The 103,973-nt window shown below is 41.7% G+C and overlaps 9 protein-coding genes across 11 annotated transcripts; 3 read left to right on the forward strand and 6 right to left on the reverse strand.

Annotated features, from left to right (window-relative positions):
- The first annotated feature begins 11,514 nt into the window (after positions 1-11,514).
- Positions 11,515-24,301, forward strand: LOC139217582 (mitogen-activated protein kinase kinase kinase 12-like). Its single transcript, XM_070848935.1, has 13 exons — positions 11,515-12,007; positions 15,088-15,271; positions 15,405-15,596; positions 15,975-16,133; positions 18,137-18,295; positions 18,556-18,664; positions 20,518-20,627; positions 20,826-20,942; positions 21,396-21,533; positions 21,788-22,499; positions 23,296-23,363; positions 23,766-24,066; positions 24,215-24,301. Exons 1-13 carry the CDS (start codon positions 11,515-11,517, stop codon positions 24,299-24,301), a joined length of 2,829 nt encoding a protein of 942 aa, XP_070705036.1.
- Positions 24,302-26,657: 2,356 nt separating this feature from the next.
- Positions 26,658-37,548, reverse strand: LOC139209665 (poly(rC)-binding protein 2). Of its 3 annotated transcripts, none has more exons than XM_070839478.1 (13): positions 37,407-37,548; positions 35,814-35,936; positions 34,661-34,684; positions 34,522-34,554; positions 34,259-34,375; positions 34,025-34,156; positions 33,758-33,886; positions 33,244-33,318; positions 32,394-32,435; positions 31,106-31,178; positions 30,669-30,721; positions 30,213-30,382; positions 26,658-27,936 (listed from the first exon to the last, which is right to left on the reverse strand). In XM_070839478.1, the coding sequence occupies exons 2-13, from the start codon at positions 35,880-35,882 to the stop codon at positions 27,900-27,902; spliced, it is 954 nt and encodes a 317-aa protein (XP_070695579.1). In that variant the 5' UTR covers positions 35,883-35,936; positions 37,407-37,548; the 3' UTR covers positions 26,658-27,899. The 3 variants fall into 3 exon arrangements, with proteins under 3 accessions (XP_070695579.1, XP_070695572.1, XP_070695587.1); XM_070839471.1 differs by having other exon boundaries at positions 31,106-31,205; XM_070839486.1 differs by lacking the exon at positions 32,394-32,435 and having other exon boundaries at positions 31,106-31,205.
- Positions 37,549-38,035: 487 nt separating this feature from the next.
- prr13 (proline rich 13) lies at positions 38,036-41,318 on the reverse strand. The gene is made up of 4 exons (XM_070847658.1): positions 41,222-41,318; positions 40,493-40,537; positions 39,959-40,407; positions 38,036-38,623 (listed from the first exon to the last, which is right to left on the reverse strand). The coding sequence occupies exons 2-4, from the start codon at positions 40,506-40,508 to the stop codon at positions 38,588-38,590; spliced, it is 501 nt and encodes a 166-aa protein (XP_070703759.1). The 5' UTR covers positions 40,509-40,537; positions 41,222-41,318; the 3' UTR covers positions 38,036-38,587.
- Positions 41,319-42,319: 1,001 nt separating this feature from the next.
- LOC139218516 (bone morphogenetic protein receptor type-2-like) lies at positions 42,320-46,932 on the reverse strand. The gene is made up of 11 exons (XM_070850107.1): positions 46,896-46,932; positions 46,176-46,367; positions 45,780-45,938; positions 45,313-45,408; positions 44,682-44,785; positions 44,337-44,558; positions 43,493-43,607; positions 43,186-43,339; positions 42,883-43,040; positions 42,588-42,724; positions 42,320-42,436 (listed from the first exon to the last, which is right to left on the reverse strand). The coding sequence occupies exons 1-11, from the start codon at positions 46,930-46,932 to the stop codon at positions 42,320-42,322; spliced, it is 1,491 nt and encodes a 496-aa protein (XP_070706208.1).
- Positions 46,933-48,500: 1,568 nt separating this feature from the next.
- LOC139219475 (cell division cycle-associated protein 7-like) lies at positions 48,501-53,507 on the forward strand. Its single transcript, XM_070851342.1, has 9 exons — positions 48,501-48,546; positions 48,637-48,771; positions 48,960-49,343; positions 49,997-50,092; positions 50,313-50,465; positions 51,460-51,603; positions 52,373-52,522; positions 53,132-53,268; positions 53,444-53,507. The coding sequence occupies exons 1-9, from the start codon at positions 48,544-48,546 to the stop codon at positions 53,487-53,489; spliced, it is 1,248 nt and encodes a 415-aa protein (XP_070707443.1). The 5' UTR covers positions 48,501-48,543; the 3' UTR covers positions 53,490-53,507.
- A 151-nt stretch (positions 53,508-53,658) lies between these two features.
- Positions 53,659-61,726, reverse strand: sp1 (sp1 transcription factor). The gene is made up of 6 exons (XM_070852309.1): positions 61,643-61,726; positions 60,932-61,005; positions 58,496-59,903; positions 57,217-57,358; positions 56,372-56,562; positions 53,659-55,697 (listed from the first exon to the last, which is right to left on the reverse strand). The coding sequence occupies exons 1-6, from the start codon at positions 61,647-61,649 to the stop codon at positions 55,390-55,392; spliced, it is 2,130 nt and encodes a 709-aa protein (XP_070708410.1). The 5' UTR covers positions 61,650-61,726; the 3' UTR covers positions 53,659-55,389.
- Positions 61,727-64,593: 2,867 nt separating this feature from the next.
- On the forward strand, positions 64,594-75,254 carry tespa1 (thymocyte expressed, positive selection associated 1). The gene is made up of 12 exons (XM_070852319.1): positions 64,594-64,614; positions 65,723-65,941; positions 66,326-66,368; positions 67,303-67,343; positions 68,056-68,109; positions 70,320-70,359; positions 70,838-70,870; positions 71,033-71,128; positions 71,460-71,668; positions 71,828-73,002; positions 73,539-73,626; positions 74,185-75,254. The coding sequence occupies exons 2-12, from the start codon at positions 65,797-65,799 to the stop codon at positions 74,274-74,276; spliced, it is 2,016 nt and encodes a 671-aa protein (XP_070708420.1). The 5' UTR covers positions 64,594-64,614; positions 65,723-65,796; the 3' UTR covers positions 74,277-75,254.
- Positions 74,647-82,119, reverse strand: tarbp2 (TAR (HIV) RNA binding protein 2). Its single transcript, XM_070852341.1, has 7 exons — positions 81,923-82,119; positions 79,820-80,134; positions 79,570-79,639; positions 79,266-79,383; positions 78,672-78,799; positions 78,338-78,533; positions 74,647-77,011 (listed from the first exon to the last, which is right to left on the reverse strand). The coding sequence occupies exons 1-7, from the start codon at positions 81,973-81,975 to the stop codon at positions 76,854-76,856; spliced, it is 1,038 nt and encodes a 345-aa protein (XP_070708442.1). The 5' UTR covers positions 81,976-82,119; the 3' UTR covers positions 74,647-76,853.
- Positions 82,120-90,301: 8,182 nt separating this feature from the next.
- Positions 90,302-93,197, reverse strand: sp7 (Sp7 transcription factor). Its single transcript, XM_070852330.1, has 2 exons — positions 93,177-93,197; positions 90,302-91,654 (listed from the first exon to the last, which is right to left on the reverse strand). The coding sequence occupies exons 1-2, from the start codon at positions 93,195-93,197 to the stop codon at positions 90,302-90,304; spliced, it is 1,374 nt and encodes a 457-aa protein (XP_070708431.1).
- Between the last annotated feature and the right edge of the window lie 10,776 nt (positions 93,198-103,973).

Consider the following 103,973-nt stretch of genomic DNA (forward strand, 5'->3'; position numbering starts at 1 on the left):
TTTAAGACAGGTTATACATTCTTAGCTAATCTAGAGGCCTTGTGTCAAAGTCTGGTTTTAAAACCTTTATGAAAATTGTGCCTCTGTATTCTTAACTTATGCTAAATTAAATTACCACAACCTAATTAACAAACAGGCCCCACGGCTCATATTTGTCCCAGGATCCACTGGCAAGTCAACTGGCACTAAGTATTGTAAGTACTGTACACAAATTGCTTCAAAGACTGAAAAGCAGATAAAAGATAAGTTAAGATAAGATAAAATCTTTATTAGTCCCACGATGGGGAAATTCACAATGTCAGAGCAGAGCACATTGTGAAGTGAGGTAAAAAGATGAATAAATATGTTGCACAGAGTGAAGCTGTTCTGAATAGATGTGTTGAACATTTGTGTTCATTATAGTGCTGTTATTGTCAGTTTTGGTGCTGTGAAGAAAAGAAAAAAGAAATCTGAGAGGATTTCTGTGTCTCTTCCGTCCTTATTGAACCTTTAGCTCAGTGCAGACATACATGTGGACACATTTCAGCTGGAAGTGGAGGTGGGATGGTTAAGGGGGGGTCAGACTCTGCTCTCACCCGCAACTCTCGTTCTCGCGATATCACCTTCAAGGTTTAATGACAAGGTAATTAGCCAGATGGGACCCCTGCACTAGTCAGGCTGAGCAGAGGCACCGGGGCTTTCAGGGTTTCCTCGTGTGGAAAACTATTTTCTTTATTTACAAACCGACTCACCAGTGGAAACCAAACAGCGCGGCGTGTCACTACATTCAACACACCGAGCCTGCCAGAGGTAGGTTTTTCCTGTAGATTTATGTTTGCAGAGTCTGATTCCTGCAGGACATGATTAATCCCTCCGATGCACGGAGTCCTGTCCAGTCTCACATCGTTTACTGAACCAGTGTGTCGGTAAAATGGAGATCCTTTCAGCGCCACAGGATTTGAATCATCGGGGAACATTTGCTGCAGCGTTGGTTAGATGTCCCACTGGCAGGTGGCGCTGTAGGTCAGGCATCTTGCTGAGCTGCTCGATCTCGGTCGCATATCACCAGCCCACCTGACACGTTGACAACTCTTGATCCAGCATAATGAAATCGATAAATATTGATTTGAGGGGTGGTGGGTTCCATTTCCCTGATAGGGTCAGGTGTAGGGTTTCCCTTGAGAAAGACACAAACTCTCCATCTAGGCTCGACATCTCGCCTTTCATGTGCTCCATGCTGTAAATCAGCTTTACATGGTTTTAAAAAGTTTGGAGTATTTAAACATGGGTCTGCGGGCCATAATGTACTGCCGAGGTCATCTTTTTGTCTTACGTGGAGTTAAAAGCTCACATTTGCCAATAGGGATAGAAAAATTATTAGAATCAATGTTAAAATCATGAAATGACTCTATCAAGATAATGTCATTTAATTGCAGAGTATGTTCCCACTATTTTAATGTATAGTTACTTCTTTTTCCCATTCACAGTCACAGGTTAAATAAGTGCACACTGTGTACTTTTTGCATTTGGCATGAGGGCTCCATGGTGCTCCATCAGCACCATGGACAGAGCACTGCTCTCAGACAACAGGCTGAACTGCCTGGTGATGCTGCACAGTGGATGTCTCTTTCATGTTTGCTGCTTGTTGTTGAGGCAACAATAGTCTTTTTCATTTGTCATTTATATCCTCTTACTCTAAATGTGCTGTCACTTCCATCCAACACAGTTTTGTAACAAATGGTAATTGGCTCCTTAACTAATAACTGAATTAATGACTCTTAATACAGGTAATATGTGATCCAGTCAAGTGGCAAATTAGCATAACTCAGTATAATCGGTGACTCGTATGTCTCCAGAATACAAATTTGGGAGACAATGCCACCACTTCTTATTATTCTGAATATATTAGGCAAATGAGGAAAAGATCATCCTTAACAAGTTATGTGTGTTGGCAGAACGTTGCTGCTGGACGACTACAGCTGCCTAATAGAACAAACGCATGCAGAGACAGAAGAGGAAACGACGGAGACAGACTTAGATTTCAAAATAAATAAATAAAAGGTAAATGTGAGACGGATTATAAGAAGAAAAACACTGACTGAATATGCCAATGATTGAATAGTATGGAGTACAAAATACAATATACAGTGGAATTATAACAGAACAAGGACACCAAAGTACAACTTTCACTAAGTAAACAAAGGTGGACGAGTCTTAAAAAAGGCACCTAATTTACAAATAACTTAAAACGTATCTGACTGTAATGAAATTTACTTAAGCATAGATGGATGGTTTAAATAATACTTTCGCAAGTACTTTTCCGATCTATTCTCTTGTACTAAGTTAATAATGTAACAAATCCTTCAAATCATATAGTCTGAGAGGGGTCACACTCAGATATGAGTAATTGAGACAATAACATTTGAGAACCACTGGCTTAAATTGACAGAGAATTAAAGAGAAAGTCTGAAACAAAAAGAGGTTATCCATTTTGCTTTTATTTTGCTCTGGAGGGTACTGTAGCTGCTCCCTATTCCCAAATATTGAATGAGTCATAGTCACAGGCAAATTGAAATAAACAAGCCAGAGGATAAAGTTCACGAGGCAGCCTCCTACATCGCTGACCAGCCAGCATCATATCAGACAGCCAGCCCGACACCCCATTGGCTCGCTGCAAACCATGAGATACAGTTGAGGGTGGTGGCCGAGGAAACGTCACACTGCCTGTGATTTTCCCTGCTGCTTCCAGTTTTACACACAGCAATGATGGGAAATGAACCATCCCTGGCTTTCCTTAAAAGGAAGCGCAGAGCGGCGTTCAATCAAAAAGTCAATTTGCTACAGGGCAAGTGAACGTCACATCCCTCCGAGTTATAATGCTGCAGTGGCCGCTTTGAACGGCAGAATGTATGTTGTCATGGCTGTAGATGTTGATTAGTAAACTGGAAAACAAAAATGTGATACTGATGGTTTTGGAAACATTTGTATAGACAATATAAAGTAGCATGTTATTTATTCAAATGATTTAAAGGTTGTCATTACTTGTGCTCAAAGGGTGCGTTCATTTTTCATTTTCATTAATATGTTGATTATGTTATTGATTACATACATCAGAGGAGTCTTTTCTCTTCTCTTTGTTATGGAAGTTGACTCAGTTGACATAACCAAGTCTCCCCTGAAGTAAAAGAAATATATAGACACAGACATAGGATGAGCTTCTCAATGACCTTCACCTTATGACGTTAATAATTCATGACCATAAAATAAACCGAATTATTCCAGCCTTACTTACTCTATCACTTAGATTCACTTTCACTGCCTGTAGTATCACAGTGGTTGAGGAAACACTCGATGTATGCGTTGCATAAATTAAGAGAAGTGCATCTGCTCTTGTAATGAATTGCCTTTGTCGACCCCGAGGCATCACAAATCTCATATTTATTTTGATTGTTAGGTTTCACATTTCGTATATCTGTTTAGCGTTGCTGCTTGTGCTTTCTTGTCCCGCACCCTGAGAGAAGAAGTCCATTAACATGAATTCTTTCCCCAAAGCAGATCTAATGAGATACAAACTGATCCCCCTGCAGCCAAAAGAGAAGACCCTCAAAACAACAGCCCTAAAAATTATCCGCATAATTATGAACACTTCCCCTGTAACAGCTGGTGAGCCCGTACACTCAAGGGCATTAGGGAAGTGTAGTTAATCCAATGATAATCTTCAGCATGGTTTCCACATATTATGTCTTTAATTGCTACGTGTGCCATACAATTATACCGTCACCAATTACATGGCTATAGTTTACAAGCCTGTCCAAGCATTTGGTTCCCTCTAATAGATGCCCTTTATCAACGCATGCAAGTGAAGCCATCGTCTTGTACAGTAATGGATCTTCCATCGACATAATGAATTAATTATATGGTTTGAAGTCGAGTGGTGCAGGATGATGTTCAGCCAGGCTGTGTGGCAGCAGATAAAGTGGAGAGAAATGGGAGATTCTGACACAAGGATGAGACAGTGGATTGAAGGTTTTAGGTGATTTAGCCGTTGAAGGTGTAGAGGGAGCACTGTACTGAGTGCGTCCACATGTGTGTCCATCCATTAGAATGCAGCGTGCGTCCTCCAGTGTGAGTCACCCACCCCTCCTTCCCCTCCCATCCGCCCACCTCACACCACCAGCAGCATCTAACTGCAGTCACCGCCTAATATTACGCCTCTGACTTCACACCGGCCAACTGAGGATTCTGTTTCTACGGCAACACGCTCCAGACTCCTCCCCCTGCTCGTCCCTACCGCCCTCCCTCCCTCCTCTCCTCTAAACCCCCCCCCCCTTCCCGGCACAGACCATGTGACTTTCAGGAAGGCTTCTCCAACCTCCCCTTTATTGTTATTAACCCTCTCCTGACCGGGCCGCTGCCAGAGGCTCTCCACAGCAGGCTGCCTGGCTGGCTTCTTGCCTCTCAGAGGTTTCAAAAGAAAATCAGACGCATCTCTAATCCCCCTGGAAGATCAAAGCAGTGCTTGATCTAAATGTTGGATTTGCATATTTTAGAACATGCCAGAATGAGTCAATATGGTTCTCCACTGGTCTGCGTCAACAAGAGTGGTCTATGAAGTTTTTAGCTGCAACTGTCAATATTCTCATATTAATAATGGATCACCTGACTGCGTGTGCGTGAAAGAGTTTTGCTTGTAGTGACAAACGCATAGCTCTATCAAAACCGACCCAGAAGCTCCCTTTCCTCTCTGCCCAATAGATAGACAGGCTTTCCAGCTCACAAATTTACTGTTTTGGTTCACGCTCACTGCTCTCATCAATGTCATTTAGAGCCGCAGTTGGTGAAAAGCTCTAAAACCCAGTGGAAGCATCAAACGTTAGACACACACACAGTCAGAGATTAGGTGGTGACTATGGTGGAGCATTTAGGAGCTAAAAAGCTAGATATCCGCCTGAGGAGTTGGTGGAGACCAAAACAGAGCCACAGTGAGAGAGAATACCTGACTTAGATTAACGAAGGGGCCAGAATCACAACTACAGATGAATGTTAATGTTCCGTGTTTGCCAAATGTGGAACGAGGCAGCTGTTTGCTAACAGTTTATAATATAGCAAATAATATGTGAGAGTTGTGTTCACTGCCAGAAAATCATTTAACCTATTAAGACCCAAGCTCTTGTTTGATATGCATTTTTTATTTCTCCTTGCTATTTGGGCTTATTGGACCCTGATAAGTATAAAACCTAAGCACCATCTTTTTACATGGTGTAGTTTTAGAGAAAAATAATGTCCACATATGTGGACAATCGGTCTTAATTTCCAGAAAACACAATAAAGTCACCTTTGTGCAAAACTCTTTATTTCCACTCTGAACATAGCAGTTTTTTTCTCCTGACTGCTTTTGCATGTATTTATAACACATACAAAACATATTTTGAACATGTTTTGAAAATCACGGTGCAAAAAACAATATGAAATATCAACAATTTTGCCCACATACATGTCCGTACGGCCCCAGCTAAGCAGAATTAACTACTATGGTAATATAACCCAAAATGTGATGTCCACGCATGTGTACGCCAGGTCTTTAGAGGTTAATGTAGGTTTAGGCAAATTTGGAGAAAATTTAAATGTGCACATATTGCATATGACTGAAGATGCACAATTTGTTTACCTTTTGTCCAACAACTTTTTGGTCAGTTTCTTGGCATCATGGCGTCTTCTTTCTGCTCCTGTGGTATGTGATGCTGTAATGCAGGCAAAGTCAAATGAAGAAAGGCATCAGACACTCATCTTTTATAGAGATTTTAAATGGAAGGACAACTTTAATGTCCGGCAGTGATCTCACTCAAAAATTGCCTCATTGGTTAGGGTCCCGTTGGGAGATATGTTGGTTTGCTTGTGTGAATGGATGAACTTTATGAATGAAAACTCTTCCTGTGCTGCAGACAGGAGGTGAGATCACCCTGTTGAAATGGAGAATCCCCCACCCACCTACTCCCTTTACCCCCCCACTCCCACCCCACCGATACTGGTTGGCGCCAATCTTAATGAATCCCATCAGTGGACAATATGGATGCAACACACAGTAGTGTCGGTCTGATTGATTACAATCATGTCCAGTATCAGCTTCGACCTACAGACAGGAAGGGAACACTCCGTGGTTGATACAGACATACACAAGCATGCAAATATAGACACACACTTACCTGTCATCTTTCAGTAGACGCATCTCTGGTGTTCTGCTGTTGGTTTTCAGTCAATGTGATGTTGAAGCAGAGAGCCAATTATCTTCGCTTCTTTTGTTCACGTTCCCCTCAGGAGTAGAGTTGAGTGAATTTGATGATTGGCCACCTATTCAGCAGTGTGTGAGTGAAAGTGACAATGAGTAACACAAGGGGCTCTTGACTAGGATCCATAAATAGGCTCTCCAAAGAGCCAGAAGCTGCCCTCCCCCTCATTCCCTACATCCACCCTCACACACACACACACACACACACACCTCTACTCTCCCCCCCTCCCTTTAACCGGACTGGGACAATCTGTGACCACTTGGCACCGGGCCTTTCACGACATGCTGTACACTCATAGTCATAGGCATGTATACACACATGCACAAACATGGCATTCGTCGCAACATCCTTCACTGCATGCCTCTGTTAATTCCCTCCTACAGATTATGAGGCATGTTGCCAAACAATGCAGCATTTTACATCAGCTGGTGTACAACCACAGAGTGTTGTGTTGTACAGTCATTCTCTCAGTATTCAGATTAAAGCTTTGTAGTTCTTATTGTGCACGTTTTATTTGTTCTCTCTTAAATTACAAGAAGGTCTTTATATATATGCGGTGTAATGTGACAAGAGAACGCACATAGCTCATTGTGAATCTATTGTGCACTCTTTAGAAATCAGTGGGAGTCCCACTGAATATATATTTTTTAAAAGCTGTCGCTTTGCATATTTGAAGTTTTTATCTGATAGGGAGTGATACCCTGCGGTGTTCATTCTGTGCTTGTTTCTGCTGGAGCTACCACAACAGAAGCAGAGGCTGTGTTGATGGACATCAGAGGCAGCAGCGCGGACCCTCAGAGGACTGAACATCCCTGACGAGTAGCCGTCCTGCAACTACCAGCATTAATAAATAAATGATGAAGAAAGTTTCAAGAAAAAGATAGAAATAGAATAGAGGATGTAGTGCTCCATTCAGACCGCCTTAAGATAGAATAGAGAGAGGAATTATAGATATGGATGCCATAAAACAGCAAGAATGATTAAAGTAGCTGATTTTTTCCCCACTATTTCTATTTCATGTGATATTAAAACCCATATTAAACATTCATAAACCACATTTTTGGCTATGGTTCCTTGAATATTAATTTGGGAACTTAGAGGATAATGTTCCATTAGATTGTAAAATTAAAACATAAGCGTAAGCATCATGAAAAATAATTTTAGAAATCCAGTACTTGTCTGACAGTGTCCCTAATGGTTCTAATGGTTGTCAGAATATGTTGCAAAATGTACTTAAACATTTAATTACTTAATTACATTAAACAGGTTGTATATTGTTTTTGGAAAATGACTCAAAAGATGAATAAATGACAACAGAGGCAATCGCTTATTCCTAACTGTTATTTCACTGGAGGTATCAAACTCCAGTCAGTGCAGTGATCTTTTTTTCATCAGGATTTCATGAAGCTCTGCGGAGAGAACTGAAGAGGGGAGGCTGTGAATACTTGTTGTGCAAGTTTCTCAGTCTCACATGATCGCTCTGCGCACTAGTCAGGGTTTCCCCACCGTCTACAAGCAGCACGATGAGGTCATTGTTTGGGGTTTAAATCCAACAGGAGCTTAATCTGGGAGATAAGGGCAGGATTTGGATTTAGCACTCAAAAAGGGTCACGTTGCTACAACCATTTAGACTGGCAGTAAATACACAGCTCAGAGAGATCCCCAGCTGTTCCACAAACTCACGTCTTCCTCGGTGTCAGCCAAAATGTTTGACTTTTGGAAGATTCTCGGGTGTTTACACTGATTTCATGACGTCCCAGTTGGCCTGCAGAGCTACACTGACATCCATTCACCATGCAGGATTTCCCTGATTTGAATGGGTGAGCTGTACGATTTGGGATAAGTGAGTCTCATCTCCTTAAGTATTACCATGATTATTTAGCAGCAGTTTCCTGTGAAATTGATCTAGAAAACCAGAAATATAAATTTAAAAGTTCTTCAATTTCGATCTGTTTAAGTGTGCAAACTTTGCCTGAAAAGCCTGGAAACAAAGACAAAAAATGTTTATTTATAGTATTAGACAGCACAGTAATTGATTTTTGAATTTTATTGTAGACTTACAATAGACATATGGTATCTTGTAAGTCTGTGTTTATTAGTTTTATGTATGACACAACAATAAAAACTTGTGCCAGGTCTTTCAAATAATCCCTTCAATAACAACCACTCTTAGAACCGCTGATGATGAGGATCATGGTGCTATTGCATAGATCAGGATTTTGAAACACAAAAATGAGATTTGTGTTGAAAGATGACAGAAGTTTGAATTAGTGTGATATTTAACTTCATTCGGGTTAATTGAAGTCGCTGAGGGAAACAAATCACGCCTGGGGAAAGTCCCATTTAGGTCCTGTGCTGTCCCACTCTGCCTATCTGAGAGAAATGGGTCAGTAGAGATTGGAGATGGTGATGATAATAATAAAAAAAACGACCTGCCGTCCTTCCTGCCTCTGTGGCAGACGGGGTGGTGCTCGCAGATTATGCACCAATTACAGCCGATACAAAGGGCATTAATAGGGTTTGAAGGGATTTACATGGTGCTGTCCAGTCAAATGCTGCATGCTTTGGGGATGACATCATTTTGATCACCTCACATACCGGCTGACCCCCTCCTCCCCTGTCCAAGAGTAGCCTCGCTCACACATAAACCCGTTTACCTGCGGTTGTCCCGTGTCTCACCGGACCGAGCTCGTCACAGCGCATTCCTCCTCTGATAGGAGGACACCAACACTGCCTCCCTCCCTCCCTCCATCCCTCCATCCCTCCCTCCCTGCTCGCCTCGCTCTCCTCCCCAGTCGTGTTTACTATAGGTGAAGATCGAACGTATAAATTCCTGCCTGCGCGCACATCGCATCCTCAGAGGAGAACGGAAAAGGCGGAGGAGGAGGTGTAGGAGCAGGAAAACAAGAGCTGTGTTTACTGTTCACTGGGATAGACGCAGGAGAAAACGCACGCTTCAGTCATCCAGGGCGGAGAAACCTCAGTGGATGCACAGAGGAGGAGGAGGAGGAGGAAGAAGAAGAAGAAGAAGCGTGGATGCTGGTTACACCGACAAACACAGAGAGGAAGAATTAATAGGTTATCAGAAACCTAAACTGGAATAAACCTTTGCCTGTCTCCAGCGATGGACCCGAGCTGTCGGCACTGAGGTAGGCTGGTTTTACATTGGCAGCATTCAGTCGGCGGCGCAAGGAGAAGGCAGCTGGTCTGTGGCTGATCTTATCCCTAAATAACGCGCCCGGCTCTTTATTATTCAAATATAAGCCGCAATAGTGTGTTTGAGTGTAACTTCAGTGTTGTCAGCGCGATGCTCCACTGATGCACCGGGGGATCTAACCCGCAGGAGAGGCGACGGTGCGCACAAGAAGCCCCTCTGATACACCCACAATGCACTGGCCTGTAACAGACCGTAGCCTCCTCCTGCAGCTCCCACAGCTGATACCTCGAAATAAATAAAGTGAGAGCCGGAGAAGCACTATTAGCAGACAGGATCAGTCGGATGTGAATGATGTTTGATTATTCCAGGTTTCAGACACCAGATGTGTCTCAGTTGTTGGGTTTCTCTATGAGCAGAAAATTATGAGGGGGATTTTTTTTTTTTCCAAGACTCTGAGCTTTTATGGTTTTGATTTGGTTAATGAATCCTCCAGGCTGTGTCCTTTTTGGCTTCGACTGTCTGTATGATTTATCTCCTCCTATTTTATTAATTACAGATGGTTAAACACAGCAATAGGCAGTGGTATCGCTGATAGCTCATACATCAGATGCCAGGGACATTGCTCTTAGTGAGCTTTTGCTTTTAGGTTGGTCGATGTAATTGTCTCTTTATAGCATTTGGTACATTTACGCGCAATAATTTGACACTAATTGACCTTCAAACTGACCAGAATGTGGACAGCAAATGTAAGATACCTGGAGTGCCCCTCACAATGACCACATAATAACCTGGACAGAAAACATGTTTGTTTTGTCTCATATGCCGTACAGCAACGCTGCTAAGGATCTCGATTTGTATCATTATTTTACCAAGCAGATAAAACCTGTCACCCCTTCGACTTTACTTGTCAGAGACAGCAGAGGAGTGGATCACTTCAAAAGGCTCTGGCAAGAAATAATGCATTTTCATTCTCCGTCGAGCATGTATACGCTGTCGTCCTTGGAGAAATGACAAGCTTTGAAGAAAGAGGCTTGCAGAATTCTCTCGTTATTATACAGACATCATTTGATCTCATCCATTTTAATACACCACTGATGTTGCTCAAGTAGGATGTAAATAACCAGCTGTGGCACCATTCTGCCTATTGAACATTGGTTTTGTCAGTCACATACATAACAAATGTAATACTATGTAATTCTGTATGTATGTATTCTGTAAGATGTAAGGAAATTACTAAATTTAGGTATAGTGATGCTGTGGCACCGATGTAAGGTTGTCAAGCTACCCGAAGTGAGGGGTCTTATATTATTTGCTGTGCACTTCATCAAAGGTACAGCTGAGGCTCATGCTGCTCTCTTGTCCTTTATCCACACGTCCTGAATCATGTTTCACTTTTCTAGTATTGATTTGGTATCTTCAGAGATCAGACATCATGACTCATAAGTTAATGTCATTGTCCTGACCAGTGGCCACACAGAGTGATGACAATCACTGTATTCTCATCTGCACCTATGTTTCATTTCATCCATCACACCAGTCGTTCTGAGTTGTGAGAAATGCTGAAAATGAGGAATATCTTCAATTATGTGCAATCTTTGTTTACTAAAACTGCATCTGCTGTTGTGTTCTCTGAAATGTTGCCCTTCACCATAGACCCCTGCACAGTCATTGATCTACAGAAAGCTGTAATCCACTTTGTGTGTGAAATAACAAAATTAAAAAAAAATTACTTGAACCAGAGAAACATAGAAACTATTGATCAAATGTGATTGGAGACGTGCCTTCTTGTCTTCCAGCATCTGCAGATAGTTCAGAGCTGCATGGTTCAGATTCTACCATTTATGATAACTTAGTAACTATAGCTAATGGTTCTACTTATAGGAGGCCAAAATAATCATCTTCCAGAGAGGACTCTCTCCTACAAACTCAATATTCAGCTAAATCAGCCTTTATGGCTCCCAGAGGGTGAGAGAATGATGTTAACTGTGATTTGATTTATAACAATTTCCACTCTCTTTTTCTCTCTTCCTCTCTGTCCATGTTTGTTGAAGGCTCCCGATTCTCTACTTGCTCTGATGACCACAGGCCCTTATGGCGCTTATTCACGAACCTCGAGCCCCCTCTCCTTCTCTCTCCGGCTTCAACACACCTCTCTCTGATCCTCCATCCTTCCGCCGCCTCGATGCTGAAACACCCTGCACTCCCGAAATGGACCTGACCCCGACCCAGTGCGTCCTTCGCAACGTCCTCTCCATAGACACCGGAGGTGCTGTCGAGCCCGGGGGTGGAGGAGGAGAGGGGCAGACTGCTGGGCACAACCAGACACCGGGCGAGGAACAACAGGAGCACTTTGCCAACAGTGTCCTGAAGCTCCATGAGCATGATGGGAGTCCTGGAAGGACAGAGGGCGAGGGACAGGAGCTGGACAGCAGTGAGGTCAGGAGCCAGGCGGATGACGCCAGGCTGCAGTGCCAGTCCACTGGAGGGGGAGGAGGGTTTCTGGAGGGGCTGTTTGGGTGTCTGCGACCTGTCTGGACTATGATTGGCAAAGCTTACTCCACAGAGCACAAACACGACATGGACGGTAAGTCTAGCAGTCAAATCCATATCAATGGAAAGACACAAACACATCCACACATGCTGGCATAGATATCTGCTTGTTTTCCAATAAAAGCAACCACTATCTCCCATTTAATTTTAGTCTGAATCTTTGATATGCTAATTAAATAATCTTATCCCCCAGTTTAATTACGTTAAACAGCTGGTAGAAAAATGACTCCCACAAAGGCCATGTTGTAAACAAACACTTTCCTTGACACGAAAAAGCTTCAGCCAGAGAGAGAGACTCTATCAAAGCTGCAAAGGGTTTATTTCCCCTGATACCCCCCCCCCCCCCCCATCCTTTCTCCTGCTCGTGCCCACCCCACCTTCCTCCCACTACCACCCCCCAGTGAAACTAGCTCCCTGTGACGCTGTGTTGTTTATGTCTGCAGCCACTACAATAGCGCAGAGCTCCCCTGGGACTCCTCTGCCAAATCTGCTGCATGAATTATGCATGGCCATGCTCTGACCCTGCGCCTCTCATCTCTATTAACGCAAACCTGACACACACACACACACACACACACACATATGTGAGCATGCGCCCGAGGATGACTGCACGCACACATAAACACATCCACAAATAAAGTGTTCATATGTAGCACTGACATGAACACATGAAGTTAGATTAGATGCCAAAATCAAACCTGATGACATAAATACAGCGTCACACACCAGCCTTGACGGTGGCAGATTTCTGTGTCTCCTTGTCTTTATAGCCTTCCGATATTTTATCACCCATTTGACTTCCACATCTCCCCTCCGCTCCCCTCCTCCTTCCATCTCTCATTGTCTCCTTTCCTCTCATTTTCATCCTGTGCTGTTATCACTCCCAGCCCATCTGCACCTCGCTGCTCCCCTCCTCTGTGCATCATTGCAGGGAGTCACACACACTGAGAAGATGCAAAACGGATATTATAAAAGTGAAATAAATAGGGGTATTGCAACTGAATGCCTGTCTGCCACATCACAATGCTCTATTCTTAAGCTTTGATTGAAAGGCACCGTGTAGCACAATGGAGAGCAGGAAAATTTTGTCAGTCTTTTATTGATTGTGAAGGACTGTGGGGTGCCTGGTGATGTTCTAAATGTCCTCATTTTTTCAGATCAAACAAAGCAGACCTCGGGATGTTCTGGTCTATCAGATGAGGGCTCATGTCTTTACTGTGGAACATTTGAGGGGCTCATTAGAGACCGAGCCCTCAATCTATCAGTGGAGAGCATTAATCATTCATACCGTGCTTATTAATATGATAAATGTGTCTGAATCCCCTTTTCTCGGGTTAAGAACAGCAGCAGAGCAGGCAGTATATTTTCTCTGTATTAACAGTCTGTCTTTGGCCACATGGACCCCTGCCGACCCGTGGGGAATCCCCCTCCCTTCTTTCCTCTTTCCACACACACACAGCTACCACCACCAGTACCGTCACTAGCCCTCCACCTCCCTGTTCGCCTTACATCCACATTAGGCTCTCAAATCCCCTCCCTCCTCCAACCCTCTCCTGAGCGTTGAACCCCTGTTTCGAATCAGCCCCACAATGGCACTAAGCAGGATTTAGGAGGCTGAGGGAGAATTACCCAGAAGAGATTAGAGCTCCCTGTCTGTCTGCCTGCACACCCTCAGTCTTAGGTTAAGGTGAGGTTCAGCTACAGAACAAGCTATGGACTTGGGCTGATGTGTTGACTGTCAGAGTCAGGGCTTTCAACAGGTAATACTGTTACAGGCCTAACATATTGCTGCAAAACAGCATAGCCCGTTGTGGTGCTGTAACCTCCCTGCTACTAGATTTGATAGTCCAAGCTGTTGATATAGCTTTTGAATGTACCAATAAACCTGAAATGAGCAGGTTTTGTTCTCGTTGTATTAGTATGACACATAACCATCTTGACATGTCCGAGGAAAAGTTTTGGACATTTTGGAAAATGAGCTTATTTGCTTGGAATTACAGGAGAAGATCAATAGCAGATAGCTGTCTGATCAGTAATTATGAAGCTACAGTTAGCAGCCAGTCGGGTTAGCTTAGCACAAAGACTGGAAACATGGGGGGAAAGCGAGCCTGGCTCTGTCCAACAGTAATGAAATCCACCTGCCAGAACCTCTAAAGCTCAATAATTAAAACGTTCTCTCTGGTTTAAACCTGTACAAAAACCAAATCGTAAAAACAGCACCTTATGGTTTAACACGTGGTCTGTGGTCTGTTTTTTTTCTGTTTTTTTTTGGCCAGAGCCAGGCTTGCTCTTTTCCACTGTTTCTAGTCTTTATTCAAAGATAAGCTAACCAGTTGCTGACTGGAGTTTCGAATTGAATTGAAAATGATGAGAGCGGCATTGAGCTTCTTACCTAAATGTCAAATTTAAATGTCAATTGTCATTTCTTTTAAAGTATGAAGAGATTGATGTTAAGATAATGCAATCATCTAAGTAGACATGGGTGCATGAAGCATGAAGGGTATTTATATTACTCATCACATGTGTGGTGCTTAAAGGAGATGTATTATGCGGAATGCACTTTTTAATGTCTTTTCAACATAATTATGTGTCCCTGGTGTGTCCAGAGACCCTCAAACTATGAGAAAAGACCATCCTCTCTGTTTTTCTCCTGCCCAGTCTTTCAGTCATTGTCTGTGAAAATGCTCCATTTAGTCTTGGCCCCGTCTGTGATGTCATACGCAGGGATCTGTTGAACATGGGACTTCTTTGAGCCCTTCAGCAGGCTGACAGTCCCGTTTGCAGTATGAGAAAAATGCTGTTTAATATTATGACATGTAAACATATTCTAGTAGGACCCCCAAATACAAATATGAACATGAAAATGAGCAGCATATGTCTCCTGTAATAAGTGTCTGGTGTTTAGTTATCTTATGAAACATCGAGTTCACTTAAAAGTTGAGTTTGCAACTTAGTTTCCTCATCCAAGGTGGTGAAAATACATTATCAATATATATTGATACAGGCTGAACTGTCACTCACATAATCACTCACTTCTGCATTCATTATGTTGACATGTTTCCACACCGATCAACTCACCAACTACTTTGCCGTCACCTTTTTCCCCAATCTCAGAGGCGTGGGAGGTCCCGTTCGAGGAGATATCTGACCTGCAGTGGGTGGGCAGCGGAGCTCAGGGCGCCGTCTTTCTGGGTAAACTGCACGGACAGGAAGTGGCCGTGAAGAAAGTGCGGAACATCAAAGAGACAGACATCAAGCACCTGCGCAAGCTCAAACACCCCAACATCATCACTTTCAGGTAAGTAGAAATGACCTGCTGGCTTATTGGATCACAAGGCGTGCAGAGAACTAAAAGTGTGTTCATACAGTATAAGATCGACATTGCTGGCATTGCAACAACTCTAATATGTTCTGCTTCTTTATACTCTCAGGGGTATTTGTACTCAGGCTCCATGTTACTGCATCATCATGGAGTACTGTGCCCAGGGACAGCTGTACGAGGTGCTGCGAGCGGGCAGGAAGATCCACCCATCTCTGCTCATGGACTGGGCCATGGGCATCGCTGGGGGCATGAACTATCTTCACCTCCACAAAATCATCCACAGAGACCTCAAGTCACCAAAGTGAGTTTTGTAGCCCTGGTGAAAATTAACTGTGTGATTACGACTCTGTAATTCAAGTGTAAATGATAATGTCTGAGCTAACAGATAGTTAATAGATAGTTACAATGAAAGCTTTGGTTGTTGTGATGAGGCATACTGACTAAAGGTTTTATTTACAGGTAAAAAGCAAAGATTATATGAATAAATAAAGATAATTTTGTGATGAAGAAGTATGTTATTTCTCCTCAGACTTATCTTGTGGCTCACCCTGGGGGTTCCTGACCCCCAGGTTGAGGACCACTGTTTTACAAAGTTACACTGATTGGCTGTTTTTAATTTTTGTACACACGTGAAGTCAGACGTGTAAATATAAACTTGGCATTCAATGTTTCATTCCAGCATGCTGATCACCTACGATGACTCAGTGAAGATTTCTGATTTCGGCACGTCCAAAGAGCTCAGTGACAAGAGCACCAAGATGTCCTTTGCCGGTACGGTGGCCTGGATGGCTCCCGAGGTCATTCGCAATGAACCAGTGTCAGAGAAGGTGGATATTTGGTAGGTGTCATAACCCTTTTTATCCTGTCCTTTTGCATTGGCGATCCATTGCTAATTTCCCTTATGATTTGTCTTATCTGTCTTAGAATCTCATTAGTTGCAGGCTACTACAGTATAGAGAGCAGGATCCTATTTCCAGAAAATCTATTCAGTATTATGTACAATATCTCATTACATGAAATTCTATAGGGCCTCTGCCGAATCTGATGGGTTGCCCTGTGTTAGGCCCTGATCTCCCTTAATACATTCCTGCCCCTCTCTCTCCCATCCTACATCCCTCCATCACTCTTCCTCTTCGTCCTGAAAGGAACGCTGGCTAATTTAATAATTGATTTGCCAGATGCTGCAGTGCTCAGGAGAGGCTGGAATAACCTTCCGAGCCTGCGGATGGTTTGGCCCAAGGCCAGCAGTGCATTAGCAGAGAAGTGAAAATAGGATTCAAAAGCTTTTGATGTGGAAAGAAAGCAAAGCAGGGGTGTATAGTGTGCAGTTTTGTTTAAAGATATGTAAATTATGTAGTAGTCCATAACACGAAAAGAGTGAGTCATAGAAGGAGAAGCTTTGTATCATGTTGAATGTATTCGTTTTTGCTTTGTGCTGACAGCTGGCTCTTGACTCACGTTCTTTTCTTACTAAAACAGCCAGAAGTAGAATTTAATACAAACACATTTTAAGGTGGTATAAATTAACCAAACAAAAATCTAACCTTTCATAACGTCCTGTCTGCCTCTCACTGTCCCTGTCAAATAAAGGCAAAAAAGCTAAAAAGAAATATCATAAAAAACTATATTTATTCCTGCGAGGGAACAAATAAACACACAGTAAAAATTCAAACTAATAAACAATAAAAGGCCATAAGCTACAACCTGTACATGGAACTGGTAATATATTTGTTAATAAATATATATAAATATCTAAAAATCACGAAAATGTTGCACCACAAAAGTGTAGGCCAACAAAATGGAACCTATTTATTAAGAATATATTGCATTGTATTATGTAGAATAATTTTAAACACTTCAGCTACTGAGTCTGTCGAAAAGCAAAATTTATTTCATGACAGTTCAAGAGTGGAGTTTGTTAACAGAAACAAAACAAAAAAGTGGTGATTTTCATTTGTCTGTCTTCAACTTAGAAAATTGCAATACTTTAAGATATAAAACAACCAAACCAATAACTTAATTGTAATCCATCATCTATCTAACAGATAAAATGTATCCTGGTGATTGAAAAAATACCTGCATTGCTTTGAAGTTAAGTATCTCCTCTTGTGCATTAGTATCACAAATCATAAGCGAGGAGATGGAGAGACTCTAAAAATACGCACGTAAACACAGTATCACACACCCTCCTCAGTGCTGCATGTGATGCTATGAACACCTTGGATACCTTACATGGTCACCATGGAAACCCAGAGAGTCACCAACAACAGACTTTCCTTAGTTACCAACCCCCATGGGCCCGCTCTCTAGCTTCGCTACCAAGCAGAGGTCGAGCAGGAGATCATCAATGAAACACTGGGCTGTAGTGGAAAAAAAGCACAAAGTCAGATTCATTTGTCACCAGCTGCTGTATTTTTTTCAGTTTTTATGTTAACCATTAACCTGATATCAGGAATATTAGTAATACATGCAAATATGTGCATAGATCACTGGGAGTCTGTGACATACTCTACAGTATTTTGGCTATTACCAGTGTAACCGTGTGCATTTATTAACGTGATTGCAGTGAAAAATGAAACGAAAAATGTAAGCAGCGACAGAACTTTGATTAGTACCAAACTGATTAAACCTTGATAATAATCAGTTTAAGCTACCAAAGACTGCACACAAGGCATGAGCATCAAAGGCTACAGTGATGAAGTTTCCATCAGATACAACAGTTGTTATAATCTAAATGTCAAGATTTATGTCCACAAAGTTAAAAGTGTGACATTTCAGCCGTGCTTCCTTTCATCGGTTCACTTCACATCTTGAAAGTAAATATGCCACAATTCTCTGCAGGTCATTCGGTGTCGTGCTGTGGGAGATGCTGACAGGAGAGGTGCCCTACAAGGATGTGGACTCGTCCGCTATCATCTGGGGAGTGGGCAACAACAGTCTACAGCTGCCAGTACCTGATAGCTGCCCAGACAGCTTCAAACTGCTCCTGAGGCAATGCTGGTAAGCGGACAGAGGGAGATGGAGGGAAGAAGAAGAATGATACGGAAAAAGGAAGTGGAGGCGTCAGCACTAAGAGAATATTATGATGTTTTAAGAAGCTTTGAGGGGGGTTGAGAGAGTGAAAGTTGTACAGGGAAAGAAAAAGAAGAAAATCATAAAAAGATGGTTTACAAAGAGGGAACTAACAGTAAAAGAGGGAAGGTTATTTTCTCTCATATTCCTTACATTTCTGACAAAATATTTGTTTAAATTGTTCACAGGAACTGCAAGCCAAGAAACAGACCTTCCTTCCGACAGATTCTCCTACATCTGGACATCGCCTCAGCAGATATCCTATCGACTCCACAAGAAACCTACTTTCAGTCTCAAGTAAGCTTCCTTTATCTCTGTCAACAGTCCCAGCTCAAACGCTACTTTGATTTAATTATATTTTTAGATTTTTTTTTTTTTTTTTCAATTTTAGATTATTCATCAGCTCCAGTTTAGACGTCACCGAAAAAGTAGACAGAAAATGAGAATTAAGTCAAACGGCAGTTGATTCATAATCTTGTTAAGATGTGTGTAATTAATGGAAATATAGCTGACAACCGTCATTTCTCAAGTCACTGCCTCCTTCAAATGAATAAATAAATAGACATCAGATGAGGACATATGAGCTCTGTATGCCTCTTAATAGAAACCCTCTTGTCAACAGCAGCCAGTATCTCTAATAGTGATTTTGCTTTCAACCCAGTGCCATTTGTTTCCAGTCTGCTGCAGCAACTACAGGCAGTGCAGCTGCACCGGGGTCACTGGCCTCTCTGGGGCCCTCTAATAATACCTGTGCTTTCAATCACAACATATTGTTGGTTCTCTGTCTTTGTTCCTTGTACCTTTTTCAACCTCCATCATATCAAAGCTTGACAGAGAAGGTCTGAGTGGTGGAGAAGGAGGGCGCGTGTTGCTGCCTGTGACAGGGTGGGGGAAGGGGCCTATGACAAATATGTTAGACCCCTGCAAACCCAAAAAGAAGAAGGACAGGAGACTTTAGAGGATGAAGCATAATTGTGTGGAAGATATGTGTTTACTCAGCCATGCTGAACCACAGATCCACTTATAACTCCAACATGTATAATCAGGAGACACACTCCTGCACACAAACACACAAAATGAATACAATTTAATTTTCTTTTTACAGCAAGCCGCTGCCTCCTCCTCCATTTTTATCTTTTCATGCAAAATACAAACCTCTGTCACTCTTTCCACTTATCCTTGATCCGTTATTTCCCCCTGCCCCCCCACCCCCCTGCAACCCTGCCCAGTTTCTCTCCTCTCTTCCCCATAATGGATTTTTCTTGTGACGTTAGAAAGAAGTATTTGCTGCTGGAGTGTATTGATTGCTTTAATGGCAGGGCGCAGAGAGCAAAGAGAGAGGAGAAAGAGGGGACTGGAGACATAGAAGAGCGCATAGAGTCCATTAGCTTAATAAGAAGAGCATCACTCATGCACAGACAGAATTATACACACACACACGCACACATCCATGTGGCACGCACACATCCATGTGGCACGCACACACTCATATATCTGACTTCCTTTGTCCATTGATATGACAGGTATCAGATAACAGCTGTCACGCTCTGCTGTGTACAAGAAAATGCCCCACAATGCATTTTTTTTGTGCTCATGTCATGTCAGTTCATGTTCAGTTTTGCTCCCAGTGTATTGATTATCATCTGACAGCTTAATGGGTTTTGTTTCAATAATACACATGCACTTTTACATACATTTTTTTTCCTACTAAATTAAGGTGCAATGAAGTGTATTCTCACTATTAATGTCATTTGTTAATTATTATTATTTTTTTATATTATTATTATTATTACTCAAATGAAATCAAGTCATGATTCTTTACCCCAATGGAAGACACAGGAATGGCAGCAAGTGTACAGATGTAAAAAAAACAGAATTAAAAGCAGGTGCTGAGAAAAATGCTATACAGAGATACATCTGGAAAGAACAAGCTGCCAAATTATTAAACTCTGAATAAATGGTTAAGGAGGAACCTGTTTGGAATCCCTGCTGTGTCTACTTTGCATGGCCGGCAAGTGAAGACTACTGATTTCTGAACCCTTTTGCTCGTCAGCTTAAATAGATTTCTTAGTCTTACCAGTAAAATGGTGAAATATTCAGCGACTGTTAGTCATTAATAGCTGCTCTGATTGTTTTATGTGTCTCACCAGGCAGAGTGGAGGGATGAGGTGAGGCATCACTTTGAGAAAATCAAGTCTGAGGGGACGTGTTTGCACAGGCTGGACGAGGAGCTGATCAAACGACGCAGAGAAGAACTCAGGTTAGACAAGACACCAAGAGGATTAATTAACACCTTGAAATACAGATGTGGACATTAGTATGTGTATATAGAAAGAGAAAATAGCCCCACCACTTGCAAAGGCATAAAGATAACCCATACAATGAGAAACCCATACAATTATAAAGTTGCACATAAATGTATGCGACTGCATATTAATGTACTTCTCTCTCCACACAGACATGCGCTGGACATCCGGGAGCACTACGAGAGGAAGCTGGAGAGAGCCAACAATCTCTACATGGAGCTCAACGCCATCATGCTGCAGCTGGAAATCAAAGAGAAAGAGCTGCTCAAGTATGAAAACTGCCATTGTTTGACAGTATCTATGAAAAGTAGTCAACCCCATGACAGTTTGCACGCTTTGTTTTGAATTTGAATCAAAGAGAATTTAATGTGGCTTTTGACGCAACAGAAAAAAATCCTACTGTTGTCTAAATTAATTATTTTACTGTTGTACAACATGTAGTCATTTTCTAGGTAGTTAAAATGTATAGCAGTATAACAATAAGAAAACTAAGGTTGTCATTCAAATAGTTCATACGGTTCCTAGTAGATTTTCCCATTAGCATTGGCTAAGTAGCGTTTTTCGAACGAAAGAGCACGGACAAGTTCATTTGTAATGCGAATCGAATGGCCATTACACCCAGTCACACAGGGCCATCGCGTGCAACAAAGTGGTCTCTTATGACATCCTGAGTATCCACTGACATCCATTAAATGAATATCGGCCTTGTGTTTAAACACCAGGAGGGAGCACTCACTGGACAAGAAGTATCCAGGCTGCTTCAAGCACCACAGCTCCAGACAGTCGGCCTCCTCCAACTCGATGGAGAAACTCATGAAGAAACGCAACGTACCTCAGAAACTGCCCTCACACAGTAAGAGGTGAGACAACAAGGAGTTATCTACGTTTACAGTGTTTATATGATTTGAAGGGCGTTAAAGGATAAAAATTGTGATATTCTCTATTTTTTAATTGTCAATAAATCCCATGAAGAGACCAAAACCCAAAAATAAACTGATCCTACTAATAAGCATTTTATATGGTAAAGAATACAAATTAATGCAGTTCTAAAGTATTGAGAAGTTCATTTATTGTTATTGTTTTTTTTAATTAATTCTGTCCTTGTCCTTTTCAGGCCAGACTTACTGAAGTCAGAGGTCATCCTCCCCAAACTGGACTCTTCCATGACCCAGGTCACAATCCCCAGCAAGGGCTCTACCTCCCCCGGCCGGTCACGCCGAGGAAAGCCCCGCTACAGGAAGGCTGGTAAAGGCAGCAGCGGGGACTTGGCTCAGCTGAAAGCCACTCTCTCCTCTTCATTAGCAATGATCAACGCCACCACATCTGTTCCCAGCAACAAGCAGCATCTAGACCCCAGTGCAGCCATCAGGGGCCTCCAACATGATCTGCTGCTCAAGAAGATGTACTCCTCCAGCCCAGATCTAATTTCAACCACTTTGGAGGCTGAAGGCCGCCGAAAGGGGCAGGTCAGGCCTGGGCTGGACAGAGCGGGCAGTCAGAGCGCCTCAGCCGGGCTGGGGGAGAGCAGAAGGACTAGAGGCCCAGAGGAGGGCCCGGATGTGGGCCTGGGGACTGATGACCTGGCAGGAACACCTCCACGCAGTGACACGCCCAGCGAGGATGCAGCTTCCATTCCGTTCTCCAGTAGCCCTGACTCACCGTGTGGCAGGGGAGCGGCTGCAGGGAGGGCGTCTGTGCTCGGGAACCCCCGGGTCTCCCAAGAGGCTGAGGAGAAGGAGGACGGGACGGTGATCACCCGCTCGCCCAGAAGTCAACGCCTCACACCGTCAGCACTGCTCTACAGGGCAGCAGTCACACGCAGTCAGGTGAGACTGAAGCAGCATTGTCTAAGAACACAAAGATTACACAAAGCGTTGGCCCACTTTCACAAAATCATTTTGACTTCTGCCTTATAAGGGAGCAAAGATTAATTAGCAGTGAGAGGCTTTGGGGAAATGAAACCATTTTGATTTCATTTGTTCCAGTCAAGCGGCATTTAGGGGCAAAATATTTTCCTGTCTGTTTCACTGTCGCTGTCTTGACTCAACTCACTGCACAAATCAGCATCTGAAGAGGTGTCAAATGGGAGAAAAACACTGCCATGCTCTGATGATTTCCTTGTTTTGCTGGAATAATTGACACTGATAAAGTCCAGAGAGTCAAGACCCTTTAGTCTTTAATCTACCAGATATAATCGCCATCAGTCCATTAAGAGCAATCCTCATTTTAATAGATGCCAAGCTACAAATAAAGATAGACCACAGATGGTTTTGTGGAAAGACCACATTCAAGTTTTTAATTTCAGGTCACTAAGTAATTAATCACTGCCACCTATGCATAGTTGATTTGTCAGTACTGCCTGTTTAATATGTGATAGCTGAGGCCATTAATGTGTTTTAGAACATAGGCGTGAAAAAGAGGTTAAAAAAGACAGGAATGATTCACTGATCCAAAAATCTCAGTCACTTTGGCTACAGAAGCGGTAACATGCCCCACGTGTACCCAGGTTGTTATTAGAGTGTCATCTTACCAGACGGCTCCATAATCTTGGCAGGAATAAAGGTTATTAGTGTGCACTGAAACAGGGAAACACTGAGGTTTCATACAAACTTCTTTCCGCAGAGACGTGGAGTGTCATCAGAGGAAGAGGAAGGAGAAGTGGACAGTGAAGTGGAGTTGCCAAGGAGACGGTAAGACTTACTGAAGACTCACTGTAGTCACATTTCCATCTATTAATCCATACAAAACATTTTCCAAACATATATCCAAAAATGACATTTCATAGCCTCCGCTGGTTTAACAGTTGCTTAGCCTGATTACACTTCAGTGCGCGCTGGGTTTTAAAACACACAGTGTGCACACGCTAGCAACAAACAGCTGTGTGATCCATATATTCAGCCACTGTGTAATGTCAAATGGGACTGAGGAGACACAACCAATGCATGAGCTTTAAGTTTTTAGCATGAATATTATCAAATGGTTTTAACATTACATTCACATGTTGCATTTGAATATGCCCATGAATCTGTGTCATCAGTCCGTGTTTGTAATATTCTGTATATGTATATGTTCCTCGTTGTTTTCCCACTCAGGCGTCCTGTGAGCATGACCAAGTGCCAGTCCCTGTCCACCTTCAGCTCAGAGAACTTGTCGGTGTCGGACGGTGAGGAGGGAAACACCACTGACCACTCCCACAGCGGCACACCAGACGTGGTCAGCACCAACACCGACGAGCGTCTGGACGACAAGAGTGACGACCTGCTGTCACAGGGCTCGGAGATTCCCGCTGACCCCTCCGACCCAACCCAGCTGGGCTCCGATGGGTTGTCAGAGAAGGAGGCTATTCTTCGACAAGTCAAGACCCACCTTGCTAGTAATGACCATAACTATGAGGTAGGCTGCAGAGAGGGAAGGATGTAGACTGTACTTAGAAGCATACATATAGAACTGAAAGATACATAACCCGCTGCATTTGTAGTCAACATTTAAGAGTCTGTTTATTGCTCTAACTCAGATAATTCATGTTTGTCCTCCAAATCAGGGCCTGTATGACGACTCGGACTGTGACAGTGCAGAGCTGGACCATTCAGGCAGTGCAGAGCCCAGCCAACCTCAAGCCAACTGGTGAAAATCTGACACCTCAACCCACTCAAACACCTGCAGATCCGGCCTGTGAATGCCACATTTACTCTCAGACCGTAGTCATGATCACTGACATTGCAGAGGGGCAGGAACTGAAGGCCCGTCACCTTCATCGCAAGCAGGAACACAAAACAAATCCTTGGTGAGTCAGTGGTGCTCTCAAGAACCTGATATCCTGGGGGAAAAAAAACCTGAAAATCCAATTCCTGTTGAAATAAATGCATCACAGTGATGTGAAACTGAATTGGGACAGTAGCTGAGCTGATGGAGCGGCATCCCCCTCTGCTCCCTCCATAGCAACTGGCCCAAGATCAGCTTTGCAAAAACACTTCAAATAACACCTCAGCGACAGAGGCCTCAGTCAAACAGGTCGTGACCAGTACGTAAACGTCTCTTGTCATATTCCATGTCAATTTGTATTTTTCTCTCCGTCATAAAAATGTGTCATGTTATTTAACATTGTGTCATACGAGAAAATGATTATAAAATCCGATCAGGGCTTCTGTTATATTTTAATGTTTCTGTTGTCAACATTACTGGACCAGCCACTGATGTTGCTGCTTGCACTTAATTAATGAAATGTATTGATTCCCTCATGATCATTGTGTCATATTGCGTTTCCTCTTAAAAATCATTATGCACTCACTAATTTATTGTTATTTTACAGTGAATTCATTGATATTCTTGAAAAAACAATGTTTACATTTTTCATTTGTGTTGTTTACATTTTTTTTTATTTATATTTGTGTCATGGGTTATGTTTCCACTTTCTACTCCTGCATTTTAATATCAGTGTAAATATGTGATGTTGTAAAATGAACAAATTTTTAAAATGTGAGATTGTATAATTTAAAGGTGCTGATGTTTCTAATTAGGTGGCGTTGATCTATTTGAACCTCAGAAAGCTTATGGTTGTAGAATGTACTGTAGCTGCTGTTCATGTCCGAGCATCGAAACACAGATAAAAGAGGAACATGTGAGCAAAGAAAAAGCAATATGTCTGCTCTGATACAGTATGTACAAGTTATATAGTTCACTCAGGCCAGACAGGCTTTTTTTTTTTTTCTTTTTTTTTTTACTAGTATTGCAGCGTTTACTGTATTAAAATGCAATACAATTTTGAAAGTCCCTTTATGCATCTGGGGCTGTATATAGCATCAGAAAAGCATGCTTGTGGAAAAGTATGGATAGCCTATTGGTAACTGTTGACCCAGATCAAAAGGAAATATTAAACCAATCCATGGAGATAAAATTCAACAAAAGGAAGACTGCAAGTTTTCTGGCAGACATTTAAAGACTCAAGTTTAATGACTGAAGGCACGTGGATGGGACGCAAAACACCGACATAGATCTCAGATTAACAGCAAAACATGATGATGTTCATGAATTTCTGCTGTCGCTCAGTTGTAACAAACTTGTGTACCAGACAGAAAACAGATCAGAGATTAGATAATTTCAGGAAATTTAAAAATGTGGCTCACAACCTTTTGTTCCTAGTATTAGATTAGTAGATTAATTACAAAGTAGATCACAGGATTATCTGAGGCAGATTGTTTATTCAATATCAGGAAAAAGTGCTCGACCTCAAATTAGCAGTTTTTACGCACATAGAATCAGTCGACACCTAAAAACGAGGCCTGTGATATTGTGGTTTGTCCACATTTACTTTTTGCCTTCCCAGCATAGAATCTTAATTTAGATGATGAAATTCTACAAGCCCACAATATGGTTTCATTGGTTTACAGAAAGGTCACTCTGACATTGTCCTCACCAGCTGAAATTTTAGCCAACATACAGTCACTTTTCACTAAATGTGCAAGGGCTCCTTCATAACAGACAGCATCAAGCATAAAACTCTGGTTTTGATGTTCTTGTGTCCCTTGACAAGCCTTTGTGCATGTGCATGGTTTAATCTGACAGTACAACAGCACATTACATCCTGTTCCATTTATTTATGACTGACCAGGTCCCACTCAATAAGCTAGAAATGGCAGCTTCTTTTAATATCTGCTGTTCTATTTTAAACGTTAAATTTGTGGAGCATTTAAAACCCAGTGTACCCCCAAGATTTAAAGCTAGATATCCTGCTGCAGGATAAAATGTTGCCAAAAAGCAAACCTACTGCCCTCTAGTGTCTCGATTGTGGAGGTACTTGTGTTGCCCAAGATGCCGATAGAAACAACCCAGTATGAACTGAAACGTTTGCTTTTTATACTGCATTATTGTAACTGTACAATAAATATATTTAAGAAACATTTTAAAATAAAAATCAAACCTGTGAAATCTCAGCTTTGTGTGTTCGGTTTACTCCAGAAGGACAAAAAGACAAAATTCAAGACAAGTTGTGGTTTGAGCATTTCACATCTTTATTTCTGTATTTTTTAAACAATGTTGTGGCACCCAGGTCTACAGTCTCAAAAACGTGCACAAAAGTTTTTCTTTCCTGCAAATAAAAAATAAAATAAATTCTGACTTGAGCAAAGCAAAGAGCAGGAAACTAGTGTTAACTCACAACCCTTTTGTTGTCTAGTTCCAGAGCTTCAGTGATCTCAGTTCTCCGCCTCATCACATTTCATAGACAGATCAGTAAGTGTCCAGGAGTTATTCCCCCTTTGGTAGTTAAAAAAAAATATTTCCTCCATTTAAAACAAATATTCCAACATTTTTTTTTTTTTTAGTATATATCAGTCTTTACAAAAAAAGCGAGGAGAACCCTCTGCTTTCAATTCTTAGAGCCAAGCCCAGACCCCCAAAACCTCCCATCCCAGCAAAATATCAACACATATTCTCAGGACCAGGAGAGGGGAAAAACAGGAATGACATGTAGAGGGGCGAAAAGTGACACGCGTAGTAATACACATTTTAAATTATCTGGGTAAATTCAATTGTGAGAGTTAGAACATTTGTCGTCATAACCAAATATAATCTGTGACAGTGCATGTACAGCTACGTATTCTCAGTGACACGAGTGTAATCCATGATACAAGCACTTCAATTGAAAAGGTGACAAAGGGGGAGAATGCAGGTGTATAATTAAAGCAAGTGAGTATGGACATAAAATGGACAGACCGACTTGAAGAACTGGGAGAGGAAAAAGGGGTGGTGTGTATATAAACACAGAATAAAACAGTCACTCTATTGTTATTTTTGATATTTTTTTTTATTTTTCCTTTTTTGTCTTTTCCTTTTTAAAGAAAAAAACTGACTGTACAGAACTAAATCTATATTCCTATTCAGAGTTTTTCCAACTCTACTCCTCTGTGATGGCAAAGAAAGAAAAATGGAAGAGAGCCAAGGGATCAGTCAACAAAAAAAGAAAAAGAAAAAGTCTAATAACAAATCATTAAAACCTCCAACTCGAGTCAAAAAGGGAATTAAAAACCTAATTGTTTGTTTCTTTTGACTAAAACCAAAACAAAGAAAATAAATAATGAACTCAGCGGATCAAATGGGAGGCGGATGACATGATTTCAAATGAGGAAGAGGTGGTATAATATATAAACTCTTAAGTTGGATAGTTGCATTGACTGCTTTATGGTAGCCGATGACATAAAAGTGAGATTTAGTGCAGATGCAGTGTCTTATCAGTTGGCTGTCAGTCCTGTGGCCTCGGAGGAAAGCCTGGAGAAACAGACAGAGAGACACCCGGAGACCAGGGAGGGAGAGAGAATAAGGCATGCAATCAGACAGACACGATAAATGTAATTTACTGTACATTAAGTTATTATTCATTCGTCCAGTTTAGCCACTCTTACCATCAATGATAACTATTCTCAAACTCAAACCGATACTCATTTGTTTGGCATCAGAGCTGTGTTCAAAAAACATCTTGGGAAACGCGCTTATTTGTATTAATTAGAGGAGAAGATACGTAGCAGTCGGTTATCTTAGCTTAGCATAAAGAATCGCTAACATCCTGACGTCTTGTTGTTACACTCAGGTTGCCAGTTAATTAGTGAACAGTCCAGGAAGTCACTGGCCTCAACAATTGCTGACCTTTAGAGGTGCTTGTAGTCTGACGCTGTTACCTTTGGACACATCCAGGCAAGCTGCTCCTCCCAGTGTTCTGTCTTTGTGTTAACCTAACCTAAACTGACTATTGGCTCTACCTATGCATTTATTGTACAGACAGTGATATTAATCTTCTCATCCAAACCTCAACAAGGAAGCAAAGCAGCATTTCCCAAAATGTAAAACCATTCCTTTAAAAATGAGGCTAAACTCAGTGGATGGTTTGGGAATTTTGATAAAACAAAATGATCTAAATAAAGGGCGGTTTGGTGTGTTTGATACCTGAGGGCAGATTTACTTGGGATTGAAATAACAACCGTTTCTTACATAAGCAAAAATAAATAAAAAATCATCATGATACACATAATCTCCATAATCTTATGACTGCTAACAATAGTCACTTAAAATTCACTGCAAGAAAACTATTCCCATAAATACAATGTGACATCTTAAAGAGAGCCGCTACCTGAGCAGAGCTTACACAAAAGAGAGAAATGCTTCAGTAAACCAGTGAAATGATTCACTGTCCATGCCAAGTTCAAAGTCATTTAAAAATATAATGCACTCAACATGTCATTTCTTTAAGAGACAGGCCAAATCAAGCTACAGGTTTCTATTTTATAAATATGGCAGCAACCATCTGGCTGTGTAACACTTGTTTGTGTGCATTTGTTTTCTGTAGTAAGCGTGGCATGGCACAGCCAGATACAAAAGCAAGTGCAGGTACAGACAACAAAACAGCATTGTCAGTACTTTAGTAGTAGATGACTTATGTTTCCTTCGTTAGTAAGGGGAGAGCCTTCGCCTTTTAGACTTGGAGCTCAGCTCTGGGGCGATTTTGGGCTCAGTGGGCATTGGGTGAGCGGGGTTACTGGCCCCGCTGACAACATGGAGGGCCAGGAGAGGGAGGGGCTTGAGACTGAGGAGACTTGACACACAGGCAGGAGAGCTGGGGAGCAGGGAGTCAGTGGAGGAGGAAGAGGAGGAGGAAGAGGAGGGAGGAGGCGGCCCTGGAGCCAACAAGGACAGAGGGATGGAGGCTGAGGGGGGCACCACACAGGAGGAAGAGGAGGAGGAGGAGGAAGAGAAGGAGGAGGTAGCAGCAGAGGAGGTGGTGGTAGTAGTAGTAGTAGTAGTGGTAGTAGTAGTAGTAGTAGAGGTGGAGGGAGGGCACAGGCTGGTCTGTTCAGGGTTCAAGGAGGAGGAGGAGGGAGGAGGTTTAGAGGACTCTACACTGTAGAAAGAGAGACAAGGAGAGAGGGACAACACAGTCGGGATGGGTCACAGGGCAGGCTGGTGAGCAATGGGGCGGGGAGGAGGCTGAGGATAGGAGGGGTGTGTGGGGGAAAATCACTCAGGGATGTGATCAAAACACAAGACAAAAAGCTTCATTAGAAACGAATGTGTAGATCCAAATAAATAAATGTTTTTTTAAAAAAAAAAAGAAAAACAGAAAAGAGGGTCAAAAACAATCACATCTCTGGTGATGCATCAGTAAAGGGTAGAATAAGGAAAAACCAAGTGCAGACTGACAGAGAGCTAGCAACACGAAAGCAACACCAAAGTGTCCGTAACCAAAAAGATCATTAACCACATAATTTAAAATTGAACACAAATCCACACTAGAGATGTCGGTGCAGCAGGTGGGCTAGTTATGGTATCAGGAACATAAACTATTTTATGGATTACTGTAGTATTGTGACGTCAGGAGTCATCAGGTGGGCCCATGTAACTCGAGTTTGTTCTTGAACATTTACAGACTACAGTTTGATCAGGCTGAACTGACACGGACAAATCATTTGCCAAAAAGTGACACTAAATATAAGTGTGTGACAGAACAAATCACCTGTTGGGAGCTGACGTAGTACATGAATTGATTATCTCACCTGGCATTGATGAGGTACTCCGCCAGACTGATGCTGGCAGGTGTGCCTGTGATGGTGACCTGGCGGTCAGTCGATCCATCCACTGGATTTGCAATCTTGATCTGGGCGCCCGACATTTGCCTGATCTCGTTGATCTTGGCTCCCTGGCGGCCGATGATGCACCCAATAAGCTGTTGTGGAGAGGAGCAGCCAGGTTATAAGACAGGAATGCTTCATCAGGTAACACAATGAACACATGCCTCAAGTGAAGTCTGCAACTTGGAACTAACAAGCTGTATTTATTAAAGCATTTTATACATGAAAAGTCATGCACTATTTTTTACTTTTTGTGTGTGTTTAATCCCAGTCAAACAACATGGTTAACATTAAGATGCAGTTTGTTTTTTTTTAGTTTGATGAGTTGAAGATGTAAAAATGTTCCTGTTTAACAGTAATAAACATTTTTGAAGCACTTACATCATTTGGAATGGTCATCTCATGGGAACTGGTTTGAGCAGAAGCATCTATCCCTGAAAAACAAAGAACAGGATCACCAACAATGATTAAATAATGTTGAAATGTGCAAATCAACCTACAAAGAATATGAAATAGGGTGACAGAACATCAAATGTTGTGATTAGTGACTAATTCAGAAGCTATTGAGGTTAATGAGCCTCGAAAAGTCCCAAATTCCCACAGGGGAGTTGGAGATGGATTTTTAAGTCCTAGATATGGATTTGACACATGCTGTTTATGAAATGTTACCACCACCAAGCTCTTTCTTGGTCAAATCTGAGTTTCCTTCAAAAATTTTTGTACGATTTTGTGCTCGTGTCCAACACATTCTGACTTTTGAGGCTGACGAGGTGACTGACAATGTGCCGAAAGCCCATTGACGCTGTCGTGCTGCATACCAGTGAATCCCTGGTTGCTTGGTGCGATGGGGAAGGGGCTCTGCTGCATAGCCAGCTGGTGAAGCTTGGTGAGCTGTGGAGAGATAGCAGCAGAGGAAGACTGTGAGAGTGAGAGAGAAGGCAGGGAGAGAAATGGAGGAAATGGAAAACACAGGAAGAGGGGAAAACAGAACAAAAACATCACAGTCAGTACAGACAGCTGCACAAAGAACCTCCCAGAAAAAGATTGCACACGTCACTCAATACTGTTGTGTGTAGATCTCGTGTCGTTTCACAAAGCTCTACGTTTGTGTCTGACAGTCGGTGTGTTTAATGACTTGTCTATGTGGGGTACCCCAAAGGTATTCCTCCAAAGTGCAGGCTGCATCTCTTGGTATTGCTTTCTTGTAGTCTTCAGTCACAATTCTCAAGGGAGGGAGCGCTCAATATGCAGCTGATTTCCTAACCATCGCCACTACGAGACCCAAACATGAACTGAGATAATCTCAACTTAACATCACAGTGTGCCAGTTATCACCACTTTAGCTGGGAGGGAAGATATAAAGGAGGAGATAACACGTTTCTGTGTCACTTATTAACAGTTTCTAGTTGTAATAAGCAAACTGCCACAAGCATTGGAAAACTAATTACATAAATGCAATCACACTGCTCCAAGGGCCCTAAAAAAATTAGACAATTTTAACTGTATACATGTTGCCGTGTTTTACTTTTTATCTGACTGGTACTTCCTTGCTCTGTTGCCAATGTTCAGTGGCAGGTAGAACTAATAATTACTCAATCTATCATATCCAATGCAATGCATCCAATGGAACATCTAAAGCTCATGAAAAGAAGAGAGAGAAAGATTAATTGAGTTGAGAGACAAGTAGGCAGAGCACAAAGTAATGATGAAGGGTTAATGAAGGGGGGAAAAAGAACATGTTTATCTGGGACAGACTAATGAACGAGGGATGTAAAACAAGACAGGAAAAAAAAAAGGAAACACAGAAAAGACTGAGCAGCAGGAACAGATTATTATTCATGGAACAGTGGAGAGTCTGGACAAACACAAACAACAAATGTCAGTTTAATTAAAAACTGACGGCCAGTCGACTGAGGGGCTACACAAACATGAAGTACTAATAGTGCTGCTCTCCAAATGGTCACAAAATGGGTAATTGTACGTCAAAAATAAAATTAGACGCGTGGGTGGGGGTTGCACATTTTGGAAGAGGGGAGTGGTAATTATAGGTGGGAGTGGAGGTGGTGTGGTGGTGGGGGGTCATGTAAAAATGTCTACTGCACTTACATCTGGCTGTGGAATCGCGTGCTGTCCTTGTACGGCATATGCCTGAAACAAATGAAAACAAAGCTTTCATAGGCCTCACAGCTGACTTTGATTTTGGTCAGGTTACTTCTTCAGCTACATCTCTCCTAATATGTAAATTTCTCCTGTAGGCCACATCGAAGCCTCTTCTGAACTAATATCATTTAGGAATATCAACACGTATGTCTTGTCCAAAGTCTCCACATTTCTGGGAAAAGAGAAATCTTTAGATACATTATGGTAGAATTGAGGAAATCCAGAAGGAGAGATTTTCTTTCCAAAGAATATAGTTTGTTTGGTTTTTTTTAAATAAAAAAAAAAAAAAAAAAAAAAAAAGGTATTTAGTGAGATAAAAGACCTTGTAATGTTAGGCCAACAAGCACCAGAAAGCATTTTTGTTCAGATCAACAATAGTGGGAAATATGAAACCACACTTCTGAGAGCTAATGCTTGAAACAATAAAACTAATTGAGAGGAAACGGTGAGGAGGCCCTCTAAAACTGCCTTGAGGGCAAATGCCTTATGGTCATCAAACTACTAAAGCTGTTCAAATCATTAGCATATGGCATTCTGGTTACAACTGTTTTGTTCACCCTTCACCACAACGGTCTCGCCCATGCACGGGTATCAAAACTGTAACATTAAGTGCATTGTGTTTATTCACAGCCTTTCAGCACAAATCAGGATTTCCAAACATATAATATTCCTCACAAATAAGCATTCCCAGACTGATATGAGCCAAAATGAAGCAATAAACACCCTCACGTGGGATCCCACCCAAAGTATCATGAATACGGTGGGATCCCGTGTTCCTCTGAAGTGTCGTATGTACCTGTCCGCCTGCAAAGATGACGGGGGATCCTGAAGGCTTGGGTCGGTAGGGGATAGTGACCCCCTTAGGTGGAGACTGTACGGGAGACAAAGCAGGTGTATGTTATCATATAACAGCAAAGTTAGACTTGTGTTTTTAAATCGTGAATGTAGTACACAACTGCTCGTGCTAGCAATAACTGAAACGTGAAAGTACAATAATTAAAAAAGTAGAGGGACGTCTCAATTTAGTGTTTTTTTTTTTTTTCTTCTTTGCACTAATCCCAACCACAATTCTTTGAGTTTATCTTTTAAAGCACCTTCAGTATAATATCATGTGTATGGCCCCATAGAGATTTTTCACATAACTCTAAAAAACACTGAAGCTGTAATACTGTGGCTCGGCTTGACACACAGCTGGTGCAAACCCAGCACACAGCAGCCAAAGGCCCAGAGATCACACTATTTCACATCATTAATTTACAGGTCAACAGCTGGCACTTCATTTGCGTCAATGCTTTCATGAGCCCACTTACCTCAAGCATGACCACACAGATCTGCTTTACACACTCAATTATCGACTGGGGGGTTCCAGCGATGGTGATGGCTCGCTCTGTGGAGTTGGGGAGCATGTCTCCTGCCACTTGTACCTGAGCACCAGTTGACTGGCACAAACAGATGGAGTAAAATGAGATAAGAATTAAAACCAGCTGTGTCTCAGTGTTTGATTAACTAAATTACACATGTAGAAAGGTGAACAGTCAGCTAATGCTGAAGGGATACTTGGAATTCTCTATGAGTACCTCTCGAATTTCCTTGATTTTGCAGCCACCTTTCCCAATTAGGGAGCCACACTGGCTTGCAGGAACCACAATGCGCAGGGTCACCGGGGGCTTGCTGGTAGCTGTGCTGTTTGTCATTGAGCTGCTGATGTCCTGGATAAAAGATGGAAACGAAGGTTAATCTAGTTTGTGTTTGGCCTGATTCAGGTCAGCAGTGACCTGCAAATCAATCTGTCGGTATAAACTGAGACGTACCTCTTCCAGCTTCTCAATGATCATGGAGAATGCTTTAAAGATGGCGGTGGTTGGACCTGCCAAAGTAATGATCCTCTCAGGACAATTGCCCTCAGAGATGTTTATGCGAGCCCCGCTCTACAGACGAATAAAAAAGCAATTAATTGAAAGAAAAAACAATTTGGAAGGCTTCCCAGACATATGTAAAAATCGACCAATTGTTGTCTGTTAAGACTTGAAACGTTTCATCCTGTCGTGAGTAAAGAAATAAGAAAAGACCTCACCTCTTCTCTCATCTTCTTCACAGATTCACCTTTCTATTAGCAGAAAATCACATCAATGTCAGACTCATGAACACTTCACACAGAGAAATCTTCAAATAATAATAATAGACAATCAAAATTTCAGTTAAGCTAATCTTACCTTTCCAATAATACTTCCAACTTCCTAAAATGGGAAGAGAGAGATTCATTAGACCAATTAAATCATCTTTATGCACCTTATACATAATTTTCTTACTACCACACAGTTGGACACATCTGGCCTCTGTAACTACAGCTTGCCCAGTTTATCAGTAAAGAAAAAACTACACTTGTAGAAGAAGAAAAGTAGTTACTGTAAGTGCACCACCTCCTTCAGAAATTCCTCAGTGGTTATGATCACTAGATGCAATCCATTATAACAATTATGAATGCTTCCTTTGATCTGGCGCTAATCAAAACAGGCCAAAGTTCATTTCAAATGGTTCAACTGGTGGCCTTTAAACTGGGGAAAATATTCACAACAGCAAAATCCATAAATTCCCCAGCTCTCTATCACAGGCAGTTTTTGTTTCAGTCTAATCCCACATAGGCTCAAGATGGTGCTGTTCACCGCGATGAGACCCAGGACGCAGTCAAGCACACAGTATCTGAAGGCTGCTAGTTGCTAGTGCCTCACTAGTGCTGGGGCCTGTTTTAGGATGCTACGAGCAGAGAGGAGCTTTTGGAGGATTGTTTTTTGGATATGGCACAGTTTGATATGTCCACAGGGTAAGCCGACGTGTCAGAGTCAGATTTGCTTGAGCGGCAGCTTCTTGCTACATGGCATCTCAGCATATGAAACCACAATAACACCAGGCCACTTTAGGGCTCAACATGCAACAAGTGTGTGGCTATGCTGCTACCATGAAGGCCAGATGGATTAGTGACAACGGCCAATGCAGTGTCATGCTTTCTGCTTGTATACTTCACCAATTGTGTGGTGTTGAAGCAGCTGTTTGTAACATCATTTCATCTTTGAAGCTGCTTTGTGATCATTCAGAGAGGAATGCAGGGGAGGAACACATCTCCATAATTTAATAAGTATAAAAAGACTTAACTGCTGATTTGAGGAGCATTACTCTGCTCTCGATAAAATGGACGAATACTGAAATAACTTGGTGCTTGAGATTCACAATCTCATCACCGAGCCAGCAGCCTTACTCATCACATCGAAGTCCCAGCCCTGGCCACATCCCCGAGGAACTTTAATTTTCATAAACAGTATATCATAGACTAATGCACTGCCGACAGGAGCAGCTGATGAGTGACCTCACCTTGCCATGCATGAGCAGCCTGATAGTAAGGGTGACATTGAGGCCTCCTTCAATCACACCGGAGTCCATAACTGCAACCTAGCTGTTCGTACAGAGCTGGGGTCTTTGGTCACTGAGATGGATCTAAAGGATCATAAAAACAAAGCAGACAAGTAATTATATACCAGGGCTGATCATGTGACAGGACTGAAGAGCAAATCCTAAAAAAACAAAAGAAAAGACATAAACACAAGACAGATGTAGAGTGAGGACAGTGTGACAGGCTCTCTGTGGTCTTTTACATTATGAACAAAGTGGTAAGTATGACATATCTGCCTTTAACATATCATCACAGCCACATTCCCACCCATGACAAGATAATAGTACATAGCCCCACATTGACTACAATTAGCTGATCTACTTGAGACGTCATAATTCATAGTAATTACAGATTCTGCCTTTTTCCATTAGAGAAACTTCTGCCCTCTGCACACTCCTGCTGCATACATTTATAATGTTATTATATATACACACACAGACTTAAATGTCAGGATTACACAAAGTTGGCTAAGCAATTCTCTTATTAGCAAATACACAACACAATTACAGTTATTTGTAAAAGCAAAACATTCTTTAAAAAAAAAAAAAAATCACACAAGGCATTTTTGGCTAAATGTGTCACGTAGCAAATGTGTGATGTTTACAGCTGGTTTTCCATAAGACATGATTCCCCTTCGGAAATAAAACTGAACCAGTTGAGAAAGAAAACGCTAAATCTGTGTCCTAGCTCATGTTAGCGTCCATGCCTCTGAAATCAGATGCGTACTGCGATGAATCTCCCAAAATGGCTAAGCCCACTTTTACTGTATCAACTACATGCTACCAGTGGGGTGCATACGTTTGCAGACGTCTGAATGCTGCTCCGACCCAAGTTATCGGACTTCAGACAAGTAAACGAGCACTGAATTCATCGCCATGCTAAGTGAAAAACATCTGACTGTACGTGTGTGTCTGTGTGCTAACGATGACTTCATCATTAGCCGTGAATCAAGTTTACCAACAAATGTGCGCACTATTACTCCCTAGTTACCACACTTTGACCTACATTACGTAAAACACACCCACAAGTGTGTTTGCTATGAAAGGCAGGTGTTAAATTGCTTACTTCGCTTGTGTTGTTTAGTTTAAAGTAAGTCCATTTAACTATTAACGCTTGTTGTAAGTCTGTTAGCCGTTTAGCAATTTGGTTGTTGGGAAATGAATGAAGCATGCGTGCGCTACTTAGCAAAGCTAGCGAGTTTGCTTAATTACTCCGCGTTAATAATAGCTGGCCAAATATCGGTAGCCTTTGTGGCACGGTTGTTAAGCCCTCTTACGATTAGATACAAGCGCTAAACAGCAGACAGCAGCGTTTAGAGCGGCATTAAAAGCCAAACTTCCCCGTGTGGCTAGCTCGAGCTAGCTAGCTAAGTGTTTCAGCGCCGAGACTGCGTGCTCATCATCACGCGGCCTGTTAGCATGCTGAGACCGCTAGCTGCTGGGCGCGATTTCTTTCAGCTACTTCTGATCATAACAAAAAAATGTGAAAACACCAGACGTGGAAATAAAACTCACCTGATTCGTGTGCTGGTAAGTGATCGGGGGGAGGGTTGGGGTTGTAAGGGTAGAAGGGGAGAGGTTCGGGAGGGTAGAAACCCGGGGGAGAGTTTAGAAAGGACTCGGGGAAGAGGGAAGAGTGATGTGAGATCGAGCTCCACTCCTTTACACAAAGACAACACAATTATAACCTCTGAACTTTCCCCTCTCACCCAAGCCCAAGCCCCCATCCTGAGAGTGACCCCAAGACCCGCACAATCACATCTTTAATAAAAAGTTACAGCAGCACTTTTGTTAGATGACGCTGCACTGTGGCGGCTTAAATTAAGGATATAACTTTAAAAAAAAAAAAAAATAAGAGTTGTTGCGCACAATAGAAATATTGTTGGATTGGTTTAAAACGCCTGAAAAGGAAGGATCTATTGTTGGAAACCACTCACTGCCCCACGTGTTTTACAGACATCTAAGCAATGATTATTATATATGCACTGATGCATATACATGGTGTAATTTTCCAATAGGTTCATATTTACAAACTTCAATAAAAGACTTATTTATAAGACCACTAGTGGGCGTAAAGTGTACTGCAGCTCAGTTTATAACCTGTTATTTACCTTCTTGGGGACCAAACGTGCACTTTTCATTTACATATGTTTATTGTGCAAGATTAACAGAAGGCCCTTTACATATAATTACAATTAGTGCAGATACAAAGCAATGCAGGATAACGTTGTTTTGTAGTCATGTACAGCAGTGAACATAAAATCAGGAAAAAAACATCAGTAGCCCTTAATGAAGACACTCGTGTCTGTCATCTCTCCCTCAAGAGAGGGAAAATGTAGTATTACTAAATCACAATGTTAGAAATCAAACAACGAAAACAAAGTTGTGAAATACGAAAGTCTGCACATTGCTGCAGCCCCTCTTCAAATTACGTAAGTATGTATGTACATTAGTGTATGTATTTCTTATATTGTACAGAAACCATATGCAATAGAAGTAATTAAAAAAAAAAAAAAGACGTTTTAGACATGCTGGAATGCCACTACAACCAAATGCTGTGTAGATGTTCACAGCAACCGCTTAAGCATGCATTTTTAGTATTTTAGCTGATGCAAGATATGGTAAAATGCCACATTTTTCTAGGGATCCTGTTAAAGTGATGGTTTCTGTGAAAGCCTCATCTTGAACCGCTGCCCTCAGTCACTGCTGCTGCTACTGCTGCTGCTGGAGGACTGTGGGGAAAAGGAACTCAATTATCGTTTCATAATTTAATGCATTTAAAACACACTACTTTTACAACATGAACAACGCCTTTAATATAATTTCAGATGCATTTTACAAATCCAAAATTTACATGACTGACATGAGGTGAAATGTTGGGAGTGACCTCCCTTTATTCACACCAGGGTCATATGAAGTGGAAGAAATGTTTTTATCATCTGGCTATTTCCGAGACCCAGTTACTACAAATCATGCATTGTAAAGGATCATGGATTTTCTGTTTCATTTTGTCAACAATCTTCTGAGAAGATCAAATGGTGTTGAGGTTCTGCATATCTGTTTTATTTTTCCTCTGTATTAAGCTTAATATACTGTATTTTTTTCTGGGCCATAAAATAAACTTTTCCACGAGGATAAAATTGGATGTAGGATCTGATACTTTTGTCCAAACCAGCCTGAAATAAGTGCATATAAACCCGATGGGAGCAAGAGCTAACTGTGTTCAGAGTGTTACTGTTTGAGTGCTTTAGGTTTTTCTTTGAAGAGATGGAAGTAAGTGCTTGAAAGGGGTGAGAGGGCCACTTCCACCCAGAGAACTGACACTGTTCAGGCTCAACCACATTCAACGATTTTACGCCAGTCTAGCTGTAAAGCAGATCTAACATCTCATCTCCAATACCCAGAGCCAGAAAATCACAGTGATGCATTTTGCCACTGATGTGAGGTTTTTTTGTGGTACACTGATCAAAGTCAGCATGACGAACTGGCTGAATAATTATGAATCAATTACTAAAATGCTACTGTAGACAAAAAGCATTTTTGAAGATGTCGCCTTGGGAACCTGTGGTGGACATTTTTCACTGTTTTTTAATATCTTATACACCAAACAGTAAACTGATTCAAAAATAAACTGTGGTTGCAGCACTATATTTACCACACATAGTGCAGAAAATACATTTTTACCATACTTTCCATACATACTATTTACAATCTAGTGTAATACAACAATCTAGTGACTGCTTATTGCTTGTTTTGATGTTCCAAGGCAACATAATTAACTTATAATAATCTGTGTCCCTCTTCAAGTGGAGCTAAAACTATGTAGATTCTCCACAGAGCCGTGTCTGTTGCTGTACCGCACTTTGCACTCATCAAGTGAAGGCTGTGTTTATACAGCTTGGTGAAGGTGTGGATTTGTACTGAAATTAAGTTGGGGCCTGGGGGTGTGAGGGGCGTAGACAGGTTCAAGTTTCATCTTTTTATCTAGTGTTATCAGTAATACTTCACCTGCTCAAGGGGCCATTTGAAACAACATTTACATGGTGTGTCTTTAAACCCAATCTTACCTTGCCATGTTTGTGGTGCCCATGCTTATGCGCTTTCTTCATCTTTTTCTTCATCTTTTTGTGGGATTTATGTCCAACCAATCCCATTCCCATTCCCGCCAATCCTCCGGCTAACGCCCCACCCATGGGCTTTAGCCCGCCATGATGATGACCTTTGTGGTGACCCCCTTTTGGAGAGTGTGGGTATGGACCAGGGTGAATGCCTGCAGGAGGGACTGCTGGATACCCTCCTGGAGCCATTGGATAAGGATGAGGTCCTGGAGCTCCATAAGGCATCACCCCCGGAGGTGCGTTTGGTACCATGGCTGGGGTCACACCAGCTGGGTATTGGCCAGGGTACGCTGGATTTGGAGGCTGGGGGAAGGCTCCTGGTGGAGGTACAGGAGGATATGCAGGATTGTAGCCAGGAGGGTATGCAGGGTTAGACGGGCCCACTGGAGGGGGCGGACCTGATGAAGACACACATGTACTCCTTATTCTTGAAAACAGGTCTAAAACGAGGAAATTATATGCTGGTTATGTAAGCTATCTCACCTTGATTTGGCCACATGGCTAGGTTTCTTGATCTCTCACAAAATCCTAATGAAACAGTGAGAAAGTAAAGACAATGATTATTTTATTAAGCAAGAATAACATGTAATATTCAACTTTCATTATGGGTGTATCTTATCATAGAATGCATAATGTGGATTTTGATTCAATCAGACTTTTCCCCCTATATCTTCTGTATCGGTCTGTTATGTATCTGCTGTGTATGCTGCATAACAAAAGGCTCAATTACTTGTTTCGTCCAACAAAAAGATGACACACAAAGACATTCAACTTAGGATAATACAGGACTAATAGTTTTCCGCACTACTGTACAGACAATGTATTGACCACCACTCTGTTTGTCAAACACATTCTTTGAATACCTAACACGGTGTCACAACTTTTGTATTATGCAATGAGTTTAGATTGGCTCTAATTTGGGATTTTATTAGGTGACTTAACTTGCCAGTCTGTTAAGTACACCTAAAGCAACTACCACTACAAAACCAAGTCAATACGCCTCTTTCCAACATTATTTAGTTATTTGCAGACTCATTGCATAAATCCGCCACACTTTCTCCATATAACTCTTCCTCACATGTTAGATGTGACGGAAACCACTAATAGAAGATCATTTCTGATTCATCTGATTGCTGTAACTTCTGGATGTTTTGTCCCACACGCAGCACTTACAATCACAGTTTCGTCAATAGCTGGATGTCATGGGTTTACCTTAAAAACTTGCCTCGGGTCGATTAGGTTCGTCAGGACCTCTGAGCTCCCCGCGTCGTCTTCCGCATTGAGCTGCACGGAGGCAGCAAACATGCACCAGGAAGCCACGCCCATCGTTAAAGGGCACGCCCATCATTTATGCAGCGGCATCAGTCCAGCAAGCCTGGGCTGAAAAGTTGATCTACGTGTTTCTCTGGCACAATAGATGATGACAGTGGAACAGATGATGTTTACATCCAGCCATTGTGAGTGATGTTTTAATGAGAGGTGCCGGAGGGGTGGGGGTTGGCCATGACTCATACACACACAAACAAACACACACACCCCTGCCATGAATTTACTATGATTCATACTCACACATAAATCCATTACATCATGGATCAAACATTGTGTGAGTAGCTAGGCATGTAACACTGCCTCTCTGGGGCTTTAATGCATTGACCAAAATAAGCTTGCTGTAGGTCACTTTTATAACCAAAGCAATTAAATGTGCTACTTTTTTTTTTAACAACTACTGTAAGTGTTTAAAAATGTTGCATTGGTATTTGAAATACTCACAGACGTTTTGACAAGCCGTAATAGCAAAAGCACAGCTGCATTTAATAACAGTAATGATGGCTGCATTCAATTTAGACATGCTAGTTCCACGGTCACAGGTGAAGGACTTTTTCTCAGCTGACACACATTTTGACTTGTCACAGCAGGGAACATTAACAATGGCTCTGTTTTATTCAAGCGTCCTGGTAAGCCACGACAGTGTGACGGCAAGCCAGCATGCACAATGCCAGGAAATCAGGGCAGCTAAATGGAATTCAGTCATCCTTGATTTCCATGTGTACTTTTTCTACTGTGACATGTCAAAATGTTTTCTAGTAGTTAGACTAGTAGAACCTTGCATCTTTTTTTTTTAAGAATTATTATTTAAATACAACACCAAAATCATATATCACAGTTACATACAATTAGACAAACAATGCAAACCAACACGCCTATTGCTGAGAGGGAAGGGATAACTTTTCTCAAAAACAATAATTGTATGTAATAGAAAGAGAGTGAGTGAAGCATGTCTAACTAAACTAAAAAAAAAAAAAAGACAAGTTATGGAGAGTCAAAAGGCTGTAGAGAGACTAATCTGTCCACAACACACTGAACAGTCAGTCGGGCTTCGGCGTCGTAGTCCCAACAATCTGTCAGGAGCTCCTGCAGTGCAGATCCCTGAAAGGTGCGAAAATGTAGTCAACACATAGACAAACTCAGTTCTCTATCATCAATATTTTTATTAGCTATCCGGTACTTATATTTTCATTACTACCTAGCCAGTACAAAGACTGTGTGTTTAAGTAAGAAGCACCTGATGTAAGAATACCTGTGGTAGCCGTTTCCATTGTTCAGGTATGGAGGGTCTTTTGTCCATGTGAAACACGTGCAGGATGAGGTTCTCCAGTGTCATGTTATCTCCCAGCTCAGATTCATAAGGCAACAGATGCTGTGGCACAATACCACCTGCAGATGGAGACATTTGTATGAATCTTAACTACCATTTATTACCACGACATAGATAAAGTGGATTGAAGCAGTGCACATTGACACAAACATCTAATATCTACCGGTACATATATATGTATCTATGTATGTGTATCTATCTGATCATGGAAGTTTACCTTCAAATAAATCAGAGCAGCGCATCCAGATCTCCCACAGCAGCAGTCCCAAAGCATAGATGTCCCCCTGCATGAAACCACAGGTGCTGCTGTGGTTTACAGAGCCCTCCAGGATCTCCGGGGACATGTAGCACAGCGTGCTCAGCTGAGCACGACCCCGCACATGAACAGAAATGTTAATTGGTTGTTTTGAACTATCAGATGTTGTCACTCTGCATGTTTTCATTTATTCTAGGAGACATTTTAACGACCACAAAAGCAGACTATTGTAGTTCATTTTCTTTATGATTTACTCTCACCTCCACGTTTGCTGTGTGGCTCTGCAAGCGACGATGTCCCGAACAAGAGCGCAGGATGGTGGAGCACCCAAAATCACACAGGGCGCAGGTACCATCTGCTCTCACAAGGACACTGGAGCTGCTTAAGTTTCTGTGGGCCACAGGAGGTTTATGCACATCTACAAAGAGAAGACACACATTTGTGACATGAATAGATTTTGATGCGCTTGGACAATTTACTGCAGTGGACCACAGGCATGCTTCATACATATGTAGGCAATAACTTGGACACACACACACACACTTGTTCACAGTAGTGCTCAGGCCAATACCATGTCTGTGAAGGTCAGAGTGGAGATAGGAAAGTCCCTGCGATAAAGACTGGCACAATTTCAGTGACATCATCCAGTTGGTGGTGTGTTTACTCAGAAAGGAGTGGAGAGAACCCTGAAATCAAAGGGACACCAGTTATTTTTTGTCCAAGAATGTGAACATTAAAGAGTTTGAAGTGTTTGGCCACTCGGGCATCAGATATACTATTTGAAATTCAGTTTTGGTGTCTGAACTTCACCAGTGAAATTGGAGCATATTTAATGTCTTAAAATTTAGACCTGAAGATGACAAACATGAAAATAGTTTTTTGAATGTCACACATTTAAATTTTCCGTAAATAAAATCCATTACTTAATATCATGTTTATGAAATAATACAACTTCAAACTAACATTTCAAAAGGAGGGGAATTCAAACAACTTAATTTCAGGTAGATGATTTTCAGAGTAAAATTTTCCAACGCTATAAATTAAACTGTATTTCAATTTTTATATTAAATCAGCAATAACTGGGTTTTTTTGGCTACTTGGGGGAGGGGTAACCAAGTTGTGAACACAACATATACCGTATCATCACCTTTTAGACTGATAATGATTGCTAGCAAAGATTTTCTTATTAACACATCAAACTGATACAGAGCAGCAACATAATCATGCATCATCAAGTCCAATATTCTCTCTTTTAGCTCTGCTTTTGGTCTCTTCCCACTCCAGAGTCAAATTATTATGCCCTGTCTTTGCCTACTCTGACTATTTCTTCAACTTCTACTTCTTCCCTTTTCCTTGAAAAAGTTTTGATCTCTCAGGGTCAAGTCATTTACTCTTAATAACTGTTTGATACTCACATATTCAGCAAATTGCAGGACAATGAGCCAACTGTTTTCATCTGGTTTCCTGCCGGTGCCCAGGAATTGGACAATCCCAGCATGCTTCATCAGTGGTAGCTCATAAACCTCCTTCTCTGCAGTAAATTTATGTTTCCAGCCTGCAGAGAAAACTTTCACAGCCACCACAGATCCCTGGTATTCACCCTGCCAAACAGTTGCAAAATGTCCATGGCCCACAATCTGGAAAAGGTATGAAGATAGAGGTGAAATAACAGTACATGGCAAGATACATTACCTGATTTTATGTATCTGATAATATTTTGCACACTGCTGAGCACACAGTATAAATCCATTTTACATCACCTGCTGTAGTTCAATGTTAGCAATGTCAATCTTAGAGGTTTTTGTTGTTTGGCAGGAACATAGTGGTGAGACACTGTAATCATCAAGGAGGGGTGGATTCTCATCTAAAACATTAAAAGAAGACATGTATTGTTATCAACACACCGTCCTTGATGGCGATCTGACTCTACAATAACGTCACTATTACTTTAAACAAAATAGGAAATCTTATTGCAGAGTAACAAAGGACAGAGATAAAAGGGAGTGTTACGGCAGAGATAAACACCAAGGTCAGTCCGCAGAGAAAATGAAACAGTTCCAAGGACGAGCAAAGACATCATGAGAACGAAATCTAAGTTTAGAAAATGTGAAACTTTTTTATTACGTTTTTTTAATTCCTGCAGACTTCAATAGTTAAGTCATTGTAAATATATTTGATTTATTCTAGTTATTGATCAATCTAACAAGAGCAGGTGTTGAGACAAACTGCAATAAAATTCAATTTCATTTTCAATCTTGTCCACTAAAGTAGATAGTCAAATGCATGGGAAGAAGAAAGACGGCATGGATTTGAAAATATAGGTCATATTCTAGTAAAAATTAGATTTTTTTCAAATTCCTATATTGATGTTGAAAGCTGACAGGACCTTACTTTTCTCTTTATGGAGGCTTCTACATGTGGCAGCAATGATGATGAAGCACAGCAGTATCAAAGCTCCTGTTATCACAGCAGTTTTCACTATTTCATCTAAGAAGAGAACAAAAAGTGTTTCATTATGTCATGTTGAACATCACCCCTTCCGAGTAAGGCAAATCCATTTTATTATTTAAATGTGTCATTTCTAAGTGAATATAACATTTAAATAAAGAGGAAACATATGATATTAACTGCTGAAATTGATCTGGAACAATCACTGTAATCTTCCAAGTGTCACATTTAAAATTAAAGGGGAGTCGTGGGTGATTTATCTGGAGGGAATGCGGGTGGAGGTGCATGGATGTTAAAAAAAAGGTCTTTTCAAACAAGGATAACATGAAAATCAAACACCTCACTCTGATATAATGATCTTATCACTATGTGGGTTCAATGATTGGTTAGCAATCGTATTATCATCATACCTACAGAATAAGAATGGGTGAGTTTATCCAACTCTGGAGTCCAGGTGAGCTTGCTGTTGCAGAGGTCTGTGTGGCACATGCACTTAATGAAGTGACCTGTGAAGTGTGTTTGTCCCTTGCAGGTTGCATCCGGACAAGACTTCTCAACCCTATCACAAGCTGCAGCAGCAAAACACAATAGAAATACAATATTAAAAAACATGAGAAACATACTAAGCATATTCATATTTTATATTAAGGCCTACAACAAACTGCATAACATACATTCCAGCAATTCAGCCAATATCAGTCAGATGTTGGTTGGGAAGATTCGATTCGATTTTAAATCACTTGCATACAAGGACAGAATCCAGACCATGTAGACTAGCCAGACATTTTAATTTCACAGTTTCATACCGAGGATATCAACCTCTGGCTGGCCATCGATGAGCAGATAATAGCCCACACAGCATTGGGTGTTCTCACAGAGCTGCACAGACCCGGTCACATTGCCACCAGTTGTGTATTGGTTGTTCCCCGGAGTCACTTGGAAGGCACACCGTCTCTTCGGAAGAAAAGACTGGCTGGAGATACATGTAAAGATGCATTCTGCGAGAAAAGACAAACAGCTGCTGTAGATGTGGCTTAATTGTGCTAAAACTATTCTTGTATAAAGCAAGGCTTGCAAAATGAAGCATGGTGGAAGTTCAATCAGGAAGACTGACTATGTTGTGGTGGGACAGGGGGGATGACACAATGCGGTCGATTGCCAAAGAACATTTATAGTCTTTAGTTTATGTTCATTATCATCAAGTTAAATAAGCTGATCATTCTTTAATTAAATTAAGTCTCTCCTGATTGAACTGCCGTAAGAGTCTTCAGCTTATTGTCTGCTGTTGCACTCACAGTTTATCTTACTGGTTAACAATATTGTCGAAATGCATCCCTGCATGATTAATGTGGTTTGTACACTGGACTGGCACTGACGAGAGTTATGAAAAATTCTCATTATATTGATCATTGATCATTCAAAGGTTCACATGGAAAACAAACCAAAACACAGAGAGAAACATACACATGCAGCTTAAGAGCTTCAAAGGAGAGAGTGTTTCTTTTTTAAATAGCGAATGCACTCACCCGCAGCCAAAATCAGCCACCACTGTTGCAGGATCATGGTCACTCTGAGCCCAGGCCGGCCAGGCAGGGAGTGAGTATTTATCAACCCTTGGAATGTGAGAGGAGTTTCCCACGGTACCCAGCATCACTCCCACTGCCACACACCTGCATATACAACACATACGGCCCACCATATGATGGTATACGGTCTGGGCTGTGGGAGTACGAAAGGTTTATCAACATAGTCATGTTGTCAATTTCTAAATTACTGTACTTTAACTTGTACTTTTTACTTTTTACTGTACTTTACATCCTTTATCTGGCAGAGATGGGTCTCCATCTCCCCTTCACACAGACACTGTATAGATTGCAATCAGAGAGCCCCTTTCTTTCGGCGAATCAGAGAGTTTCTTTCTTTCGGCCAATGCATAGTGCCAGATAAAGATGTCTTGCTAAATACAATTATTTTTATATTTATATATTATATCTATATGTCAGTTTAGCTGATAACTGAGCCTGAGAGAGTAGCGACACTCCAGCAGTGATCATGGAAAACGGAAGTAAGTTGTGTCACATTGATCAACAGGTCCAAGCAGGTGTAGATCAGATCATCAATAACTCATCCAGAAAATGACTAAGAGATGCTGTAAAGTTGGCTGCACCAGGATTTCATCCCACAGTCTGATGTCTGATTTGTTCTCCTGTCATGTCACGAAAAACATCTTACATCCTAGTGTGTGAAATGAGTCACCTGAGTGTATTAACCCTGTACCAGCTTTTTTAGGGGTACAAAAGCAAAACAGAGTTTACTATCATGAATTTGATTTTAATGGCTGCACACTAATGTTAGGACAGCCTGTCATCCTCTTTGCTGGGTCAAGGCAGCTACTAATAAAATTAGCATAAGCTAACATTAATTTAGAGGCTATGAGGTAGCTTTAGCTGGTCAGCTGTCCGAGCACAGAGCCAGCATACTGTTAGTAGAGCAGGACTGAAAAGTGAAATCTATCAATGGTTCAGTTTTCAAACCTGGAGACTCAATGAGGTAAAACAGCTGTGGGCAGGACTCATCTGACCACTGAGTGATGTGACTGAAGCAAATAAATCTTTTCCGTGAATCTTGCGCTTTCAAGCAGGTCAAGCAGGGTGGTTGTATATTTGCCTGACAATGTGTCCTAAAGTCATTTATACAGAAATGTCATTCAGGTGGTTTTCTGTCGGCGCTGTTTAGTCACATTAAAGCTGGAGAGACTAGTTTGTTTTCCCTCTCAAACAGGAGCAAGCTGAAGTTCCCGGATGTTCCGATCTGATCCGTGTTTGGAAGATATGTTTTATCTTTTTTTTTCCCGCCTCGGCTTGACTCTTCAATGTCTGCATTCATCTCTACCATCAGTCATAAAACCGTTTAAAAATAGATTTATATTATATCATATATTTTTTATTTTTGTATGTTTCGGTATTCAGCTCACTCCTGGGGGGCGGAGTTTATAAGAATCGACATTGTCCGATGTTCATTCTGTGTATTCGCGCTGTCCCGACCTACAAAACACGCACACCTCGTGTCCAATCACATTAATTGAACAGGTACCTGCGCGCGGGCGGACCCAGCGTTAGCTAAACTTGAGAGGCTGGTGGGACCCAGCGGTCAGTCCACGGTTATCAAGAATAAATGGTAAACTTAATATTCCTTATTTATCAGGCTAAACACCGACAAGTGGGTTTGATATTTGACAGCTGGCTTTGTTGTGCTGTGTTTCCTCAGGCAGGAGCTTCAGGGAAACACTGCGCCACCAAAAAACCAACATTAGCGTTAGCTGATGTGTTCAAGGACCACTCTGAAGACGAGCGGTCTTTTTACGGGTTTTCTGACAGCGAAGTCAGCGACCACTGCGAGAAAGTGAGTAATTTGGCCCAAATGATGCCTTCATGTTGTTTGATGGGAGTCTTGAAACTGTGCTACATAGTTTGGTTGTTTAGGTAAGAGTTAGCTAGTAGCTGTAACATGCTCTGTCATAATAAGGAGTTTTGATAAAAACAGAGATCACACTAGCCAAATGAGAAATCATCTCAATTTGTGTTCATCAGAATTCACATTGGGGAGATGAAGATGAAGATGAAGATGAAGCCCAGACTGAACTTTCCCCCAAGAAACTTAAAGACACATCTAAACCATCCTCTGGTGCCCAGCCCTTCAAGCTGAGGGTGGCTCTCCGCTCCAATCCCCGCACCCAGCAGTCCAGTGGTGATGAGGAGGCAGAGGAGGAAGAAAAGAGGACAAAAAAGAGGGGAGCGAAGAAGGTGGGAAATACCAGTCGCGCAAAGAGGATGAGACATGTTAAATTTGAGGATGAAGAGATCGCAGTGGCTCAGCAGCCTCTTTCTGAGGAGCGGGGATCCGATTTGGCAGAAGACGAAGTGGATTCTTTCCTGGCAAAGAGACAACAGAACATCAAGGCCAACAAAGCAATGGTAAAGCAGAAGGACAAAACCTTGTATAGTGGAGCACTGCTTGAAAATCACAGGCTGATCTAACAAATTGTGGCTATGGTTCCCAAAGTAGTGCCCAAGGATACCCAGGGTTCCCAACAAAATCAAAGTTCAGACTTAGTACTTTCATGACATTTGACCTCACAGAGAAATCTACTATAGATATAGCTACACCCCTTTATGCCTACAGTAGAAATGGTCCATTAAAGTCACGGGTACGACTTTGACTTGAGTCATGAATATCAGGACTTTGACAAAATGGCGTTGAATCTGTTGACTTTCTGACACCAGCCGATCGCATTGTGCAAGTAGGAGGGAAAGGTATGTTTGACCAACAACAGATGATCAAAATAAGATGTAAAGTCTGCTGTGGGAGGCAATGTGCAAAACATTCAGCTCAGAAATCAGAAATGACAATTGTTTCTTTTCTTGTGTGGTTAGTTTGTGTTCAAAAGTTATAAAGTTTGATTGAGTGTTTATTTAATGGCGAGTACACATTACCAACAGCTTAAACTGTACAGATAATTGAGAAATCAGTGCAGTGCAAAAAATACTTTTTGTTACAAGTTCTGACAAATTTGCCCTGCTAGAATAAGTCTGGTCTCTAATCCTTACCCTCCCTGTTTTCTTGACAGTTGGCTCAGCTGATGGCCGACCTGCAGAAGATGCCAGGAGGAGCTGGGATTCTGAAAAAAGAAGCAGGCAAACGGAAGACAAAAGAGAGAAGTTCTGTGAGTAGAAGACGATGAAACACCTCTCACACACCACTGAATTTTGTCCAGAGGGCGGTTGTTAATATTTAATGTGAAGGATGGGGGACATCCGCATTTTGCTAAAAGTCTAGATTCAGCTAGAGAGGTTCTTTCTCTTTAGAATTCAGCAGAGCTCTGAATAATAATATCTCTAAATAATTCTACGCACTGAGGCGATTTTATCCAACATGGCTTGCAGCGTCCACCACGCTCTGGTGCAGCTGAAGGAGAGTCCAGGAGGAACCCAGAGCGCGCTTCTCGCAGACAGACCCGCTCTATGAGGGGTGCTGAGGATCCTTCAGCCCCAAAGGAGGAAGAAGTGGAGCTCACCTTGGAGGAGGAGCTGCTGGAGGTCAGCTCTGTCATTTAGAAAGGACCTTTTAAAAATGTTCAGAGAAGGACTGGGAGCTATTATGGCGCTTAGAATATAATGTTCAAGGTTCGTTTTTAGTCTGCTTTATTGCACAGTAAGAATTCTACTCGGCTGTATTGTGCACATGAATACTTTTGCTGTATTTTGTGTATTCACTGAACTCAAGGTGTGCATGAGTCTTCTCAGTTTCTTGTAGAAAGGTGAGCAGGAGGAAAATATCCATTGGCGAGGAAAGAACTCCTTCACACTGTCCTATTACTTGCAGTTAACATTTTTAGAAATAACGTTGAGTTTTCTCTTCTCTTGCCTCTGTGTTTACTTTTAAAGTAGATCTCAGGCAGGGACATCACATAATTTCATATCAACACTATTGTGTAGTGCAGCAAATTGTATAAAAGTGAGTGTAATGAGGGTGAAAACTGGAGTCATGCTGTTCACATTCTGACATCATGGGACCAAGACGACACCTAACAATTGATCAGCAGCACCTCGCCATTGCGAGGCTTCAAACAGGAAGTCCTCAGACAGAAGTGTCCACTGAGCTTAGAGGGTCACAGAGTGTCATCAGCAGGTTGCAACAGAGATACAGAGACTGGAAGAGTCACAGAAAGGAGAGGAGTGGACGTCCTTTGGCCACATCCCAATTTTACGTTTACCCTCCACTGTTGTTAGATTTTCTTTCAATAAATTGTTCAAGATGAAGAAACTACCATTGCATGCTGATACTTAAATGTCCTACTTTCATGATATAATATCACTGTAGCATTAACTTTTTATATTTTCCATAAATTTCACCTGAAAGTCGAATATCCCTAACTTTTTGTGAACCCTGTATATAATATGTATATGTACTTTATAGTGGTGGGAGCCGACCATGTATTAGTCTTTGTGCAGGTCTGTGGTGCGCTAACTTGTATTTCGTTACTTTGTGTGTAAAACCAAATTAATCATTATTTTTGCCTTTGTGCTCCAGGTACGCAGAGCTCCGCGGCAGCGTGGCGCCCCGCGGCCCACTCAGAGCAAACCTCATTTTATCCGTCCTGTGGAGGACATCACAGAGGATGAGATCCAGCTGGTCGCAGACAACATGACTGAGAAAGTCTACAACAGAGTCACAGTGAGTTCTCAGCCGGTCTCCACCTGCAGTCCTACACAAAAATGGAGTTGTACCATTATTAGTTAGTTTGGAGCCAAATCACTGTGGCAGCTTTGGTTCAGACTCCTGATATGTGATGCAGTCATCAGGTGACCGTCAGGTGGAAATCTCTACATCTACTGAACCTCTATATAACGGGATATTCACATGGTGTCGGTTGGCACTAAACATGACAAAATGAATCAAGAAGACTTTATTGTCACATGTTCAGCAGTTACATGAAGCAATCACTGGCAGTGAAATTCTTGTGTCTCTGGTTCCCAGTAACACTGCTAACAGTATCATTAAAGAAAAACACACCAGCAAGTAAGTAATATAAAATAGGTATATACAAGTAAAAAAAACAATAAAGAACATAAAATGAAATGTACAGCTAAATAGATAATAGATAAATAGAGGTGCAAAATAGGGCAGTGCAAAATTGTTTGTGCAGATTATGGGCAGTTTAAAAGTCTTATGGCCTGGGGGATGAAACAGTCTCTGAGCCTGCTGGTGTGGGCTCGGATGCTGCGGTACCGACGGTCAGACGGCAGCAGGCAGAACAGTTTGTGGCTAAGGTGATAAGAGTCCTTGATCATACTGATGGCCTTCTTCCTACACCGCTGGGTGTAGAGGTCCTCCATGGATGGCAGCATCGTCCTGGTGATGTGCTGTGCAGTCTTCATGTAGTAAAAATGTCCGTGTACCTGTCCACCAACTCTGCTGTTGAGGTGTCTTTGTGTATTTTCAGGGCTCCACGTGCCATCAGTGCCGTCAGAAAACGATTGACACGAAGACGTGCTGCCGCAGTGAGGACTGTCGGGGGATTCAGGGTCAGTTCTGTGGGCCGTGCCTGAGGAACAGATATGGAGAGGATGTCAAGAAGGCGCTGCTTGATCCGGTCAGACCGCTGTCACACCAGCACACACTGCATTATTTTATTTCTTTCCAAGTTTGACGAACCACTTTTAGTCAGTGCAGTGTTTCAGTCTTGCACGGGGCCAGATTTTATACAACAAAGGTATAGTGAGAGATTTATATAAAGAGGGTTCAATACGGATGAAGTTTAAAATGCCCGTAGTTAATCCCTTTTGGCTAAATCTAAAAGTCAGGTTATTGATCAGTTAAAAAAATGGATTTTGTGTGACTTAATGTACGATTTTATGTCAGTGGTGCACAACATGAAATGGAAAACTTGGATTGGATTGACATTGGAGACACCAGAGAAACATAGAGAGAGAACTGTAGATGTTGTGGTCACTGTGGTTATATTATGTGTCACTAGGACACTCAAAACTGGCAACCTCTGTTGTACTCAGACTTTGTATGTGCTCTTCATCATTTGCACCTTTAAGAATGCAGCCTTGCAAGCATAAATCAAGGTAGTAGCACTTGTGCTGTAAAGTTAAATACGGTTTGTTTGTTTTTTGTTCTTTTGCTTGTGTTCTGTCAGTTTGTCTTTCTCTGATTGCAGTCAGTTTAGTGTTTACCCTTATGCTCTTCTCCTCAGGAGTGGAAGTGCCCTCCCTGTCGCGGTATATGCAACTGCAGCTTCTGCCGCCAGCGCGATGGCCGCTGCCCAACCGGCATCCTGTTCCCGCTGGCTCAGTACCACGGCTTCTCTGACGTCCACTCCTACCTCAGCAGGTGGGGAACGGCGCCTAAAGATTTTATTTGATAACTTCAGGTGTTCACAAATTGTGGAGTGAATAGCCTCATAATGTTTTCTGCTTAAGCTTTATAAAAAAATCTGATTATGCCGCTCGCCACCTTTGTGTTGGAACTGACTAACAACTAAGATGTCTTGTTTTACTTTTTACAGCCTCCGAAACAAACTGAAGAATGAGGACAATGATGTAGAGATGTGATATCAACACTGGGGGGGGCAATTGTTCAAACTATTTCCTCCCTGTTAAAGTTGAGTCTTTGTTTTAATCCTGGTGAAACATGCAACCTGTGATTTTAAATGAATAAAGCATTTCTTCGTCAGCTGAGTGATGTCTGTTTGAGACAAGTTTGCAAAGAAATGAGACAATGAATTTTCATAATTTTAATCCAGCTGTTGGCATTTTGCAGTAGTAGTATACACACAATATAAAATCCCTTATTAAACGGGGCAAAAACATAAGAGCACTTGTTGTCCAATGAACTTAGTCTGCAGAGTTTCAAAAGAGAGATTTTAAACTACATTTTCTGACATTATACAAGTTACAAATTATCTCTCAAAGCAGAATTCTGAAGCAAAGAAAATAATTTCAACTGAGATGAGAAGCAACTTGACAGACTTTGACCCTTAATACATTTTACAACTCATTTCTGACAACAGAAGGGATGTGTGTTCGAGGTTTGCCTCGAGCTGGATCGTTTCCAGTTAGAACTTCACCATATACATTACAAGAGTAAAAATTATTAGAAAGTCTCCGGACCAAAGAAAGATTTCCTAGTTTTGCTTATAAGAGGAGTATGAACCTTTGGTTTTGAGCTTACATATTTATGCTGTCTGGACATTACAAAATATTTCACGCTGACCAGATATGAATAAAGAATACATTTCAACAGAAAGAAAACAAACTGAAGGGACTGCAAGGCATAGTCTCAGTTAATAAGGATACCACAGAGGAATAGTACAGGGAGGATCTGGGCTGTATAGAATACATAGTTCTATGACAGAAAGGCTCTTAAGTTTACACATTTAATCTACATATATATATATAATATATATATATATAAAAAGTAATAACATAAGATTAAGATTGATTGTGCACAAGAGGTTCATACAACTGAAAGGCAAACTCTTGCAATCGTGTAAGATGATTCTGCCTAAGCTAAGAATTTCTGTAGCCTTTACATTACCAAAAATATTTATTATATTTATATATACATAAAAAATCAAAATGTTTCTGCTATGATAAACATATCAAAGCATGATGGCTTGAATGTGTGTACCTACATAAGAGGTTAAAGAGTTATTCTCAGGATGTCAGTGCCCTGACACACCTACATCCTCACACTGATTAGTGCTTCAGGCTCTGACCTGGTTGTGACCTCGTTATTCAGCCCTCGTCTAAACTGTCCACCCTAAAACGCTTTACATGTTATTCCTACAATACTGGGATTGTTAGTCTGTGAACGAGCACAGTTCTCCCAAAACTGCAACTGCGGACATGAAAGAACCAAATTTTTGCTGCTTTGTGATTTCAGTTTTAGGGGCGAATTCTTTTTTAATTATGGGCCAATGTGGGCCTGATAGCCTGGGGAGCGCGTCTGATACAGCAGCCCAGGTGTAGACGGACAAGAAGTGAAGCTCACAGCCTTGGAAACAAGTGTGACTTAGTGCTGTCATCTCTTTACTAAAGAAGCTTGTAGGGGGAATATTACTAGCTACCAATTCAACATCAAGTGTGCTGGTCTGTGTGCTTTATTGTAATCTCACCATCAAGTAAGATTGGGTCTTCGTGTGGGACAAATGTTAGTGTTGTGCCATTTCCATTCAGGGGAAATAAGATTTCATGATGATTTCTCTAGTCTAACATTTTAATCCAACTCATCCAGCGCTGACCCTTAAATGCTAACGGTATCTAAATACAAGATGGAAATCCATAAGTCTGCCTCAGTTCTCAAATTCAATAGTGTCTCTCATGTTGCCCCTGTGATCACCTCTCCTCCCTGAAGCCTTTGAGAGGTTCTGCGTCTGCAGTCAGACGTGCCCTTTTTAACCCCAAATGTCCAAACGTCCACCAAAGCCGCCTTCCTGCTCCTCCACTGTCCTTAGTAGCTGTTGCCGTTAATTTGGTGAAGGTCCACCTGCATCATGTTGATCCCGCTGCTGGCTAATCGAGCTATGCTCTCTGCCGATAAGGTTTCCATGGTGACGATGGTGTGCTGGTCATTAGCTGACACTGCTCCTGTTTCGACTTTTGTTCCTGCTGCAGGGGAACCAGCGTCAGTCGAGCCTGTGGTGCTGCTGGTGGTGGCGCCGACTGCTTTCTTGTTTAAGTGGGTTTTGATGTGCTTGGAGAGATGATCACTGCGCATGAAGCGCTTGGGACACTCGGGGCAAACAAATCTTTTCTCACCTGAAAAATGGAGGGAGAAGAAAAAAAAAAAATCAACATAAAAATGCAGCTAGTATCACCTGGCTACGGCAGGCTGTTGGCAACGCAGTGAAGAATATTTAAAATGATTAATGCACTGTAACACAGTGTAGAATACTTAAAAAATATTGTGGAAAAATAAAGTTATGCAAGATCCAAGTGGATAATTAATCATAAAGCAGCATCTAAGAATTTGTTATCAGTTAATATTGATTGATCGCTAGGCCCAGAAAATGTCACATAAAATATTGCATCATTTCCCAGAGACCCAAACTTCAAATTGCTTGATTTGTTTTTCCAAAACCTGAAGATATTTACTTTAATATAGACATTATATAACCATATTTGAGAATCTGAAACCAGTAAATATTGTGATTAAAATCAGACCTTCACAATAAATCATCATCAAGATAGCTGCCAATTAAATTTCTGTTGTTCAACAAATTATAGATTGCTTCAGGTCTATTTAATCCTGTTGCAAAAAACTGACTCCCTTCAAAGTTTTGGTGATGTTGATATTAGCACGTACGCTTAATGTTTCTTATTCTTATATCAAAACCACAAAGAACTTCAATTAAGTCTTTGGTCTCTGACTTGTCTGAGATTTAACATCCTCCTCATGATGCCAAACAAAATAAATAAATCCTCAGTGTCACCTGTGTGCGTCCTCTTATGGCGCTGGAGCTCATCTGAACGGGTGAATCGTTTTCCACAAAAAGACCAGTTGCAGATGAAAGGTCGCTCTCCTGTGTGCCAGCGGAGGTGGGCCCTCAGGTGGGACGTCTTGCCGTAGATCTTCCCACAGCCAGAGATGTGACAAATGTGTTGCTTCTTTTTAGTCGGATCACTGTTTGGTGTAAAAAGCATAAAGATGAGTTAGAGGTGTTGCGTTCTCTGTGAGGAAACGTAGCGTTTCTCTGAGATACTCTATAGGAAAAAATGGTTTATCATGATAATTCTGATAAATTGTAATATTAATACTTAAAGCTCTTCAATGTCAAGACAAACACGATTCATTGTACACACTAACAAATGAGAATGAATTACAAATAACAGTGTATAGCATGATAAAATAAGTTAATATCTGAAAAACATTGAAAACCTACATTAAATCACCTTTTAAGTAAGCACTCAGTAGCCACTTTATTAGGTGACATAACATATATCTTTAACAAAGCTCATAATGTTCAGTTTTTGGTGATCTGAAATGTGCAGATGAAATTGTGTGTTTATTACGGAGGTACAAAGGTGGTGCTATATAGGACTACACTATAATAAGGTGTTTCTAATTTACATCCATTGGGGGAACAAGATTCAGTCCACATTACTAAATATGACCCTCAAATGCTAAAACACATCATTCACTTACCACCTATCAGACAATGTCGAGAGAAGCTGATCATTTTAGGCAACATAAAAGTGAAAACTCTGGCAGAACAGGGAGTTTTGGATGAGAATAGATTGTACAGATGTGCTTAATAATGTGGTTTAGAGTCATTACCGTCCTTCTCCATCTTTGCAGAAGGGGCAGGTACAAGCTTCCCTGCGGTTACGTCGTCCTTGAGGTGGTGGGCTTATATCCTCATCATCCATAGCTGTGCTGTCATCCAAACTTTCCCCGCCTGTCTGTAAGCCCTGCTCTCCTGTGGTGATGTGACAGAAAATACTCAAGTGTTAGATTATCTATACAACGGTTTGAGATACATTTGGTCTTTTCAATTTTAATGAGTAACGTGAGAATTTACAGACAAATGCCGGAAAGCCTGAGCCCTCCAGGTTTTAGCTATGAGACTTGAGTCAATGTTAGTTTAATGTCAGCACTGACACTGATGTGCAGAAAATACTGCCATTCAGTGCTGTCAAACAAAGTCGGCTGAATTCATCTCTGCTGGGAAGCATTGCGACAGACCGATTACGACAGGCTCAATGATTCCTCACAAACCGTAGTTGGCTATTTGATCAAATGAAGACGGGCAAGCATAGAAACACAGTAGGAGGGACTGCCGATAACAGAACTGAAAAATGACTCAGACATAGTAATGGTTGGATTAAGATGGGAGCGGTCAAGTTACAACCCTACTATGACACAGAGGTTGTGACCAATCCACAGCTACTGTACAGTAATGTGACCATCGTCTAAGGTGAAACAGTGTCGCCAAGAAAATAAAAAACATTAACACAAACAAATGCAATGCAGTAAAAAGGTCAGAGAAACACTAAGCTGAACTGGTCTAACCAGTATTGTGCTCACAAAGACACACAGAGAGCAAAAGACATCAAGTCCTGAGATACAATATACTTTTCTATTTCAGAGTAAACATCTGGGGAAAAACCTTCAAAACAGCAAGTAAACCGAAAACTACATATTTACTCAATTGCCAGTTAGTCTACTGCTGAGCAGCTACTGTGTACTATGACAGCTGAACATTAGTTGTTGCTTATGTGCTTTGCGTAAAATAACTAAAACTAGGCACAGTCAAAGGTTAATTTCAGCCTTTGGTATTTTGATCATGTCTAAAGAAGTAATGACTACAAATGGCAACGTCAAATAACATAAACCAATCTTATTTAGAGATTCGGATGGTCCTGTATGAGGATTGCACAAATGATGTCCTTCTTTGGGCTTCTTTTTTTCCTGAGTCACTAACAGCTCAAAATATCTGAAATGATTGTTGATTTAATGTACTGTATGTTACGATAGCTCATTTTGCAAAATGTCATTTATACATTTTTTACACTGACTACCTAAATTATTTGCAAAGAGCAGGCAACTGACTGACCTGCTGCGCTGGTAATGGCGATGGGAACAGTCTGCAGCTGGTGCATCTGCAGCCCGGAGCCTCCGAGTGTGTTGAGATTTATGGTCTGGATGCCTGGAATCTGCACTGTGTTCACGGACACTCCTCCAGCTGCAGCAGCTCCCTGAGCCTGGCCAAGCTGGGGGAGAGACTGCACTGGGGCCAGCGTGATCTGTGGTCCTGTCGGACTCTGGATCTGAATGGTCTGCCAGCTCACCTGGCCATTGTGGCCTACAGTGCGCAGGAGGATGGGGCCTGTGTTTGGCATAATTTGAAGATTTTGCAGCCCTTCCTGGCTGAGTGTTGGAGCTGCAAATACCTGACCGCCAGCGGCCGTGACAGTACCGGCCTGGATGGTCTGGAGGGGTGTTGCACCTTGGATAACCTGCTGAGGCTGAATAAGGATCTGCTGTGGCTGCTGCCCGTCTCTGTTGTCTGGCTGTATTGGGACACCCAGGGAAGATGCTGTGTTATGCTGGAATGTGCCCGTCATCACTCCATTGCTGTTCTGTGTTTGGGTCATTCCATAAGTAGTTGCAGCCTGCGTGGTGATAGTGGACGCACTTGTCATGTAACCTGTTCCACTGTTGGAAGACACTGGATGTTGCGATTGCTGTATAACTTGATTTCCCCCAGTATCTCCTCCACCATTTGCATCTCCTCCTGAGCTGCCTGTTCCAGTACTGACGGGCAACAGCGTGATGTTTCCATTTAGTGACACGGGCATATTTGCCAGGAACTGGGGCTGGTTTTGTAACATGCCATTGCCTAAGCTTATATTTTGAATGGGGATGGCTCCCTGAAGGAGACTGGGCATCGTTATGATGTTTCCCGCTGCACCAGCTCTGTTGGTTGTGGCAATGATTTGCTGCCCATTGGGAGAGGACACTATCTGAAACTGCTGCCCTGGTGCTGCAGCTGCAGCAGTATCCTGCTGAGTGTGTGCCAACTGCAGTGGCTGGCCATCTACTGTTTGAAATTGGGGAATAACCTGATACTGAATATTGGGCATCATACCTGATATGGTGGTAAGGACCTGCTGACCCTGCATCGACGGAGCCTGAGCTACTACGTACTGCTGTGGCGGCTGCTGTTGTCCCTGAGCGCTTACAGCAGCTACTGATGGTGACAGCACCTGTCTGCTCTTGCCTGCATCTCCTACAGTCATCACTCCAGAGGAATCAGTGGTGATGGTGTTAGTGCCTGAGGATGCTTGAATGCTGAGAGGGATAACCTGCCAGCCGTTGGCACTGGAGGTGAAAACGCCCTGGTTTAGGTCCAGCTGTTGCTGCTGGTTTTGTTGGTCTGTGGGTGAATCGTTCTCTCCTGGGGTGTCAATTCGACTACATGTGGCTGCCAACAAGGCAAGTGGGGATGGCTGCTGTGAGTCCTGGAAAGAGAATAGATGAAAGAAGAACAGAAGGAATTTATATAGTGAAAATGCATCGAACATAAATGTTGAGGCTACATTAAATCTAAATGGCTGCCAAAATGTCCGCTCAGATTTTGAGCCACTTTACATTTAGTGATGCAGTTCTTATTTGTACAGTAAAAAGGAAACAATAATACCAACAGAGGAATGCTAACATTTCTGAGCACTTTTATCGGCAAGCTTAAGTAGTGCTTTACAATTTAACAGCAGAGTAAAATATAATTGGAATAAATATTGAAATAAATAACAGGTTAATTGCACAAATTATATTTAAAAAATAGATTAAAGAAAGCTAAACCACATCATTACAACAGCCATGATTAAAAGTTAAAAGTAAAAGAACTAATTTAAAACACAAATATGCAAATTTGAAGAGTCTGGTGTGAAGAGGCCACAATTAATGTGGTGGAGTTTAGATTTATAAAACAAACACATCAAAATAAATTATGTGACTGGGTTTTAAAATCAATCCATGCACACTCCCATGGCCATATTCATGAAATTAAACCTATAGTCCCTCCTCACAGAGAGAGGGGCTGGAGTAAGGAGAACAGGGGGAAGCAGGGTGGGAGAGTATGGGAGGGACCACATTTTTTCTAGGGCAGCGGCGGGCTCGGCTTCCCCTCCCCCCAAACCCACCCATCTCCCTCCCACACTTTATTTTGCCCTATAAACTGACACACTCCTCTAGCCACCCCCTCCAAGGCCAGCCAAATGGGCCGAGCGAAATGCTCACGAAGTGCCGGGGTTTGACGGGAACACCCCGTGTGGGCGAAATCTACCTGCCCATTCCCCACCCCAGTGACATGTGCTCTGGTGAGAAAATCAACAAGCCGTGCAAGTCTCGGTACAAATGAATTACAGAACTAAACAAACGAAGGGGAAATAAATAACAAGTTCGGCGGGGATGAGTGGGGGGCATGGTTAATGTTTCTCGGCTTGACACCCATCTGATTTGGCAAACAGCACCAATACGGTTAACCTACTTGTGGATTTGTGTTTCGCTTTTGACTGAAGCCTCCACCGCTCTCCACAGCGGCCATTTCACCCTGCTGCTGATCTGCGGAAGAAGAGTTTGTAAGATCACTTATCTTAAAGTAGTTACGTTCAAACAACAGACCGTCAAACAGCGCTAACATTGCAGTCATCAAGTGGGGAAAACGCAGTGTACGCATGGTCGACCTCACGTAAATAACTAAACTTTCTGAATTTGCGAAGTTAACGTGAAGCAATTCAGACTAGAAATAACAAGGAAATCCATGCCACAAGTGCTCGGAGGGCCAGCTAGCCTGTTGGCTAAGCTAACATTAACTCACCACAACAAGTAATGTTGAGTAAAAGTGCCAAGTAATGGCTACTCAGAGAGACATACTTTCAGCTACAGTACTACGAACAACTCTTAAGCTAGCTGACGTGAATTGGATAAAGTTAAACTACGGTGTGGGCTGGTACAGTTAACTGAGAGCAGAAGTTACGTTACTATGAGACAGTTAGCTAGCTTAACTTGGCTGGCTAAATGTTGTTAGCTAAGTACCGACAATTAGCAGTTTAGTAGTTGGTCGCTTTTTAACTGCCTGAGATGCTACATAAACAACACAGTACCGTACTTATAAGAGGAGATACGCTTCTTACACTTTGGCTGTAAACTTACTGCTTCGTTCGCAACATGCGGCTGAGTTTTTAAAAAGTTCACTTACTGCTCATAATTTGAAGACGGGAGGAGTTTCTCTGGTCTTTTTTCGACTTGACAACTTTTCACAACTTCACACACACTTGACGAGCTCCCCCTATGAAGGAGAGGGACGGGTGCGCTCGATTACAGGACCGGCGCAGCTGTCAGGCTGCACCGAGCGCGACCATTGAGCGGCAAACAGCTCAACACAGTTTAATTATCCAACTTTACGAAATAACACTGGGACACAACATTTTCCGGGTTTTCACCCACATCTTACAATCCCCATCAGCGAATGTTTCCTGTTAAAACTCCGCTGATTGACGTTGTCTTGACCAGTCAAAATCAGCTGGACTAACTTTAAATCCGTAATGTTTCCCGTCACTCAGTATACCTCCCAAAGTCCCTTTGGCTTTGCTTTAGCGCCTTTAAACAATATACGTTGATTTCAATTAGTAATTAACAACCAATAGCACCTTTAATTATCGTTAAGTAACGAGATATTATCAACCATATCACTAGTAAGGCTCAACTGTCACAGCCACACGGAATAGAAACCAAAGCCTGTTAAATTCAGTTATAATATGTCGAGAAGAGAAGATGTGTTGAGTTTAAAATTCAACCTAATTTCAATGCAGGCTGGCACCTGGTGACTGCACTACAGCGCTATGGGTAAAACAAGCGCACCGCTGTGGGAGCCGATTGCGAAGGATTGCTGCTGTCATCCAATGGGAAAGGTCGTTTCTGCCAACGCGAATCAACTAGCCAATCTCATTGGGCCAAAGGCGGAGAAGTGGGCGGTACCAAGCATGGTAGGTTGTACCGCTGAGTATGATTGACGTTGGGTTATCTGTTTTCCGCCTAAACGGCGCCATGAGTAAATATGTTACACAAATACTGGTATTTGCCCTCACTACATCTGTGGTGTGGTATTATCATTCGACAGTGTAAGACTGACAGAACTCATTTCTTGCTTTGAACACGGAGGTGGGGAAAGAGGAAGGCGGACAGGGCATTTAAGTCTTGCCTCCGTGGCCACTGGCCACTCCCTGTTGGCGCCCCGTGGGCTGGGAAACAGCAGGGAGGCGGGAGGAGTCAGTCAGGGTGGAGGACAGGAGACCCCATCACACTCACTGGCTGTAACAGCGCTGGGAGGAGAAAATGGCCTGCTTGTGGGAGGGCTTTTATTATTGGGATGTGCGAGGGGGCTGTCAGGGAAGCAGCACATGTGCCCATGTAAACAGGACAGAGGGTGGAGTCCATCTTCAGGCCAAGCCTGCATCCAACCAACCCTGTCTGAAGTCACACACATGTGATGTCACTTCACTTCACCACGGAGGGGATCAGTTCTTTTCATTATTTCCAAACCGTTCCTCTAAATAAACACTGTTCACTCAGTAAGGTTCATCAGTGCAGTGTTTCAGTTCACAGCATATCTGCCTCCATGCACTGATCCTTCAGGAAAATTAGCAGTGTCACAATTTAAGTGATTGAATGTACTTTTCAAGTCCAGTTTAAAGTCCTATATTTCGTTAAAGTATGGTATTGACAATGTTAACGATGACTCTGTTCCATTCAAGTGTCCCAGTGAGCCATGACAGTGTGACAGTGAGCCAGCATGAACAACACCAGGACCCTGAAACTGAGGGGTCGGGATTCAGCCATCATTCATTTCATTACCAACTCCTGTGTTTTCAGCTTTCATCAAAAATCACACCTGGCTTCTGTTACATAAGAGAAGCTGATGCCACTTCATCACATCACCCTTCATAAAAGTGGTTCATGAGTTGTAACTCATGGCTTTATTAACATGAATATATGCTCTATAGATAATTTATGAGCAATAAACAATAACAAATGTGCCAAAGGTGCCCAGCCCACATGCGCTTACAGAGGCCATTTGAATACATTTGAATACATTTGATGCTACTTTATAACTTTTTACTCCAATAATAATTAATCTATATAACACTAGTTTTGGTGATTAATAAAAATGAAAATGAACTAATAAAACACAAGGGATTCTTATAGTTTGAGCTGCCCAGTTTAAACTGTAATAAAGTAATTCAAATACGCCCTCTGGCTGCAACATTGAATTGATGAACACATGGATGCATGACTAATGATAGTCCAATTACATAACTTATATGATCACTGCTTCCTTAAATACTTTTAGTTAGGTGAGAATTTGAATGCAGTACATCTACTCGTAATAGGGTGCTCTCTTTGCAGTGTGATCACTTTTACTTTTACTTTTACGTAAAATGTCTGAATAGTTCTTTCACCTCTGACAAACATAAGCCACAACCTGGCAACTGGGATTTCTGTGCGTGGTCACAGCTTATAAAGCAGTAATGAAGGATTAATTAACCCTCATTAAAGCAATCAGTTACAGTTTTATACTGAGTCTTACAAGCCGAAAAGCCCCTGTGAGCGTTCATTAGTGATACATGAATTACAGGTACAGTTGTCAGCTGCAGATTTTCATGGTAAAACACATTTCAAACTAAATAGCTGTGTACAATAGATCCATAAATTAACAGGACTTATTTGTGAGTGTGCTGTGGTCACACTTTGCCATGATTTTGATCACTTCTGTTGCATAACCAGCCTTCACCCCTGACATTTCCAGAGACGTCTGTGTGTGTGTGTCTGTTTCTGCAGGATGTGTCACAGCTGCGGCCCACGCTGATAAAAGCTGCTGCAGCTCCGACGATGAGATGCAAAGTCACTTCCTACAGTGCGCTCGGACCCCATCTGCACCATCTCTCCACTGGCTGTGCGCGCACATCCAGCCACCAGCATGTAGGCAGGCTGCCACCAATCAGAGGAAACTACCAGAAACTCGCATCATACATTAATCATCGAGGAGCAGAGCAGGCTGGGTGCAGCTGGAAGAGTTTCCTGAAGACTTCAGTTAAATTTCAGACCTCTCAGTGTGCGCCAACAGGAAACCAGAGGCAGAGACTGACAGAACTGAAACCTGCGTCGGTGAAGGTAAAGGCGCTTTTCTCCCGTCAAGTTTGTTCTCTATTCTGTTGTTTGGGAAACTGAGTATGCTTTAATTAATTCAGCACGACCTATAGACACCTTTTTAAAGCTGGTTATGGGGGAAACCTTGTTGGCTTTATACAAAATGTTCTTACAGTTGCAACAAATATGAAACATTTATTCACGTTTTCAATGAGGAAGGCCTATATCGTCTTTATAATCACAATCAGTATGAATATTTCAAATCTTATATGTTTTCTATTTATTGAAATAGCATTTTTGGCTGTTTGAGCTCATATATCAGACAGTTAGGACTGTCACACGGGTATGGTCTGTCAGTCTTTGTTTATTTACCTGCCCTGCTTTACTGTGTGTCACTGTATAATCACTTTATGTAGCTACTAACTATGTGCATGTATCTTCTTTTATCTTCTTACTGTGCTGTATGCACTTTATTTGAACATCCTCAGATAGTTTAGCGCCTCATGCATTGATACAGACTTTAGATATTTTAACTTTTTTTGTCTTGTTGTTTCTCTTTTATGACATTTTGTCCTGAAGAAATAATGTTTGATTTTAAATGTATTTTTTATTTGACAGTAAACTTAAACTTGACCTTATACGTGAACCTGATGCAGTGTAGTTGTGTTTTGTCATAGTTTGATTTATGTTATGTTTAGACTGATACATTTGCTTTAAATAAAGTTTTGGTGCGACAGTGAATACCATCCATAGAAACATGTCTGTGTGAAAAGGCATCACCCCTTCCGTCTACTATTTCAAAGGCTCCTTCTGGTTGTCAAAGAATACAAGTTATGAGGAAGCATCCTGTTAACAGTCTATGACATAAAGAGCTCAGCTTAAATGATAAAGGATCATGCCACAAAACACTGAATGTCAAGTGAAATGTTATCAGTTTGAGGTTTCTAAACCAAACATCAGTGAAAATAGAAATATATTGTCTATTGGGGCTGCAAATAATGATCATTTTCATTGTCAGTTTCTTGATAAATCGATTGTTTGGTCTTTAAAATGTCAGAAAATGAATAAAAATATCGATCAGTGTGTGATCAGATGTTGTTCTCAAATGTCTTGCTTTGTTCTCAACCCAAAGATATTCAGGCGTTGTCTTTGTGCCTCTGTAGCTCCGACCCTACCATGTTCCCTGGCTGCCCGTGAACTGAGGCAATGGAGAGCCCGTCGTCCACAGTGAGGCGGCGAGCCTGGATCAACAGCAGCCGACAGTGTCTCACTCTGGAGGAACTGGACCCTGAATGGCCGCCGTTTAACCTCCCCTCTGCCTCCGTAGCAGACGACGACGTCTTTTCCGATGGTGAGTCTAATTTTTGGAGAGTGTGGGGAACCCCACCACATGTCTGTGTCCAGTGTCTACAGTTCATGTCTGAGGATGCTCATGACCAACAACAGATTTAAGAGGAAATGTGGGAGATTCTGAAGGCAGTTTATCGTCACTGTAATTTCTGTCAATACGAATACATCAAATAAAAGACTTGAATCACTTCTTCTTTTAGACATAGCAAAAGATTACTGTAATACAATCCGAGGTTCCACTTTCTCATAACAGAACATTAGTGTTTACAATGTGGATGATTGTTATAAAGGACAAGTGAGAAATAGAGCAAAAGATTACAAAGAGTTGTTTATTTAATGAGGATTACTCATTAAGCTATATATCATACATGTGTGATTTCCACAGGATGTTTCACAGGAAAGATTGCGAACTGGCTCCTGCATTGTGGGTGAGTCAGCTTGCTTTACTACTTATTTTTTTGTAAGATGACATTTTTTGAGCGCTGAGTGTAAGAGGCTCTGAAGGACGAGGTGTCAGTCACTGGAAACTGGTTTCACAAACAGTAAATAGACAGAGGAAACTCTCTGAGGTCAGGTGTTCCAGGAAGACAGTGTGGTGAGGTAGCCACAGTATTGTTTTTGCCACAGTAGCCTTAGAAGATGCATTTTTAGAAATATCTTTGGAAAAAATGGGCTTATTTTAGTTCTTTAAAACTGTAACGTTAGAATACAGACAGCTGTCTGGCCCGTATGACATGCGTGCAGACAGCTTTTCAAAGCAATGTTGATTATGGTTACAAAAAAAAGTCTTCCACTCCCGACGCAACCGTACAACCTGAGCCCTCTGACCTTTTCAGGCATTCCTAGTGGTTTAGAGTAAAATAATTATATAGTTGGAAGGAAATAAAAGTTCCTTCTTCCTGTCACGAAGGAGGACGTCAGTACATCAGTACACAGAGACATTATTTACTCTCTCTTATATCAGTCATTGAAAAGGAAACGTCACTGTCGGTAGTCAGTGATGTGCTACATATAGTGTGTCAGCATCTAAAGAATACGTTAAAAAGAGTGGAGGATGGTTTCTGCACTCTGAGAACTCAACGTGATAACGATCATATCAGTTTGGAGGTGTTGAATTTAATGCTGCTCAGCATGCGAATGTTCCTTCAAGAGGAAGTTGACAGACTTCTGTAGGCTGATGAGAGCTGATTGGGGAGTCGATCTAAGCGGTTCTCACAAGCATGAAGCTGGTTTGCTATCATGCTCTAAATGAGGCTATCTGTGCAATCACTCATTTGATAGAAGAGGTATGCAAATGACTGATCGGATGTGTGTGTGTGTGTGTGTATGTGTATAAATCAAATGTTGGCATGTATCTTACAGGTCGGACGACTGCTCAGAAACCTCCGGTCAGCTGAGTTTTGGTGAGTATGAAGTGAAACAAAGCCTTATCATGCAAAACAATATACCATTTAGCAAAAGTCAGTTTGGAAGTCTGTGATGAACTTCACGTTAATTTACATGTTTGCATGTAACCCTAACCCTAACCCTGTTGTTGTTGTAAATGCAAATCAACTCAAACTGAAACACTTTTCTTTTGTATTAAACGCTGTCCACTCACACCAGCAGAGGAAGTATCCAGATCCTTTATTGAAGTAAAAGTAGCATCACTACAATATAAAAATACTGAATTACATTACAGTAAAGTGAAAGTCACTTATTAACTCAAATAATTTAAGTATTATCAGCAAAGTAAAAATACTGTAAGTCTGAATAAATGGCCCCTGTGAGTGTTATACTGTTGTACATTATATAATTGGATTATTAGTAGTGTTAACGGTATAATTATTGCATATATCTTACTTAAACCTATAACAACGCATTATGTATATGTATATTTTGCATGTAAAATCATAATATGTAAAATAATGTGGGGTAAAAAATACAATATCTCCCTCAGTATTGTAGCAGAATAGAAGTATAAAGCAGCATGAAATGGAAATTCAAGTAAAATGTAAAAAAGTACCGTGCTTGAGTAAATATTTGCTACTTTACACCAGTACAAGCAAGATTTCATAACTTTCTGTGAAATTGCATATGAAATTATTTAAATCATTGACTGTGTCTTTTTTTCAGAGTCTGTGCTGAAAGCAAACAACTCTGAGGATGACCTGAGTCTCGGTGCTGATGGTAAGTACGCGCAAGCACACACACACACACACACAGACAAAGGGAACTAACAAAGCAGGAAATGTCCTTGTAGGAAAATGAGGTGTGCACCATGAATGTTCAACAAGCCTACGTTTGTTTTGTTGGTAATTTTGGCGACAAAGCCGCACATAGACAGACACATTTCTGCATATCAACTGTATTATCTCACAGAAATGTCCAGTGTTATGCAATATTACTATATCTGTGCCAAGGAGGAAATTTTCTGAGAAGAGGAAGCGTAGGAAGTCTTGATATCTTTGGTTTTTATATACACTTAACACATATGCAGCCTTATCAGGGCCACACGTACGGCATTTACATCAGAAAAGAGAGTTATATAGATGCTGTCATTAGACCACATATGAATTCATACATGACATTCATACTGATATAAGTTTTTCATCACCTCAGCAGCCATATGACTGCTTCTGTCAACATGATTGGGTACAAAGTGAGAATTCATGTACAGTGGTGTGAAAAAGTATTTGCCCCCTTACAGATTTCTTCTGTTTTTGCTTTATTGTCACACTTACATGTTTCAGATCATCAAACCAATTTTAATATCAGACAAAGATAACCTGAGTAAACACAAAAAGCAGTTTTTAAATGATGATTTCATTTATTAAGGGAAAAAAGCTATCCAAACCAACCTGGCCCTATGTGAAAAAGTAATTGCCCCCTAAACCTAATAACTGGTTGTGCCACCCTTGGCGGCAACAACTGCAACCAAGCGTTTGCAATAACTGGCGATGAGTCTTTCACATCGCTGTGGGGGAATTTTGGCCCATTCACATTGGAGGGTTTCTGAGCATGAACAGCCTGTTTAAAGTCATGCCACAGCATCTCAATTGGATTTAAGTCCGGACTTTGACTAGGTCACTCCAAAACCTTCACTTTGTTTTTTTTGAGCTATTCAGAGGTGGACTTGCTGGTGTGCTTCGGATCATTGTCCTGCTGCAAAACCCAAGTGCGTTTGTGCTTAAGGTCACGAACTGATGGCTGGACATTCTCCTTCAGGATTTTCTGGTAGAGAGCAGAATTCATGATTCCATCAATTATGGCAAGTTGTCCAGGTCCTGAAGCAGCAAAGCAGCCCCAGACCATCACACTACCACCACCATGTTTGACTGTCGGTATGATGTTCTTTCTCCGAAATGCTGTGTTAGCTTTACGCCAGATGTAACGGGACGCACACCTTCCAAAAAGTTCCACTTTTGTCTCGTCAGTCCACAGAATATTTTCCCAAAAGTGTGGGGGATCATCAAGATGTTTTTTAGCAAGTGTGAGATGTGCCTTTGTGTTCTTTTTGGTCAGCAGTGGTTTTCTCCTTGGAACTCTCTCATGGAGGCCATTTTTGCCCAGTGTCTTTCTTATTGTTGAATCATGGACACTGACCTTAACTGAGGCAGGTGAGGCCTGCAGTGCTTTAGATGTTGTTCGGGGTTCTTCTGTGACCTCCTGCATGAGACGTTGATGCACTCTTGGAGTAATTTTGGTATGCCTGTAGTCCTGGGAAGGTTCACCACTGCTCCATGTTTTCTCCGTTCGGGGATAATGGCTCTCACTGTTGTTCGCTGGAGTCCCAAAGCCTTAGAAATGGCTTTGTAACCCTTTCCAGACTGATAGATGTCAATGACTTAGTTTCTTGTCTGTTCTTGAATTGCTTTAGATCGGGGCATGATGTGTTGCATTTTGAGATCTTTCAGCCTACTGCATGTTGTCTATTTAAGTGATTTCTTGATTCTACAGCTCTGGCAGTAATCAGGCCTGGGTGTGGCAAGTGAAATTGAACTCAGCTTTCAAACATGTGGTTAATCACAGTTAATTCATGATTTAACAAGGAGGGGGCAATTACTTTTTCACATAGGGCCAGGTTGGTTTGGATAGCTTTTTTCCCTTAATAAATGAAATCATCATTTAAAAAGTGCTTTTTGTGTTTAGGTCATCTATGTCTGATATTAAAAGTGGTTTGATGATCTGAAACATGTAAGTGTGACAATGAAGCAAAAACAGAAGAAATCTGCAAGGGGGAAAATACTTTTTCACACTACTGTATCTCTGGAAGTGCTGTGATGTTAATCAAAGCACATACACAAAGACACGTATTTGTATTGGCACAGGTTTTCAAATACACTGTGAGACTGACATTCAGATGCATGAAGACAGAATTTTTCCTCTTGTTGTTTCAGCTTCTTTGTTAGATGGTGGAGAAATTATATCTGAAGTTGGGTGAGTAGCAACTGTAATATTATTTTTGCAGTTACCATAAAAATGTAAAACAAGGAATTTTGTGCTACTGAATCACTGCACTGACAGAGGTCATTTTGTATTTTTAACGCAGTTCAGAGGAGATTTAGAAGAGAGATGAATGGTCTTTGATGTGTCTCGTGTTGTAGCCTCACGTAGAGCTGTATTAACTACACCTCCAGCCCAGAACACATCGTTCAGTTTAACTCCCACAACCCACCTCACCTGACGCAAGCTGAGCCTCATACCGGGGGTGTTTCTGTAGAAACGATTCAGAGGTGTAAAGGAGAAAGCACTCATTCATCACTTGATTATAGGCTAAAGTTTGGCCCTTTATAGTTTTGAAAGAACCCCTGGAGAAATTTGACTTTGTGAATTCACCAAATTAACACTAAAGAAACTTAACATAATGGACTGTTGTTATTTTTCCTCTTCTCCTCACTCTGTGCTGACCATGAAGCCACAAACAAGGTCGCGGCAAACTCATCAGCAGGTCAGTGAACAACCTCATCTTATTTTGTGTTTAAATGTAAATCAAACACAAAACGAGGCGTTGTATGTGGTGTTCAGCTGACTAGTGTTTGATAGCTATAGGTGTTTAATTATCAATAAGATTAATACTTCAGATTACTGTATGTGTCTCTCACATCTATAGTACCCCTCGTCAGGAACTATGCCAGCTGTCACAGAACCTGGGCCACAGCATGGCCTCCAGCTGCCTCTCTTCCTCCACCTGTAAAACAACATCAAGGTGAGGCTTCAGCACTTTTAAAAAAATACATTATTATTATTAAGTTAGTTATTCTGTAGGTGTGAATACTTATATCCAGGCTCTTTGCCTTTGAATGACCTGTTTGACAAGTTAGGTTAAGTCTTAGGTTTTTTCTTCTTTATTTATTGTTTTCATTTTCAGTTATTGCTCACATGTTGGATTATTTTATAAAATGCTTTGTAACTCTCCTAATAAGCATCAGACATGCTAGAAATCAATTTTCAAGTGAAGTCGATTGTATAAAGCCCAAAATCACAGATTTGCCCCAAGAGGCTTTGCAAAAAAATCTCTCTTCTTACATGCACACCAGTGTATCAGAGGTCCTGCGTCTGTGTTCGGAGGATGCGGAGGAGACGCTGTACGAACTGGGTTTCGGCTGTGATGAGCCACAGGTCACTGTTCGCATTCCTCCTCGCTTCTTCACCTTCCCCTCTATAGCTATGGGCATCAACTTCCGCCTCTTCCTGGACTCACAGCTACGGCGGATACGAGAGGAAGACCCCAGCCTCTCTCTTGCTAGTAAGGCTACAGAGCTGTTAAATCACTGTGCTGATGTCAAAGATCATCTTTTCATATGAATTGTATGATATTGTTTGATGTATGATAATGTAACAAATGAGATCCAGATATCCAGATACCAGAGATATTGCATTAACTTGCATTTAATTCTTTCTCCAGGTCGTTTTAGACAAGTGCAAGTGCTCACAGCGATGGCCAACGCTTTCTACTCTCTCTACTCTCATGTGTCTCGCACTCCTCTACAAAAACTGGCTACACCAGAGTTTACCTTCTCCTCGTCCCCTGTGGAGAGGATCGAACGCTTCAGGAGCACTGTCCGCAGCGAGCCACGTTCTCCGGTGGAGAGGCTGAAGGAGACCGTCTCTAAGATGTGTCTGTACACGGGCTCTCCTCGCGGGTCAGACTCCACCTCTCCGCAGCCCTCACCCAAGAAAAGGTCCAGCCTCCCCAATGTTGTGGATGTGGTTCTGGAGACAGTCAAGACTGGGGTCACCAAGAAACTGGATTTGGGGGAGTATGATAGAAGTAATTCAGCTGTGGACGTTCAGCTGGAAGCGGATGGTGATAAAACTTGTAACAGTTGGAAAGACGGGCAAACAGAGCAGATCATAGCAACCACAGGAATTCTTCATAATGGAAATAAAATCTGCCATGAGGAGATGGAGTGCAATAAACAAACAGATAATGCTGATATCGACAGCATCAAATCAGCAGACCTCATCACCAGGACTCACAGTGTAAGAACAACTCTAGCGTTATCAGGAGAAACTGTGATAGAGACAGATCATCAGTTTCCTTCGTGTCAGCCAGAGCTGGAGTCATGTTCAGTTCAAAGTGACACAAGGAATGTTCATCTGAAACCACTTGCCAAGGTTACGCATGATCTAATCTGCCCGCAGATATTTGAGAATGTACATCAGGCGCCTTTCTGCACACACAGTCCAAAAACAAACACTTTACCTCCTATCTGCTCTGAGACAAAAAGTACAGATATATCATGTTCTGGATCACATAATCCTCATACGCAAACTGCTATCTCTGAGCCTGACAAGGACTTGCGCGCTGGTGATGTTGTCTCTTCAGAGGAAGCCAGACAGCTCAATGCTTCCGGATCACTTCCTGTCCTGGCACCCAGTGGTGGCAACACCCAGTGTTGCATCACTGTGACTGGCTGGGAGGGGGCTTCTTGTTCCCTTAATGCACCACAATCCAGTCACACTTCAGCTGTCCCACCTGTCCGGACGTGTGAGGAGCCATTTAATGAGGGGAAAAGCTGCCATCTGAATCTACTGAGCCTTCACGGCCTGGGTCTCAACTCCTTTGAGCTGGAGGAGGTACAGTAGCTGTAATAGTCCTGCACATGTGCAGTATATATGGACTGTAGATTGTGATATTTTTGTTTTTCTACAGTATAAACTGCAATTGGGATTTTTGCAGATAATTTATATACAGTATGATATTCAGCTTGTGTAGCTCAATTTGAAAAGAATGAAGCACATAAGCAATTCATTTGGTTGATTTTACAGAAAATATCTCACCCATCAATCCAGGTTAAAGTCTGTGAACATCCATGATAGTAATTACAGAACTTACGCTAAAAGATCAGCCTCTTCCTTAAACTGGTTTAAGAAACACAATGAAAGGATTCAGCCAAAAAAAGAGTGGCTCAGTAGTTCTTAAGTAAGTAAATAAGTTAGATGCAAAAAAATGCCCTACACATAAGCGCTCAGTGTGATGTTGATAATGAAACTATTCATTGCTCAGCCCTAATGGTGTATAATTTTTCTTGATATTGCTTCCTAATTATATGTGTCAAAACAGACAAACAGGATAAAATACATACTTCATTTGCTTTTTTTTGTCTCCATAGGTGCATAGCGCGGAAGAGGAAGATTTTGTACATGCAGAAACTTCAAGTATAACGATCTCCCCATTATCCAAAAAACATCAATACAAAGGTATACTATATTCATATTTCATTTATGTAAGTTGCATTTTTTTGCACTGCAGTCACATTTTACAGGAACGTGACTTTATTGTTGCTGTTTCTAATATGCTGATTGGCAGTTTGTGTGGTTGTGGAATTGCTGACCCCATTCACAACAAAACCAGCATTCTCACAGTCCAAACGGTTATAAATGTACGAAGAAAATGGTCTTGTCAGTCAACCAGAGCACAAGCAACACAACAATGGTTTTAAAAATGCACAAACAAATTTGCGTGTGTACCAAATTTCTTGCTAAACTAAACTTGAACGTTTTACTTTGTGCTCTGTCTTGTATTGAAGTCAGACATGATGTGTGTGCAGGAATTGAATAGTTATATACAAATGTACGTAGGAAAGGATGAATGTGTGAGCATATGTGTATAGGGGTCATTGTGCAGGTGTATTTGTCACTGGGAACATACTTTATGTTCCTTTGTGTTTATTTTCAGGTCAGACTGCAGCTGCACATGTGCAGTGGTACACAGTGCAGGGAGTTGTTGCCTTATGGCGTTTTTGTGTGCTTGTGCAGGTGAAGTGGTCCGTGGCGACAGCATGCAGTCAGACAGCAGCGGCTACGCAGATGAAGAAGTCAACCCCTTATCAAATGTACATAGCAGATGACAGAAAACCCAGAACTGCATTTAAACTTCAATTTCTCACCTGTGGACTTTTCCTGCACTGAAGATTTGACTTTGAGGATTTGCATCCAAGCAATGACCTCCACACACACACACACGAGTAAGATGCCATATTGTAAGAGACTTGCTCACATTTGTTCAGTGCCCCACACTGAAGAAACTTTATATATCCACTGAAAAATGTTTCAGATAGGCAAAGAATTGGATTTCAGAATTGTAAATAATTAAACATACAACAAATTTCAAAGGTTCAAAGGTCTTGATGAAATACTGTGTGGACCATATTTTATTAAAATGGTAGTTCAATCTGGATTCAGAGCATGTAAAAGTTATTCAGACAATTGTTGGCAGTAAAATTTACAAAAAATGTTTTATTGGTCAACAAAGTCGATTTCACATGGAGCTCACAATTCTGTTCATCGTTTCTCTAAAACTGGGCCACATTTATATATCACCACAACAAAGAACTGTATTCATGTCAGCATTCACATCAATGGTGTCAGCACCTAAAATTCACTAAAAACCAGCTGTAAAGTTCCGTGTTTCAATAATCGGAAAAAAGCAATATGCAGAACTACCTTTTCAGAAAATGAGGTTACATTAAACACACTGTACCGTAAACCAGTGGGAGTAGGTGAGCAGACACTTGGCCAGCCTGCATTGTGCAAAGGACATGATGTTTTTAGGTAGTGGCAGGGCCGGCTCTAGGCATAGGCCATATAGGCGGTCGCCTAGGCGCCCCACCCCCCCACCGAGTGATCGGTGTGCATCTCGCCTAGGGCACCATTATGGCTAGAGCCGGCTCTGGGTAGTGCAAACTGTTTACTATCTTCAATACTTATGTCAGCTGAGTGCAAGACAGCATATCAATCAATAGGCAAATACAGTCAGGTAGGTGGACATGAATCCTTAAACCAAGACACAACAGGTAGTTAGAGAATATAATCTGGAAAAGAAACCATCATTAACTTTCCAATATTGTTACAGAAAATCAGTCACAGTAACAGAAAAAAAAATCACTGGGTTTGGATTATAATTGAACCAATAGTGTGTGCGATGAGCACAGCATCATTCTGAAGGTGTAACATTGAAACTGCATAAGAATATGTGGTAGTTTTTGTCTGGTCTATGATATTGAAAGTCAAATTAAGGTTTTAACATGTTTGGTGATTACAACTGGAGCTGCAACAAAATTCAAAACTACTTGTTTCCAGCTTTTCTGGTTTCTTTATTTCTCTAGAACAGTAAACTGAGTAACATTTGAGGACGTCATCTTGGGCTTTGGAAAACACTCAACATTTTTCTACATTTTCTGACATTTTCTAGACCAAATGACTAATCAATTAATCGAGAAAATAATCTACAATGAAAATAATCGTTTGCAGCGCTAATCATAACGAGAACAAGGCTTCAGACGACTCACAGTACTTTGTACTCTTTCACTGTAATCGTGTATTTGTTTTACAGTGACATTCATTTCTAGAGCTAATTGCTAAAAGAGTAATAGAAAAAATGGCAGTTACACTTTACAATGTTATTTAAATATTCAGGACTAAATGGGACCAATAAGTCATGTAAATGCAATTGTAATATACAGTATATTTTTTTGTTTTATTATCCTCATAATTAAAAATACACACAGTTGGAGTACTTTCTCCCTTAGTGTTCATAAATGTGAAAATGTCTGATGATCGTGTTGAGAGTTGCTGACAAGCTCTGAAAGCTGTTAACATACGGCCAACTTTTCCGAGCAAATCTTTTAAAAAGGGGCAAAATTATACAGATCACAAAGACAATTCATACTAATATCAGTCATCTGAGTCTACGGATTCTTCTTTTTTCGATTTTCGACTTTGGGAACGCTTCAGAGTAACATGATTAGAAAGGGGTAATTTCCAAAATTCAAATCTCATTTTAACTCATAATGTTACACAAACATGTTGAGTTTCAACATCAAAGAGACAAACAGTTTGAGTTTTTAGGATTCAAATTAATACACAACAAAAGCCACATTTTCAAAACTCATATAATCTCATCTGAAAACAGGGCAGTCTTTAAAATAATCATCCTCTGATTTCTATCCAGCAGAGTCCTTTTTCTCTCCATATTTCGGCACATGAATGAAATTTTTTTCTCAGGTTCATCCATGTGGACGGGGATTAAGCGAAGCACCAATAATTGGCCAGTTTGCAGCCCAATTTCTACAAACCTCTTTGACCTTTTGCACTTTTTGTTGCATCAGAATTTGCAGTAATTTGGGAACTCACTCAGAGCACCATTTATGATTTCAGACATTATTTTAACCTTTGGAGAGTAAAATGTCAAGGAGAGGGGCACATGAGTTTTTGGGCAACTAAATCTTCATTGGCAACAATATGAAATCGATGTGACCAAAAAGAGCTCCAGGGGTTCAGTCGGGGACAGAAAAAGTCTTCATTTCCAAATTTGAGGTAATTCACGTTATTTGAACTCATCACAAAAGTGCCTCCGTCGTCCAAGGTGGAAATTTATCCCAACATCTTGAAGTGGCGAGTTCGAGTCTGTGAGGAGGCAGATGACATCACTTCCCTCCAGCCATGATTTTGAGGTACTGCAGTGCATTGTGGGCTGCATTGGCTCGAGCGGCATCTATGCTCGGAGCAAAGCCGTGGCACACTGTGATTGGCTGTGTGGACAGCTCCACTAAACACTGACACAGGCCGCTCAGACTGCGCTCCTCTGTAACAAGAAGAAACAGGAATGTTAAAGAACATCAGTATAAAATAGATGTTTCCGCCATCAGTGTTCTTTAGGAAATGTCTCTAGAAGGTAAAAGGTAATGTATCTCCATTATCAATGCGTTACTACTCAGCTACAAAGCTGAGAAAAAGAAGCAACTCTATGCATCTGTAATCATCAAAGTATTACTACTTGACAAGATTACTGAGTGCTGGCTCCTCATCAATATCCAGCACAAATAACAAATAAATATGAGTGATTAAAATAGAACAGTAGAGCATTAAAGGATAATATAATGTAATCCTTTCAATCAAAGTACGCCCACTAAAAGTGCTTGTCTTTGTCATTGGCAGGCTCAGACATTATTGCAATTCAAACACACCAGATCCATTGACAAAAACAGTAATTTTACCTCGCATAACATGGCTAACCTACTGCTAACTCAATCACTTAGTTTGTTTGTCTTATTGTGAGTTACATAAATATGGTGTTGTATCAGAACTTTTAAAACACCAAAGTTACACAACAACACAAACAAACTAACCAATTGAGGCAGCAGTAGACCAGCGACTCCAGTGTTCTGTGGGTTAAAAATATTGTTTATGTAAATGGAGTCTGGTGTCTCCACGGCTGTTTCTGGTTAAATAAAAATGAACTAACCCTAATCTATTTCCGTAAAGTTTTCTGACACTGTGGATGACAGTCAGAGCCTGTCAGACAAACATTCTGTGGATGTACTGGATGCTGTTGCCCAGGAATTCATTATAGCCATTGTAGCCTGTTCTCGGCTGCCAGCTCAGGTGATCTACTGGACCAATTCCAAAACCTTTTGTAAGTGTCATGCATTTTGACCTCAAAATATGTAAAATAGGGCCCAAGTCCAAAAGTCCAAAATGGTTCACCAGCACAAAACTGTGACAACAGCAGCTGCAGGCTACTTTCTCCATATCTGATGACACTAATGGTAACCACACAGCTTACCATTTGGTTTCTGGTATGGTGCCATCAAAATGTATCCACAATGCTGTAAAAGTCTTAGTTTGGTGTAGATGGTGTAAAGCAGATGTAAATGCAGTAACAGGCTCCAAACACAAATCTGCTGCCAGAGAGGGTTCATCATTTGCACAGTGTAAGCTCAGCTCATTCATTCATTATATCTACGTGCTCCTGGCTAAAATGCAGCTCTTCATGCTTGTCACTAGTGATTTCCATTGACTCCTCATTTCTTGTAACATTCCTCATAAGTTTCCACTGTAGTCAGAATGTGGTGCTCAGCAGAAGTTAAAATAACTGTGTCTTATCCTAATGTGCTGTTTGTGTACGCACCTAGATCCAGGTAACTGACGTCAAAGCGCTGCTCCAAAGACAGGTCGCTCAGCAGAGAGCAGAAGTTGGAGTCGGAGGGCATGCCCAGAGGGTGGCTGCGGAGCTGCAGGATCTTCTCTCCGGCAGAGTTACGCAGAGAGTCCCACGTGCAGCTGAAGCCTTTGCTTTTGCCTGACTCAGCTCTGCTCCCCATGTGCTGTGTGTACAGAGGATTCACCAAAATCACCATTGGTTACATGTTATGCAATGTTGTGCATCCTAATGCAGAATAACTAAACATGCAGGAATTTCATGGCCTATTTCACAGAGAAAGGCCATATATGTAAGTTGTCACCATGGTGAATGTGTCGTCTTCTGTGTCAGCGTCGTTGCTGCTCCTCAGGTCTACTGGGACGTCGTGTATTCGCGATAGCATCTTAGCTGCTGCATTTCTCTTGGCTAGCTTCTTGGAGGTTCCACTTCCTGGAGAGCAACAGGAGGCTGAGCCTTGCTGACAGGTATTGCTTCAGTAAGACTTAAGACAAAGAGCTTGCTTGATATCTGCTCTAATTTAGCTAGCCTAATCTATATCTTGCTAAATGAGATATGTTTCTGTCTATTAGCGGCATCTGTCAGCCGCGCCAGAAACTTGTCAGTGCTATTGCAATTCATGTATTGTGAGTGTGAGCCAGTGAAGGTCAGAAACTATTCAGAGCCCCTGTAGAAGGCAGCACACATGATTTTCTTAAATTTAAATATGCCAGTTTGTATCACAATCATTTCATTAATAGCATTAGTTATCAAATATTTCATCACTGATGTAATGGCACTTATCAGGATACTGTGAATATTAAATACTAAATACCATATATTGCAATTTTGATATACACCAGATACACTGTAAATACACACTGCACAATCTCCAGCAACGAAACATGAAGCGTTTTACCGATTTCGACAAATCTCTCGACTCTGCAGGTCATGGTGAACTCTTTGCGGTGTGCTGGACCAGACTCCTGGGTGACTGTGTACTCTGGCAAACGCCATCCTTTCTGTACCACCAATTCCTGACAGAGAAGAACACAAATGAATACTTAAAAAACAAAAGGCATGCACCTACAAACTATGCAAGTAGTTTTTTTACACACAAAATTGGGAAAGACTAAGAAAACAATGACAGTGTTTATTAGCAGACAGTCAAACAGCAAAATAAAACAAACTACTGTAGTTATCCTTGTTTATTATTGTTATACCTGCAGTGCTCCTACGGGGTTACATTCAGACTGCTGGGAACTGCCTGAGGTCTTCATCTCTGACTGGGAACTGTATGGAAGATGAGAGAAAACAAACACAGAAGAGTAATGAAACCACACAGACCTCCCTCTCATATTTGTTTTATGCTTTGCCAAGCCATTAGATGTACAGAGCATACCGAGATGTCTACAGTATACATCATTTTAACTTTTAAGGCAGTGTGAAGGAAAAAAAAAACAAAAAACTGACCCGTCTCCATCAGTAGACACGTCAATCCCAATAAACCCTTCTACTCCAACACCAACTCCAGCAGGACCTCCAAGGCCTCCCTTCAGCATCTTCAGAGCAGCCTCAGCTGCTTTGTGCTTGGCTGCCTTTTTGCTGGGCCCTTGGCCGGTGCAGCTGATCTCTCCAACGGAGACGCGGAACGTGAAGTTGGGCTGGTGGGCCTGTCCCTCGGCCTTCAGCAGGTCGTACACTGGGGTCTTGCCTATCCGCGTTCCATACTCCTGCAGCAGACTGATGGGCGTCTTTCCGGGATTCACAGCCAGCATTTGCTCAATACTAAACAAAGGAAAAATCCAGTGTGGGAATGACAGTTGAGCAACCATGGTTACGACAGCACTTGAATCATTGTTGGAAACAATGACGTAGTAGTGCGCTCTGGAGCCACCAGAAGAACTGCTAAAACCACCTCCAGCATGCAGCTAAAGGGGTTATGAATCAGGGAGATTGGAGGAAAGGCTAGAGGAGACCTCCTGTCAGTGAGAGAGGGTCTGTGCATTTTCTATGAGGCGAACAGACCACAGTCCACCTCTGCTCTCCTGAACCTGTCCCACAACGTTTGATGGAGTGTTGGATTCAGCCACTTGTTTGAATTGTTTGCTCACCACTCGCTATTTACTTGAACATTTAGAGAGAGAGGATGCAAACCTTAAACAGCTGTTTCTACACGCCTCCTGCTGCTGACTTTGAACAAATTTTGCGAACGCTCTCATTAATAAATGTCAATAAATAATACCTTGTTTAAACAGAGGTTTGTTTAGTTTTAACAGCTAGCACCCAGACATTTTCCACTGTGCTTCAGGCTCTGTGGATATTTTAATGCACCCTGTTACTTTTTCTCTCCCACTGACCACTTCAACCACATGATTTACAATGTTTTAGTAAGGCTTTAATTAAAAATTCACTCTGTATTTGATTTTTGGGTGTGCCAGCTGCCTCTTTAGGTGGCACAGGTACACTCTGGCACAACTGTGGAGGGCTGAGATCACAGGAATCTGCGGTTTTCAAACTAAAAGGGGTACACATTTATTATCAACATAAGATAACTCAAAACATGCTTACAGTTAAGTGTGTTAATCTATGGCGCAGTCATGGGTGTGCCTGTACTTGTACCACTATCGTATGTGTTAATGCAACATATCTGTTTATTAACATTGTACTTTTGCTGCTTATTATTGTTTGTGTACCTTGTGCAAGCACCCTATAAACATTAATATATATAACATTAAACAGTTTAAACTCTTATCGTCAGTTAATCAATATCTCCTGTGGCGACAGAAATCTCAGCAGCAGCTATCTCCTTGTTTACATACCACAAGGATTAATGATGAACTCACATGAATTATCAAGTATTATCTAAGATTATTAAGGATTGTATAATTTATATAAGACACTTAAGAATGTAAGAAAATGTGGAAAACCAAACCTATTCACAAACTTTGTCACACCAGAGGATGCAAAGTAATATGCAGTAACATCTCCCTACTAAATACATCCTCCCTTCAGAAAGGTTATAATGTTCAGTTTATGTTGAAGCTGTTTTAGAGGTGTTGATTCAAGTTGTATGGCCATTTTAAAAGCTGCAGATAGAGGTGCTGTTTGAATGCTCTGTGGTGCACTGACAAGTGTTCTTCTTCTTTTGTCCACCCACTTTATATCATTGAGGGTGGTTTAAACAACAGAGCCTCTTGCCTGCACTAGTTTTATCGAGGTGTAGCCTACCTGATGAACTACTGTATAATCAGTTTACTGCTCAAAGTGCCACAGAAATAAAGTTTACTCTTCTGGCTGTATCTTGGACCACATGTGCCCTAACAGCACTGGGTGCATCCAGTGAACACACAGTTATCAAGAAGCCGACAAAAAAAACCCAACAGAAATGATTTACGTGGCTCCTTATTTTGAAGCTATGCAAGTCAACTTTATGCAAACGAAACGTCGGTGTGTTAGCAGGAGTTAAAAACAGCAGCTTTGTTGTGACAAACACTCCAGACGTCTGTAATAAAGGTTTAATAATCAGACTGCTAGCCACTGTGCTATGCTATCTTAGCTTCTGTGCAGCTTCACCTGGAGCACCCGGAGTTTCTCTTCCAGCTGTCCGATGCTGTCTCGTCGTTCATTCCCTATTTCACGCAGACAGAGCCGGTCGGTTTCGGATGGTCAGTCCCCCCACCACACCGGACACTTGCTTTCATTTGACGGTGTTTTCGCAGACAGATGAAGAGGTGACAACATGTGAAGAGCAGACGAAGCGCCCCTCTCGCAGCCAGCTCCCTCTGCAGCACAGATATGACGTAGACCAGTTCCCGCCAAACTCGGGCTCTCATTGGTCCGTGGACTCGCTCCGTGATTGGTTCGCTTTGGATACCGGAAGACACCGACGCGGCTGTGATACAAAGTTTTTCGTCACGCAGTTTGGACAAGTGCGTGAGGAAAAAGATACAAATATCCAGGTGACAGAAACAGGTGAATACTCACTTAGCATGAAACAGACAGGAAACTTTAATAAGTAGCGCTGCCACAATGTACAAACTTCATTAAAAGCAGAATCCGTCCATTTGAACGTGTGCATAAAGTAGCCCAAAGTAGTAACACACGTCACACAATAACAAAGGGAAAACTCTTTAACATTTTTATTCTTTAACGCTACTGCAGACAAGGCATTGAAAACAAAAGAAATGTTCTTTAATGAAGCGCTATTTCTGAAATCTTCGAATTGCATCTGTCAGATAAGAGGATGAAAAAGTATCAGAGAGTGGAAGAGGCAGCTGCACTTGAACAAATATCAGCTGCTTCTATATCATTTTGCTCACGTTGTGCGCCAGTGATGGTCACAAGACCATTTGTTTAGCTTAACATCCTTAAATTGCGTCTTCTGTGTAATAATTTGTTAGGACTAAAAGGAACCAGAAGAGGGCGACAGTCAGCCACTGATCTGCCCATCTGACAAGCCTCTCTGTCGGCGCCTTGTTAGTGCTGTGGGGCCTTGGGCTGCCTGGCACCTGTCATCTCCACTGTAGACCACCACGGAAACACAGGAAACTTAACTAGTTTGGTAGGCCGACCGCCCTAAAGCTAGAAATTACTGAGTGCAGTGTGCCTACTCAAATAGATAAACCTGTCTATAATAAATAATAACGACAAACTCTACATGTGGAAATCAAGAGTGAGATCTTTCACCACTACAATTAGCCAATAAAAAGTACAACAATGAAACAGAAAAGGTCCAATCAATAGCCAGTGTAAAAACAAAATATAACACAATGAAATGAGAATATACAAGCAGGCTGAGAATCTGGTGAAAAGGCAATATGTTAGTACGTGTTGTGCGTGGAGGGGGAGAAGTGTTGCATGTATTTATAATGCAGGCAAGCAAAAAGTGACGGTGACGCGGTTACTCAGAAAAAGCCCACGGACCGACGGCTCTAATTTTGGTGGACTTTTTGTGCTTAGCCTGGATCCCTTTGCCTTAATACCCAGAGGAGTCCTGCAGACCCTTAAAATCCTTTGGACCCGCAAGTTCAGAACGTCCTTGCTCAACTAATGAAGCAGCACTTCCATAAAATATTTCATTACATTTTCCACCTTTCCATCATTCCCTTTATTTATGTGACCGGACAGTTAATCCAGCGATGGTTTGCTCGTAAACCCGTGCTGGCCACCGTTGAAATAGAGCTTGGACTCTGATGGCTTCATTCGCTTGGCATCGGAGTGTCAGTGTGGATAAGCGCGTTTGGCCAAGTGCAACACAAAGTGAACGGGCCTCGACAATGACCAAAGTTGTCTCCCATTTGAACTCCCGAACCTACAATCAAAGCACCATGATTTATCTGTGACCAGAGTGCACCCCTCCAACTCATTATTCATACTTTCAGTGTTAATTTGCTTTGTTCGCTGGGGCTTCATTTGTCAGTTGAAAGCCCTAATTTATTGCCCTATAACGTGATAATGTAAGCGTTTTTATTGAGCTTGTGGTCAAATCACTGACTGAATGACTGATCTGAAATGAATACGGTCTTAGCTGCTGCGGCACATCCAAAATGCATGCACACATAGACACACACATCCACAAAGACACTTTCCTTTTCCCTGTCTTGGCCTGGTGCATTAGTATGTGTGGTTCTTTGGTTGCCAAAATCATCAGGCGATATCTTCAAGCACGGAGCTGTATGAATGCTCTTTTTCCCTCCTTCCACAATATGATGTGTTTCCTTTTTTGTGTGTGTTTTGATCCCTCTCTTGCGGCCAAGCTGTGCTGTGGTGAGGCGCGGGCTCGAGTGGCGCTCCTGTGTTATTTTTGGCAGCAGCAGCGGTTGGTGGCTGTTGAGGAGAGAGGAGACAGAAGGGGGATAGCATGAAGCCCCAAAAAACCGAGGCTGTTTAAGGGATTTCTGTCTGAAGGAATTGCTTTGTAATGATCAGAGGCTCATTATGGATGTGTGCGTGTGAGCGCCCATGCATGACTACACACACACACACACACACACACACACACACACAGAGAAAGGCTGGCATGCACATTTGTTCATTTAACACTTCACAAACACCTCATATACATGTTCTCATTCACAGACCACACACTCAGAGCTGCTAAATTGCTTAACATGTGAAAAGTTTTTTTTTTCTTCAGAATCCATATATGATGTGACCAACATTTGAATCTACCAGCAAATTTAAATGTTATTTATAAGTCGCTGTTCCTGTCACATGGGAACTTGTTCTTGTTTGTCACCCGCTTTGGTAATGCTCTCTCTCTCTCTCTCTCTCTCTCTCTCTCTCTCTCTCTCCCCTGTGGGAGTCAGACTGAGACATGCCGCCCGCTCAGGCAACATGCAGTGTCAGACATTCACACTCCCCCCACCCCACCCCCTCACCCCCCCACCCCCGAAAACACCATTTGAAAAAGATTTTCTCCAACTCTATTCTTGGCCACAGATCAAGAGCGCGTTATTACTCTGCTTTATTTATTTATATATTGTGGCGGTAATGTGTGTGAACGTATGTGTGCGTGCATGTGTGTGTGTGTGTGTGTGTGTGTGTGGGTTCGTGATATGTAATCGTGCATGTATGTGTGTTAGCCCACAAAGATATTTCAATTTCTTCAGAATATTAAATAAACATGCAGCAGCAGCAGCAGCAGCTTCAGTGAAGCGCTGCCTGCCAGTGGGTTTTGGGTTGGATGGGTGGCGGTGCTGGTGGTGAAGGGGGAGAGGGGGTTTGTGGCCGTGGCTCTGGGGGGGTGAGGCAGCTCATGGTCAGGGCCCCCGCCGGACACACTGGCGCCTCGCGCTGGAGGACTTCTGAACCACCACACTCCTCCACCAAAACCCTGCCAACCCTGGCTCCCTGCTCCCGCTTCCAACCCAAATCACTCAGTTCTCTTTCTGCATTTTGACTCCCTCTCTCTCTCTCTCTCTCTCTCTCTCTCTCTCTCTCTCTGTCTTACTGTCTCTCTTGCTCTCTTCTCCCTCCTTCCTCCCTGACTCTTTTTCCTTCTTCAGTTTCCTCATTCAGCTGAACCAAATCCAGATTCATTTGCTATTTGTCCGCCTTTTCTTTTCTCACTTACGGCTGTCGTTTTAGTGGCAGATCTCCCTGATTGTGTTTTCTCTACCTTTTTCTATTGAGGTTTTTTGTATTTTTTACATATCAACCACCCATTTTCTGCAATCTCTCACTCAAATCCCTTCACCTAAAATGTTCCAAGGAAGTATTTAGTGGCCTGAAAGCAAATAAGAATGGTTTGGGCTGTATTTCAGTCATCAAGATAGTAAGCATTTTCAAAAGGAAAGACCGATTTATGGGTACTCTAGGTATTTGTTAGGATATTAGGTTATAACTAGCAAAGTGTTTTCCAACCATCTCCAAGAGATATTGGGCTATTCCTTCTGCCAATGAAAAAGACTTTGCATTGTGGCCGAAATTAAGTTAATCACGCCAGCTTTACTGTATGTGCTCTCACCATAGAGCGTGACCTTTAGTCAGAAATCTGTGTGTAAAATCAATAATTTGTGTGATCAATAAATGCACATTAACGTCACTTGATGAGAAAGACCTGTGATCACTGATAAAGAGCTAAAAAGTGTACTTTAATTCATGTCTAATGGGCAAAAGCAGTCATTTAAAATAAAAAAAAAAAGGCCTAACTGCACCTACTGCTGCGTATAATTGAATTATGGATGTCAAACATCTTAAGCAGAGTGGATATATCTTTACGTGTCACACATGCAATTTTCTTAACTTAATTTTCCCCTGGAAGCAATTTGTCATCCGGAGGCCATTAAATGGGAAGCATATTATCTTTTTAAAGGGGCACAGAGTCACCCACAACCCTCCCACAGTTCCTATAAACAAAATGGCCTCATTTAGTGCCGCATTTGGTGCATTGGGCACTAAGGGAGGACTCCCTTTAAACTTTAAAGGCATTTCGAGGCCAGAAAAGCCTGTGACATGGTATGATTAGAGTTAGAAATATGAAAGGAACTCCAAGTTTGATGATGCAAGGCACACAGACTGCTGCTTGTTTTGTCAAAACTGAGAGGGTGGTCTAACCTCCATCACCACTGTAATAATGATTCAGTGAGGACAGATAGGAAGTCGTGCTGTAAGATACAAGATTGTTGCATCAGCTGGACTCAAAGGCATGTTGCCACAATGTGATCTGACTTTACAGCATAAATGATGAGAAGCTATTAATCACAGAGACGCATCTGTCGTACTTTTTTGTAACATGGTGCTGTTTCCATTCCTGACAAATGTAAAATGATGGCTGAAAATGATAAGCGAAGCAGACATAAAGAACATCTCCGAGATAGCCTGACCTTTTTACCTCTTGCCCTCCCTTATCTGTTATGTTTTCCTCTCCAACCCCTGTTTTATTTAGCCTGACCTCTTCTGCTCTTCAGGTCATGTTGTGGTTCACTCAGGTCAGTTTGCCTTTTCCCCTTTGCCAGAAAGCCTTATCTTGTTTTTACTTATGGCCTGACTGCTGAGCCTCTGGGCGTGCTGACATTCTTTTCCCTTTCTCCCCCCGCTCTGCCACAGAGACCCAGTCACACCTGCAGACACCTGTGCTTTTGTCCTGCTTTATGCCTCCCACAAATCCCCCGCCCTGCATGCATTGGTAGGCTTTAGAAGGCCCCCGTGCCTCTGGCTACGTCGGAGCACAGTCCTTTGTTTTACTTGACTATTCAGTTAGGACCAGATAATAACAGGAAAAAGAGAGTCATTAGCATTTTGTTCAACACATCATGATGAGTTGCTCTCTCATTTTAAACAGCTGGGATCTTAGAAAGCTGAAACTCTGGGGCAATTCATTAAGCACAAGTTTATGTAACTCATCAAGTCTTATGGCTAAACTAAATACTGCTTCAGTGAATGTTTTAAAATTACTTCTTTGTGTTCGTTTGTTCGGAAATGGGCTGTGTGATGGCTTTAACAGGTGTGTCTGGGAAATAACCTCTGAAATAATCTTTTTAGTCCTAACAAGTGTGCAGTGATTTGGTTCTGTAAATGGAGTACCGGGGCACAAGTAGGCAAACCATATGGAACAGATTGTCCAGTTCTGTTCCTCTTCTGACATGTGTCACTGCATGTATATTTTCCTTTTTATGACCTTATTTGAAGCAACACTTAATGTTTCCTGGCTTTCTAAATAAAAGAAGTAAAAATAAAGTTAAGGCTACAGTATGCCACCACCGCTGCTGAGGGAGTGTATTTTAAAAAGGCAGAAAATACCAGTAGCAGCAGAGGTTTAAAAAGCCGCTGACCATCTTCTTAACCCCCCACCCTCAGCCACTGGCCTGACACACCCTACCCAGACCCAATTCCCCCTGTTTGCCTTTTAAGTTGTGGACTCGACCGTGCGCCCACTTCAGACCACCATAAACATGTCGGTCCCTGATGACAGAGTCGGCCCCGGGACGTTTTATATAAATTGACCTCAACTACAGCTCATTAGAAGCCCTAAATTGGAACCATGCAGCCTGGGAAGTGTAAATGTTACAACAGGAGAGTCGGTAGCATCAGGGGGGTTCCAGCTGTACAGGTCTTCCCTCTGTGATGAAACTCCTCACTGTTATGTATTAAAACTGCTCTTATCCACTGCGTTTTTCTTCTTTTTACATTTTTTTTTTAAATGACGTAGTAAGAAGGATGTTGGGAGAAAGATTTTAACATATCTCTGAAATAGTTTTACCTACTTATCATGTAATTCAACCACCACCTGTCAGGGTTATTAACACATTATAAAGATTCACTCTTTGAATAATTATTTGTCTGGTGCTGTAGTGCACAACACATCTGTTGCAGACTGAATTTAGTCTTTCCTGAGGCTACTGTATCTCTCTTTTAGTGGTGAGTCCACCCACCTCAAGTATTTTTATTAGTCTGCAATACAGCCTGAATTATCTAACAAAAAAACTGGTCAGAAAGACACAAGTGCCACTTGTTGTGATTTTCACTTTTGCACAAACTCAAGACAGTGTCATACAGTGTGGCAGCACAATCTCAAATTAGATATCTTTCAGAGACTAAAATGTAGTTGATGGTCAGTGCAGCTTCTCCTCCTCATTCGACTCTCCACATCACGTCTGTCGTCCTGCATCCTGCATCCTTAATTGGGGTCCTTTGTTTGACCGCCTCCCTCAATAAACAATACAACCACAGCTCCCCTGTCCTAATCCCCTCTGCTCCTCTCTACTGACTCTGCTGGAGCATCGCTCTCGGTAATTACCCCTCTCAAGCTGGAGAGTGGAGTAATTGTCCTGAGTGTAACTACAGTGGCTCTCTGAAAGGGGGTCATTGTGTGGAGTTAAGACTTCACTTCAGTGGATGGCTTTGTTTGTGCTGCAAAAGATAATGAAAGTATTTGGTTGGCCACGGTGAGGTGGAAATATAGTAAGATATGAAAAAACTACAGTGAGGAGAGGAGGGGATGAAGTGTGGAGGAGCGAGCTTCATGCTTAAGGAACCACCGCTTTTCTTCTTTTTTTTTTCTATCTTAAAACTTCTTTGCATACAAATAACACCAGCGGAGAAAATGCTTTTGAGAATTCTTTACTTTTAAAAGCACCAACATTGTCAGGATTCCACACAGCAACTTTTACATGTTTACCTTTATGAGGTTTAATGCTTTATCACTATTTACAGTCTCTTATACCCTCATTTCACAACAAGTCAGCAAACAGTGGTAGTTCAGATCTAACATGAGCAAAATTATGAACAACAAAACAAGCTCTCATGTTCATGTTTCTTTTAACTGATGCGTCATAGAGATTTTTTTTTCATTGTTGAAAGTTACACAAAATATAGAAATTACATAGAAAAGTAGAAAAATAACACACCTAACAATATCCATATATTGTTGTAAATATATAGTATGTACAAACAAGGAGAAGCCCTTATTAATCATTACTTTGCCAGGTGTGGAAGACTTCACAATTAAAAGATTATATAGAAATAGTTTACACACACATCTAACTTCAAGATCTATAAATAAATCTTTAAAAACATAGCCCCAAACTCCACCTTATAACTAATAAATAAGAAAAAAAAAATCTTAATTTAATGCATTTTCTTTTCCTTTTTGGCCAGCTTCAACCATCTTGCGTTACTTCAGGCATTATTTTTCCTGCACGGTGCAAGATAATCTTCCATGTGTATAATTTAAGACATAAATTAGATTATTTATGTAAATATGAAATTAAATTAAACATAGTAAGAAGCAAACAGCAATCAAAAGTGAAATGCAAAACCTTTTACATTAAAAAGTCTTTGGCAACAAGAAGCAGTAAGTAAAACTGTCCATTGATTGTTTCAAAATAATGAATAAGTATCAAAGTACAGCTGTAAATCAGATTTTTCTCTAGGCATGCAATGCTCCATCAACTCCATCATTCTAACCATAAGTCTCCTTCTAAAACGTCTTTCCTTTTGCGGCTTCAGAGCTCTTTTCCTTCTGCTTTTGCAGATTAAATTTCCCCAGTGGTTTGTCTCATTTGAAAGGCAGAAAATGTGTACAGGATACCAAATGTGTGCACGAGCGTGTTTACTTGTATTTGTGTGTGTGTGCGCATGCATGCATTATATATGCTTGCACATTTGCACAAAGTTTGCACATGCGCCTGTTATATTTGTGTTGATGTACATGCTGGCTTGGTTGCTCATGTTTTTGTGTGTGTTTATGTCTGCCTGTATACATTTGTGCACTGGTATATGTTTGCAGGTTTTTGCATGTGTGTGTGTGTGTGTTGTCCAGAAAAAACAAAGTGATTGCTACCTGCAAAATGTTCAGTCATTTATCATATCAAGTCTTTTCAAACATGGCCTGATATGCTTTGTGTGACTCGAAACAAAATATTGTCTTTTTTATTTAAAATGTGAATTTGTCACCATAAAAACAAACCCACCATGTCTCTAAAGTACTTGACAAAAGACTTAATACAGTCAGATCTCCAACAGTCCGCTGCTGTTCTCCACTCCATTAGGTGTGCCAGTCTTCATTGGTTCATCTCCATTGGTGATTTGGTCAGCGACAGGATTGGTGGGTACAGCGCTGGTGTTGAGCTCTGTGGTCTCTTCACTCCGAGGGTCTGCGTCTCCCTCCACAGCTACAGCTTTCCCCTGCATTGCAGAATCTGCGTGGGTCTTCTGATGCTTCGAGAGGTGGTCGCTGCGTGTGAAACGCTTGTTGCACAGTAGACAGGTGAACTTCTTCTCCCGTGTGTGGGTGCGCACGTGCCTCTCCAGTTCGTCAGAGCGGGTGAAACGTTTCCCGCAGAACAGCCAGTTGCAAACAAAGGGCCGCTCGCCAGTGTGCCAGCGCAGGTGGGCTTTGAGGTGGGAGGCCTTTCCGTAGACCTTCCCACAGCCTGGGATGTGGCAGCTGTGAACAGGCTTCTTCCTCAGGGAGGCAGCCGAGGCCCCCAGCCTCTCCAGCTCCTGGCAGTTGGGGCAGTCACATGAGGATCTGGTGGGCGCTCCCCCTCCGCTGTACCCCCCTGATGCCCTAGCAGGCTTGAGGCCCATGGGACTCTCTATCAGCCCTGCGCTTGGCACAGGCTTGGGCTTGTACATGTCCTGGGGCAGCATGTGCTGGGAGGGCTGGAGGAGGTGTGAGGAGGAGCCCAGTCCCACAGAGGGGTACGGAGCTGGATTGAGTGGCGTAAAGTCGGTGCTGTAACTGGGCAGCTGTGGGCTAAGGGAGGCCTGGGGTGCTACAGGCTGCAGGGACGCCTGTAGACCTCCGTCGGTCTGGGGCTGGGTTGCTGACAGCCAGTTGGAGTTGGGGTGGACATCCCACCAGGAGGACGTGGCATTAGCTGGAGCAGCAGTGATGCCAGGGTGGATACCAGCTTTATACCAGGAGCCATAGGGGTGTGTCATATCCAGCGAGGTATAGACACTGGTGAGGCAGTCCGCCGTAGCGTGGGCCTTGGATACTAAAAGAGACGGGTCCTGGGAGACGGAAGTCTGGAAGGAGTGGGAGAAAGGGTTATATTCTGTAGTGTAGCCTCCGGCTGAAGGAGGGGGGCTTCCAGTTGGGGTAAGCAGCCCGCCGCCTCCTCCTCCAGCTGTGGTGAAGGAGCCAGTGTAGGAGTCCGCCAGGCCACTGCCGTCTGCGGTCCGTCCGTTCTTAGCTGTCTGAAGGTCAGAGGTCATGGTGTAGGGCTTCTTTACTGGAGTAGTACTGCCGGTCTTACCGGGTGTAGCAGAATCCCTGACGGGGCTTGTGCTGCCAAACTTGTTACAGGTAGCAGTTAACATAGCCAGAGGACTGGAGCCATAGCGTGCGTCTTCCTGGGAGGGAGGAGACACAGGAGAAAATGAGACTTTCTGTCTACAGGAAATGGCTGCTTGCTGCTGCTGCTTCTGTCAGTGTCAACTCTAATAAAAAACGTATGTCTGACTGCCACCGCTGGCTTTTCCTACTCTCTCTGTTTTCAAAGTGGTCAGGGCAGTTTCAAGCAATGAATGTTTATGCTTGGGAAAGTTCTACCCTCCTCAGCAAAGGAGGAATTCCCTCGCTCTTTAGTTTCACTTACACCACTATCTTCAAGCTATTCTTAATCTGGCATTCATGTTTGCTTTGTAACGTTTTGTCTCCAAACATACAGAAACATTCGGTGTATAACTTATGTATAGGTGCTGTACTATTAACTGAAGCTGTCTCTCAGTTAAAGCAGACACTGATATCTTGTCAAACATGTTTTTTTGTTTTTCTCAAATGGTCACCGCGGCATTTAAGATGTTAGACAAACTAATGGTACATTGTGTCACCACAGTCTCACCATAGCTCTGTTTAATTTTATCACAAGTTTGAATGAACCATTATCTCTATTCATCATCATGCAATTCATCGTCGTGTTTCGTGATCGCCAATTTATGACATTTCATGTAAACATTCCCAGTCTTCATTAGCCCCTTTTTGAAAACACCAAGGAATGTGCAATACTCCTCTTTGTAGTATTTGCCTTTTCCGCATTGCAGGTATTTAACACCACAGCACAACATATCTGAAGTCCACCTTTCATTTGCTGCCACACACTCTACACGTGGATGGAACAAATGAAAAATCACCATTACTGTATATCCCTAGAAATGCTGTGGTATCATTGTATCATCATTATTGTGATAATCCTACATGGAATAAATGTGTTTAAAAGTTGTCTTTTTCAGTTCAGGTCCACTACTTCGTTTTAATCCTATAAATTTGCCTAAAATATTATTATTACCACAATCTTTCCTTTCAGACTGAGTCTCCGTTCAGAGGTTCATTAGTGCTCACCGCCTTCACTTCCAACAGGCGCTGGGTTCAGTTTTTAGTTTAAACGCGTTTCATCACAGACTTTAAGGTCTTTTATCACCCAGACAATGTCCTCTTGCCCCATCTAATGACGACTGTGCAGCTTCTTGTTATCACACGTTAGTTTTCTCTTGCATATGGAATCAACACACCTTGAGGAAATGTAAATCCAAGGCATACGCAAAGATAAACGGAGGTTAAGATGTGAGCAGTAAAGTTTCACAAACCAACCTCCATCGGCAGCACGCCTTTTAATTTGCTTTAAATCCCCTACTAATAAAACCTAAGATCTTTCCTCACTAATGCACATTATAATTTTCAGAATCCTGTCATGTCACACATTCAGACACCTCCAAACTAAACCGGTTTAAGTTCCCTCACTTCAGCTGACAACTTGCTATAAACTTTAACTGGAATTTCAACAACATCCACATCATGAAAGAGACTGTGTGAAAAGGAAGAAGGTGAAGAAGACAAAAAACATAAATCAGATCTACTTACAATTACATTCCCTACCTCCAGAATAGATGCGGCCATCCCTGAGAAACTAAATCCTAAGGAAGCTGAGGGAGTGGGAGAGGCGCAGCTCTGAGTCCCGGGACAGTTTGGAAGAAGTTGGGCTGTAACGCGGGGAAGTGTTTTGAGGCACGGGGAGCCCGCCCCCTAATTACAGGCTCTGGGCTCTTTGAGGACTCGCTAAGAGGCAATAAAAACCCAGAGATGGAGGAGAATGGACGGAGATTGGTGGATACTAAGAGGACATCCCACCTCCCCAAACGGAGAGTGTCGAATCATTTTTCAAGATAAATGCATGAATGGGTTACTCATCAATCACCATGCGGACATTATTTCAATCTCACTGGCATTATTTTTTCCACTGGGATTAGTCCAGTGGAGTCTGTAAGAAACCACCACAGTTAACATCATCTCACGGAGAGGTTTTTTTTTTTTTCCCCCCCATAAAGATAAAGCTGTAAATTGTATTTCTGCTATGAGACACTATAGGAGCACTGCACATAAGAAGTGAAAACCCCGACTAAAGTTTTCTCTTTTTCCTGTGAGAGAGGAAAAATAACAAAAGAAGATGTAGGCTCGGTTTGCGCCACATTAGAAAAAAAAAAAAAAATTAAGCTGACCGAGTCTGTGGTTTCCATCTGAGATTTTATTATTCTGGTTTCAACCCTCTCTCTGTTTCCAATATTCTTAAATGCAGTTAACTGCCTTTTTAGACATTAACTGTGATGGTTAAAGGGGCTGAACTACTGAGACAGGCGAAGAAGAAAAGGATCCAGTCATTAAATAAAATAAAGAAGAGATTATCGCATCAAATAAAATGAATTCAAACGGGGAGCTCGCAGAGGGGAGAAGACTGGCAGGACCGTTTCCTCTGAGCAGGACGTTTGATAAAAAGAGCAAGAAATGAAAGAGGAAAGCTGTCAGGAAGTTTGAAAATGGAAAAGTATTAAGTCTTTGCATGGACGGTTTTTCAAGTCACTTTAAGTCATTATTGATTTTCGAGTCTGAGATAAAAAGCCCTTCAGAGGGAAATATGTATTCACCCAGTTTAGCTTGACTTAACAATTTGAATATTTGTCCCCAAACTTTTGCATGTACAGTAAACTAATGACAGTCAGACATGCAGTAAAATGTCATTACAAAACTTTATATTCATCATATAACCCACTCCAGTAAATTATTTCTTTTTCTTAAGATAGTATAAAATAGTTCAAAAATAATTACACAAATCCACCACACCCTTTTTAAAATTGTATTTATTGTATATATTTACATATGTCAAATATTCATACAAATCATAGCAGAAACAGTCATGGATATTAACGTTACATTAAAAATGTGGCCTTAAAACTTTGTTGAACTTTGTTCCCATATGTTGTGAAAAACAGATGAAGGTGGAAAAAAATCTTTTTACAGAAAAAAAGGTGATTTATCCATCTTAATTTGAGTATTTGGAAAAATTAATCTGTAATCTATGAGATAAACTTTCTTTTATTTCATAGATTTTAAGTAATATTATTTAATTGCTGTTATTTAACTGTGCAAGGTTCCTAAACTGAATATCAATGTAAATAGATCAGGTTTATGAGGTAAAATGTTCATTTTAGTTTTATTTATCAGTTTAAAAAGACAAAAACTCAACTTTCAGTCTCAAGGAAGCCAGATTCTCAGCGCCTTTTTGTGGGCGTCTCGTTTTCTGAAGGAGAGCGCAGAAGATTAAAATTGTTGTCAAAAATAAACATATAATTTCTGTCCTTATTTTCTCCTCAATTACAGGGCATGGTCAGAGCTGGGCTTGTCGTTCTGGAGAGTCTGGCCCTCACATGAACACAGCGGCTATATTTGGCAGTCTGCTCTCCAACTGACCTTCATCGCTTTATTTTCTTATTCCAGAAGGGGTGTGAGTAGAAGAACAAAGGCCACTACACGCAGCAGTTTACACTGTCACACACTCCTACAGGCTTGTGCAAACGGACATATAAACCTATGAACCTCACCTCAAACTGAGGGCAAAGTGTCACAGAAGGCAAAAGATTACAACACCTGTCTGTCTGTCTGTCTGTCTGTCTGTCTGTCTGGAAGGAGTAGGAGAAATCTGTCTCCTATAGACAGACTATCTCGTGTCGAAGTCCTCAGAGACACATCTGTTTTATACGTGGCGATCTTTTCGCATTTTCTTAGATATTACCCTCCCCTCTCATTTGACACATGGTGTGTTACTGGTGTTAGTCTTTAAGTGAACTGCACCTTTTCTTCTTAGAGCTCATCAGTGCTTTCTGTTTTACACTCAAGTGAAATGAGAGGGGAGGTAAAAAGCTCCTATACTGCAAAAGCAAAGTGGTCCACACTGTGGCCGCTTTTCCCTATTTTTATGGGACTTGTAGTAATCTAAAACTTTGGCGTGTTCCCATTTACAGGTCTCTTCAAAAGACAGCAAGTGAGATCTATAATTAGAGAATGCGTTAAGCTCTTAACAGCCTCTTCAAAAAGCTTTCTCTGCTCTATTTACTATTTTCTGCTCTGTGTGGTTTAGATTTTTGGGTACGTACAGTAGGCGCTGCAGGCTTGATGAACCTTGGGGCGTTGGGTGGGCACGATTATGTTGCTCAAGGCTGATTATAGGTTTCATATGGATAGTTACTGTCCATATGACAGCTATCACATGTATTAGTAGTTTCAGGTTTTTGTAGTGTTGCTAGCTCATTAACCCAAGTCCTTTTGAACGCAACAAGTGGCTACGATTGCTAAATCGTTTTCTCTACATTCACAGTACTTTCTATACTTTCTTCTATACTCTCTAGGTGATTCCGGCCAAACTAGGTGATCGATGACACGCACGTAACTCAAGCAAGCATTTTGCATCTCTTCCTTATTATGCGGCCAGTTGCCCTCAAAGAATTCTGGGTAAAGACCCCCAGTTTAAACACCTCAGTGCTCTGAATTGTATCTCAGTGCTGGAGCTTAGGTGACCAGATACACCCGCACTGATCTGATAGTAAATGGATATTTGGATAACACTGAACTTGTCCTGTTTTATTCAGTATCATAGGGGAAATGACACTGATAACCAAAGAGGAACCTCTTTAGATGCAAAAAAAAAAATAAAATCAATCCATGTGCAAATATCCTTTGACCAAGTTGTATGCACTTGTAATAATGTTGAAGAGCCTATTATTTTCTATCGGCATGCAGGCACTTTTTACCACAGTGTGGGACCATTTGAACCTTGGCTACACGTGACATTACTTCTTCAAAAACCTGGACTCCAGAGTACAATTACTTTTTCACTGTTGGCAATATGAATCAGAAAATCTCAAGACAATAAGTACTTGATTACCATAGTTGTACACAGGCATTTGGTGTAGGTGTACACGTATGGTATGACTACATTTCAGAACTCACACTGACCTTGTTACAGTCCGTGTGTGTGAGCTTCCTGCCATATACCAGGCCGTCATAATTTGTAACAACCATCAAGAACAGAGACAGTTTGCTCTCTGTGCATTGGCATATGCTAATTGCTGGATTTTTGTTGTGTGTTTTTGAATAGAAATTATAATGTTTTCCAAAGCCCTGGCATCAACTTCTTGTGCATTCTGCTTGTCGCTGGCAGAATTTTTAGCCTTTTTTGTCGCAGAAAATGTTTCACCAGGAAGCAATAAGGCTGTCTCCAACATGGGCTGTCTCCATCAGTGGTCAGCTTTTCCGTGCAAACCTCCTGGTCGAGCCGCTGGCAGAGATTCCTCTGGTTGCTCAGCTCGATAGAAAATGAAACCACTCCCAGTGACAAGCTGACTGAAGTGATGGCAGTGAGTGCGCAGTTTGTTTCGCTGCATCCAAGTCTTCTGAGAGGAGATAGTTCATAGTTCACCTTTTTGCTGTTGTCACCACAGGACAGAAAAGCCTGATGGTTGGAGTTTAAGTTCTTTGTTTGGTGTGCCAAGGATGCTCAAGTGTGTGAAAAGAAATGAGACAACAGTGGTGATGTGAAGGCAGATTGCTTCTTACACACACTCCTCTTAACACTGCATGGTTTATTTACCTTTTGAGCACTGAACTAAATGTGGCTGTAGAAGCTGGTCTTGTTGGTGATGCTCAGTCAGATTCTTACTCTCTCTAGTTCTTCTTTTATCAGATATTTTCTGACAAAACTATGGGTTTGCTACTCTTAAACTGTATTGAATTAATCTCTTGTGTGTTTATGAGTTCTTGTACAGCTGATTTACATCCAGACGACATTAAACAGTGATGTATTTCAGACAATTTCAAACAATATCCGGCCGTGTTTAGTATTGTCAATGAATGTGTGTGTATTTTATAGTGTTTTATAGTTATAAGTGTAGTGTACTGAGGTGTGCTTCGTAACTGTTAAAATCAGGTCAATCAGGACAATGCTGCTTGTCAGAAGAAACTGTACAACAGTGCTGCAGCTTACATCAAATGATCAGCCAGAAAACAAGAGAACAGGAATGTCACTTCACTTTTGAGATTTTTTTTCATTTCAGATTCTTCCACTTAAAACAATCTAGATTGAACTCTTTCGTCTTAACCTTTCAAAATCCTTTCAAAATCATCAGTACGTGCTTGAGTAGGGAATTCAAGCAGCGCAGGCTTGTCGTACTCTCAGTAACTTTCCTTTGCACACAAGTTCATCCAGCAGACATCTTTCTTGAGGCTTCACCAGATAATTCATCTTGGTGGTAACGAAAGTGAAAGCACAGCAGCAGTACAAACAAGTACGAAACAAAGAAGTGGGACCCCTTAGATGTTAGGACATGTCTATACGTTGACATCACATGCTTGGCTTTTATTGCATCTTTCTTTTGGGGGTGAATGGCCTTCTGTTTTCTGCATTGGTTTTAAATTGGTCTCTTGGTATCATTAGGCCATTACAGCAACCAAGTAAGTGTGTATAATGGTGGATCAATGGAATATCTCGCCATAATGCATTTCCCTTGACATTCCCCTCTGGGCTGCAACCCTCAGAAAATTAACAATGTTAATAATACTGCGACGGAGGGGGAAAATTGAAATGATTAGATGTGTTTTACTTCACTGCTGATGGAAATGTGGTGAGAGGGAATCAGGGTCAGGGATAGACTTGCCTTGCAGCCTGACTCCGTGCTATTTTTCCAGGCTGTGTGGTCAAAGATTCAGAGAGCTTGTCAACGGAAAATGAGAGAGCGAGAGAAGTGGGGGAGAAGAGAGAAAGAGGGAGACGTATAGACAGAAAGACTGGGGGAGAGAGAGAGAGAGAGAGAGAGAGAGAGAGATGTGGTGGGTTATACAACGCACCAGTGAATATCATGTTCATTTGTACTGCTGTTGATGCTGCTGATTGTGGCATCAGCTGTTAGTCACTTCGGCCTTTTTGAGTCAGACATGAAAAGCGACAACATGCTTTTAATAAAATGACCTGCCTGGTTCGAGTGGTCTGTCTCTACTTTGGGGCATGTCGGTGGTTTTGAGTAATTCAACCACCAACAGGCTGCATGTGAACCAGTGGACAGAACATATTCAGTCGCCAGACATGCTGGTAATCACATGTAGCAATGAGGAGAAAGTAATCCTTTCCTTATAGAAATGCAAATAGAAAAGTAGCTAAATGTTTCCTGCTGCTTATTACTTTGAATATTGTTTCTGAGGACCAACACAGTTCCAATCTGACATCCCCACCCCCAGCCAAGTCTAGCTCGGTCCCGTCTCGCTGTGATGTCTCAGTGACCACACTTGTCAGATATAATCCCACATGGCACGATTGTTTTCCTCTATAAAGAATTTTTACTGTTCCCAGAATGACAGAGATATTATCCCACTTTGGAATCGCAAATGTTGTGTAACATGCTTAATATGTAGTTTATCATACGGGGCATTACATGCAAGTATCAGCTCTGGAAACACAAAAGTCCATCCACTCCTAAACAAATCCCAGTCCACCGCCTTCTTGCTGTATACAAGCTGACATGTGGCCTGTAATCTCCCTGTCTGTCGAGGAGACCTGCGGCCACCTAATGACCCCAACAGGCGTCATGCATGCAATTGCTCAGGATGGCGCAATGACAGTCTCTTTCAGTATCACTTTATGCATACTTTGTCAAATGAGAGGGACTTTGAGGAGTACTACGCTTTTCACTGGATGCTGCAGGTTGTCTGGGAAGCAACATACATGCAGTGAGGCACGGCTGCACATGTGGTTGATCCTAAATCCTAATTCTTACACGTGGTACACGATGGAAGAATATTTGATTTTATGGCAGAGCTGTAAACTGTCAAACTCAGACGTAAGTCACAAACATGACGACTTTAGACTTGATTTACTTGAGGCAAAGTGTTGTGACCTGGTAACATCCCAAAAGAAATGATAAAAAGACCAAAAACGCACACATGATTCTCTTCTACTGATACTTGTTCAGTACAACAAACCCATATACTCGACTCAGCCTGGCTGCTGCTGATACCACTTCTCACCAGATTTGCAGTGAATGTCATGTACCAGAGTCGCAGTAGCTTGTTAGCCTGTTAGCCTGAGGATATTATGTCTAGCTTTGGCCTGACTGCTGCTGCAGTTTGGTTGATAGTTGGACAACTTTAGTGCTTGTCAGTGTTTTGTATTTCGATTTGAATTTTTTCATCATCTCCAGGTCATTTCTCATTTCTGTCATGATGCAACATGTATCTGAAACTGACAATTCAACTAGCATGCCTGCTTCATGCAGCGATTGGCTGGGTGTGCAGAGGTTGGAAAGTCGACAGGATTTCTCTGTCAAAATCCCTTTTTTTCAACCTTCCCGCAACTACTTCTGCCACTTTTTGTGTGAATGATTAAGTACAACACCATGAATGTCTCTGAGGAAAGACTCATTCCCGTGTGCACGATTATTTCGTCTCTCTCCTCTCCATGACAGCAGGCCTTTTTGTCCTTCAAGCAAAGAAAGTAAAGAATTTGCTTTCAGACATAGCTTTGGATTTGCCCCAAACACTACCTTTTATTATGCCAAAGAAGCTAAAAACTCACAATGTCCCGTCAACATTATTCAGCCTGGTGGGCGACATGTGCAAACCAAGTCACATAAGAAAACACAAGCGCATAAATACTAATTTTCGTTGATTAAGCGAAGAGTGGTTGAATCCAGGGGGCCAGTAGCAACTCTTATATGTGATTTATTGACAGACGATGTTCGTGTATTTTCATGCTTCCACATGTTTCATCTGAATTATCAGTTAAGCCTGTTTCCTTGCTGCGACACCTCTGATATGTTGGCTGCTTTTTGCTGTCACATGTAAACCTTTATTGATTTCTTTGAACCGTGTCATGTCAGAAGGCACTGAGCTGTACCCCACAGGGGTTACAGCCCACCACCTTCCCCTCTCCCCCCACTGGTTTATACATATTTAGTCAATGCCCCCAGACCCTGACAGCAGCTGGTGCTGAGGTTTGGGTGGGAGCTCATTACTCCTTGGTGGAGCCCTGCCAAAAGGAGGGGAGGGTTTTTAAAAGGAGTAAATTGAGGTTTTCTTTTTTGGGTTACTTTATTTTGTACGGGCAAATCCGACTCCATGCGTCGTGTGATCTGTTCCATGTGTCGTGTGTGTGCCACCAGCAGTCATCTCTGGTCTCCTCACCCTGGAAATAACTTCCGTTCTCCATTTAATGAACTCCCCTCTCGGATGTGCTTATTTCACTGAAATAACCAGATTTTTACACTGCATTTGGTAAAGCCAATTTACTCTCTTCAGAAGTCAAAGTTATTTATGCATTTTTCAATTTTTTTGATATAACACTGTCCTGGATTTTCCTTAGAAATAGTTCATGGTTTAGCACAATTATGTCAACCAGCAGTCTTATATAAAAACCTGTACACTTAACTTGTAACTTATAAAATCTAGATATAAATTAAGTGCTTAAATATGATAATATTCTATAGTCAGTGATAGAAAGTAACAAAGCAAGTCGTGGCCCTTTGTTTCGTTTCTGTTCTTGCTGCACTTCCACCAAAGAGACGTTTTCCCCTCTAAACTTGTCAGATGGTTTCATTTATTCACAGAAAATCACAAATATATCAAAGATAAAAGAAAAGTCCAAAGCATGCCTTAAAATGTGTTTTGTAAAACTAAAACTGTTTTTGATTCTTTCCCATCCCATTCATTAATCATCTCACGAACCCTCATGTATTTTTTTAATATAAAGTAGTTAAAACAAGCTCCATCTCGATCAGCTACAGTAACAAAACGCTGCTTAAACATTGTTGCAACAGTATTAACAATCCAGTAACGTCATATAATAATATATCAGTCAGAGGAAACACTTTTCTATGTAACAAATACTTTTATTTGTAATATTTAAAGCAGATTTTGCCGATAAAACCGTAAGACGGATTTTGAAAGCAGGATGTTCACTTGTAGTGGAGAATATTTAGATTGTTGTATTGATACTTTTCGGTAAGTAAAGGATCTGAATACTTCTTTCACCTCAGCTTATACTTTCACAAGTTTTACTTAACGAATCTTACAAAATACAAACCGGCACGCTGTGAGGGCTTGTAGCATGTCCATAACTGTGAGTGTTTCTGTCTGTATAGAATTTCTTTTTTCTCCCTCATGAGATCCACTTAAGCTTCGTGGTCCGCCACTCGCAAGACAAAGCCTCCATCTCTCTAGCTCCTTTACTCCTAACAGAGGATCGTTCAAAGCTTTACATTTGATGTCTTAGTGCCATAACGATGTGGTTTGGAGGACTGGAATGATTGTTTATTTATGAGAGACATATTGCGCTGCAGGAGAGGGATAATATCTTCAAGTGGGTCAAAAGAGTGCGTTCGTCTCGATGTTGTAGACGGGTGACCAAGAGTATCAGATGTCCCTATTTATTGAGTGATTGTGTGGAGCAGACGTGAAGTGCTCTTGACTTGTGTTTCCTCTTTTGGAGAGGAGACTGATGTGGGCACTTCCTGGTGATACTGATCAAGACGAGAGAGGGGGATCAAGACGGGGTTAGTAAAAGAAGGGTTTGGATTAAAGCAGGGTTCAAAACTGTCAAACCTGGTGCTTCATAGATGCAAACGGTCCAGAGTGTGAATGTGCAGCAGGCTGGAGCTGGAAAAAGGCTGTAAGTTCTCAGAAATGGTGAGAGGAGTGGGCAAGGCATACAATACAGAAATAGAATGACATTATAGGTAGGTAAAATAAGCAGGCCGTACCTAAAGGGGACTTTATAACTTATAACCTAAAACCCCTGAAATCAAAACAAAAAGGCCAAGCCACACCATATGTGTGCAAAAGGAAGCTCAAGTCTTCTCTCCTTTAGACCACCCAACGCTTCACCCACACACTCTCCTGAAAAACACTGAGACTGTGCAGGACTGAATCCACCAAACTTCACATATTTCACAAGATCTTGGAACTAAATTTAATACTTTCAGTTCATCTATTCTTTTATGATTGTGAGAAACACCAAACCACGCAACTAAAACAGACAGATTAAAGGTGCTGGGAATTTTATTTGTCTTGAATGAGAGGGACCCTATTGTTAAACAAAAGTTGGGGCAAAACTTAAGGAAGCCAAATAGGACGTTTTTTTTAAATTCAGCCTGAGATATGAACAATTTCTTCACACTGAGTGAGTCTACTGGAGCGTAAATGTAGAAATTCTCCCAAAGCCCATGGCGCTTTGACTGAAAAAAAAGAAGAAACCTTCCTTCCCCCCACTTGCCTGAAGCCACAGCATGTGGTCTACTCTGTTGCTGCTCTAAAAATGGAAGGCGGGCGGCCTCGGGAGTAGCCCAGAACAGCCTCCACCGTAATGGCCGTGTGGGTGTGGCCCCTCGTAGATGGCTTTTGAGGGGGCCCCTCCCGGACGCCCGCACCCCTTGCCAGCGCCCAAGGGCTCCAGGCTGCCTGACCAGAGACACCGCGATGCGGCCCACGCTGAACCCAGGCCGAGCCGGGCTATGGTGGGCTGGGCTAGGCCATGGCCAGGACAGGCTCCACATCTTCTTCATGGCAGGTTCCTGCACTCCTGCCCTCTGCTGGGGTCACAGAGAAATAAGACAAAGAATGTGCGAAAAAAAGAGAGAATAGCCCATCAAAGACATGAATGTCTAACTGTCTGAAGTTTGGACGTTTAGTTACTGAAAATCGGACAAACACTGCCTTACAGTGCCACTGACATTGTTTCTTTCTATTTATTTACTGATTTATTCATCTCATTGTATATATTGTTCTAACTTCGACACCGAAAAAATAGAGATGTTTCTATCCCATAAAAATAAAAGCAGAAACCATGAAAACCATTAAATCATTATAATACTTCACAAAACTTTCTCAAAGGTTGGTTGTGTGATAGAATATAAAAAAACAATGTGACTAAATACATTTACTCATGTACAGTAAAGTAAGTGCAATTTTGAAGTACTTGAATTTTACTTTAGTATTTCAATTTTCTGCTATTTTACTGTTCAACTGCATTTCAGAGGGAAATATTACACTTTTCACGTATGTGTGACAGCCACAGTCACTTTGAGAATTATGATTTTAAATACAAAACCTCCAATGAGTCTATAAAATGTGATGCTTTGCTTTAGGGTAAACCGCCAACAGCTACCAATACTGTGCTTTTATTTTAAAGTAACACATGAATACTACTTCCACCAGTGCAACATTTGATGTAAAAACAAACACAGACTGTGTGCAGTCAGTAGTAGGTGCCTGGTAAAGTTTGACGCCAAAAAATGAGAGAATGAAATGAGCAGGTATGTTATGCGCTACCATTTCCACTGTTTTAATGTGGTGAAGAAAAGG

Source organism: Pempheris klunzingeri, chromosome 2, assembly GCF_042242105.1.
Source record: "Pempheris klunzingeri isolate RE-2024b chromosome 2, fPemKlu1.hap1, whole genome shotgun sequence".
NCBI lineage: Eukaryota > Metazoa > Chordata > Actinopteri > Acropomatiformes > Pempheridae > Pempheris > Pempheris klunzingeri.

Coding starts and splice junctions, on each gene's coding strand:
- LOC139217582 (XM_070848935.1), top strand. CDS start 11,515: ATGGCGCTTATTCACGAACCTCGAGCCCCCTCTCCTTCTCTCTCCGGC. Junction 15,597..15,974: donor AGAGACCTCAAGTCACCAAA/GTGAGTTTTGTA, acceptor GTTTCATTCCAG/CATGCTGATCACCTACGATG. Junction 18,665..20,517: donor AAACCTACTTTCAGTCTCAA/GTAAGCTTCCTT, acceptor GTGTCTCACCAG/GCAGAGTGGAGGGATGAGGT.
- LOC139209665 (XM_070839471.1), bottom strand. CDS start 35,882: ATGGACTCCGGTGTGATTGAAGGAGGCCTCAATGTCACCCTTACTATC. Junction 34,685..35,813: donor GGCTGCTCATGCATGGCAAG/GTGAGGTCACTC, acceptor TTCCCATTTTAG/GAAGTTGGAAGTATTATTGG. Junction 33,887..34,024: donor AAATCAAGGAAATTCGAGAG/GTACTCATAGAG, acceptor TGTTTGTGCCAG/TCAACTGGTGCTCAGGTACA.
- prr13 (XM_070847658.1), bottom strand. Junction 38,624..39,958: donor GGCACCACAAACATGGCAAG/GTAAGATTGGGT, acceptor TTTTCCCCACAG/TCCTCCAGCAGCAGCAGTAG.
- LOC139218516 (XM_070850107.1), bottom strand. CDS start 46,932: ATGATCCTGCAACAGTGGTGGCTGATTTTGGCTGCGG. Junction 43,041..43,185: donor CAGAGCCACACAGCAAACGT/GGAGGTGAGAGT, acceptor TGTTCATGTGCG/GGGTCGTGCTCAGCTGAGCA. Junction 42,437..42,587: donor AATGGAAACGGCTACCACAG/GTATTCTTACAT, acceptor CGCACCTTTCAG/GGATCTGCACTGCAGGAGCT.
- LOC139219475 (XM_070851342.1), top strand. Junction 50,093..50,312: donor AGACAAAAGAGAGAAGTTCT/GTGAGTAGAAGA, acceptor CATGGCTTGCAG/CGTCCACCACGCTCTGGTGC. Junction 51,604..52,372: donor AAGTCTACAACAGAGTCACA/GTGAGTTCTCAG, acceptor GTGTATTTTCAG/GGCTCCACGTGCCATCAGTG.
- sp1 (XM_070852309.1), bottom strand. Junction 57,359..58,495: donor CGCCATTACCAGCGCAGCAG/GTCAGTCAGTTG, acceptor ACATCACCACAG/GAGAGCAGGGCTTACAGACA. Junction 56,563..57,216: donor TGCAAAGATGGAGAAGGACG/GTAATGACTCTA, acceptor TACACCAAACAG/TGATCCGACTAAAAAGAAGC.
- tespa1 (XM_070852319.1), top strand. CDS start 65,797: ATGGAGAGCCCGTCGTCCACAGTGAGGCGGCGAGCCTGGATCAACAGC. Junction 70,360..70,837: donor GAAATTATATCTGAAGTTGG/GTGAGTAGCAAC, acceptor CTGACCATGAAG/CCACAAACAAGGTCGCGGCA. Junction 71,129..71,459: donor ACCTGTAAAACAACATCAAG/GTGAGGCTTCAG, acceptor CATGCACACCAG/TGTATCAGAGGTCCTGCGTC.
- tarbp2 (XM_070852341.1), bottom strand. CDS start 81,975: ATGAACGACGAGACAGCATCGGACAGCTGGAAGAGAAACTCCGGGTGC. Junction 79,640..79,819: donor GTGTCTACTGATGGAGACGG/GTCAGTTTTTTG, acceptor TCTTCCATACAG/TTCCCAGTCAGAGATGAAGA. Junction 78,800..79,265: donor CGAGAGATTTGTCGAAATCG/GTAAAACGCTTC, acceptor GTTGCTCTCCAG/GAAGTGGAACCTCCAAGAAG.
- sp7 (XM_070852330.1), bottom strand. CDS start 93,197: ATGGCCGCATCTATTCTGGAG. Junction 91,655..93,176: donor TGGCCGCATCTATTCTGGAG/GTAGGGAATGTA, acceptor CCTCCCTCCCAG/GAAGACGCACGCTATGGCTC.